The sequence below is a fragment of the Pseudophryne corroboree genome, chromosome 3 (assembly GCF_028390025.1).
Source record: "Pseudophryne corroboree isolate aPseCor3 chromosome 3, aPseCor3.hap2, whole genome shotgun sequence".
Classification (NCBI taxonomy): domain Eukaryota; kingdom Metazoa; phylum Chordata; class Amphibia; order Anura; family Myobatrachidae; genus Pseudophryne; species Pseudophryne corroboree.
The window spans coordinates 147,428,698-147,572,876 of NC_086446.1; the positions used below are offsets into that span (position 1 = coordinate 147,428,698).

Consider the following 144,179-nt stretch of genomic DNA (forward strand, 5'->3'; position numbering starts at 1 on the left):
ACCGATCTCTCACCTCTGCGGGTTCTGGGGTTCATCCATTGCCGGTGCGGTTGCTCGCGGTGCTGTGCGCCCGTGTGGGGACGTGGCGTGATCGGTGGCACAGGTGATGCAGGATCTGGGAGCTGGGAGTACGGGGACCGAATGGCCAAAGGTACCGCTGTGTGTCTGCAGTATAGGAGGCAGCCATGTTGGAGACCAAATAAGCAATACAGAGCACTTGTGAAAACACCTGTGGGTAAGTGTAAGCCAATCCCGTGCTTGTGCTGCCTTTAAGTAGGCTGGGATTATGCTACTCTGGGCCAGTGCTTCGTTATATCTACGCTATGCCTTAGCTCTGTGCTCTCTCCGTGCATTCCTGTGTGATTCCCGTGGTCCAGATATCGCCTCCGCTCCCAGAGGTCCGTCTGCAGCCTTCACTGCTAAAGATCCACCAGCTCCCTGCTGTGCTGTCAGTCAATCACTCACCCAGTGGCAAACAATTGGATTCCCAGAGTCTTGTATGAGGTTACCCTGTCTGCCTGCTTCAACCACACAGACTTTGGAGGATTCTACTAACATCAGCTGTTCATTTGCTCTGCTCTAAACTTAACCCATTCATCACCATTGTCATCTGCTGCAGTTTCACAGTGATCTTCAGAACTCGCAAGTAACCCATTTCAGTACTTTTTTTTCTGTGTGCTACAATCAAGGACAATTCTTCACAGCCTCTCAGTTAAATCTTTAAACTTCATTACAAATCTCTACAGTTACTTATTTATGTCTGCATTATCCAGTTAACACAGTTTACAGTTCAGCATCAAATCTTGTTTCTTTTGGACAATTCATCATTCATTCATAAGCCTGATTAAAACTCAGTTCTATGATAATTTTCTCAATTTATCTTTAACATTGTTCCTGCTTATCATTTCTACCACGTATGCAATACGTCAGTTTATATATGGTGATTTATAATTTGTCATTTAACTTTTTACTGGAATTGTTGCTTACAATAAATATATGAAACAGAACTTTCTTCGTCCTCCCTGCTTTCATCATACCCCAGCACCTACACCTGTGGTTGGTCCAGGGTTAACGGATTCACAAAAACACCCGGCCCTGACACACAGGTGGTATGCAGCCTGTTCTGGCAACCGGAACGGTTGTATATGATAGTTTGAGCCCTGTTCCGGCACCCGGAACAGGTATCTAAGGTGGCCTGCGCCCTCTTCCAGCCTCCTGAACGACTAACTAAGATTGTCTGGATGTCCTGTACACCATCCTGGCACCTGAAACTGCAATCTAAGGTGGTCTGCATCTTATTCCGGCACCAGGAATGATTGTCTATGATGGGTTGAGCCCTGTTCCGGCACCCTGTATAGGTATGTAAGGTGGTCTGCACCATATTCCAGCACCCTGAACAGATATCTTAGGTTGTCTGGGTGTCCTGCACACCATTCCGGTACATGAAACAGCTATATAAGGTGGTAAGCATCCTGTTCCAGCACCCGGAACGGTTGTATATTCTGGTCTGCGTCCTTTTTCGGCACCCGGAACAGGGATCTAAGGTGGTCTGCAAACTATTCCGGCACCCAGAACAGCTATCTAAGGATGTCTGGGTGTCCTGCACACCATTTCGGCACCTGAAACTGCAATCTAAGGTGGTCTGCATCCTGTTCCGGCACCCGGCATGGTTGTCTATGATGGTCTGAGCCCTTTTACGGAACCCGGAGCAGGTATCTAAGGCGGTCTGCTCCCTATGTCAGCACTCTGAACGGCTATCTAAGGTTGTCTGGGTGTCCTACACACCATTCGGGCACATGAAACAGCTATCTAAGGTGGTCTGCATCCTGTTATGGCACCCGGAACGGTTGTCTATGATGGTTTGAGCCCTGTTCCGGCACCCTGGATAGGTATATAAGGTGGTATGCACCCTATTCCAGCACCCGGAACAGCTATCTCAGGTTGTCTGGGTGTCCTGCACACCATTCCGGCACATGAAACAGCTATATAAGGTGGTAAGCATCCTTTTCCAGCACCCGAAACGGTTGTATAACCTGATCTGCGTCCTTTTCCGGCACTCTGAACAGCTATATAAGGTTGTCTGGGTGTTCTGCACGGGATCAGTACGAAATCCTGTTGAACGGGATCCCGGTGGTCGAAATACCGACATTGAAAATCTGACTTGCACAATCCCGACAGGGGTGGCGAGCGAAACGCAGCCCATTGCGGGCTCGCTGCTCTCGCCACGCTGCAGGCACGGTGCCTCGCTACACTCGGCACACTAATTTATTCTCCCTCTATGGGTGTCGTGGACACCCACGGAGGGAGAATATGTCAGAATTGTGCCGGTCGGGATTCCGGAGTCGGTATTTCAACCGCCGGGATTCCATCCAGCGGTATGTTGACCGCATCCCTCCTGCACACCACTCCGGCCCCTGAAACAGCAAACTAAGGTGGTCTGCATCCTGTTCTGGAACCTGGCATGGTTGTCTATGATGGTTTGAGCCCTTTTACGGCACCTGGAACAGGTATCTAAGGCGGACTGCACCCTACTTCAGCACCCTGAACAGCTATCTAAGGTTGTCTGGGTGTCCTACACATCATTCCGGTACATGAAACAGCTGTCTAAGGTGGTATGCAGCCTGTTCTGGCACCTGGAACGGTTGTATAACCTGGTCTGCATCCTTTTCCGGCACCCGGAACAGGTATCTAAGGTGGTCTGCGCCCTATTCCGGCACCCTGAACGACTAAGATTGTCTGGGTGTCCTGTACACCATTCTGGCACCTGAAACAGCAATCTAAGGTGGTCTGCATCCTGTTCTGGCACCCGGAATGGTTGTCTATGATGGTTTGAGCCCTGTTCCGTCACCCGGAACAGGGATCTAAGGTGGTCTGCGCCATATTCTGGCACCCTGAACAGCTATCTAAGGTTGTCTGGGTGTCCTGCACACTATTCCGGCACATGAAACAGCTATCTAAGGTGGTATGCATCCTGTTCCGGCACCCAAAATGATTGTATAACCTGGTCTGCATCCTGTTCCGGCACCAGGAACAGGGATCTAAGGTGGTCTGTGCCCTATTCCGGCACCCTGAACAGCTATCTAAGGTTGTCTAGGTGTCCTGCACACCACTCCGGCACCTGAAACAGCAATCTAAGGTGGTCTGCATCCTGTTCTGGCACCCGGCACTGTTGTCTATGATGGTTTGAGTCCTTTTCTGGCACCCCGGATCAGGTATCTAAGGCGGTCTGCGCCCCGATTTCAGCACCCTGAACGGCTATCTTAGGTTGTCTGGGTGTCCTACACACCATTCCAGCACATGAAACAGCTGTCTAAGGTGGTATGCAGCCTGTTCTGGCACCTGGAACGGTTGTATAACCTGGTCTGCGTCCTTTTCCGGCACTCTGAACAGCTATATAAGGTTGTCTGGGTGTTCTGCACGGGATCAGTATGAAATCCTGCTGAACAGGATCCCGGTGGTCGAAATACCGACATTGGAAATCTGACTTGCACAATCCCGACAGGGGTGGCGAGCGAAACGCAGCCCCTTGCGGGCTCGCTGCTCTCACCAAGCTGCAGGCACGGTGCCTCGCTACACTTGGCACACTAATTTATTCTCCCTCTATGGGTGTCGTGGACACCCACGGAGGGAGAATATGTCAGAATTGTGCCGGTCGGGATTCCGGAGTCGGTATTTCAACCGCCGGGATTCCATCCAGCGGGATGTTGACCGCTTCCCTCCTGCACACCACTCCAGCACATGAAACAGCAATCTAAGGTGGTCTGCATCCTGTTCTGGAACCTGGCATGGTTGTCTATGATGGTTTGAGCCCTTTTACGGCACCCCGGAACAGGTATCTAAGGCGGTCTGCGTCCTATTCCAGCACCCTGAACGGCTATCTAAGGTTGTCTGTGTCACGACTGAGGGCTGACAGTGACATTTGGAAGCCTCAGTTGTAGGGGTGACGGGTACCAAAATGTAGGAGGAGTGAGTAGACTCCTAGACATATGCTAGGGAGTGGTATGTAGAGCCCAAGGGCGTGACCATGACAACTGAAATAGCTTGAATAGGATTTATTGAAAAAAGTCATATAAGGTGCATAAAATAATAATATCACAAGAGATGAATGAAGCCAGTACTGGTGGGATCCAGAGTCCAGATTAACACAACGTTCTGTATAAACTTGGGGCCCAAATGAGGAATAACGTGATGATGGGAAATGAAGGTGAAACTGTAAATAATGTTAGTGTCCGTGAATAAACAAAAGATGAAGCTGGGGTTCGTAGGTAAATGAAGAATGAAGCTGGGGTTTGCAGGTAAATGAAGAATGAAGCTGGGGTTCGCAGGTAAATGAAGAATGAAGCTGTGGTTCGCAAGTAAATGAAGAATGAAGCTGGGGTTCGCAGGAAGATCACAGGAGAACAGGATTAGCACCGCAGGAGGTACCACGGGGGAGTCAGGCTAATTGCAGAGATAATCCTCAGGAGAACTACATACTGGAGTTGCAGACGACAATGGAAGCACTGACGATTTCCTGGGTGTGAATCCAAGGTATTTATCCCCCATGACCAGCGGGGATTGGCTGAACGTACTTCCTGAACTAAGAACAGCACAGCGGATAGGAGGAATGAAAACAGGTGACTGGTGTCCAACATGGCTGCGCCCATGAACGGTATCAGAAGGGGAATTAACTACTGTGGGAAGGTGGTGAAGGCCGCAGTAGCAAAGTCACATACGCCCAGCGGCATGCGAAAACCAGGGGGACAGAAGAGGCAGCAAAGAGACATGAAGGATGCGCATCCGGGCGGAGAGTCTCAGGCGCGGCGATGACGGCCACGATGGGGCCGGGAGCGCCGCACGTCCGTAAGTACTTACCCCGAGGTGAGCAGCTAAGACCAGTGCTATGAGCAATAACCCAAGCTAAAGCCCGGCTCTGGCCCGCTGAGCCAACCTCAGGAGGCACCTAATAGGGAAAAACTGGTGTCTCAGTACCCAGATCGTGACAGCACCCCCCCTTTAGGAGTGGCCCCAGGACACTTCTTAGGTTTGCGTGGGAATTTAGAATGAAATTCTCGGAACAATCTAGGAGCGGAAACATCAGAAGCATTCGTCCAGGAACGTTCCTCAAGACCGTAGCCCTTCCAATCTATTAAGTACTGGAGATGACCATATCTAATACGAGAATCCAGTATCTTGACGACCTCATACTCAACGCCGCGTTGGGTCTGGACTTTGGGAGCAGAGGAAAACGCAGAATGGAGGCGATTCAAAATCACTGGCTTAAAAAGAGAAATGTGGAACGTTCTTGGAACTTTCAGGAATGGAGGTAGTTGAAGTTTGTAGGCCACTGGGTTGACAACTTGCTCAATCAGAAAAGGGCCGATGTAACGTGGAGCAAACTTCATACTCGGAACCCTTAATCGTAGATTTTTCGTTGATAGCCGGACACGGTCTCCCACCTTAAGGGCAGGAATTGCCCAACGCTTCTTATCTGCAAATACGGCGCCCACCCCAACAGAAGAGGCTTCCACCTCAAGGATGAAGGGCGCGTTGGTATCAGGTTGTTTCAAAACCAGAGCGGAGATGAATCTTTGTTTCTGCAAATAAAAGGCTTGTGTAGCTTCTTCTGGCCATTTGGAAGGGTTGGCACCTTTTCGGGTAAGGGCCGTGATTGGCGCTACAACAGTAGAAAAGTTCCAAATAAATTTCCTGTAGTAGTTGGCAAACCCTAGGAACCTCTGGATGCCCTTAATGGTTACAGGAATTGGCCACTCTTGGATTGCTTGAAGTTTCTCAGGATCCATCTCCAGACCGGACCCGGACACAATATAGCCCAGAAACGGAATGGACTTAACTTCAAAAACGCATTTTTCCAGTTTGCAATATAGACGATTGGTACGGAGACGGGACAGGACCTCTTTCACCCAGAACCGATGTTCCTCCAAGTCATTTGCGAAGATAAGGATATCATCCAGATACACCACAACATGACGGTACAGGATGTCTCTGAAAATTTAGTTCACAAAATGCTGGAATACCTCTGGAGCATTACTGAGTCCGAAATTCACGACGAGGTACTCCTAATGTACATCACGGGTGTTAAAGGCGGTCTTCCACTCATCACCCTTTCGGATCCGGATGAGATTGTAGGCACCCCTCAGATCTAACTTAGTGAAGATTGTGGATCCACTGACGCAGTCAAACAGCTTGGTGATAAGCGGCAAAGGGTACCGATTCTTTACTGTGATGTCATTCAGACCCCTGTAGTCAATACAAGGCCGCAGGCCGCCATCCTTCTTCTTCACAAAAACGAAGCCTGCGCCAGCTGGAGATGAAGGTCGGATGAATCCTTTATCCAGATTTTCTTTAATATACTCCTCCATAGAGTGAGTCTCAGGCAGAGACAACGGATACGTACGCCCATGGGGAGGAGTTTCCCCTGGGATAAGATCTATAGGACAGTCCCATTCCCTATGAGGAGGAAGAATATCAGCTGAGGACTTGCTGAATACATCGGTGAAGTACTGATAAGAAGAAGGTGGAACATCGGAAGACTTAGGGGAGGATTTGCAAACTGGAAGCACTCTCTGTAGACATGATTTGGAACAAGAAGAGCCTCAAGCCAGGATATGGGTCATTCTCCAATTAATTTGGGGGTTATGAAAACGTAGCCATGGGAGGCCTAGGACCACAGGATGAGTGGCCTTTGGGATTACCAAGAAGGAAATCATCTCTGTATGTAGGACCCCTACCTTCAGTTGGATAGGTTGAGTCTTTGAGGTAATCACAGCATCAGGAATTCTACTGCCGTCCACGGCAGTCAAAGAAATTGGGGACAACAGTCTCTCAATGGGAAGAGACCATTGCCTGACTAACTTCTCTGTGATAAAGTTCCCGGCTGCTCCAGAATCCAATAAGGCAGTTAAATGCTTAGTGCGCTGAGCTACTCGTAGGGAGACCGAGAGGTTACAGTCACTTGCAGATGGAGAGGCACACATAACTCCTAGCCGACCCCCTCCTTGGTGGGCTAGGACTTGGAGTTTCCCGGGCGCTCAGGACAAGCGTTAATGAGGTGGAAAGGTGCAGCACAATATAAGGATAGGTGATTAGATAAGCGTCTTCTACGCTCTGCTGGAGACAGTCGTGAATGTCCTATCTGCATTGGTTCGTCTTTAGACGGAGATGGCTGTCGAGGAGGTGGAATAGAAGGAGTCTTATGAGGAGTTGACCTGCCTCGTTCCATGGCTCTTTCGCGGAATCTTAGGTCTACCGTGGTACAGATCGAGATGAGCTCATTCAGCCTTGAGGGCAAGTCTCTGGTGGCGAGTTCATCTTTAATGCATTCTGACAGACCTTGCCAAAAAGCCGCATAGAGAGCCTCCTCATTCCAGGAGACTTTTGAGGCCAACGTCTGGAATTACACCAGATACTGCCCGACAGTCCGCATCCCCTGACGCAGTTGAAGGATCTCTGAGGAAGCTGACGACACTCGACCTGGCTCATCAAAAATTCGTCTGAATGTTGCCACGAAGTTAGTGTAGGACGACAGGAGGGGATCAAACCTTTCCCATAAAGGTGAGGCCCAATCGAGGGCGGCACCACTGAGTAGAGAAATAATGTATGCCACTTTAGTGCGAGCTGTGGGAAAACTGTTAGGCTGCAGTTCGAAGTGGATCTCACACTGATTCAAAAAACCCCTACAGGCTTTCGGGGACCCATCATATTTGGCAGGAGTCGGCAGATATAGACGTGGAGGAGAAATTGGCGCGGTGGGTGGGGACATCACCGGAACTACTACTGTCGGTACATCAGATGCCCCTGACCCACGGAGGGTAGCTTGAATTATATCCAGTCGGGAGGAGAGGTCCTGGAGATATTGGATAACCTGGCCTTGTGCAGCCTCCTGATGTTCAAGGCGGGCTGCCAGTTCTTGTATTGGCCTAGTTCCCTGGGCTTGATTCTCCACTGGATCCATAAGGTCAGTGCTTACTGTCACAACTGAGGGCTGACAGTGACATTTGGAAGCCTCAGTTGTAGGGGCTGACGGGTACCGGAATGTAGGAGGAGTGAGTAGACTCCTAGACATGGGCTAGGGAGTGGTATGTAGAGCCCAAGGGCGTGACCGCGACAACTGAAATAGCTTGAATAGGATTTATTGAAAAAAGTCATATAAGGTGCATAAAATAATAATATCACAAGAGATGAATGAAGCCAGTACTGGTGGGATCCAGAGTACAGATTAACACAACGTTCTGTATAAACTTGGGGCCCAAATGAGGAATAACGTGATGATGGGAAATGAAGGTAAAACTGTAAATAATGTTAGTGTCTGTGAATAAACAAAAGATGAAGCTGGGGTTCGTGGATAAGTGAAGAATGAAGCTGGGGTTTGTAGGTAAATGAAGAATGAAGCTGGGGTTCGCAGGTAAATGAAGAATGAAGCTGGGGTTCACAGGTAAATGAAGAATGAAGCTGGGGTTCGCAAGTAAATGAAGAATGAAGCTGGGGTTCGCAGGAAGATCACAGGAGAACAGGATTAGCACCGTAGGAGGTACCACGGGGGAGTCAGGCTAATTGCAGAAAGAGTCCTTAGCAGAACTACACACTGGAGTTGCAGACGACAATGGAAGCACTGACGATTTCCTGGGTGTAAATCCAAGGTATTTATCCCCCATGACCAGCGGGGATTGGCTGAACGTACTTCCTGAACTAAGAACAGCACAGCGGATAGGAGGAATGAAAACAGGTGACTGGAGTCCAACATGGCTGCGCCCATGAATGGTATCAGAAGGGGAATTAACTACTGTGGGAAGGTGGTGAAGGCCGCAGTAGCAAAGTCACATACGCCCAGCAGCATGCGGCAACCAGGGGGACAGGAGAGGCAGCAAAGGGACATGAAGAATGCGCATCCGGACGGAGAGTCTCAGACGCGGCGATGACGGCCGCTGTGGGGCTGGGAGCGCCGCACGTCCGTAAGTACTTACCCTTAGGTGAGCAGCTAAGACCAGTGCTATGAGCAATAACCCAAGCTAAAGCCCGGCTCTGGCCCACTGAGCCAACCTCAGGAGGCACCTAATAGGCAAAAACTGGTGTCTCAGTACCCGGATCGTGACAGTCTGGGTGTCCTACACACCATTCCGGCACTTGAAACAGCTATCTAAGGTGGTATGCATCCTGTTCTGGCACCTGGAACGGTTGTTGTATAACCTGGTCTGCGTCCTGTTGCGGCACCCAGAATGGTTATCTAAGGTGGTCTGCATCCTGTTCCGGCACTAGAAAAGACTTTCTAAGGTGGCCTGCATTCCATTCCATCTCCCAGAATGGCTATCTAAGGTTGTCTAGGTGTTCTGCACCCCGTTCCGGCACCCGGAACAGCTTTCTAAGGTTATCTGGGTGTCCTGCACACCATTCCGGCACCTGGAACAGCAATTTAAGGTGGTCTGCACCCCATTTCTGCACCTGGAACTGATATCTAAGGTGGTCCTATTCCGGCACCCTGAACATCTAAGTTTGTTTGGGTGTTCTGCACCCAATTCTACCAACCGGAATGGGTATAACGGCGCCGCATACCACAATAGAGCGTGCGGTCAGGGGCGTGGAGAGCCATGCTGAGTCCCAGTAATGTCACTGGGTGTGGCCTAAATTGGGGTTTTGTCTACACCCCTGAAATAATTAATTAATTCAAGTATTAGTTGTGCGCAATTTATTCAACGGTGCCAGGTTGCTTGATCGGAAGCGGGTCCCTCCTCTTCGGCTGGCAGCGCCATCTTCCCAGTGACATCTGGGAACATGGCGCATGTGCACTACAGATTCAAGACTCTGACACAGTGCCAGTGTCTTTGCTTTCAATGTGCGGCGGCCATCTTCCCGATGTTGTCACTGGGATGATAGTGCCGCCCAGCACTGCCAGGAGTAAAGGGGGTACACACGGAGAGATCCGTGTTTAAAATCTAAGAAATCTGACTAGATTGCTTAGATTTTAAGCAGGGATCTGCCATGTGTATGCCCCCCAGCGTTAGCGATGAACACGCATCGCTATCGCCGGTGATAGATTGAACCGCTGTGTGAAGTGAGCGGCCCCCTGTCCGTCCGTCCTCCTTGCTCAGCACATTGCGCTGTGCTGAGCGGGGGGAGAGATGTGTGCAGAGCGGTCTGTGTTAAGATCTCTCAGCACACATCTCTCCCGTCAGTACCCCCCTTAAGTATATTTGGGAAGGGGGGATGTGAGGCGGGCGGCGGCGCGGCGATCAGGCCGGGGTATGGAGGAACGAGGATCTGAGAGGATCCAAGTTCCTCCAATCAGCGCCTCCAGATTTGAAATGGGCGCCGGACGCGAGGCAATTGCTGCTCGCGGCTTGGCGCCCAATGAGGAGTCGTCGCGGCGGGCCAATCGTTGCTCGTCGCGGCGGACCAATAGGAGTCCGCCGCGTCATGGCTCCGACTCCTCCCAGCGGCTTATATCAGGCGCTGGGCGGCGGCGGGAGTTAGTTGCGTGCCGGAGCCGGAGCAGAGAAGAGCTCCAGAAGACGCCTAGAGAAGCACAGCGGCGGCAGAAGAAGCGGCGGCGGAGAAGACCGGCCACGGGACGGAGGAAGAAGATAGAAGACGGGACGGAGCAGGACGAAGAGGCGGAGCCGGCGGCCCAGCAGCAGAGTATCGGCGGAGAGTGCTGCAGAGAGAGGGAAGCAAAAGAGCTGACGAAGCTCCCCTCTGCAGCCTCTCCCAACGATCCTGGTAAGCGGCCTTGGGCCTGTACCACCCTCCTATAGGCCGCATCCTCCCTAGACCACCAGGTGTTCGGGCATTAGGCCCGTGGGCAAAGTCAGGCCCTTCCGGCCTGTGGGCATACAGTCGGGCCCTCCCGGCACGTGGGCACAAGTGGGTCGGGCTCCCTGGGTCCAAGGCCACGCGCAGTCGGGGTTCCCCCCGGCCCGTGGCCCAAGCACCCAGGCCTGACCGCACATCATATAGGGGGTTCGGGCGTTAGGCCCCAAGCCACCCTCTCCCAGCGCCGTAGGCGGGCACTAGGCCAGGGGGCACATCAGGCAATAGGCCTGCGAGACATTAGAGGGCATTAGGCCCTAGAGTATTTTGGCCAGTTAGGGAATATAAGGTGACCCTGGACACCAGGCACAGGTCACCCCACGAGGGACAAGTTAGGCGGGCATTAGGCCCGTGGTTACAGTCGGGCCTCAGGTCCGTGCGCAAATAGGGGGCGTTAGGCCCAGTGAATAATTCCCCCGGGGTGAATAAAGGTGGCACCGGGCGCTAGACCCAGGCCACGCTGAGGTGGTAGGTAGACAGGTCCGTTTGACCTGAGCCTATAAGAAGGAAGTGCACAGGAGGTGGGCAGGCTTGTGTGGCGCCCACCCCCTGTCCAGCGGTAGGGATTTAAAGGGACAGCACCGTTTTATGTTGTACTCCGATGTGTGTGTTGTTACCGTGCAGGGCAAAATGTTGTTATAGAGTTTGTGCATAGTTTGTGCTGCACCACTTACACTTGAGCCAGTTTGAGGGCTTTGTTATGCAGTTAGTGTAGCGGACGCACACTAGATTAGAGTTAGGCCCTGCACGGCCTGTAAGCGGAGAAGATCGGAGTACAAGACGTAGGACGGTGAGTAACATCGGTCTGTGTGTCCCTTCTGTGTGTCCCTATCTGTCTCCCTTCCTTCAGGGCGAACGGTGAGCCTTGCACGCCGGTGCAAGGCAGAATTTCCACCTGGTGCGAGAGTGCCAATAGGTGAAATTCGGGCTCTGAGGCGGACGCCTGGGATGACCCTCACCTAGCCCGAAAGCACTATTTTCCTTGGCTCCGGAGGGCGTTTCGGTCCACGGCTAGGAGGACGACACTCAGCAATCTCTTTCCTCCTAGGTCATCGTGTCCGGGTCCGGCGAAAGATTCTTCAGGTCCGTTGAAGGTTCCGGTACCTGAAGGTGAGAGAGAGCGGCGCCTGGTGAGTACCAAAACTACACCTGTACGGCAGCAGGCACCACCACACGCACCGCAGCCTCTCTTACAGGGAGGCGGACTCCCGTCGGGCCCCTCCAGCAGCCTGGGATGTGGAAATTAATACCCGAATACCCGCCTCACGGAGCCACTGCGTGTGGCGCTGCTCATAAATACTAGTTTTAATTATATTTTTTACAATGGCGGCGTGGTCACACCCCCTACCCTCCCAACAAAAACAGTGTGCAAGTGGTCACTTATTATTAATTATTTATTTATTTATATTTTACTGCATTAAAAAAAATATCCCCCTCCCTATGCAGCCAGTGTTTGAAATACAGTAGATGAGCTGCAGCACCAGCAGTTATCTCCGTTCTCCCCCCTCATTCTGCCCAAATGTAGTATCAGCGGTAGGTAGGAGGCTGTCAGCCCTGCCCAGCGTTTCCCTGTGTGACAACAACGCCACTGTGCAGGGCTGACAGCCTCCTAGCAGTGCGGGAGCAGCAGCAGCTTTGAGCAGGGAGCCTGCAGACATCTCTCCCTCACCGCTGACAGTCCGTCCACGGACACGCCCCCCTGGCGGGGACGCGCTTACACAGCTCCCAAGCGGCAGAGGTCGCTGCAGGGAGCTGATCCGGTCCGGCGTTCCAGATAGTGCGATTTTCACCGCATCTCTTGTGGTAAAGAGGATGTATGTGAACAAAGATGGAAGTCAGTTGGAACGCACAACCCGGAAGTCAGTTGGAACGCACAACCTGGAAGTTAGGTGGAACGCACAACCAGAAAGTCAGGTGGAACACCATCCATGAATTCAGGTGGAACACACATCCAGGAAATCAGGTGGAACGCACAACAAGGAAGTCAGGTGGAACACACATCCAGGAAATCAGGTGGAACGCACTGACAGGAAATGTTCTATTGACAACATCCTGAGTGACAGAGGTAATAGCAAGAGAGGAGACAATTCTGATGTGACTGATGTGACCAGGTAATTACATTTATTACAGGTTGTTACTATATACTATATAGAGAAATATCAGTTGTTAGTATTAGTAACAGGAACACATAGGAAGCGTCTTGCAGAGTTGTGCCAAGTAAAAAAATTGGTGCTGTAGCCAATCAAGTTTTTACCCTCGTTCTAATGTTAGATTCACTATGTTTAATAGAGAATATGTGGTGAATATTTATATGTTAGTAGCACAGTAGAAGAAGCACATGTGTATGTTTATCAGTATTGTGCGTCAGATATTAGTCTTTGTGCCAGAGTTTTTCCCCCCCTCATATTTCTCTGACGTCCTAGTGGATGCTGGGTACTCCGTAAGGACCATGGGGTATAGACGGGCTCCGCAGGAGACTGGGCACTCTTAAAAGAAAGATTAGGTACTATATCTGGTGTGCACTGTCTCCTCCCTCTATGCCTCTCCTCCAGACCTCAGTTAGTATCTGTGCCCGGCCAGAGCTGGATGCACCCTAGGGGCTCTCCTGAGCTTCCTAGAAAAATAAAGTATTTGTTAGGTTTTTTATTTTCAGTGAGATCTGCTGGCAACAGACTCACTGCTACGAGGGACTGAGGGGAGAGAAGCAAACCTACCTGCTTGCAGCTAGCTTGTGCTTCTAGGCTACTGGACACCATTAGCTCCAGAGGGATCGAACACAGGGCCCGTCCTCGATCGTCCGTTTCCAGAGCCGCGCCGCCGTCCCCCTCGCAGAGCCAGAAGACGGAAGAAACAGAAGAAAACCGGCGGCTGAAGACTTCGGTCTTCAATAAGGTAGCGCACAGCACTGCAGCTGTGCGCCATTGCTCCCACAGCACACCACACGCTTCGGGCACTGGTGGGTGCAGGGCGCTGGGGGGGGGGCGCCCTGGGCTGCAATATGTATACCTTTAGGCAAAAGGCACATAATACAGTGTATAACACTCTATATGTGCCTAATCCCCTGCCATAAACTTTATTAAAAAAGCGGGAGAAGCACACCGGCACCATTTTCTCTTCACAGCTCCGCTGGAAGGACGCTTCCCAGGCTCTCCCCTGCAGTATACACTACAAGAAGGGTAAAAAAGAGAGGGGGGGCACATAAATTTAGGCGCAACTTGTGTATAATAGCAGCTATTGGGAAAAATCATTCAGTACAGTGTGCATCCCTGTGATATATAGCGCTGTGGTGTGTGCTGGCATACTCTCTCTCTGTCTCCCCTAAGGACTTAGCGATGACGTAACAGCTGTGGGACAGCCGGCTTCTCAGTCCGCGCCTGCCCAAGCATCTCAAAGGCCATCAGGGGCTCAAAAGCGCCCGCTACCTCAGATGGCAGACACAGATGTCGACACGGAGTCTGACTCCAGTGTAGACGAGGATGAGACATATACACAATCCACAAGGGGCATCCGTTGCATGATTACGGCAATGAAAAATGTGTTGCACATTTCTGATATAAACCCGGTTACCACTAAAAAGGGTATTATGTTTGGGGAGAAAAAGCAGCCAGTGACTTTTCTCCCATCTGATGAGCTGAATGATTTGTGTGAAGAAGCGTGGGTTTCCCCCGATAAGAAACTAGTGATTTCTAAGAGGTTACTGATGGCGTACCCTTTCCCGCCAGCGGACATGTTACGTTGGGAAACATCCCCTAGGATGGACAAGGCGCTCACACGCTTATCTAAAAGGGTGGCACTGCCGTCTCAGGATACGGCCACCCTAAAGGAGCCTGCAGATAGAAAGCAGGAGGCTATCCTGAAGTCTGTATATACACACTCAGGTACTATACTGAGACCTGCAATTGCTTCAGCATGGATGTGTAGTGCTGCAGCTGCGTGGTCTGATACCCTGTCAGATAATATTGATACACTCGACAGTGATAATATTTTGCTAACCATAGAGCATATTAAAGACGTCGTCTTATATATGAGGGATGCACAGAGGGATATTTGCCGGCTGGCATCTAGAATTAATGCAATGTCCATTTCTGCCAGGAGAGTATTATGGACTCGGCAGTGGACAGGTGATGCTGATTCTAAAAGGCACATGAGGTTTTGCCTTATAAGGGTGAGGAATTGATTGGGGATGGTCTCTCGGACCTACTGTGTTTCCCCGATAATAAGACACTGTCTTATTATTTTTTTTTCCAACAAAAAACACCATAGGGCTTATTTTCGGGGTAGAGCTTATTTTAATTAACATTGACAGCAAATTTAAAAAAACAGGTGCCACCATGCCCCCAGTCCTGCTTTTACAGCCCCCAGTCCTCCTTTTACAGCCACCATTCCCCCAGTCCTGCTTTTATAGCCACCATGCCCCCAGTCCTGCTTTCACAGCCCCCAGTCCTCCTTTTACAGCCACCATGCCCCCAGTCCTGCTCCTCACCTACAGCAATTTCCAGTTCCAGTTTCCAGTTATTCTTCTTGCTTTCTGCCAGCGCCACTGCTACTCCGCTCCCGCCGTGTATAGAAGCCGCGTGATGTGCGTGGTGACATCATGCGCAGGGCGCAATGCATCTCTGGGACTGGGAGCTGGCGTCTTCAGTACTGTACAGCATCCCTCAAGCAGGGCGGCGGTGAAGGGGGTTAGCGGGGGTGGAGCTGGGGGCATTGAATTTAGTGCACAGACTCGGGTAATGGGAATTTTGATAGGGATTATTTTCGGGGTAGGGCTTATTTTTGACCAGTTTCCAAAAGCAAGGGTAGGGCTTATTTTCGGGGTAGGGCTTATTATCGGGGAAACACGGTAGTATCCACAGCAACAGCTGGGAAGTTAACATTTTTACCTCAGGTTTCTTCACAGCCTAAGAAAGCACCGTATTATCAGGTACAGTCCTTTCGGCCTCAGAAAGGCAAGCGGATCAGAGGCGCTTCCTTTCTGCCCAGAGGCAAGGGGAGAGGGAAAAAGCTGCACCAGACAGCCAGTTACCAGGAACAAAAATCCTCCCCTGCTTCCACTAAGTCCACCGCATGACGCTGGGGCTCCACAGGCGGAGCCAGGTGCGATGGGGGCGCGTCTCCGGAACTTCAGCGACCAGTGGGTTCGCTCACAGGTGGATCCCTGGGTTCTGCAAGTAGTATCTCAGGGATACAAGCTGGAGTTCGAGGCGACTCCCCCTCGCCGTTACCTCAAATCAGCCTTGTCAGCTGCTCCCAGAGAAAGGGAGGTAGTACTGGCAGCTATTCACAAGCTGTACCTTCAGCAGGTGATAATCAAGGTACCCCTCCTTCAACAGGGACGGGGTTACTATTCCACAATGTTTGTGGTACCGAAACCAGACAGTTCGGTGAGACCCATTCTAAATTTAAAATCCTTGAACATTTATATAAGAAAGTTCAAGTTTAAGATGGAATCGCTCAGGGCGGTAATTGCAAGCCTGGAAGAGGGGGATTTTATGGTGTCACTGGACATCAAGGATGCTTACCTGCATGTCCCCATTTACCCACCTCACCAGGAGTACCTCAGGTTTGTGGTACAGGACTGTCATTACCAATTCCAGACGTTGCCGTTTGGTCTGTCCACGGCACCGCGGGTATTTACCAAGGTAATGGCCGAAATGATGATGCTCCTCCGAAAGAAGGGAGTCATAATTATCCCGTACTTGGTCGATCTCCTTATAAAGGCGAGGTCCAAAGAGCAGTTGCTAGTCAGCGTAGCACTATCCCAGGAAGTGCTGCATCAGCACGGCTGGATTCTGAATATTCCAAAGTCACAGCTGATTTCTGCGACGCGTCTGCTGTTCTTGGCATGATTCTGGACACAGAACAGAAGAAGGTGTTTCTCCCGGAGGAGAAGTCCCAGGAATTATCGTCTCTGGTCAGGGATCTCCTGAAACCAAAGCAGGTGTCAGTGCATCACTGCACGCGAGTCCTGGGAAAGATGGTAGCTTCTTACGAAGCAATTCCCTTCGGTAGGTTCCATGCAAGGATCTTTCAGTGGGATCTGTTAGACAAGTGGTCCGGATCGCATCTCCAGATGCATCGGTTGATCACCCTGTCCCCGAGGGCCAGGGTGTCTCTGCTGTGGTGGCTGCAGAGTGCTCATCTTCTCGAAGGCCGCAGATTCGGCATACAGGACTGGGTCCTGGTGACCACGGATGCAAGCCTCCGAGGTTGGGGGGCAGTCACCCAGGGAAGAAACTTCCAAGGACAATGGTCGAGTCAGGAAACTTCCATACACATAAATGTGCTGGAACTAAGGGCCATTTACAACGCCCTGAGTCAAGCAGAACCCCTGCTTCAAAACCAACCAGTTATGATTCAGTCAGACAACATCACAGCGGTCGCCCATGTAAATCGCCAGGGCGGCACAAGAAGCAGGATGGCAATGGCAGAAGCCACAAGGATTCTTCGATGGTGTTATGCACACCAGTGCCAGCAGGAATGTACTGGTGTCTGAACGGTGAGGGATGCAAAACAAATGAACTCACAGACAGACTGGGGAATATGACATTACATACACAGAAGGTGATAGGGTAACAAAATAAACACAAAGTGAACAGAGAAGCCCAAAGGCTAAGAAACTGGGTGTCTCCCTAGTATTAGGAATGCTCAGATGGAAAGAAGCAAGATGTAGTGATTTAATACGTAGAGAACCCGAAATGCTGTTGCTAAGGGCAACAGCAAAACCCTAAAGGGTTACCAACGGGTGTGGCAGTAAACTCCTTGGTCAGAGATGGAATAATAGACACAAGGAGAGTCTCCACAATCCTAGTCCTCACTTGCAATGCACTGGTTCAGCTTACTGCCACTAAACTGACACCTGAACACCTTGCACAGTGAGAAAGGATTTTGGCAGGCAAGTCTGAGAATACAGCCGCAAACCTGCTAGGTTCACAGAGTAGCAAAAGAACCCCAGCAGGTTAAACGACTGACTCCAGTCTTACTGCTAGGTCTGGATTGGCAGAGTGTAATACCAAATCCCAAGGCCTATTTGCAGTAAGCAACAAACAAATACAAAGTTTACACAGTACTAGCTAGCTTTCAGGAACTGACTAACCAACAAAGATTCAGCAGCATCTGCCTAACCTGAGAAGAGGGTTTATATAGCAGGTGCTGTCCACGCCCCACTCAGACCTCACAGACTGTGAGCACAAAAACCAGCACCGGATCCCCTGCCGTGCACAGAGCCTGTAACCACTGCACAGCAAAAGACCCGAACCGGAGTATCAGCTACGCTCAGGTTACTCCGCTAGCACTTGTCTCCCGGTTGCCATGACGACGTGGCAGCACAAAGCAGGAGACCCTAACAGATGGGCGGAGAATCACGTGATAGCACTGTCAGCAGTGTTCATTCCGGGAGTGGACAACTGGGAAGCAGACTTCCTCAGCAGGCACGACCTCCACCCGGGAGAGTGGGGACTTCATCCAGAAGTCTTCAAGCTGATTGTAAATCGCTGGGAACGGCCACAGGTGGACATGATGGCGTCCCGTCTCAACAAAAAGCCAAAAAGATATTGCGCCAGGTCAAGGGACCCTCAGGCGATAGCTGTGGACACTCGAGTGACACCGTGGGTGTACCAGTCCGTTTATGTGTTCCCTCCTCTTCCTCTCATACCCAAAGTACTGAGGATAATAAGAAAGAGAGGAGTAAGAACTATACTCATTGTTCCGGATTGGCCAAGAAGAACTTGGTACCCAGAACTTCAAGAAATGATCTCAGAGGACCCATGGCCTCTGCCCCTCAGACAGGACCTGCTACAGCAGGGGCCCTTTCTGTTCCAAGACTTACCGCGGCTGCGTTTGACGGCATGGCGGTTGAACGCCGGATCCTAAAGGAAAAGGGCATTCCAGATGAAGTCATTCCTACGCTGATAAAAGCTAGGAAGTATGTGACGGCAAAACATTATCACCGCATATGGCGAAAATATGTTGCTTGGTGTGAGGCCAGGAAGGCCCCAACGGAGGAATTTCAGCTGGGTCGATTTCTGCACTTCCTACAGTCAGGAGTGACTATGGGCCTAAAATTGGGTTCCATTAAAGTCCAGATTTCGGCCCTGTCTATTTTCTTTCAAAAAGAACTGGCTTCATTGCCTGAAGTTCAGACGTTTGTTAAGGGAGTGCTGCATATTCAGCCCCCGTTTGTGCCTCCAGTGGCACCTTGGGATCTCAACGTGGTGTTGGATTTCCTAAAATCACATTGGTTTGAGCCACTTAAAACCGTGGAGCTAAAATATCTCACGTGGAAAGTGGTCATGCTGTTGGCCTTGGCTTCGGCCAGGCGTGTGTCAGAATTGGCGGCTTTGTCGTGTAAAAGCCCATATCTGATTTTCCATATGGACAGGGCAGAATTGAGGACTCGTCCCCAATTTCTACCAAAGGTGGTATCAGCTTTTCATTTGAACCAACCTATCGTGGTGCCTGCGGCTACTCATGACTTGGAGGATTCCAAGTTGCTGGACGTGGTCCGGGCCCTGAAAATCTATGTTTCCAGGACGGCTGGAGTCAGAAAAACTGACTCGTTATTTATCCTGCATACACCCAACAAGCTGGGTGCTCCTGCTTCAAAGCAGACTATTGCTCGCTGGATCTGTAGCACGATTCAACTTGCACATTCTGCGGCTGGACTGCCGCATCCTATATCAGTAAAAGCCCATTCCACGAGGAAGGTGGGCTCTTCTTGGGCGGCTGCCCGAGGGGTCTCAGCTTTACAACTTTGCCGAGCTGCTACTTGGTCGGGTTCAAACACATTTGCAAAATTCTACAAGTTTGATACCCTGGCTGAGGAAGACCTTGAGTTTGCTCATTCGGTGCTGCAGAGTCATCCGCACTCTCCCGCCCGTTTGGGAGCTTTGGTATAATCCCCATGGTCCTTACGGAGTACCCAGCATCCACTAGGACGTCAGAGAAAATAAGAATTTACTCACCGGTAATTCTATTTCTCGTAGTCCGTAGTGGATGCTGGGAGCCTGTCCCAAGTGCGGACTCTCTGCAATACATTTATATAGTTATTGCTTAACTAAAGGGTTATTGTTATGAGCCATCTGTTACATGAGGCTCATTTGTTGTTTCATACTGTTAACTGGGTATAGTTATCACAAGTTGTACGGTGTGGCTGGTATGAGTCTTACCCTGGATTCCAAATCCTTTCCTAGTAATGTCAGCTCTTCCGGGCACAGTTTCCCTAACTGAGGTCTGGAGGAGGGGCATAGAGGGAGGAGCCAGTGCACACCAGATATAGTACCTAATCTTTCTTTTAAGAGTGCCCAGTCTCCTGTGGAGCCCGTCTATACCCCATGGTCCTTACGGAGTACCCAGCATCCACTACGGACTACGAGAAATAGAATTACCGGTGAGTAAATTCTTATTATATACCTGCACTATCCCAATTTAAACAAAAAAGGTTGCGGCACAAGTAAAAAAAAATTATATTCACCTGTCCGGTGGTCGCTATGGCTCCAGGTGGCTTCCCCTCCATCTTTAAACTGAGGAGGAGGCTGCTGGGAGATGTAGTTCTCCCAGCTGCTGCCTCTGTGGGGGGGGGGGGGGGGGGTGCCACTACATGGGGATGGCGGGTTGTCACACACACACACACACACACACACACACACACACACACACACACACACATTACAACACTCACAGTCACAATATACTCACCGCAGCTGCAGAAGGCCGGATCCCAACGTTGGAGGAGAAGACACCACTTCGGAAGGTGAGTAGTTACTAATTAAGCTAATTGGAAACTTCCAATTGCATAATTAGTCCTCAGGATAGGGTGCTGCCAGGGTTCCATTAACAATTTTAGGAAAAATCAGACTTGCGCTGGGGGTGCAAGAAAAAAGACGTTGTGATTTCAATAGAAATATTCTGTCCTGCAATTGAATAGCAAACCCATGCTGCTGAGGGAAAAATCCCATGCCACAGGGTTTTTTAAATATCCCTCCACCTAAGTGTTAAATTAGTTCACTTCATATTCTAAAATTTTTTACTGATGTTCTGAGTAGTTTTGTTACACTAACCTTAGGGAGGCTCATGTTCTGAATATATATATATATATATATATATATATATATATATAGTTACGGTTCAGAACGGCACTCGTAGGACTTCATTCAAATGAACAGGACATCACCCCGTCTTGGCAACGTTTCGGTTTTATTGAAAAACCGTCATCAGGCTTACATGATGTAAGCCTGATGACGGTTTCTGATCCGTAACTATACATGCAATTGCTTTTGCTGGAGAGGGCACCGGGCGTTTGAACTGTTGTACACTGAGGAGTGCCGGGTCTGGAACTGGTTATATATATATATATATACTCTCCCAATGATAGAATCACTCCTGGACTGCCAATCCGGTGAAGAAATTAAGGTGCTTTATTCAACGTTTCGGGTAATGCCCCCCGTCATCGGGACACACAACACACATAGTGCAAACAACAGTGCTTAAATACAACAAGTGTAACAACTTACAGGTCCCCAGGTGTCCATTGCCGCCTCCCATCGTGTGTCCCAGTGTCTTCCGCCCCACTTCCGGTCTCGACTGTGACGTCATGCCGATAGTGACGTGCGCCGGCCCACAACGACGGAGCTGCATCGGTTTCCATAGCGATGCGGCTACAAACGTCACATCGCTATGAAACCTTAAAAACCAATGAAAATCATTACAAACCAGCTTGTCATCTAAATACAAATACATTCTTGATAAAAACAACATTGATATAATAGACAGTGAACAGGAGTTAAACCAATCGTGACTCTTTGTCGCCATCTAGTGAAAAAAACCTTTTATGACAAGGTGGATAAATTCACTTTTCCAAACTTGTGTAATGAATATGGTGTGTAAAGTGCTAAGTGCTGCATAAACAAAATTCTAATAAAAAAATAAATAACAAATGATATTTTGTGCTGATATCAAATGCATCAGTTACAGGTTGTTGCATTATGCCATTACTTATAAGGGAGTAATACACTAGTTGTGCAATAAAGAAGGAGTTGTAGGTTCCATACTATCTGATGCATTTGATATCAGCACAAAATATCATTTGTTATTTATTTTTTTATTAGAATTTTGTTTATGCAGCACTTAGCACTTTACACACCATATTCATTACACAAGTTTGGAAAAGTGAATTTATCCACCTTGTCATAAAAGGTTTTTTTCACTAGATGGCGACAAAGAGTCACGATTGGTTTAACTCCTGTTCACTGTCTATTATATCAATGTTGTTTTTATCAAGAATGTATTTGTATTTAGATGACAAGCTGGTTTGTAATGATTTTCATTGGTTTTTAAGGTTTCATAGCGATGTGACGTTTGTAGCCGCATAGCTATGGAAACCGATGCAGCTCCGTCGTTGTGTGCCGGCGCACGTCACTTCCGGCATGACGTCACAGTCGAGACTGGAAGTGGGGCGGAAGACGCTGGGACACACGATGGGAGGCGGCAATGGACACCTGGGGACCTGTAAGTTGTTACACTTGTTGTATTTAAGCACTGTTGTTTGCACTATGTGTGTTGTGTGTCCTGATGACGGGGGACAGTACCCCGAAACGTTGAATAAAGCACCTTAATTTCTTCACCGGATTGGCAGTCCAGGAGTGACTCTATCATTGGGAGAGTATGTCTGAGGTTGGCAAGCCTCTGGAGCGCACCCTGGCAAGTTAGTGAAATATCCTGTGGAGTGCCAGCTGTACAAGTTGGGTATATATATATATATATATATATATAAAACAAATGAAAATAGGCGCCTCCTAGTGTAATATTGTCAAATCTTAGGTACCCTTCACCAATAGCCACACTCTAGTGAATTGAAGGAGTACCGTATTAGGTGGAATTCCAACCACCTGATGATAAGTTGTGTATCACTCTGTCACAAATCTGTTATCTCCCTTGGTATCAGTATCGTCTAGGCAGGAAATAACTTGGTGGTGTTCTGACATATGACCAGTCTCATGCATAAAAGATAAAAAGCAGGAGCACCAATAGTGTAATACGTTTAAAAACACATTTATTGAAACAAAATTCCTAGGTATGTAGTTGCCCGTACCATATGAAATAATAAAATCAGCTTATCTGTAAAATGTAGTCTCAGTCCACAGGATAAACCTCACTCAACGCGTTTCGTCCGATGCATGTAGCTGGACTTCCTCAGGAGTGTAGTGGACTGTGTCCACTGTGCATGTATTTATACCCTGTTAATTAGTCCTAATAATGGGCTGGACCAGAACCTTCATGTTACAGGAAGTGACATCACTTCCGGCCGGAATTAAAATAATACGTGTATAGGAATAAATTGAAAGGGAATTGATAAATGTATTCAAATAGACATTAGGTATCCCATGGCGCTAGTGACCCGCGCCGCACTACTCTGTAGCCATCAGTGTGGACGATCATTTCCCCTGGCCCGCCGCGACCGCCGGAAGTCACAGCCGGACCGTACGTCACTTCCGCCCCCACTGCTCCCGACTTCAGAGCGCCCATGGCGCATGCGCCGGTTTGGCCTTCACAGTGCCGCCTTACCTCGCCGCGCCCGAACACTTCCCCGGAAACAGGATAGCTCAGGATGTGTGTCAGCACAGGAACAGCGCCATGTTTTTGGAGACCAACGAAACATGTTAGAAACACTAATAGGATTGGGCAAAAAATAGCATTGCTAATTTGACAGTAATCACCGTAATTGTTTAAGTAAAGAGATGCCCAAGTTCAATTATATACTGTAAACATAGATACTCATTATTGTGCAAAATAACACATGAAAACTATTAATTAAAACAAGCTGAAAATTTGCTATGCAGTAACCTCCGTAAACATTAAACAAGACAATATTGTAGTGTAAATGCATTGATCCTGAAATATGTGTACTCGCATAGTTCTTAGCTTGGTTTTTGATAGATTAATTGAGGTTATGTGTCAAGATGATAAATATTATAATAGAGTGAAATATAAAAATATGTAATAATGTAGAAGGGAAGCATAATTAGTTAGTGAGACAATACATAATATATATAGGTTAGTGAAGGTAAAAATATGAGTGGATGTATAAACATTCAGGCAGAGTAAGAATTGATCACAATTAAAAAGCCAGGCACATAAAAATACATATAAAATCATATGAATATATAAAATAAACATATAAGATCTGGATAAATTTTATAAAAATGGAGCAATTTCATAATTGTCATTTAGTCCTGTAGGTATTAGGGTTTTAAGTTCGTGTATCCAGAACATCTCTCTCTGAGACACTTTCTTCTCTCTGTCGCCTCCTCTTGGACCCAATTGGACATTTTCAAGAGTTCTGACCGTAAGGCCCTTGACTTCTGAGCCGTGGAAGAGTTTAAAATGTTTTGGGACAGAGTGAAAGTCTTGTTTGTTTTTAATGCTTCATACATGTTCCTGGATGCATAGTTGTAACTGGCGTTTCGTCTTCCCTATGTATCTCAATTTGCACGGACATTCAATCATATAGATTATCCAAGTTGTATTGCATGTGGTCCTATCTTTTGGCCTGTATGTTTTAGAGCCGTCTGAATTCATAAATGTTTTTGGTTGAGGATGAACATACTGGCAAATGTTGCAGTGTTGACATTTGAATAGTCCTTATGCGTCCCACAGGTTTCTTTCCTGTCTAATGGGGGGTAGCATACTGGGTGCAAGATGGTCCTTCAAGTTTTTTGCTTTTTTAAAAACCACCTTCGGTCTCTCTGGTAGGATTGCACTAAGGACTGTGTTCGTCTTGAGTATTCCCCAGTATTTATTCAAAATCCCTCTGATTTGTCTTTCTTGGCAATTGTAGCATGTTATGAAGTTCAAGCCTTGTTCTTCATTTCCTTTAGTTTTATATTCCAAAAGGGTGTCTCGATTGGTGGTTTCTGTTTTCAGTAATGCTTCATGTATTAGCTCCTTAGGGTATCCTCTTTCTAGAAATCTCTCACCGTACAGGTTTAGTTGTTCCTGGCAATTTTCCATTTATTGCAATTCCTTTTTATTCGTCAGAATTGTGAATAAGGAATATTGGTTTTCCACTTTGTTGCGTGGCCGCTTTTAAAGTGCACATAAGAATTGCTGTCCACTTTCTTTACAAAATTCTTCGTGATCACCTCAGTGCCATCATTTGTTAAAACCAGATCTAGATAATCTATTTCAGTAGTGTTTAATTTATAGGTAAAAGATAGGTTATAATCATTTCTTTTGATAAGTGCCATAAAATCATTAAAAGACTCCACTGTTCCGTCCCAAACCAATAGTATGTCATCAATATACCTTTTATATAGCATGATGTTTTTCAGATATGGGTTTGGTTTTGTATATATATTTCTGCTCCCAGCTTCCCATGTGTAAATTGGCGAAGCTGGGCGCGAATACCGTACCCATAGCTGTCCCGCATATTTGCAAATAAAATTTCTCCAGAAACTTAAAATAGTTGTGTTTTAGTATCAAATTAATAAAAGTGCATATCAGTTCTTTGTGTTTTGCATCAAGTGTCTCATCATTATCCATGAATTCTTTACACAAACTTATCCCCTTCTCATGTGTTATGGACGTGTATAATGATTGGACATCAATCGTTACCCAGATGTACCCAGGTTTCCACTCAAAATCTTTCGTAATTTGCAGTAGTGATGTGGTGTCCTTAACATAAGACTCCAGCTCTGGGATATATTTTTTCAGGAAAACCTCCACATATTCTGAGATATTGGCTGTTAATGAATCTATTCCTGCCACAATTGGTCTCCCCGGTGGGTTCACCAATCGGTATTTTTAGCAGGAAATAGAAAATGGGTATGATAAGGTGATTTTTTATTAAAAACTGATATTCATCCTTCGTTACTACTCCCTCATGTAGGGCTCTTACTAAAATTGTTCTCAGTTCTTCTACAAACATCTCGGTGGGGTCTTCTGGTATTCTCTGGTAAGAGGCGGCATCTTCTAGTAGTCGATTTGCTTCCTTTTCGTAATCCGTACTGTTCATCACTACTAGACCTCCTCTTTTATCAGCCTGACGTATGGTTAATTCCTTGTTGTTCTTCAGATCCTTAAGGGCCTTCTTCTCAAAGTTGGATAAATTGTTTCTCCTGGCAGGTTTCAACGACTCCAAATCCTTTTTCATTAATTCATAAAATAGTTCAATCTGATTACTCTTCGATTCCAGGGGGTAATATTTGGATGGAGGTTTAAGGCCTGACTTAGATGTTACTTCATGCTGTTGTTTTTGATTATTTTCTTTCTTTTGAAAAGGTCTTTTCAAGGTTAATTTCCTTATGTATTTATTGAGGTCTGTGAAGATCTCAAAATCGTCCATTTGGGACACTGGGTCAAAGTATAATCCCTTGGTTAGTAGTGTAATTTCCATAGGTGTGAGAGTATGATTCGATAAGTTGAAGATTGTGATCAATTCTTACTCTGCCTGAATGTTTATACATCCACTCATATTTTTACCTTCACTAACCTATATATATTATGTATTGTCTCACTAACTAATTATGCTTCCTTTCTACATTATTACATATTTTTATATTTCACTCTATTATAATATTTATCATCTTGACACATTACCTATAGATTGTAAGCTTGCGAGCAGGGCCTTCTTACCTCTATGTCTGTCTGTTTTTACCCAGTTTTGTTCTATTACTGTTGTTCTAATTGTAAAGCGCAACGGAATATGCTGCGCTATATAAGAAACTGTTAATAAATGAATAAATAAAATAAATTACCTCCATTAATCTATGAAAAACCAAGCTAAGAACTATGCGAGTACACATATTTCAGGATCAATGCATTTACACAACAATATTGTCTTGTTTAATGTTTACTGAGGTTACTGCATAGCAAATTTTCAGCTTGTTTTAATTAATAGTTTTCATGTGTTATTTTGCACAATAATGAGTATCTATGTTTACAGTATATAATTGAACTTGGGCATCTCTTTACTTAAACAATTACGGTGATTACTGTCAAATTAGCAATGCTATTTTTTGCCCAATCCTATTAGTGTTTCTAACATGTTTCGTTGGTCTCCAAAAACATGGCGCTGTTCCTGTGCTGACACACATCCTGAGCTATCCTGTTTCCGGGGAAGTGTCCGGGCGCGGCGAGGTAAGGCGGCACTGTGAAGGCCAAACCGGCGCATGCGCCATGGGCGCTCTGAAGTCGGGAGCAGTGGGGGCGGAAGTGACGTACGGTCCGGCTGTGACTTCCGGCGGTCGCGGCGGGCCGGGGGAAATGAACGTCCACACTGATGGCTACAGAGTAGTGCGGCGCGGGTCACTAGCGCCATGGGATACCTAATGTCTATTCGAATACATTTATCAATTCCCTTTCAATTTATTCCTATACACGTATTATTTTAATTCCGGCCGGAAGTGATGTCACTTCCTGTAACATGAAGGTTCTGGTCCAGCCCATTATTAGGACTAATTAACAGGGTATAAATACATGCACAGTGGACACAGTCCACTACACTCCTGAGGAAGTCCAGCTACATGCATCGGACGAAACGCGTTGAGTGAGGTTTATCCTGTGGACTGAGACTACATTTTACAGATAAGCTGATTTTCTCTGACGTCCTAGTGGATGCTGGGGACTCCGTAAGGACCAGGGGGGATCAGCGGCTCCGCAGGAGACTGGGCACAAAAGTAAAGCTTTAGAACTACCTGGTGTGCACTGGCTCCTCCCCCTATGACCCTCCTCCAAGCCTCAGTTAGATTTTTGTGCCCGAACGAGAAGGGTGCACACTAGGTGGCTCTCCTGAGCTGCTTAGTGAAAAGTTTAGTTTTAGGTTTTTTATGTTCAGTGAGACCTGCTGGCAACAGGCTCACTGCATCGAGGGACTAAGGGGAGAAGAAGCGAACTCACCTGCGTGCAGAGTGGATTGGGCTTCTTAGGCTACTGGACATTAGCTCCAGAGGGACCGATCACAGGCCCAGCCATGGATAGGTCCCAGAGCCGCGCCGCCGGCCCCCTTACAGAGCCAGAAGACAGAAGAGGTCCGGAAAATCGGCGGCAGAAGACGTCCTGTCTTCAACAAGGTAGCGCACAGCACTGCAGCTGTGCGCCATTGCTCTCAGCACACTTCACACTCCGGTCACTGAGGGTGCAGGGCGCTGGGGAGGGGTGCCCTGAGACGCAATAAAAACACCTTGGATGGCAAAAAAATGCATCACATATAGCTCCTGGGCTATATGGATGAATTTAACCCCTGCCAGAATACACAGAAAAACGGGAGATAAGGCCGCCGAGATCGGGGCGGAGCCTATCTCCTCAGCACACTGGCGCCATTTTCCCTCACAGCTCCGTTGGAGGGAAGCTCCCTGGCTCTCCCCTGCAGTCACTACACTACAGAAAGGGTTAAAAAAGAGAGGGGGGCACTAATTACGCGCAGTATTAAAAATACAGCAGCTATAAGGGGAAAAACACTTATATAAGGTTATCCCTGTATATATATATAGCGCTCTGGTGTGTGCTGGCAAACTCTCCCTCTGTCTCCCCAAAGGGCTAGTGGGGTCCTGTCCTCTATCAGAGCATTCCCTGTGTGTGTGCTGTGTGTCGGTACGTTTGTGTCGACATGTATGAGGAGAAAAATTATGTGGAGACGGAGCAGATTGCCTGTAATAGTGATGTCACCCCCTAGGGGGTCGACACCTGAGTGGATGAACTGTTGGAAGGAATTACGTGACAGTGTCAGCTCTGTATAAAAGACAGTGGTTGACATGAGACAGCCGGCTACTCAGCTTGTGCCTGTCCAGACGTCTCATAGGCCGTCAGGGGCTCTAAAGCGCCCGTTACCTCAGATGGCAGATATAGACGCCGACACGGATACTGACTCCAGTGTCGACGTTGAAGAGACAAATGTGACTTCCAGTAGGGCCACACGTTACATGATTGAGGCAATGAAAAATGTTTTACACATTTCTGATAATACGAGTACCACCAAAAAGGGGTATTATGTTCGATGAGGAAAAACTACCTGTAGTTTTCCTGAATCTGAGAAATTAAATGAGGTGTGTGATGATGCGTGGGTTTCCCCCGATAACAACTGATAATTGCTAAAATGTTATTGGCATTATATCCTTTCCCGCCAGAGGTTAGGGTGCGTTGGGAAACACCCCCTAGGGTGGATAAAGCGCTCACACGCTTGTAAGAACAAGGGCTCTACCCTCTCCTGAGATGGCCGCCCTTAAGGATCCTGCTGATAGAAAGCAGGAGGGTATCCTAAAATGTATTGACACACATACTGGTGTTATACTGCGACCAGCAATCGCCTCAGCCTGGATGTGCAGTGCTGGGTTGGCGTGGTCGGATTCCCTGACTGAAAATATTGATACCCTAGATAGGGACGGTATATTAATGCCTATAGAGCATTTAAAAGATGAATTTCTATATATGCGTGATGCACAGCGGAATATTTGCCGACTGGCATCAAGTCTAAGTGCGTTGTCCATTTCTGCCAGTAGAGGGTTATGGACACGACAGTGGTCAGGTGATGCGGATTCCAAACGGCATTTGGAAGTATTGCCTTATTAAGGGGAGGAGTTATTTGGGGTCGGTCTTTCAGACCTGGTGGCCACGGCAACAGCTGGGAAATCCACGTTTGTACCCCAGGTCGCCTCTCAACATAAGAAGACGCCGTATTATCAGGCGCAGTCTTTTCGTGGGCAAGCGGGCAAAAGGTTCCTCATTTCTGCCCTGTGACAGAGGGAGAGGAAAAAGGCTGCAGAAATCAGCCAGTTCCCAGGAACAGAAGCCCTCTCCCGCCTCTGCCAAGCCCTCAGTATGACGCTGGGGCTTTACAAGCAGAATCAGGCACGGTGGGGGCCCGTCTCAATGAATTTCAGCGTGCAGTGGGCTCACTCGCAAGTAGACCCCTGAACCCTTCAGGTGATATCTCAGGGGTACAAATTGGAATTCGAGACGTCTCCCCCTCGCCGTTTCCTAAAGTCGGCTTTACCGATGTCTCCTTCTGACAGGGAGGCAGTTTTGGAAGCCATTCACAAGCTGTATTCCCAGCAGGTGATAATCAAGGTACCCCTCCTGCAACAGGGAACGGGGTATTATTCCACACTGTTGTGGTACCGAAGCCGGACGGCTCGGTGAGACCGATTCTAAATCTAAAATCTTGAACACTTACATACGGAGGTTCAAATTCAAGATTGAGTCACTCAGAGCAGTGATTGCGAACCTGGAAGAAGGGGACTACATGATGTCTCGGGACATCAAGGATGCTTACCTTCATGTCCCAATTTACCCTTCTCACCAAGGGTACCTCAGGTTTATGGTACAGAACTGTCACTATCAGTTTCAGACGCTGCCGTACCCCGGGTCTTTACCAAGGTAATGGCCGAAATGATGATACTCCTTCGAAGGAAGGGAATTTTAGTTATCCCTTACTTGGACGATTCCCTGATAAGGGTAAGATCCAGGGAACAGTTGGAGGTCGGTGTAGCACTATCTCAGGTAGTGTTGCGGCAGCACGATTGGATTCTCAATATTCCAAAATCGCAGCTGATTCCGACGACTCGTCTTCTGTTCCTAGGGATGATCCTGGACACAGTCCAGAAAAAGGTGTTTCTCCCGGAGGAGAAAGTCAGGGAGTTATCCGAGCTAGTCGGGAACCTCCTATAACCGAGCCAAGTCTCAGTACATCAATGAAATGGTTCTGGGAAAAATGGTGGCTTCCTACGAAGCAATCCCATTCGGCAGATTCCACGCAAGAACTTTCCAGTGGGACCTGCTGGACAAATGGTCCGGGTCGCATCTTCAGATGCATCAGCGGATAACCCTGTCACCAAGCACAAGGGTGTCTCTCCTGTGGTGGTTGCAGAGTGCTCATCTTCTAGAGGGCCGCACATTCAGGACTGGGTCCTGGTGACCACGGACATAAATATCCTGAAGCTAAGGGCCATTTACAATGCTCTAAGCTCAGCAAGACCTCTGCTTCAAGGTCACCCGGAGTTGATCCATTCGGACAACATCTCGGCAGTCACCCACGTAAACAGACAGGGTGACACAAGAAGCAGGAGGGCAATGGCAGAAGCTGCAAGGATTCTTCGCTGGGCGGAAAATCATGTGATAGCACTGTCAGCAGTATTCATTCCGGGAGTGGACAACTGGGAAGCAGACTTCCTCAGCAGACACGACCTCCACCCGGGAGAGTGGGGACTTCACCCAGAAGTCTTCCACATGTTTATAAAACTCGACAAGTATTGCGCCAGGTCAAGGGACCCTCAGGCAATAGCTGTAGACGCTCTGGTAACACAGTGGGTGTACCAGTCAGTGTATGTGTTCCCTCCTCTGCCTCTCATACCCAAGGTACTGAGAATTATAAGATGGAGAGGAGTAAGCACTATATTCGTGGCTCCGGATTGGCCAAGAAGGACTTGGTAACCGGAACTTCAAGAGATGCTCACGGAGGATCCGTGGCCTCTACCTCTAAGAAGGGACCTGCTCCAGCAAGGACCCTGTCTGTTCCAAGACTTACCGCGGCTGCGTTTGACGGCATGGCGGTTGAACGCCGGATCCTGAAGGAGAAAGGCATTCCGGATGAAGTCATTCCTATCCTGATCAAAGCCAGGAAAGATATAACCGCAAAACATTATCACCGCATTTGGCGAAAATATGTTGCGTGGTGCGAGGCCAGTAAGGCCCCGACGGAGGAATTTTCAACTAGGTCGATTCCTACATTTCCTGCAAACAGGAGTGTCTATGGGCCTGAAATGGGGGTCCATTAAGGTTCAAATTTCGGCCCTGTCAATTTTCTTCCAAAAAGAACTAGCTTCAGTCCCTGAAGTTCAGACGTTTGTGAAAGGGGTACTGTATATACAGCCTCCTTTTGTGCCTCCAGTGGCACCTTGGGATCTAAATGTAGTTTTTGGGTTCCAAAAGTCACGTTGGTTTGAAGCACTTAAATATGTGGAGTTAAAATATCTCACATGGAAAGTGGTCATGCTGTTGGCCCTGGCCTGGGCCAGGTGCGTGTCAGAATTGGCGGCTTTATCCTGTAAAAGCCCTCATCTGATTTTCCATTCGGACAGGGCGGAATTGAGGACTTGTCCTCAGTTTCTCCCTAAGGTGGTTTTCAGCGTTTCACCTGAATCAACCTATTGTGGTGCCTGCGGCTACTAGGGACTTGGAGGACTCCAAGTTGCTAGACGTTGTCAGAGCCCTGGAAATATAGGTCTCCAGGACGGCTGGAGTCAGAAAATCTGACTCGTTGTTTATTCTGTATGCACCCAACAAGCTGGGTGCTCCTGCTTCTAAGCAGACTATTGCTCGTTGGATTTGTAGTACAATTCAGCTTGCACATTCTGTGGCAGGCCTGCCACAGCCAAAATCTGTAAAAGCCCATTCCACAAGGAAGGTGGGCTCATCTTGGGCGGCTGCCCGAGGGGTCTCGGCTTTACAACTTTGCCGAGCAGCTACTTGGTCAGGAGCAAATACGTTTGTAAAATTCTACAAATTTGATACCCTGGCTGAGGAGGACCTGGAGTTCTCTCATTTGGTGCTGCAGAGTCATCCGCACTCTCCCGCCCGTTTGGGAGCTTTGGTATAATCCCCATGGTCCTTACGGAGTCCCCAGCATCCACTAGGACGTCAGAGAAAATAAGAATTTACTTACCGATAATTCTATTTCTCGTAGTCCGTAGTGGATGCTGGGCGCCCATCCCAAGTGCGGATTGTCTGCAATACTGGTACATAGTTATTGTTACCAAAAAATCGGGTTATTGCTGTAGTGAGCCATCTTTTCTAGAGGCTCCTCTGTTATCATGCTGTTAACTGGGTTTAGATCACAAGTTATATGGTGTGATTGGTGTGGCTGGTATGAGTCTTACCCGGGATTCAAAATCCTTCCTTATTGTGTACGCTCGTCCGGGCACAGTATCCTAACTGAGGCTTGGAGGAGGGTCATAGGGGGAGGAGCCAGTGCACACCAGGTAGTTCTAAAGCTTTACTTTTGTGCCCAGTCTCCTGCGGAGCCGCTGATCCCCCCTGGTCCTTACGGAGTCCCCAGCATCCACTACGGACTACGAGAAATAGAATTATCGGTAAGTAAATTCTTATTTTATTATTTCATATGGTACGGGCAACTACATACCTAGGAATTTTGTTTCAATAAATGTGTTTTTAAACGTATTACACTATTGGTGCTCCTGCTTTTTATCATTTATGCATGAGACTGGTCATATGTCAGAACACCACCAAGTTATTTCCTGCCTAGACGATATTGATACCAAGGGAGATAACAGATTCGTGACAGAGTGATACACAACTTATCATCAGGTGGTTGGAATTCCACCTAATACGGTACTCCTTCAATTCACTAGAGTGTGGCTATTGGTGAAGGGTACCTAAGATTTGACAATATTACACTAGGACGCGCCTATTTTCATTTGTTTTTTTCAGAAATTTGGAGGCACTGTCTGAACAACATACCTATTGAAAAAAAGTCGGCCACCCCTAAAAAGGATAAGGGGAGTGTTTTCAAGAATTTCAACATTTACGATATACTAAAAGGGATAATCCATATACAGAGAAAGGAGTAGCGCCTACTGTCACCTTTCCCAGATTATATATATATAAGAAAATAATGGAGGGCGCACTGGTGAGTGTAAAATCACAAGTAATTTACTGACATAATAATCACTCACGTACATTCAAAGTAAAAAGTAACCAGCGCAATGTCGAACATCAGTGGAGCCTCCGGATACCCGCACCGATGAACCCCATTGCTCCCTGGATACCACCAGCCGCTAAGTTCTTTTATCCGCACGGACTCCAAACACGGACCTCACACGCCGGCAATTCAGACGCTGGATCCAAGTACCTCGTCCTGCTCCTGTTTTGCAGGGGTTTCAGGATGTGCAAAGCTTCATGCAGACTTCAGCTTCCAAGCTACAGCATGTGTTTGTGTTACAAACTGCAGTCTGTGTTACTCACTCCTGATTAAGCCACCTGTGTAGGAATTCCTAATCAGCAGGATCCAGTATACAGCATCTGGTCTCTCTGTTCATTGTGTCGCACGTGCTATAGGATTTGGAAATAGATAGATGTGTAAACAGTATCATCTGTCTGTCTGTCTGTCTGTCTGTCTGTCTGTCTGTCTATCAATCAATGGCACTAAAGAGAATGGCAAAACAAGACCAGCTAAGAACAAACAATCATAAAACTGACAAATTGAACACCATGTTGAGACCCTAATGGGACATGCCTGCAACTTAAAGCTGTACAAAGAACATTAACTTTCTTACAAATATTTAGATCTAACTGCAGTGTTCACACTTATGCGCTCAGGGTCAGACTGGCTCATTGGGGTACAAGGGAAACCCCCAGTGGGCCCTACTGCTTGAAGGACCACCCACTCCTCTAGAGGTCAGGTTTTAGACGGCACTAATTACACATTATACATATGTTATGTCACCTTAGACTGCCAGGCCCGGCGACAGGGGGGCACATGTATAACGGGCCCCAAGATTCTGAGGGGCCTCGGATCCTTAGGATTCTTGAGGGTCCAGTTCCCGTGTTCCCCTTGCCTGTGCTGCATCGTGATGATTCATACTGGTGCTCGGCGTCCTGGTTGCACACAGAGCTTGGCTTGCTTGCTGCACCAAGGGTCCCTCCTTTCCTCACCAGCCTCAAGGAGCTAAAAATTGCTGGTATTCCAATGGAGACTAGCGAAGAGGCTCCTTCGCTGCCTGGCGATGGAACGACTGTGAGAAACTTCGGGATAGGGTATGCCCGCTGACCCACATGGTAGTTGGAGCTGTGGCAGGGATCCTGGAGCTCTAGGTCATGTATCCGATGGACTCTGTCAAGATATGGAAGAGGTGCGTCCATGCGGTGACAGGTGTGATTGCTCTTGGGGAGCAGCAGGGCATTGTAGCAATGATGCTGAAGTTATATGTATTTATACAGGGCATTTTTAAAACAGCTATAGCACAATTTTTTTTTGCAATAGTATAATAGTATCTCTGTATGGATTGTCTCCTGACCTGAAGCAGGGCCGAAACTAGGGGGGGGCTAGGGGGGCAGGCGACCTGGGCGCCAGATTGGAGGGGGCGCCGAGACCCCCTAACACCCGCCGCGGTACATACTTTTAAACCCCCTTCTCCCGAGTGCCCAGCTCGGGGAGCGGGGTTTCGCGGAATGACGCGATTGCGTCGTGACGTCACGGCGCAAACGCGTCATTCCACGAAACCCCGCCGGAGGAGGGAGAAGGGGGAGCCCGGAGCCGCGCAGACGAGGAGGGAGAGGCGGCTGAAGAGCGGCGAGAACCGCTTCAAATGTAAGTCAGCCCCTCTCCCTTCCTCTCTCTCTCTCTCCCTCCACCACCTGCCGCAATGTGTAAAATGGGGACCTGTGCCTGCCGCTATGTGTAAAATGGGGACCTGTGCCTGCCGCTATGTGTAAAATGGGGACCTGTGCCTGCCGCTATGTGTAAAATGGGGACACTTGCCAGCGTACTGTGTAAAATGGGGATCTGTGCCTGCCGCTATGTGTAAAATGGGGACACTTGCCAGCGTACTGTGTAAAATGGGGACCTGTGCCTGCCGCAATGTGTAAAATGGGGACACTTGCCAGCGTACTGTGTAAAATGGGGACCTGTGCCTGCCGCAATGTGTAAAATGGGGACCTGTGCCTGCCGCAATGTGTAAAATGGGGACACTAGCCAGCGTACTGTGTAAAATGGGGACCTGTGCCTGCCGCTATGTGTAAAATGGGGACACTTGCCAGCGTACTGTGTAAAATGGGTACCTGTGCCTGCCGCAATGTGTAAAATGGGGACACTTGCCAGCGTACTGTGTAAAATGGGGACCTGTGCCTGCCGCAATGTGTAAAATGGGGACACTAGCCAGCGTACTGTGTAAAATGGGGACCTGTGCCTGCCGCTATGTGTAAAATGGGGACACTTGCCAGCGTACTGTGTAAAATGGGGACCTGTGCCTGCCGCAATGTGTAAAATGGGGACACTTGCCAGCGTACTGTGTAAAATGGGGACCTGTGCCTGCCGCTATGTGTAAAATGGGGACACTTGCCAGCGTACTGTGTAAAATGGGGACCTGTGCCTGCCGCAATGTGTAAAATGGGGACCTGTGCCTGCCGCAATGTGTAAAATGGGGACACTTGCCAGCGTACTGTGTAAAATGGGGACCTGTGCCTGCCGCAATGTGTAAAATGGGGACACTTGCCAGCGTACTGTGTAAAATGGGGACCTGTGCCTGCCGCAATGTGTAAAATGGGGACACTTGCCAGCGTACTGTGTAAAATGGGGACCTGTGCCTGCCGCAATGTGTAAAATGGGGACCTGTGCCTGCCGCAATGTGTAAAATGGGGACACTTGCCAGCGTACTGTGTAAAATGGGGACCTGTGCCTGCCGCTATGTGTAAAATGGGGACACTTGCCAGCGTACTGTGTAAAATGGGGACCTGTGCCTGCCGCTATGTGTAAAATGGGGACACTTGCCAGCGTACTGTGTAAAATGGGGACCTGTGCCTGCCGCAATGTGTAAAATGGGGACCTGTGCCTGCCACAATGTGTAAAATGGGGACACTTGCCAGCGTACTGTGTAAAATGGGGACCTGTGCCTGCCGCTATGTGTAAAATGGGGACACTTGCCAGCGTACTGTGTAAAATGGGGACCTGTGCCTGCCGCTATGTGTAAAATGGGGACACTTGCCAGCGTACTGTGTAAAATGGGGACCTGTGCCTGCCGCTATGTGTAAAATGGGGACACTTGCCAGCGTACTGTGTAAAATGGGGACCTGTGCCTGCCGCAATGTGTAAAATGGGGACACTTTTTCCTGCCGCAATGTGTAAAATGGGGACACTTTTTCCTGCCGCAATGTGTAAAATTGGGACACCTGTCTGCCGCAATGTGTAAAATGGGGAATGGGGACACTTGCCTGTCGTACTGTGTAAAATGGGGACACTTTTTCCTGGATATGAAATGTATATTAGAAAAGGCAGTTTCTCAGGTAAAAAAGTTCTGAAAGAGATATATTTTTATTCATTTATTTTTTTTATTTTATTTTATTATTTTTAATTATTTATTGTAAAATATATATATATTTTTTTTTTGCGGGGGGGGGGGGGGGGTGTCAAATGACTACCTTGCCCCGGGTGACAAAAATCCTAGTTTCGGCCCTGCCTGAAGCTATCCATTGCTGATATATAGGGGGTAATACAGTTACCCTAGTTACTGTAGTAGTAGTAGTAAGTGAGCAGATATTGTATGCATAAAGGCAGAACACTTGTATACAGGGTGCACATCTACATCTGAGGGGAATGCTAATATCTTTAATAAGTTTAAATGGGGCGAAGCATTAACTCTTCTCATACAGAAATGACAGTACCTAGAAATGATGGGGACAACCAATGATGGGATTGGCCCGCATCCACCTGAAACACCCACTCTGAAATCCAAAGACCAAAGTGGAGGCGTATTCTCGGAGATGTTGAAGGGCGGGGTGATAGGATGCTTGTTTTTGAAGTGCATCATTTGCATTTGTGTATTTAAAGTCAGCTTAGTATAGGAAATAGAATCACTTGCTGTACTGTTGCGCAAATAGTTTGATTCTTCAAAAACATCTTTGTTTTACTCCTTCAACACATCAATTACAAATATAGCATTGAATGGGCAGTACGGATGGTGTAGTGGTTAACATTAGTACCTCACAGCATTGAGGTTATAGGTTCAATTCCAAACACGGCCCTGTGTGGTGTTTGTATATTCTCCCCGTGCTTGCAAGGGTTTCATGATGCTGAGCTGCTGGACAGTGAGCAGAGGAGCCGAACCGTCTGAAAAGATTGAACAGCAGATTCAGCAGTGCATGCAGCAGAAGGTAAGTGTCTGCTGGGGAGACATGGATCTGGTTGGGGAGACACGGGGAAGGGGAGTCTGAGAGACACAGGGGAATTGGGAAGCTGAGAGACACAGGTGAAGGCTGAGCTGCAAGGGAAAGGGGAGGCTGAGAGATACAGGGGTATGGGGAAGCTGAGAGACACAGTGGGAAGATGAGGTTGGAATGATAAAGGTGAGGAGTGAGGCTGGAGAAATGGTGATGCTAGAGAAATAGGGGGGGATCGAGCAAATGACTGACCAGCCTGTACCTACGTCAGAGGATAGGGGGCCCCAAATATGTGAGTTCCCGGGCCCCAAGATTTCTGTTTGCCGGCCCTGTACACTGCACAGGACTATGGTGTATTTTCTACAGTGCATTGCTGTTATTAATCTGCTACATTATCAGCGCCTAGTATTATATATATATATATAAATATATATATATACACACACACACACACACACACACACACACACCCCAGAGACTCTGCAGGCACTGCTCTCAGTTTTTGTGAAAAACAAAACAAAAAACAAACTCTGTTTTGTTTTTCACTACACAGCGTAGCACCTTGACAAAAACGCCCAGGAGGCGTTGAAACGTTGGTGTCCACTATGCTTGTCATTGCTTGATTTATTTTGAATACATTTTTCACTTATTTAAACCCGTGGAGTGCCGCCTGGTTCTTTATACATAGAGGAGAGGAGCAGCAATCCATCCCAGAGGACCATCACTTGCTATACTATGGAAGGAGGGCACCCCGGTGGTCGTTAAAAGGACAGTGAGTGCCACTATATACACATGGATATATATATATATATATATATATATATATATATCTATCTATCTCCGATATAAAAGCCCAGATCTGTGCCAGTGTGTCTAACGTTGGCCATGGCTAGGAACTCTCATTGGGTTAGCAGCAGGTCTATCACACCCAGTCCGCAGCTGATTGGGCGAGAAATGCCCTCCCACACAGGCAGAGGCGTAACTAGGGTTTTCGGAGCCCAGGGCAAGATGAAGAGTGGCACGCCCCCCCAAAAAAAATAAAAATAAAAAAAATAAACAAAAACAAAACTCCAAAAACCCCACACACCAGAAGGGGTGTGGCCACTGAAAATGGGGCGTGCCAACATGACTATCACCTACCCCCTGTGTTGCCTCTCAGCACACTATCACCTACCCCTTGTGTCGTCTCTCACCACACCTTAATTACATTTTTGCACAGTACGCATGCAGAGTCCCCTTTTTACACAGTGCCAGATACACAATTGGCCCACAGTGCCAGATACACAGTGGCCCACAGTGTCGGATCCACAGTGCCAGATACATGCCCCACAGTGCCAGATACAATGCCCCACAGTGCCAGTTACAATGCTCCACAGTGCCAGATACATGCCCCACAGTGCCAGATACAATGTCCCACAGTGCCAGTTACAATGCCCCACAGTGCCAGATACAATGCCCCACAGTGCCAGTTACAATGCCCCACAGTGCCAGATACATGCCCCACAGTGCCGGATACAATGTCCCACAGTGCCAGTTACAATGCCCCACAGTGCCAGTTACAATGCCCCACAGTGCCAGAATCATGCCCCACAGTGCCAGTTACAATGCCCCACAGTGCCAGATACATGCCCCACAGTGCCAGATACAATGTTCCACAGTGCCAGATACAATGCCCCACAGTGCCAGATACAATGCCCCACAGTGCCAGTTACAATGCCCCACAGTGCCAGATACATGCCCCACAGTGCCGGATACAATGCCCCACAGTGCCAGTTACAATGCCCCACAGTGCCAGATACATGCCCCACAGTGCCAGATACAAAGCCCCACAGTGTCAGATACAATGCCCCACAGTGCCAGATACAATGCCTCACAGTGCCAGATATAAGACTCCCCCCTCTCCCCTTACTTCAGCCAGGAACGTCAGTCACTCACCGCTTCCCTCTGCTATGTGAGGGGAGGGGAGCGCAGTGCAGCGCCTCTCCTGCCCCTCAACGCTCCAGGTCTCCGGCGGCGGCAATCTTAAATTTGGCGCCGGTTCGTTAGCCAATTAGAGCTCGCGGACCGGCAGCCAATCAGGAGCCGGTCCGCAAGCTCTGATTGGCTTATGCCGCCGGAGACCGGACACATACGCAGCGCTCTCCTCCCCTTACATCAGAGCCGGCCTTAGGCATAGGCAAACTAGGCAATTGCCTAGGGCATTTGGTATGCTTAGGGGCACCAGCAGCTTCTGCTGATTAAAATGATATGCGGCATGCCTATATTCTGTGTGTCTGTATCTGCATACGAAATGCTACGTTGCAGTGTCTTCCTGGAAATCACTGTAATGTAGCATTTCGGATGCAGATATATCCACAGTCACACACAGAATATAGGCATGCTGCATATCATTTTAATCAGCAGAAGCTGCTTGTGCATCCTAGCCACATAGTAATGCAAATAATGTGATGCATTTTCATAAACAAAAGGCACCCGACGTTAGCAGACCTGCCAGCTGACTCATGCCAGGCATCTCCTGCAGAACTAGCGGCTGTGCTAGGGGGCACCAGACAAAATCTTGCCTAGGGCATCATATTGGTTAGGGCCGGCTCTGCCTTACATTGCAGCGGGATGGGGGCGAGTGGGCATGATGCCCTGGCCGCCGGCTCGCCTCCCTCTGCTGGGCCTGCCAAGGCGCCCAGGGCACGTGCCCCACTCACCCTGCCTTAGTTATGCCTCTGTACAAAGGTTACATCCAATTGGAGGCTCTGCCCTTTGGCTGCTGTGTGTTCCCAGAGCAGGATTAAAAAAGATGGCTGATGGAGCTGCAGCTCCAGGTCCACACCCCAAAATAGGCCCACTGCATCTGCAGCAACATACCCTCCAACAATTTACACGTAAAAATCGCTACAAATTCAAAAAGGGGGCGTGACCACGGGTAAAGTGGCGTGGCCCCACCCCTTTTCCTATACTTTCAATGGAAGTTTGGAGAGCCAAAAATCAGTACATACCATAAAAAAATACTGTACCTGCCAAAAAGGTACAGGTGGGGGGTATGCCACTGCATCTGCAGCAAGGCTCTGCGCTGTAGATAGGGAAACAAAATCCTTTTACTACAGCATCCTAAGAGGGTCATTCCGACCCGTTAGCACGCTGCATTGTTTTGCAGCCGTTCGATCAGGTCTCAAAAGCGCAAGTGTGCGGGCCGCAATGTGCCAGCGTGTCGCTAGCGGCGATGACAAAGACAACGAAGAAAGCATTCGCAGTGCAAAAAGAGTAACAGGAAGAGGCTGTCTGGGGGTGTCAAATCACCGCTTTGAATGAGTTTCCGGCCGAATGCAGGCAAACCCGGCCGTTTCCAGAGAGGCATCCTGACGTCACTTCCAGGCCGGATCGTCGCAGCAGTTGATTAAGTCCTGAGCTGTGCAGAGACCGCACAAACTTTTGTTTGTGCAGCTCTCTGCACAAGCGATCACTCCCCCGCACAGCGTTTACCCCCTCCCCTGTAGGCAGCGATTATCTGGTCGCAGCAGTGCAAAAATCCGCCTGTGTGCAACCAGGTCGGAATGTGGGCCTATGTCCTGCTGCCAGTCTGCCTGCCCCCTCCAGCATCAACAATCCCCACTCCCTAGCCGCAGCGCAGGTGGAACAAAAGTTGCTGCAGCCACCGGCATAGATGCGTATGAAAGCCGCGCAGCGGAAGGCTTTTATAGGCCTCCCTGCGCTGCATACTCTCTGAGCCACGGAGCCTCCTCTGTGCGTGATGTCACAAAAGTGCCTACCCGCCACAGCCACGCCCAGAACCCCAGAGACCCTGACTCCGCAACACAGCACCTGGCCTGCCAGCCTGGAAGCCCCGAGATGGCTAATGTAATGGATAGAGTTGGTGATATCGCGGAGAGTAATGTCTGGACGCTGAATCAATGTGAAAGGTGACAGTGCTGTGCAGTGCAGTGGGTGTGCAGTGTCACTGACATTGCACAGCACTCTCTCACCTTTTACATTGATTCAGCCAGTCAGTCAGTTCTGCAAGCCAGTCACTATTGTTAGCGCCGGTGTCCCAACGCGCCGCATTACAGGGAAGTAGAAGCACTAAATAAACTACAGCTCTCAGCAGCCCTTAGCGCCCAAGCATTCCGGCGCTAAGGGCTGCTGGGAGCAGTGCATCTTCTTCCCTGTAATGCGGCACATTGGAACATCGGCGCTAATAGAGACTGGCTGCTGTGCGAGGACAGCCAAGGGAGGACAGCAGCTTAGCTGCTTCCAGGAGGAGAAGCATTACCCGCCCCTCCCCCACTCGCATTACCTCCGGGCCCCATCAGCGGCACTCCCACACCCCCCCTCCACCACCCGCGGCACCACTGCACCCGCCTCTTCTCCACCAGCGCTGGCTCCAGAACCCCTCCCCCACCCGCAACACTACCGCAGCCAACCCTCCCCCACCCACCGCTGTCGCCCCTCCCCCATCCGCAACACCCCCGCAACCACCCCTCCCCCACCTGCGCCCCCCGGCCCCCTCCCCCAGCTGTTTCTCCCCCGCACCCCCCAGTCCCCCAACCACAGCACCTACTAGGTTATTCATCAAGCTGTAAGGCTCTACGTGCGCTGTTCATGTTGTAGCAAGGGGCTACGACATCTTAACCATTGCACGTCCTTTGTACGTGCAATATTTAACCACTCACACAATTATGATTGGAGATAATACTCCATATAATACAAATATTGCACGCCACAAGGGCGTGCAAGGGTTAAGGGGGCGTAGCCCCTTACAACGGTGGGAAGAGTGTATGTGCATGTGTGTGTGTGTATATTTATATATATATGTGTGTGTGTGTGTGTGTATATATATATATATATATATCTTAAGGGGCCTAGCCCATGCACTCTGTAATGATTAGCTAAGCATCTATGGTGATTGGCCTCACCCTTGAGCAGGGGGACTCATATGGAGAACTCGAAAGCATTAATTGTGATGGGACCTGAAACAGTGAACGAGGACCCTATAAATCCCTGGGGCCCACATATTTTTTGCTCAGTGCGCTCGCTATAACTGAATATATTGGTATATATCTATTTCAGTGACCAATTTTCTGTTTCCTTATCTTTACGTTCATATTAATTTATTGACTGGTATATCAGGCTGTTTCATGAACACCTCTGCTCAGTGGCACGGAACATTATAAGAGTACCATGGTACTCTAAAATGCTCTGCGTATACTGAATTAGATTGACCACTGTCATTCTACAAGAACCCTGTTTCCTCCTTCCTTCCAGTGAACCTTTTTGGCACCAGTCCACATTCTGCCACACTATCAGCGGTTTGAGACGTATATGCTGGTTATTTGTTTTATTCCTCACATCAGCACAGAGTATTTCAGGGGTCTTGACACTCACACAGATATTACTTTGAAAGTCACTGTAGATAGTGAACAGTAAAGGTACAACAGTATTAGCTTTTCTGTAGACCAGTGTTTCTTGGCTCCAGTCCTCGAGTTCCACCATCGGACCGTGTTTTGTAGACATCCCCCTTTGGGAAGAAGTAGGATCAGTTTAACTCATCCAAATTGGTTGATTTACCTGTTGTTGATTAAGGAAATCCTGTAATCATGACCTGTACTCGAGGACCTAAGTTCAGAAACCCTGTTCTAGTGCATTTGGCTTTCTCTTATGAGCCATGGGAAAGTAACTCCTTTTTGTTGTGTTGTCCTACCTAATATTGTTGATGGGAGGGATGGGTTGAATTTATGGGGGAAGAAGAAGGTGGATAGAGGGATCTGATAATGGGTACCGATAGGCAGTTTGGCTGAACACTAAGTTGCTGGAGTTTGAGTCTTTAAGATTAGATGGGTGGAATGAATTACCGGTAGCTAGGTAGTGATATCTGATGTAGTCTGCATCCATTATTTAGAGTGTTATCAGTCAGTCTGGTACCAGTTTTGATGGCTTGCATGCATTTATATGAGAATGAAATGTCTACTTACTCAACATGCCGAAAGGAACAAATTTCTCAATCTTATCTGTAACTATTATTATTAGGTTTTGCTGTGGTGCTGGGTGTACAGCCGTGGCCAAAAGTTTTGAGAGTGACACAAGCAGGGGTTAAAGTGAGCTGGAACAGGGCGGAACTGTGTTCCGTCAGTTCCACTTGGAGACAGAACGCAGTTCTTTCTTCTCCGGCTCACCTAACCTGATGTGTGCCCGGCACCGCAGGGAGATGCCGGGCGCCCGTTGAGATTGTGTTACCAGCGGGCGCCCGGCTCTCTCTCCACAGCGGAAGCCAGTGGCAGGAGCTCAGTACTGAGCTCCGACTTCTGACTCCTGGGCCAGTATTTACTAAAAATCTGAGTTTGGCCGATTTGTGTTTTTTTTTCTAAATCCCAATCCTTGAATTCACTAAGCACCAATCTCGGCAGTGTCTGGTCTATTCGTAATGGTTTGAATGACAACGTTCCGAAATACGAATGAATAGACCATCGGCCAAACGCGGCTGTTATTTCATAGAATACGGGAATTCACTATTCATTCGTATTTGGGTGTTAGTCTCTGAGTGCTCAAATGCGGTCGTATTTCTTTGCGATTTGTTAAAAAAAGCGGCAAAAAAAAAAATAGACCTGCTTTTTTCAGTCGTGTTTACATGTGTTGCAAATAAAAAATCACTCACACCTGAATTAGGATCCCTATAAAAGGATGTTAGGCCCATTTCAATACACCTACACTCAGAAATGGCAGCAGGACTGTGGGCCAGTGATCTTTTGTGTGCTGTGGGATTCCTCAGACTCGGACATCAGCCTGTAAGTACCCAGGGCCAAGAAACTGAACATGGTCAGCAGTTTGTATCGGTTCCGCGGAGGCTGTGCAAGCCTAGGTTTTTTAGGGGGCATTTAAACTTGAACGCATTGTCCGATGATAAGGTCATACAGATGTTCCGTCTAAATCGTAACAACATTTTCCGTCTGTATGACCTTCTCAAACTGGGCCTAGACCCTGAGACCGCACGCTCTCGCCCTGTCGCATCTGTGTTGCACTTTCTGGCTACTGGCAGCTTTCAGGCTGTGTCTGGGGATGTCATAGGAATCTCACAGCCCTCATTTTCCAGAATCTTAACACAGGTGATGTATACCTAACGACCTCTTCTGTTTTGTGTTTGTTTTAATTTGTCGGTGGCCAGTTCTGTCCTAAAATCTTATGTTTATTTTTCTTTAAAATGTTCACACAGGTGTTGGCTGTTTTGCAGCCCCACATCGAGGCCTCAATCTGCTTCCCTACCCAGGAGTCTCAGTGGCATGCCGTCAGGGTAGATTTCTATGAGCTGGCTGGCATGCCCAATGTGCTTGGAGCCATAGATTGCACACACATTCAGCTGAGACCACCTAGGGGCAGGTTAGGCAACAGATCATCAATCGCTATTTCTAAGGTAAGCTTGGTTTGCTTACTTCATTTGTTGTGTAATCATAAATAGATGTATTGCCTTTTTTCCCAAAAACCATTACTCAGAATGTGTCTGTCTCCTTGACACATACAAACGGTTCCGATATGAATGGTCGACCATGTTATGGTCGACAGTCATTAGGTCGACTACTATTGGTCGACATTGACATGGTCGACATGGACAGATGGTCGACACATGAAAATGGTCGACACATGAAAGGTCGACATATGAAAAGGTCGACATGAGTTTTTTAACTTTTTTTGGTGTCGTTTTTTGCGTAAAGTGACTGGGAACCCCAATTAGTGCACCGCGTACGCTCGCCATGCTTCGGGCATGGTGCCTTCGCTCCGCTACCGCTTCGCTCGGCACACTTTACCGTTCCAATCGTAGTCCATGTGGATCGTAAAGTATGGAAAAGTTCCCCAAAAGAAAAAAAAACTCATGTCGACCTTTTCATGTGTCGACCTTTCACGTGTCGACCATTTTCATGTGTCGACCATGTGTCCATGTCGACCATGTCAATGTCGACCAATAGTGGTCGACCTAATGACTGTCGACCATAACATGGTAGACCATGTGAACGGATACCCATACAAACATACCCCCGCTATATAAAAAACAAATGTTGCATGTGTATTGTGTGTATTTTTAATCTCAAAACAACAGATTATTAGTGGCATGCATTAAGTCTGGATAAGTGATCGAAAACTTGCAGTGCTAATTTCTTACAAGCCCACATCATCCATTTAGTATTTCACTTTATCATTGTGTGTAACGTCCTAATGCACAGGTTCACAAACTCGGCCCTCAGGACCACACACAGTGCATGTTTTTCTCGTAACCCAGTAGAAGCACAGGTGTATGAATTACTCACGACATATGTTAAAAGGTTCACAGATGGAGCTAATTATATCACTTGTGATTCTGTGAGTAGACCTGCAAATCATGCACTGTGTGGGTTCCTGAGGGCTGAGTTTGAGAACCTGTGTTCCCAAAAACTAACATTGTAATTTGGATTGTCTGCAGGCAAAGAGAATGATTTGAATCTAGAAAGAGTAATGATTAGAAAAAAATCAAGTGGTCAGTTTTCTTCCTGCTAAAGACATTCTGCCTGGCTGGCAATTATTGTATCTGCAGGCAAAGAAAATGATTAGAATCTAGAAAGAGTAATGATTAGAAAAAAATCAAGTGGTCAGTTTACTTCCTGGTAACATGTATGTGTGGCTCCATCAACATTTCCCTCCTCCAATACCAAATAAAAAATATTAATGAATAAATGTGCGTACTAATTTTTTTTTTTTTGGCCCACTTATAATTAATGATGTTATATTTTTTTTAAGCAACAAAAACACTTGTTAACTATTTTGAGTTACTTATCACAAATGTCTACTTTGTTTTTTTTCACGTTTTTTGGGGTGGCTGCTTGTCCTGCCCTTTGCCTTTAGCACTGTCATGTTGGCGTGCTCTGGTGGACCGTCTTGGTGGTGATGGGACTGGCGTGATATTTGGAGTAGTCGTACCAGAACTGCTGCTTGTTTGCTGTTGGGGCATGCATCTGAGTGTTTCATTCAGGTTAGTGAAGGTGGCATTGAGTTCACGTGTAGCAGCATTTTGATTGTCTACTATTCGGAATAAACTTTCATTAATCTTTTGATTGTTTTGAAAAATGCTCATATAACTTTGCTGTTGTCTGTGCTGTTCTTCCATTATGCGCTGTAAGTTGCCCATGACCTGTGTAATGTCTGTACGCATGAGTTCCATGGTATTGCCTATTCTGGTTGTTTGCTCATTTTGTCTACTCAGATTTCTTGATATTCTTCTGAGGTGAGATGGTAGGCTTGCAAACATTTGTGTCTGCTTACGCAGGCAATCTTCATTAGTGGCCTGCTGTCTAGCCCCAATAGTCCAAAACACCTGATCAGGGCCTTGTGTTCCTGGTGTTGTTGAGCTGTGTTGTGGTGGTGGTGTGCTTTGCTGTGGTGGTGTACTCACAGGTGCTGGGGGACTCATTCCTTGCATTAATGGCTGCATTCCTAAGATGTTTGTATCCTCCATGTCACTGTGTTGGTGTTGTTGCGGAGGGATGCTGTTCCCAGGACTCGAAGCTGAAATGTTATACAAATCTCTGTTAGCTATCCATATGTTTGTGAAATGTTAAAAAAAATCACTACACATAGAACACATGTCATTCACTGTTGCTTTCAACTATTCTGGCTAGCAACATCATCACTCATAGCTTAAATACATACATATGCCTGTTTGAGGCAAATGTGTCTGATTACTTAATTGTGAAAGCAAACACTTTAGTTGTATTGTAGCTCACACATACTCCACCATAAAAACACATTGGAATACATAATGTGTTACCTTATAGCTTTGTTCAAACAAACATAGTAATGTTTTTATATGTATTTTGCAATGTTACCTCAAGCACACATGAGATTTTTGGAAAAACGAACTTACTTTTTGCAAACAAACCAACATGCTTTTTTGTTGCAGCATCTTATACCCAATGTCATACTGTATGGCTCAAGTGGACATACATATCTTTACTGGATGTGGGCAAGGCCATTTAGTTTGGATTCCATTTCAGCTTTTACTTACTGCGGTAAGTATTTTAGTTTTGGATGTGTTTTGACTTAATGCGGTTATGACTGATTTTTATTATGTTCTGACATTTTACACATTTTTTTCAGTTTGATACTCACAATCAAGATGAGGGGAGTGTGGATGACGTCTTGGAGGTGTGTCCAAAATTTGGAGTGGGGGTACAGAACATATGGACGATAATCTTCGTGGCGGGGTAGCCTGCTGTGTTTGTGCCGGGACATACGACCTTGCTTTCTTTTCGGCCACAGGTTTTTAGTGGTGATGTCTTACAGAAATGCCACTTCTGCTCCTCCATACTTCTTTTGATGGACCTTTTAATGAAAGTGCAATTTTGTTATGGCCATTCCTTTACACGCATACCCTATACTACAATGGACACTTTACCTGCTTCAGCAGCGTCATCATCATCAGATGTGATAGGAGTTACTGGCCGACGAGAAATACTGCTTTTTTCAGACACTGTGTAAAATGAGTTTTATTAAAAAATCATGCTATTGTGTATACATCCACCCATTATGCTTATAAACATTTATTATTTTAGAAATGCTTGGTTTTTATTTAAAACAAACATAAGGACCAGAAATAAAAAAAAAAAAATGACCAAAACACATATGCACTATGGCAACATCAACACAAGAAAACATGTACAGGACACTGACATAGGCGACAAGTTCAAGGAAAGGTTTTAAAACAAAAACAAAAAAACACAACTTCATTTTGTATTGGAAGGAAAAATATTACAGATGCAATATCTAATTTGCTCTGTGATGTGGCACTCCAAAGACACATTACCACTATGTGATCAAAAACAAAATGCAGCAATTTATAAAAAAAATTACACTGCAGTGTGGTGTCACGGTACAAATACAAGCAAAAAATGTTTAAAAAAAAAAATGTTTTTTAAATTAAAAAAATAACATTATCTAAAGATGACATTACACATGTAAGTGGTTTACAAACCACTTTCCAGTACTCCTGCCTCTAACATGACAACGACTTTTTAAAAAAAATTCAACATGGATCACTTATATATAAAACATAGTCACAATTTTTAAAAAAAAAACGCCCAAAAGGAAAACATTATTGCAGGACAATTCAGAGACACACCAAGTCCAAACTACACATGCAAAATATCTGTCTGAAAAACACATGACATACAATAAAGTAAGATGTTACATTGGCTTTTATATAAAACATTAACCAAAACAATGTATTTGCTGACACACACTTGAAGATGGGAGTAATATACAACGTCATATGACACACATTACAAAAAATCAATAAATAAATAAAATAAATGCAAATACACATGCTCACCATTCTTCCTGGGCCTATCTGAATCCCGGACATGGGTTGCAGAGACAACTTCTGGAGGTATTACACTCCGCATGGGATCCTCATACTCCAGATAACTTGCAATATAGGGCTGCCCACCACCGGTTTTCCGAGCCGACTTGGGCTCCTTGGCCATTTTGGACTTGACACGTCGCTTTATGTCATAGTACCGTTTGCGGCACGTGTCCTCCGTCCGCTTGACCACCCCCTCACTATTGACAGCAGCAACTACTTTCGCCCACAACACCGTCTTCCTCCGCGTTTGCACCTTGGCGGACTCAGGGCCAAATAGCTGCCTCTGATACTTCATCAGCTCACGCACCAATGCCACATTTTCAGCAAAACTAAACTTAACTTTCCGCCCAGTCTTAGTAGTGGTGCGTAGCTGCAGAGCACTCTGACTGTCACTATCACTTGAGGCTTCTGCAGCAACCTCACCCACCTCACTAACCTCACTAACACTCACCTCCTCCACCTGACCAACCTCCTCCCCCTCACTCACACCCTCCACCTCTGAGTCACACATAATTGTGTGTCTAAACAGTTAACACTGGGGGAAAAAAAGACAAACAACACACTCCTCCACTACCACTACACCACACACACACACACACACACACACACACACACACACACACACACACACAAACACTGACAAGGGACTATAAAGAAAAATAACTTGGACTAAAAATGAGACAAGACCACAAAATACAAGACAACAAGAATGACAAGACGACTTTCAAACACGATACCACACTCAGAAATCGCTTCCACCTCTTCAAACCACAAATTTGCCTACCTCCACAGCACAACCTCCCTCCTCCTCACCACTAATTAAACCCACGAGGTGCGGACGGTTTGGGGCGTATTTATATGGTTGCGTACAGACACTCCTACCATCTGAAACACAACCAATCATGAACGGGGATGAAAATCGAAACTGAAAGTGAAAATGCGGGCGCGGGAAAAAGAAAACCCTGCCGCGTTTAACTTAGGAAAAAAAACAGCAAATACAACAAAAAGACGTACGCAAACGACAATGACGGCCATAAATGTGCCAAAAAAAAACCGACTGGCATCGACATCGGAAAACACGAAAACCATAGAGTCGACTGCTTCGTAACTTTGCGTATATGGATTCAAAAAGTTGCATGAAAATGCACCCGATACAAAACGAGTTTAAACACTACACAAACCGACTCAAACACGAATATTACTAAATATTGCCCCTGGTTGTGTCAGTGTGCGCTATGGGAGAGATGCCATGACGTCTCTCCCATAGTGCCGAGAAGCAGACACCGGAAAGACTGCAGTGGTCGGACGCTGGAGTGGAGCTTGGTGAGTATTGTGGGGTTTTTTTTGTTTGTTTTTCCATATGTTTCTACTGGATGCATAACTACTGGGGGAAAACTACAAGGGGGCATTACTACGGGGAGCTAACTACATGGGGGCTAAACTACATGGGGCAAACTACATGAGGGCTAAACTACAGGGAGGCCAAACCTACTGGGGGCATAACTGCAGGGGCTATAACTACAGGGGCTAAACTACAGGGGGCATTACCACTGGCGGCTAAACTACAGGGAGGCTAAACTACTGGGGCTAAACTACAGGGGGCATTACCACTGTGGTCTAAACTACACGGGCTAAACTACAGGGGGTCTAAACTATTGGGGGCATAACTACAGGGGGGCTAAGCTACTGGGGGCATAACTACAGGGGCTGAACTACTGGGGGCATTACCACGGGGGGGGGAAGGGGGGGGCTAAACTAAAGGAGGGGTAAGCTACTGGGGTCATAACCGCAGTGGCATTATCATTAAGGGTATTACTACTGGGGGCACTACTAATGAGGGCATTGTAAAGGGGGCACTTCATAAGGGGCACCACTCCTGAGGACATAAGGGACACTACTACTGGGGGCATAGCATAAGGGGCACCATTACTATCTGCTCTATATAAGGGGCACTACCACTGTGGGCACTACCAGTACGGTGTACTGGAGTAAAATTACAAGCATTTCATAAGTGAATTTATAGACAATCACATCAAGTTTATGCAAAGAGTCAATATTTGCAGTGTTGACCAGAGCCATAACTAGGTGTGTGTGGAGTGTGCACATGTCATTTATGAATTATCTAATTACTTTCACTTGCAGCTTCCCCCCCTCTCCCCCTTTTTAAGCCCAGCATCTCCTGACCTCCCCTGTCTCCTACTCCCACGCTTCTATCGCTAATACCTATACAGCATTCATGTATTTGACTTGAGAGCTTTGTTGCTCAGTTACACTGTCCTTTATTACATTTCGGGATGCTGATGTGCCCAGGATTCAAACCCTTTGCCTATGACTTTGCAGTCGGACATTCCATTCATTGAGGAGACTGCTCCCTCTAGCATCCAGAGGAGCATTCCCTCTGGCTCGGTTGGGATAAAAGATAGAGAGGTACCTAGTCAGATGGTGGTGGTAGGGGATTCTATCATCAGGAAGGCAGATAGGGCAATCTGCTACCGGGACCGTGATCGCTGTACAGTCTGTTGTCTCCCGGGTGCTCGGGTATGGCACATCGCTGACCGGGTAGATAGATTGTTGGGAAGAGCTGGGAAAGACCCGGCGGTCTTGGTGCACATTGGCTCCAATGACAAAGTTAGCGGAAGGTGGGATGTCCTTAAGAAAGACTATAGGGACTTAGGAAAGAAACTTAAGGCAAGGACATCTAAGGTAATATTCTCTGAAATATTACCCATGCCACGCGCTAGTCCAGGGAGGCAGAGGGAGATTAGGGAGGTGAATGTGTGGCTTAGGGATTGGTGCAGGAAAGAGGGGTTTGTGTTCCTGGAACACTGGGCGGACTTCTCAGTCAGGCGCCATCTCTTTTGTCGTGACGGATTGCACCTGACTGAGGAGGGGGCAACGGTGCTGGGGGGAAGGATGGTTAGAAGGTTGGAGGAGATTTTAAACTAGGAGCCTGGGGGGAGGGTTTAGCTAGAAACTACGGGTCATGCAGTGAGAATAGTGGGGATGGCGGTAGTAAACGAAATGGGGGAGAAGTTGGGGGGAGGATAAGAGCAGGCGGTAAGGATACTAACATGGGTACTAAAAGAGATTTTACCAAAGCACTAACCAATGACGATTACAGGTCATCCTTGCTACATAAGGTGAAAGATGTCCCTAACGCAAGGGAAAATACTTATCTTAGTTGTATGTATGTAAACGCCAGAAGCATTACTGGTAAAAAGGGTGAACTAGAAATACTTGCAGCAAGCAAACAGTATGATATTATAGGCATTACTGAAACTTGGTGGGATGAATCTCATGATTGGACAGTCAATCTAGAGGGCTATACACTGTTTAGGAGAGACAGACTAAATAAAAAGGGTGGAGGGGTGTGTCTTTACGTAAAGCCATTTTTAAAACCTGATATACGGGAAGATATTCAGGAGGGGACTGTAGACACTGTCGAGACATTATGGGTAGAAATTGCATGCGGGGAAAAAGGAATAAAAAAGTTAGTATTGGGTGTATGCTATAGGCCGCCTGGTATCAACGCATCTGATGAGGAATTGTTACTAAAGCAAATTGAAAGAGCAGCAGGAGTAGGAGACATAGTAGTGATGGGAGATTTTAACTATCCAGAGATAAACTGGAAAAACGATTCATGTGATACTGCTAGGGGCATTATGTTTTTAAACACACTTAATGATAACTACTTAGTTCAACTAATTATGGAACCAACTAGGTACAATGCAATCTTAGACCTGGTATTAACAAACAATGGGGATTTGGTATCAGGTATTATAGTAGGGGAACCCATAGGAAACAGCGACCACAATATGGTCACATTCAATATCAGTTTTCAAAACAGCCCTATACTGGCTCAACTAGGACTCTAAACTTTAGCAAAGCGAATTTTGAAAAGATGAGGGTATTTTTCCGGGATATTGAATGGGAAGGTTTGTTTTTCGGAAAAAATACTACCGAGAAATGGGAGGTACTAAAATTCCTGCTAGCTAAAAATACACTCAAATTTATTCCTACGAGCAGCAAAAAAAGGAATAAAAATCATAAACCGATGTGGATTAACAAAAAGATAAAGGAACTTATGGGCAAGAAAAGCAGAGCATTTAAAAAATACAAATCTGATGGGGAAGCAGAGTCATTTCAGCACTATCAGGAATGTAACAAAATATGCAAAAAGGAAATAAGAGCGGCTAAAGTAGAAACTGAAAAACTAGTAGCAAAGGAAAGCAAAGCGAATCCCCAAAAATTCTTTAAATACATTAATAGCAAGAGATTAAAGAAGGAGAGTATAGGCCCTTTAAAAGACAAGTTGGGAGTCTTAAGCAAAAATGATAATGACATAGCGGACACTAAATGAGTTTTTTTCAACAGTATTTACTAGAGAGGACCCAATTCAGGGACTAACACATAATCTCAATAATGAGAATATCCCACTGATAGGTACTTATTTATGCGAGGAAGTAGTCTGTGACCGATTAAAACATTTAAAGATTAATAAGTCACCAGGTCCCGATGGTATTCACCCAAGGGTTCTAATGGAGCTTCACTCTGAACTTGCAAAACCGCTATTTTTGATCTTTAAGGATTCAGTAATATCAGGTATGGTTCCCAAAGACTGGCGTATAGCGGAAGTAGTGCCTATATTAAAAAATGGAAGTAAAGCTGAACCAGGTAATTATAGACCAGTTAGTCTTACATCTATAGTGGGGAAAGTATTGGAAGTTATTCTAAGAGATAGTATTCAGAAGTTCCTTGAAGTCAATAAGGTCATTAAAAGGAATCAACATGGGTTTATGAAGGACAGATCCTGTCAAACCAATTTACTTGGCTTTTATGAAACAGTAAGTGCAAACCTAGATCAGGGTAAAGAGGTGGATGTAATCTTTTTAGATTTTGCCAAAGCATTCGACACTGTACCACACATGAGACTTATCTACAAGCTACAAGAATCAGGGCTAGGAAGCACAATATGTACTTGGGTCAAAAACTGGTTAGATAATAGGGAGCAGCGCTTTGTGGTTAATGGATCTTTTTCAACTTGGACTGAAGTGCTAAGTGGTGTGCCGCAAGGCTCAGTATTAGGACCACTATTGTTCAATATTTTCATTAACGACCTAACAGAAGGTCTAGAGAGCATGGTGTCAATTTTTGCAGATGATACCAAATTATGTGAAGTTATAAATGCGGAGGGGGATGCTGAGTCGCTTAGTTAACGACTTAGTTAAATTAGAAGCTTGGGCAGCGAAATGGAGAATGCGCTTCAGTACAGACAAGTGTAAGGTAATGCACTGTGGTAACAAGAACAAAAATAACACCTACCTACTAAATGGGGTAAAATTAGGGGATTCTGTACTGGAAAAGATATTAGCATGCATAAAACGGGCATATACGGCGTAAAGGCTTTTTTACGGTAAGGACGATATGTGTTTGGAATTCCCTGCCTGAGGGAGTTGTAATGGCGGACTTAGTCAACACCTTTAAGAATGGGTTAGATAAATTCCTAATGGATTAGGATATCCAGGGTTTCGGGGCATAGTCACGCACTATGGTTATTATAAAAAAGAGGGGTAAAACGTAACGTCAGTCATCAACTTCAGTCAAAATTTTCTACAAAATAATCGTGCATATGAGACCACAAATAGGTTGAACTTGATGGACAATTGTCTTTTTTCAACCTTAGATACTATGTTACTATGTTACTATGAGCTATCTGCCCTTGCATAGACAGATAGAGAATTCCAAGCTGGAGAGTTTTAACTATTTGAAGCTTACATTGTACTTTGTGAAGGGGTGATCAGCGTTGCAGCTGTGCAGATCTATGTAGTGTGTGGCTGCAAGGGATTGGATGTGTGGCTGCACACTGCATGGAACTGCTTGATAATGGTGCTGGTTATTTTTTTTTTATGGGGTACAGGTGGCTTCATATAGTTAGAAATCTCATAGTTTTTTTTATGTGGGATCAAGTGAATCGGTGGGTGAGTTGTGTGGCTGGGATGCAGCAGGTTGATGGTTTGAGTCCTGGGTGGGCAGTATATTGACATGTGTTATTTAATGAGGGGTATTGTGGCTGAATGGCGGCGAGCTCTTGGGTTGATCGCATGAATGTAGTATAAAGAGGATTAGTGTCCAAATCCATTTTCTTGCAGTGTTCTATAAATTATATTAGTGTAGAAAAAGCCCACTCTATTGTATTATATGCTGCTGTGCCCTCTGTATAATAATTGCATAGAACGAACAAAATCTGCGGCACTAGGAGGCTTGTAAAGAAGTAAATACGTGTATTCAAAAATCACAGCATAGTAACGGTACTATGCTGTGATTTTTCAATACACGTATTTACTTCATTACAAGCCTCCTAGTGCAGCTGATTTTGTTGGTTCTATGCAATTGTGTTTGTTCTGCACTGATTTTGTTTGAAGGAAGGATGAGCACTACCCTCAGCCCTGTGTCATGCTAACAGTAAAGAATCCTGAGACCATACATGTGTGGGGTTGCTTCTCAGCCAAGTGAGTCGGCTCACTCACAATTTTGGCTAAGAACACAGCCATGAATAAAAATAGGTACCAAACACCCTCAAAGAGCAACTTCTCCCAACTATCAAAGAACAGTTTGGTGATAAACAATGCCTTTTCCAGCCTGATGGAGCACCTTGCCATAAGGAAAATGTGATAACTAAGTGGCTCGGGGAACAAAACATAGAAATTTTGGGTCTATGGCCAGGAAACTCTCCAGATCTTAATCACATTGAGAACTTGTGGTCAATCCTCAAGAGGTGGCTGAACAAACAAAAACCCACAAATTCTGACAAGCTTCAAGCATTGATTAGGCAAGAATGGATGGCGATCAGTCAGTATTTGGCCCTGAAGTTGATTGACAGCATGCCAGGGCGAATTGCAGAGGTCTTAAAAAAGAAGAGTAAACACTGCAAATATTGACTCTGCATAAACTTAATGTAATTGTCATTAAAGTCTGACGCTTATGAAATACTTGTAAATTTTACTTCAGTACACCATAGTAACATCTGACAAAAAGGTCTAAAAACACTGAAGCAGCAAACTTTGTGAAAACCAATACTTTTGTCATTCTCAACCCGTTTGGCCACGGCTGTAGACTGAGGACTGCATGTACCCAGCCTGATAAAGGATCTGCAGTAGAGGTGGGTGGTAATTAGACAATTAATCTAGCAAATTCTTAAACCTAGTTTAGAGGAGCCCTGACATCGGCATACCAGGCGTATATGTCTTCCCCTTCTAGCTCTCACCTTAAATCTATCTCCAACGCAAGGCTCAATTTGATGCCTTACACAAACTGCTGAAAAGCATATTTCAGGCAGTATTTCTAGATTCCATCGATAAGACAACAAATCTGGGAAACTCCTCTCTATTCTCCTCCGGGGAGAGAGAGCGACCACCTCTCATAGTTTTTCAAAAAACAGATGACACAAGGGTGACTTCTGGACCACAAGTGCTAGAGGTGTTTTAAACTTTTCGATGAGACACTTTATTCCCATGACCACATACATAGTGAGAATAAATACAAATTCTGCAAACATCCCCCTTCCCCAAATGTCTAAGACCAGGCAGAGTCGCTCACTGTACCTATTACATGTTCTGAGCTCGCTAAAGCTATTAAATCCCTCTTAGTTGGTAAAGCTCCAGGGTCAGATGCAGGGGCGGACCTACACCAGGGGCCCTGAGGACTAAGGGGCCCACTGCTGCCCAGAACAGCAATGAATTATCCCCTGGCCCCTCTGCAGACCATTTTGAGCAATGTTGGATGAATGGCCAGTGCAGAGAGCATAATGGGCCCCACTGCCTGAGGGACCTGCCCCTTACCTTCAGTAGGCAGAGCTGACCTTGTGTGTGCCAGATTGACAGATGAGTCTGCCACCTATCAGTGCTGATTATCACAGCCACTTACTGCCTCTAATTAACAGTCAGCTGTACATTATTTCTGATTAACTGTTGTCCGTGAATTAAAGGCAGCTCACAACCCGTGTAACTGGCACTGTCAGAGTCTGTTTAACTGAATGCCCAACTGAGGAAAGCACAAGGGGTTGGGACCACTGACATAGATAGAGCAGAGGCCGCTGTGTTCCCGCCCCCACCAAGGTACATGCCCTCTGTTGACCACACTGCACAGGACATTGTCAGGGGTGGATTTAGAGGTCAGGTCGCCCTTAGGCACAATATTGTGTCGTCCCTCCATCATGTCAGTACCCCCTTCATGTCAAGGCAAATCCTAATGCCTTCAGGCCTCCAAACAGCCCCAACTGCACCCCACCACCACAATTTGCACCTCATTTTTCCATCTCCGTCAGTTGCAAAATAAAATAATAAAAAGATAAGTTATAATATTTATTAAAAAAAAAGAATCACTTGGCCTCAGCAGCCTGCTGTGCCACCCCCCCAGCAAAGTGGCCCCCCTAGGCACGTGCCTAGTGGGAAATCCGCCACTGGACATTGTACTTGTACCCCTGTCACCCACTGTCTCTCCTTGCCACCCACTGCTTTCCACTGTTTCACTCTGCCTTCCGTTGTCACCCTTTGCCTTACTATGCCTTACACTGTCACCCTTTGCCTCTTCCTGTCACCCACTGCCATGTAGCATATTGTGAACTTGGGTTGGGGTTGGAGGAAGGGGGGCCCAAATTATATTTTTGCCCCTGAGCCCACCACTGGCCGGTTGGCCTTAGTAGTGAATACTACCACATTTTGCAATCTAAAAATTGAAGAACCCTTACTTTCTGTATTTAATCATATTCTCTCTGCCCATTTCTTGCCCATGTTCTTAGATGCTGCTGACCTGAAATTATTGCCTAAACTGTGGAGAGACCCAGGACTTAAGGGCTCCTACAGGTCCATCTCCCTACTTATTATAAATTATATATTATATGCATATATTTTAGCCGAACGCCTGAAACTTATCCCCACAGATATTGTGGCTGAGGACCAAGCTGGATTTCTTTTTCAAAGTAATTCTGTCGCTAATATTTGGAAGATTTTGTCAATTCTTCAAACCCATGATTCCTTTGGGACACTGGACCTTGCTTTAGCTTTATCCCTTGACGCTGAAAAAGCATTTGATCTTGTTACTTGGGATCACCTTTTTTGAGTTGTTGGTGAGGTTTAGTTTTCCGGAGGAATTTGTTCATATTTTCTGCACCCTTTATACTAATGCTATAACTCAGATAGTGAGTGGGGCTACATATCTGACACTTTCACAATCTGTCGAGGCAATATGCAGGGGTGTCCTCTCTCCCCTCTCCTGTTTGCGCTGGCCCTGGAGCCTTTGGCCATCGCCTTATGTGGAGAGAAGATGTTCTCTGGTGTCTCCACATGATGCTGTTCATCACGAAACCTGACACATCTCATCCTTCAATCACTGCGCACATTACCAAATTTGGCTCTTTTGCAGGATATAGAGTCAGTTTTGACAAGTTCAGAGTGATGTCTTTGTCTGGTCACTATGCTTTTCCAGCCATCCCTCTTATAGCTCAGACTTTCAAGGTCTCTCTACATTCACTCAGATATTTAGGTATCCATATTACTTCCACTCTTGCAGACTTAAATAAGCTTAACTTTCCTCCCATCTTAAAAAAACTGCCCAACTATTAGATACTTGGATCCATCTCCCCGTTTCCTTATGAGGACGAATTGCTCTATTGTAGAGTGTTTCCTAATATTTCCTATACCATCTAAATGCTGCCTATCACTCTCTCTAATACTACACTATACTGATATCGAAAAGGGTATTATTCGCTTTTATAAAAAGTGCTGAATATATATTGGACGTTCCTATGTGACATTATTAGAATCCATGACAAATTTTTGTAGACAAATTTCTTGAAATTGCCCCGGTAACATAATGATTTACATTTTGGAGGTTTAGTTTGACTCAAGTGGATGGGAGAGCCGGGGAATCGTACTTAGAACCAGTCGGTAGGATGGGCAATTGGAAAGACAGATAAGATGACCATCGACTGCTAAGACTATCAGTCTACATATTTGTCCTGATTGAGAGACCATAATATTTTATGTGTTTTCTTTTCCCTTTCTCCTTGCTTGTGTACTATTTTTCTCTGACGTCCTAGTGGATGCTGGGAACTCCGTAAGGACCATGGGGAATAGCGGCTCCGCAGGAGACTGGGCACAACTAAAGAAAGCTTTAGGATTACCTGGTGTGCACTGGCTCCTCCCACTATGACCCTCCTCCAGACCTCAGTTAGAATCTTGTGCCCGGCCGAGCTGGATGCACACTAGGGGCTCTCCTGAGCTCCTAGAAAGAAAGTATATTTTAGGTTTTTTATTTTACAGTGAGACCTGCTGGCAACAGGCTCACTGCAACGAGGGACTAAGGGGAGAAGAAGCGAACCTACCTGCTTGCAGCTAGCTTGGGCTTCTTAGGCTACTGGACACCATTAGCTCCAGAGGGATCGACCGCAGGACCCGTCCTTGGTGTTCGTTCCCGGAGCCGCGCCGCCGTCCCCCTTACAGAGCCAGAAGCAAGAAGATGGTCCGGGGAATCGGCGGCAGAAGACTTCAGTCTTCAACAAGGTAGCGCACAGCACTGCAGCTGTGCGCCATTGCTCCTCATGTACACCTCACACTCCGGTCACTGATGGGTGCAGGGCGCTGGGGGGGGGGGGGGGGGGGCGCCCTGAGGGCAATATTACACACCTTGGCTGGCAAAATAATCACAATATATAGTCCCAGAGGCTATATATGTGATAAATACCCCTGCCAGAATCCATAAAAAAGCGGGAGAAAAGTCAGCCGAAAAAGGGGCGGGGCTATCTCCCTCAGCACACTGGCGCCATTTTCTCTTCACAGTGCAGCTGGAAGACAGCTCCCCAGGCTCTCCCCTGTAGTTTTCAGGCTCAAAGGGTTAAAAAGAGAGGGGGGGCACTAAATTTAGGCGCAATATTGTGTATACAAGCAGCTATTGGGGAAAATTCACTCAGTTATAGTGTTAATCCCTACATTATATAGCGCTCTGGTGTGTGCTGGCATACTCTCTCTCTCTGTCTCCCCAAAGGGCTTTGTGGGGTCCTGTCCTCAGTCAGAGCATTCCCTGTGTGTGTGCGGTGTGTCGGTACGGCTGTGTCGACATGTTTGAGGAGAAAAGTTATGTGGAGGCGGAGCAGATGCCGATAAATGTGATGTCGCCCCCTGTGGGGCCGACACCAGAGTGGATGGATAGGTGGAAGGTATTAACCGACAGTGTCAACTCCTTACATAAAAGGCTGGATGACGTAACAGCTGTGGGACAGCCGGCTTCTCAGCCCGCGCCTGCCCAGGCGTCTCAAAGGCCATCAGGGGCTAAAAAACGCCCGCTCCCTCAGATGGCAGACACAGATGTCGACACGGAGTCTAACTCCAGTGTCGACGAGGTTGAGACATATACACAATCCACTAGGAACATCCGTTGCATGATCCCGGCAATAAAAAATGTGTTACACATTTCTGACATTAACCCAAGTACCACTAAAAAAAGGGTTTTATGTTTGGGGAGAAAAAGCAGGCAGTGTTTTGTTCCCCCATCAGATGAGCGAATGAAGTGTGTGAAAAAGCGTGGGTTCCTCCGATAAGAAACTGGTAATTTCTAAAAAGTTACTGATGGCGTACCCTTTCCCGCCAGAGGATAGGTTACGCTGGGAGATATCCCCTATGGTGGATAAGGCGCTCACACGTTTGTCAAAAAAGGTTGCACTGCCGTCTTAGGATACGGCCACTTTGAAGGTACCTGTTGATAAAAAGCAGGAGGCTATCCTGAAGTCTGTATTTACACACTCAGGTACTAGACTGAGACCTGCAATTGCCTCAGCATGGATAGTGCTGCTGCAGCGTGGTCTGTGACCTTGTCAGACAGGGATACTATTTTGCTAACATAAGAGCATATTAAAGACGTCGTCTTATATATGAGGGATGCATAGAGGGATATTTTGCCGGCTGGCATCCAGAATTAATGCAATGTCCATTCTGCCAGGAGGGTATTAGAGACCCGGCACTGGACAGGTGATGCTGACTTTAAAAGGCACATAGAGATTCTGCCTTATAAGGGTGAGGAATTGTTTGGGGATGGTCTCTGGGACCTCGTATCCACAGCAACAGCTGGGAAGAAAATTTTTTACCTCAGGTTTCCTCACAGCCTAAGGAAGCACTGTATTATCAGGTACAGTCCTTTCGGCTTCAGAAAAGCAAGCGGGTCAAAGGTGCTTCCTTTCTGCACAGAGACAAGGGAAGAGGGAAAAAGCTGCACCAGTCAGCCAGTTCCCCGAATCAAAATTCTTCCCCCGCTTCCTCTGAGTCCACCGCATGATGCGGGGGCTCCACAGGTGTAGCCAGGTGCGGTGGGGGCACGTCTCGAGAACTTCAGCGTCCAGTGGGCTCGCTCACAGGTGGATCCCTGGGTTCTGCATGCAGTATCACAGGGATACAAGCTGGAGTTCGAGGTGACTCCCTCTCGCCGTTACCTCAAATCAGCAAGCTGTACTTCCAGCAGGTGAAAATCAAGCTACCCCTCCTTCAACAAGGCCGGGGTTACTATTCCACAATGTTGTGGTACCGAAACCAGACGGTTCGGTGAAACCCATTCTAATATTGAAATCCTTGAACACTTATATACGAAGGTTCAAGTTAAAAATGAAATCGCTCATGGCGGTTATTGAAAGCCTGGACGAGGGAGATTACATGGTATCTTTGGACATCAAGGATGCTTACCTGCATGTCCCCATTTACCATCCTCACCAGGAGTACCTCAGTTTTGTGGTACAGGTTTGTCATTAATAATTCCAGACGTTGCCGTTCGGTCTGTCCACGGCACCGAGAGTATTTACCAAGGTAATGGCCGAAATGATGATACTCCTTCGAAAAAAAGGGAGTTTTTAATTATCCCGTACTGGGTCGATCTCCTGATAAAGGCGAGGTCCAAGGAGCAGTTATTAGTCGGGGTAGCACTTTCTCGGAAAGTGCTACAACAGCACAGCTGGTTCCTACGACACGTCTACTGTTCCTGGGGATGGTTCTGGACACAGACCAGAAAAAAGTGTTTCTCCCGGAGGAGAAAGCCGAGGAGCTGTCATCTCTAGTCAGAGGCCTCCTGAAACCAAAACAGGTGTCGGTGCATCACTGCACGCGAGTCCTGGGAAAAATGGTAGCTTCCTACGAAGCAATGCCATTCGGCAGGTTCCATGCAAGAGCTTTTCAGTGGGACCTGTTGGACAAGTGGTCCGGATCGCATCTTCAGATGCATCGGCTGATAACCCTGTCTCCAAGGACCAGGGTATCTCTGCCGTGGTGACTGCAAAGTGCTCATCTTCGAGAGGGCCGCAGATTCGGCATACAGGACTGGGTTCTGGTGACCACGGATGCCAGCCTTCGAGGCTGGGGAGCAGTCACACAGGGGAAAAACTTCCAGGGACTATGGTCAAATCAGGAGATTTCCCTACAAATAAACATTCTGGAACTGAGGGCCATTTACAATGCCCTAAGTCAAGCAAGACACCTGCTTCAAAACCAGCCGGTACTGATTCAGTCAGGCAACATTACGGCGGTCGCCCATGTAAACCAACAGGGTGGCACAAGAAGCAGGATGGCGATGGCAGAAGCCACAAGGATTCTCCGATGGGCGGAAAATCATGTGTCAGCAGTGTTCATTCCCGTAGTGGACAACTGGGAAGCAGATTTTCTCAGCAGACACGACCTCCACCCGGGAGAGTGGGGACTTCATCCAGAAGTCTTTCAAATGATTGTACACCATTGGGAAAGGCCACAGGTGGACATGATGGCGTCCCGCCTCAACAAAAAGCTAAAAAGATATTGCGCCAGGTCAAGGGACCCTCATGCGATAGCTGTGGACGCTCTGGTAACACCGTGGGTGTACCAGTCGGTGTATGTGTTCCCTCCTCTGCCTCTCATACCCAAGGTACTGAGAATAATAAGAAGGAGAGGAGTAAGAACTATACTCGTGGTTCCGGATTGGCCAAGAAGAGCTTGGTACCCAGAACTACAAGAAATGATCTCAGAGGACCCATGGCCTCTGCCGCTCAGACAGGACCTGCTGCAGCAGGGGCCCTGTCTGTTCCAAGACTTACCGCGGCTGCGTTTGACGGCATGGCGGTTGAACACCGGATCCTAAAGGAAAAAGGCATTCCGGAGGAAGTCATTCCTACGCTGATTCAGGGTAGGAAAGATGGGACCGCAAAACATTATCACCGCATTTGGCGAAAATATGTTGCTTGGTGTGAGGCCAGGAAGGCCCCAACAGAGGAATTTCAACTGGGTCGATTTCTGCACTTCCTACAGTCAGGAGTGACTATGGGCCTAAAATTGGCTTCCATTAAGGTCCAGATTTCGGCTCTGTACATTTTCTTCCAAAAAGAACTGGCTTCACTGCCTGAAGTTCAGACTTTTGTTAAGGGAGTGCTGCATATTCAGTCTCTTTTTGTGCCTCCAGTGGCACCTTGGGATCTCAACGTGGTGTTGAGTTTCCTAAAGTCACATTGGTTTGAGCCACTTAAAACCGCGGATCTAAAATATCTCACGAGGAAAGTGGTCATGCTTTTGGCCTTGGCTTCGGCCAGGCGTGTGTCAGAATTGGCGGCTTTGTCATGTAAAAGCCCTTATCTGATTTTCCATATGGATAGGGCAGAATTGAGGACTCGTCCCCAGTTTCTCCCTAAGGTGGTATCAGCGTTTCACTTGAACCAACCTATCGTAGTGCCTGCGGCTACTAGGGACTTGGAGGATTCCAAGTTACTGGACGTAGTCAGGGCCTTGAAAATTTAGGTTTTCCAGGACGGCTGGAGTCAGGAAAACTGACTCGCTATTTATCCTGTATGCACCCAACAAGCTGGGTGCTCCTACTTCGAAGCAGACGATTGCTCGCTGGATTTATAGCACAATTCAGCTTGCGCATTCTGCGGCTGGACTGCCGCATCCTAAATCTGTAAAAGCCCATTCCACGAGGAAGGTGGGCTCTTCTTGGGCGGCTGCCCGAGGGGTCTCGGCTTTACAACTTTGCCGAGCTGCTACTTGGTCAGGGTCAAACACGTTTGCAAAATTCTACAAATTTGATACCCTGGCTGAGGAGGACCTTGAGTTCTCTCATTCGGTGCTGCAGAGTCATCCGCACTCTCCCGCCCGTTTGGGAGCTTTGGTATAATCCCCATGGTCCTTACGGAGTTCCCAGCATCCACTAGGACGTCAGAGAAAATAAGATTTTACTCACCGGTAAATCTATTTCTCGTAGTCCGTAGTGGATGCTGGGCGCCCATCCCAAGTGCGGATTGTCTGCAATACTTATATATAGTTATTGCCTAACTAAAGGGTTATTGTTATGAGCCATCTGTTGAGAGGCTCAGTTATGTTTCATACTGTTAACTGGGTATAGTATCACGAGTTATACGGTGTGATTGGTGTGGCTGGTATGAGTTTTACCCGGGATTCAAAATCCTTCCTTATTGTGTCAGCTCTTCCAGGCACAGTATCCTAACTGAGGTCTGGAGGAGGGTCATAGTGGGAGGAGCCAGTGCACACCAGGTAGTCCTAAAGCTTTCTTTAGTTGTGCCCAGTCTCCTGCGGAGCCGCTATTCCCCATGGTCCTTACGGAGTTCCCAGCATCCACTACAGACTACGAGAAATAGATTTACCGGTGAGTAAAATCTTTTTTTTTTTCTCTATTTGGTTGTTTTATTTGTAATAGAGTTATGCTCTTTTGGCAGAGCTAACAGATCGGAGTTCCCCATACCGGTACTTTAATTATCCGTACCTTGATGTATTGCCATCTGTTTATGTCTTATGCCATTCTGGGGCTTTCTCTATTATCTCTGACATGATTGTAATGTACTTCTCTGTACTGTTTTCTTTGTATCAGTAAAAGCAACATTGTTTTTTTGTTTTGTTTTTTTTGGGGGGGGACTTACCTTAGTGGTTGTATTTGCAACATAACATGCCTAGGGTCTGTTATTCACATGTTGACCTTTACAATGACATGGCTACAAAGTTGAACATACTAGTTAAATGGCTTCAATCACAGTCAGAAGCTGTTATATGACAACTCGATTTATCCTTTTGCCAGGAGACAAATGTACATGCACCAAGCTTCTTATTGCATTCCATGTATCCACATTTAGTTTCTCCTTGATTGGTCTTCACTACCTTCAAGCCCAAATATTTTCAGGCTTAAGTGATGTACCAGAGTCAGACTGACCTTATTGAGTCTCACCTGTGGCTTAAACCCAAGTGCTCAGTGTTCAGCCAAAGTTTATCCATTCACAAAGCTGATGTCTTTGCAGACATGGACCCCTAAATGAAGTGGGCTGTCGAAACGAGGGGATTGTGGTTGCTAGTAGATAGGTTGTTAGGAGATCACAATGTCAAGATGGACACAATTGTCCGTGTCCTTCCATAGACTGCACCTCCTCCCCCAGTCTATTGGACTTCTGTCCTTCCATAGACTACACCCCCCACCCTTCCCCGACCCCCCAGATATATTCATCTGGTAGAGATGGTGACCGAACTGGGAATCTGGGTAAGCAGATGGTGTAGGTAACTCGTAAATAGTGGCCCAGATAGAATTGTGATAATTGAGGGATGAAACTGCCGTAGTGAAAGGGATTAATGTATTATGTGCAAACAACTATTTAAAAAAAAAAAAGAGAGTATAAAACGGTGTGCCTTGCCGCATATTTCAAGGTACACATAACACTAACAGGACCAGAGGCTAAACATAGGCACATAACCCTAGTACAGAGGTGACTGACACAATAGTATTCAGATACTGCAGTGATGGATGCAATAAATCCCAAAACAGCGGCATTAGAGCATTGTTGTGTCACAGGAGGCTGGCACCATGTAAAAGGCTGTGCACCACTCAGGGAGTCCTGTTTACCTGCTTTGCCCCTTAAATTTAGTTTGACTCTCCTAGTCTGCTGTTCAGTCCCTCGGATGCCATCCTAAACCCAATTCCTGCTTCACTGCCATTGCCACCTCCTTACATCCATAGGCTCAGTACACCGGGGAGCAATGTCTGCTAAAAGAGTGCCATACACAGGGTGTATGTGTGCTGTGCCCAGGTGACAAGGGGTGTGCAGTGTAGGAAAGACGTTACAGCTGGGGACACTAATTCCTCAATCTCCCAGTCACCTTATGTGTCCAGGAGTGCAAAGGCTAGTGCTGTGCCAGCTACAAGCTGTAGACCGTGTGCGATGCAGTATGCTCCCTGATACTACGGTGTCACATGCAGGGAGCCCCCAGTGCAGCCAGTGCCCTGGGGATGTGCACAGCCAGTGCCCACGAAAGGTGCAGTCAGTCCTGGGAGTGTGCAATACAATACGTTTCCTGGATGTCTGCGGTGTGTCATATCAGCCACTCTGCATCACACAGCCGCAGGTCTCCCCAATGCTGATAGATGTAAAAGTATCCGTCTTTGCACCCCCACAAATCCCCCCACACACACACACCAGTTGCGGCCCTGACCTACAGCCCATGGTACCACAAACTGCATCCTGTGCAGCAATTCACTCCCAGAAGGCTTTGCTCCTCTGTATTATCTCTGTGTATATCATCTAACCATTATGCATTTCTCTCCCACAGGTCTCGCTGAGGATACAAAAATATCTGCAGGATACCACACCCCTACCCTATTTTTCCCCCGGATGGTAGGAATGAGGATCACAGTGTTATAAATATTAAGGCTGCATAATATTAATCAACATACAAGCAAAACATGATCAACTCTCCAGAGAGTGTTACAGAGAAACCAATTTTATGGGATGGAGGACACCTCTCCGATATTTATACACCCACAGATCATACACAGTATACATCTACTCATATTAAGGAGGAGTCAGTCTCATGTGATGGTGGAGACCTCACACACACTGACATGTATACACCTAGATATTATACACTGTATACACCTACTCATAATAAGGAGTCAGGCTCATGTGATGGAGGAGACCTCACACACACTGACATGTATACACCTACAGATCATACACAGTATACATCTACTCATATTGAGGAGGAGTCAGGCTCATGTGATGGAGGAGACCTCACACACACTGACATGTATACACCTACAGATCATACACTGTATACACCTACTCATAATAAGAAGGAATCAGGCTCATGTGATGGAGGAGACCCACCACACACTGACATGTATACACCTACAGATCATACACAGTATACATCTACTCATAATAAGGAGGAGTCAGGCTCATGTGATGGAGGAGACCTCACACACACTGACATGTATACACCCACATATCATACACTGTATACACCTACTCATAATAAGGAGGAGTCAGGCTCATGTGATGGAGGAGACCCACCACACACTGACATGTATACACCTACAGATCATACACAGTATACATCTACTCATAATAAGGAGGAGTCAGGCTCATGTGATGGAGGAGACCTCACACACACTGACATGTATACACCCACATATCATACACTGTATACACCTACTCATAATAAGGAGGAGTCAGGCTCATGTGATGGAGGAGACCCACCACACACTGACATGTATACCCCCACATATCATACACTGTATACACCTACTCATATTAAGAAGGAATCAGGCTCATGTGATGGAGGAGACCCCCCACACACTGACATGTATACACCTACAGATCATACACAGTATACATCTACTCATATTGAGGAGGAGTCAGGCTCGTGTGATGGAGGAGACCTCACACACACTGACATGTATACCCCCACATATCATACACTGCATACATCAACTCCTATTACAGGGGAACCAGTCTCATGTGAAGGAGGTAATCTACATTCTACATGTGACCCTAGTTTGGAAGGCGGCGAAGTGGACTGTAATACACAGCCCAGTAACCTTTCTGAGAATCATACAGGACATGATATAAATGTATGTGGTGCATCAGCTCCACAGAATGTCCAGTATAGCGAGCAGACCTATAAGTGCTGTGAGTGTGGAATGATTTTTACAGTCCATTCTGAACTACTTAAGCATGAGGCCACTCATGCACAGAATACATCGGCTCTATGTTCTGAACTTGGGAAATGCGTCAGTGGAAAAAAGCCATTTTCCTGCTCTGTCTGCGGGAAATGTTTTACCCAGAAGGCCAATCTCACCAGGCATCAGCTAATCCACACCGGAGAGAAGCCATTTTGCTGCTCAGTCTGCAAGAAAAGCTTTAACCGAAAGTCAAATCTCCTAACCCATCAGAGGAGCCACACAGGAAGTAAGTCCTTTACTTGTTCCCAATGTGGTAAATCTTTCAGTTTCAAATCTGATCTTGTGGTACATCAGAGAATACACACCGGGGAGAAGCTCTACTCCTGCTCGGAATGTGGGAAATGCTTTGCCCAGCACTCAGCCCTTGCGATACATCACCGGAGTCACACCGGAGAGAAGCCGTATTTCTGTTCTGAGTGTGGCAAATGCTTCATCACTGACTCACACCTCAAGATGCATCAGAGAATTCACACGGGAGAAAAGCTATATGCCTGCTCTCTGTGCGGGAAACAGTTTACCAGCAATGGGAGCCTCACTAGACACCAGAAGATTCACACCGGAGAAAAGGGGTATCCTTGCCCCGAATGTGGGAAGTGTTTTACCCACCAATCAAATCTCAAGATTCATCAGATCATTCACACTGGGGAAAAGTTTTCCTGCTCGGTCTGTTGGAAGGAGTTTGCGGACAAGTCAGGGCTTATTAGGCACAAGAAAATTCACACAGGGGAGAGACCGTACTCCTGCTCTGAATGTGGGAAATATTTCAACACCAGCTCAAACCTTAAGGCCCATCACAGGGTTCATACTGGAGAAAAGTCATGTTCCTGCTCCGAGTGCGGGAAAAGTTTCACTGACATTTCAGGGCTTATTAAACACCGGAAGGTCCACACAGGAGTGAAACCGTATTCGTGCTCCGACTGTGGGAAGTGTTTCACCACCAAATCCCATCTTATGACGCATCAGAGAATTCACACCAGAGGGAAGTAACTGTATGACTGTTACCACTCTGTTCCCCGGGAGCTGCCTTGAGTTCATCCCTGTCTGATTGCTACTCCCCTTTTAGACTGTAGGCTCTCACGGTTAGGGCCCTCTTCCCTCATGTGTTTTTCCTTAACTCCCCATCATCTCCTCACACTGCCTACAACAGCACCAAACCTTTGGGTTCGGTCCCCCTGCTGCTTATTTTGATATTATGACTGCTACTACGGAAATGTTTATAAACCTTATACCGTAGTTCATGTTCTGCGAGTCACTTTTCTATTGTCTGTACTGTTTCTGTTAACTTTGTAAGGTGCTGTGGACCTCTTGTGATGGCATATTAATAAAGGATAACTAATGATAGGAGGAATTGATCAAGTAAGAAAGTGTTAAATAGATAGCCAAGGTTTTGCAGATGAATAGAATATGTTCTTGCTTTGATTGGGGGAATCATTGATTTTGTAAATCATATCTCTAGATATATACAGTATATACCTCCCAACATATATATATATATATATAGAGAGAGAGAGAGGGAGATAGGATATGCGTGTGTCTGTGTATGAAATATTTTTTTTAGTAGGGTATGCCATGATGAACATAGAAGTCGTCACTCAGGAGATAAACAGCCTGTTGCTTTGAATGCGGGGGTCACTTTCCAATTGGGCATTTCTTGTTAACATTCAGCAAATTCATATTGGTAAGAATGGGGGTTGTATTTTATGTAGAACAATACCGCAAATCATAAATAAAAAATAAAAACTCAAACAGTGATTCGCCACAGGCTTACTTGACGTTTGAAAGTGTCTGATAACTAAACTGACAGAAAAAGTATTACTTTTATAGAATGTGTCTGCTTTATAGTAACAGAATTCAGCGGGATCAGTATGACACACCGCCGTGTGGTATCCCGGTGCTCTAAATATCGATGCTGGGATACCGAACGTAGGAAGACCTACAGGGGTGAGTTAAGGGTGTTCTACTCTCTCATCACCCACCTAACCCTCCCTGCCCACTGCCTAACCCTATCCTCCCCCCTTTGTGCCTAACCCTAACCACCCCCCGGAGGTGCCTAAACTTAACCCCCCTTCCGAAGTCTGAACCTAACCCTCCAGCCCTGTAGCGGGATACGGTCATTAGGTTGACACCAGTTAGGTCGACATGCATTAGGTCGACATGGTCATTAGATCGACATGTACTAGGTTGACAGTTCAAATGGTCGACATGAGTTTTTCTCATTTTTTTACATTTTTGGACATTTTCATACTTTACGATCCACGTGGACTACAATTGGGAATGGTAACCTTGCCTTAAGCATGGCGAGTGAAGCAGTGCACTAATTGGGGTTCCCCGTCACTTTACAAAGAAAACAACACAAAAAAAGTAAAAAAAAACTCATGTGGACCATTTGACCTGTCTACCTAGTACATGTCGATTTAATGACTATGTCGACCTAATGACTGTCGACCCAACGACCCATACCTACCTCGGAGGGGGGACGATAACCCCTCCCAGCAGCCTAACCCAATCACCCCCGGGACGCAGCCGCAGCCTAAACTTAACACCGCCCCACCCCCCGCGGTTTACCCCTGCTGCCGTGCGGTGTCTCCTCATTCGGGATTACAGTACTTGGGATTCCGGCGTTCGGATCTTGCTCCCGTTCTGGATGCCTGTGTCGGCATTCGGACTGGTGTCAGGATTCCGGCGTCGGGATTCTGACTGCATCACAATTGAGCATGTAACAGATTACAGTATTGGTAGAATAGATGCAGTGAGCTGGTATATTCAAATAAACACAAGATTTAACAATTCATAACATCAGAGCTGCAATCAGAGACAGTGCTAAGAGCCACATAGGGGCCCTTGGGGATAAGTAGTCTCATTGGAAGCCGTTCATACAGTGTCCCTCGGAAAATTGTACAGACTGTTCATTGCTGCAGTTAGGGAATCAGTCATGGCAGCAGTAAATGGGTAAAGGATGCAAATTGGCCCTTTTTGCCTCCCACAGTGACCATCGGTATGACCCACTGGGATCTCTACCGAAGTTTTGAAGCAAAAAATTAGGTAAGTATGATGGGCTGTGAGTCTGATACTGTGATATATGGTGGTATGTTGACCCCATTTCTCCTGATCATGGAAATATGGAACACAGAGAAGCACCACACAGATAAAAGGGTCACTGAGGAGTAGGGATGGACAATGTCCATTGATTGAGTGGAAAAAAAAATCATGGGTTTCTTCTAAGGAGAAATGTTTATCCACAGGTGATAATGTAACAAGAGTTTTTTTCCCCTCCACATTGCATGTCACTTAGACCCGCCCTCCTGATGGGTATCCCTTAGCCCGCCCTCCATCTCTGATTGACCCACCATGGTCACATGTCTACACCTGTGCCAGACACCGAAGGTTCCCTGGCATCAAGGGATGGTATCAATGGCGCCGTTGATGGACACCACCATTGGTGAACCATTTAATATCCATCCCTATGGAGGAGAAGTGCAAATTTTGTACATGAGTACAACCAGTGGTGGATTTCCCACTAGGCATGTGCCTAGAGGTGTCATTTGCTGGGGGTAGCACAGCAGACCTTCCTACATTAGTGTTGTTTGCAAGATGGCGCTGCACGGCGGCTGGATGCATCCTTTTTGTCACATTACTTATTTTTTCCTTTCGCAACCGGCATGGGTTAGGGTTTGCATAGGCAGCAAATTGTGGTATAAAATGTAAATGGTGTGGTAGAGGGTACCATGGCTGTCCGGAGGCATGACCAGTACCAAAATAAAGGATAGAGCAGTGAAGTGATATGGAGGGGGATGTCAATGTGGGGAGGGGTGAGAGGTCTAGGGGTGGCGTGACCATTAAATCGGCCCCAGAGTGCAACCATGCAGGGTTGATAAGTGAGCCCTATGGCTTGATAACTGTGGAAGAGGCTGCAGAGGCAGCAGTGCACCTTGGGTATCGTAGTCCTGTTTCCTGTGCATAGGTATAAATAAATCTGCCACTACATTGATCTTGAGTACTTGTAACGCCATAATTAGACTACTCAGCTCTGTATTGGGAAGAGACCATAGAGAAATGGCCGCCGGAGCCCATATTTATAGGGGCATTTGTTTCAGGAACGAACTAGAACCTATCTGACACTAGTGAATATAGCGTTAGCGCTGGTGCCATAAGGCACCACAGATTCTGCCACCTGTCAGCTTGTTGTTCTCGTGACACTGGAAAGACAGAAGGAGCAGAGGCCAGGCAGTGACTTCTGTACTGAACCAGTAATACGGAGACAAGGCTGTAGGTGAATGCTGGTGAATTCTCAGTTCATGAATATTAATGAGTGATAATGATTATTCATAGCAGTGACAGAGGATTGTGGACCCTAGCTGCATCCCTGCTATTCTCATGTGATTCACCTTACACCCTGTTATACTCTGGCACCTGTCTTCTGTGCCAATTCCCCGCATTACATTCTATACATAGCTCATGGCATTCCCCAATCCATTGCTCTCTGCCTTCTAGATTATTATCCAATTCATCTCTCCCCTTGTGTATTATCATCCCATGCAGTCCTACATGTTCTATTCATCATATTCATCACTATATCTCCACATTTATCATGCCCTTTGTTACAACTTATTCATTCCTAAACCTTCTATTCTGCCATCCAGTTCATTCCTATCCTACACATATTTATATACATTATCAGCACTTTCATCACTACACTTTCTACACGACCATTATATTAAATCCTACTTTATTATCCCTTTACTCTGTACAACTTCCGTTATCACTCCATTTTCTCATACGTCCTAGAGGATGCTGGGGACTCCAAAAGGACCATGGGGTATAGACGGATCCGCAGGAGCTTGGGCACACTATAAAGACTTAAACTGGGTGTGAACTGGCTCCTCCCTCTATGCCCCTCTCCCAGACCTCAGTTAGACTTTGTGCCCAGGAGTGATGGGTCACACATTAGGGGAGCTCTCCTGAGTTTCTCTGAAAGACTTTATGTTAGGTTTTTTATTTTCAGGGAGACCTGCTGGCTACAGGCTCCCTGCAGCGTGGGAGTGAGGGGAGAGAAGCAGGACCTACTTCTTCTTAGTTTAAAGGCTCTGCTTCTCGGCTACTGGACACCATTAGCTCCAGAGGGTTCGATCACTTGGTGCGCCTAGCTGCTTGTTCCCGGAGCCGCGCCGTCAATCCCCTCACAAAAGCCGGAAGAAAGAAGCCGGGTGAGTATTGGAAGAAAAGAAGACTTCAGTGACGGCAGAAGACTTCAGTAACGGAGGTAACCGCAGCGGTAGCGCTGCTCTCCATGCTCCCACGCACCAACGTCTCTGGCAGGGTGCAGGGCGCTGGGGGGGAGCGCCCTGGGGGCATGTTGCTGAGGGTCTACAATGCTGGCAGGGGACATATTTCGGTGCCTGGGCACAGCGTATGTTCACCCCGCCAGGGTGCCGCAGGGGGGAGAGACAGCGGTAGTGATGCGCTCCCTGCTCCCGCGCTTACCATCACCTGCAGGGTGCTGGGGGGGGGAGAGCGCCCTGGGCAGCATATAACATAAAATCTGTAATTCACTGGCGGGGGGACATACTTCGGTGCCCGCCCCGCCAGTGCGCCGCGAACGGGAGAGAGCAGCAGTGGTAGCGCTGCGCTCCCGCACTCCACCGTGCCTGCAGGGCGCGGGGGGGGAGCGCCCTGGGCAGCATAAAACAGGTTAATCACTGGCGGGGGCGACATGCTTCGGTGCCCACCCGCCAGTGCGCCGCGAACGGGAGGGAGCAGCAGCTGTAGCGCTGCGCTCTCTGTTCCCGCTCTCCATCGGCCTGCAGGGCGCTGGGGGGGGAGCGCCCTGGGTGGCATTTATAAAAGGATCCCGGGCGGGGGAACATACCCGGACACCGGGTGTCTTCGCCCCGCCGGGAGACCGCAGCATGCACGCTGCGGTCCATAGCTCCCACACACCAACGGCTTCCGTGGGCGCCCTGGGCTGCGTCAGGAAAAAAGCAAGTTATACAGGGGGTTACCCCCTGTATATAGGGTCCCCAGCTAGTTTTTAATGTATTATATATTTATAAAATTGAGCGGGCATAAGCGCGCCGGGAAGGGGCGGAGCTTAGCCCTCACAGAGGAGTCAGCACCATTTTCCTCAGGTCCCCACCAAAATTTACTGTGTAGTAACAAGGAGGGGGGGCACAGTGTTTTTAATGCTATAGGGGTGTCATATAGCATTATGTTTAATAATGGACGCATAATCCTTGTTGTGATACATAAATTCACTGTTTCCCTGTTTATTTACCCACTATCGGTTAGTCGACATATGTCGACAGGTGTGAGGGCTTTGTCACAAGCTGCTGTGGGGATAACTGTCGGCTTCGCCGATGCATGGCGGTACTTGATTCGAAAAATTAAGTATTAGCAGGTTAGTTTTGTGTGCTTAAAAACAAGTAAACACGCTAGGGGAGACACAGTTGTTTGTGGATGCCCTGTCGGCATCAACGGTATTTCCTGGGTAAAAAAATTAACAGGCTGTTATTGCCTTGTACCTTTATTTGGATATATATTTATAGGTATATGTGGCGGGAGTGTTATTGAAATTGTCTATGCTTCCCTCAGACCCCTCGGGGTTCCAAGACTATTATTTTTTGCCCGCTTACTATTCCTTGCTGTCGACATTTACTCAGTTTCTGTCGACCATAACGTTCCTGGTAGATACACATCGGGGGCACGTCAGTACATGGTCATACACTTTCACAACACATTACTGTCACTAGGGACCTGACGGGTCAGGACAATCCACTTGCGTATAGGTTATATCTATATGTACAGTATATATATGTAGATATATGTTTATATATGCAGGGTTAGGATATGTGTGTTTTATTGTGTATTACATTATGTATATCCATGAATGCTGAAATAATGGTATTCTGCTCATGTGCTGATCGCTCTGTTGATTAAGCTCTAGATTGGCCGTGACGAGTTGGTTTTCGATCCTCTCAAGGAGTCCAAATATTATTCTCTTCCCGACGCGGAGAGAACATTATGGCAGTCAACTCCTGGTCGACGCAGAGCCCGGTTGCAAAGGATCATACACAGGAAGCTAAGTGATATTTTATTTCTATACTTTGGCCTTATTTGCATTGCATGTACATGAGGGAGTGTTGTATTCGGGTAGGCATCCGATAGAATTTCCCTACCCAGAGTGGGTAAGCTTGCTTATGTTGATTCTACTTTATAACATTGCAGCAGGCTGTCGCGTGACAGCAGGAGGTGTAGCCGGGAAAATGCTGAGGTTGTCTCCGAGAGATACTCGAGGGAGGTATACAGCTGTTTGGTGAGCCCTCTGTTCAATCACTCTCAGCGGATACAACTGGTAAGTCTAACTTCGTGAGTTAGCCTCCTTCACAACGGTTCGTGACGCATTCTTTTGTGGGATGCAGTCGTTTTAACCGGTTCGATACTGTTCTTTTTTCCTTTTCTGTGCAGACAGTGGAAGGTTGAAAGGTAAGAGTTCTGCAGCCTTGTTAGGTTCGCAGAAGTGGAAGTCGTTTTCTGTTTCCAACACATCCACCACTTGTCGCTGAGTCTATCTGGCTAGTTCCCACTCCGGTGAGCACTCGTCTACTAATTTTCAGTTAGTCCAGGAATAGACTAAGATCTGTGAGTTATTTGTAGAATCCAAAAGGGGAGCTTTCTGCGTGTCGGTTGTTCCCCTTACTGTTTTTTCTAATAGATCTTGCCGTTCCCCTCTGGAAGGGGAGGTAGTACGCGACGTCATACAGAGGTGTGGCAGGTTCAGGACATTGTCCGGTTGTCCCTGTATAAAGGTGCACATCGTTGTTTCTCTCTGACTGTTCTTCGACACAGGGATTGGCTGTTGTTCCCATCGACACAGTTGTCGGGGGTGGGTTTCAGAGTAGATACTGACCGGTTAATGTTCTGTGTTTTTCCTGTGGAAAGAGGTCTGAGGATCCAGAGTTGGATCAACTCTGCTGTGACACTTCATCAATATGTTCTGTTACTAAAACAGATGGGTGCGGCCTACAAGGGTTTTTTTGGTGAGCAGGTCTACTGCCAGAGTGGCTTTCAAGGGGCCAGGTGGAATTGTGGTCCGGGTCTCACCTGCACATGCACCGGAATAGAATCCTAAAGGCCAGGACATCACTCCTGTGGTGTCTGCTCGGTTCTCTCCTTCTAGAGGGATGAAGGTTCGGGATCCAGGTTTAGATCCTGGTGTCCATGCATACAGATCTCTGAGGCTGGGGAGCAGTCCTTGCAAGGGACGTATTTCCAGAGGATAAGGTTAAGTTGGAAAGCTTGTCTGCAATAAGCTTTCTTGATTTAAGAGCTATTTTCGACGAACGTATTCTTCGTGTTCAGCCCATGTTAGTTCTGCCAGACCACTTGTCAGCAGTGGCGTAAGTAAGCCGCTATGGCGGAACAAGGAGCAAAGCAGCAATTGCAGAAGATGCACAGTTTTGCCGTGGGGCGGAAAGTCTAGTAAACACTATATTAGCAGTATTCATTCCGGAGGTAAACGAAGGAGAAATAGATTTCCTCTGCTGATGCGATCTTTATCCGGGAGAAATTCAGTCATCATCGAGAAGTTTTCACAGACGTGACAACTTTTTGTGGAGTGTCGCAATTGGTCAGGTTGGCGTCTCGCTTCAACGAGAGGCCTCAGGGATATTGTTTCAGGTCAAGGGACACTCAAGCTATAGCAGTGGACACCCTTGTGACACCGTGGGTGTTTTTAGTCGGTCTATGTGGCCTCTCCTCTTTCATTTTTTCTGAAGGTGATGAACGTAAGAAGAACAAAGGTTCAGGCGATCCTCTCGGATCCGATCAAGCCAAGGAGGGTTTGCTATCCAGTTTTTCATGATTTGCTCATGGAAGATTCCTGCCCTCTTCCTTTACGTGAGGAACTGTTACAACTAGATCAGGGCGTGTATCAAGACTTACCGCGACTGCGTCTGACGGCGTGGCGGTTGAATGCCATATCCTAAGCCGGAAGGATGTTCCCAGTTAAGTCATTTCCTCAATGTTTCAGGCTAGGAAAGAAGTAACGGCAAAGCCTTACCGCCGTAGTTGGCGTAACTCTGTGTCTAGGTGAATCAAGGATGGTTTCTACGGAAGACTTTCAGCTAAGTCGTTCTTATCCATACTTTACAAGCCGGTGTGGATGCAGGCCTACAGTTAGGCTCCATTTCGGTGCAGTATGGCCTTATTATTTTCTTTAAAAAAAAATTATTCTCTCTTGGAAAGTGGTCATGCTATTGGCTTTGGCGTCCGCAAGGCGGGTGTCGGAAGTGGTGGTTTTGTCTCACGAGCCTTGTTGATCTTCCATGTGGATAGAGAGGAATTGTATACTCGGATTGTAGTTCTGCCAAAGGGTGGTTTCTGGGTTTCGCAGAAATCAGTCTATTTTGATGCCGGTGGTTACTTAGGCATTAGCTGATTCAAAGTCTCTCGATGTTACCGGGGATTTGAATATTTAGGTCGCCAATTTGGCTCAGTTTGGAGAAACAGAGGCTCTGTTTGTCCTGTATGCTCCCAGCATGCTTGGGGCGACTGCAGTATGCAGTCTGTTACACGCTGAATCTGTGATGCGATTTGGCATGTTTGTTCTACGGCTGGATTGCCGTTACCGAAGTTGGTGGAAGCCCATTCTAATGGAAAGATGGGCTCTTCTTGGGCGGATGCCTGAGGAGTCTCGGCGGTTCAACTTTACCGAGCGGATTATTGGTCGGGATCAAACGCTTTTGCTATGCTCTACAAGTTTGATACCCTGATTTTTGGGGACCTTTTGTTTGCTCATTCGGTGCTGCAGAGTTGTCCGCACTCTCCCGCCCGTTTTGGAGCTTTGGTATAAACCCCATGGTCCTTTTGGAGTCCACAGCATCCTCTAGGACGTATGAGAAAATAGGATTTTAGTACCTACCGGTAAATCCTTTTCTTTAGTCCGTAGAGGATGCTGGGCGCCTGTCCCAGTGCGTACGGTGTCTGCAGTTATTGTTTTTGGTTACACCCTGGTGGGGTGTCTTCTCTGTCAAGCGGTTGCTGCCGTTTTTCATGCCATGGCATGCGGGGTCTTATTTTTGCTTATGTGGACACACGGTTTGTGTTACATATTCTCTCAGCATGTGGCTGTGTTTTGTTCATGCCGTTGGCTGGTATTCTACTGAATGCCACGTTCTACGGTGTGTTTGAGGTGTGAGCTGGTAGGACACTCACCGTGTTTATAACAATTAATTCTTTCCTCGAAATGTCCATCTCTCCTGGGCACAGTTTTCTAACTGAGGTCTGGAGGAGGGGCATAGAGGGAGGAGCCAGTTCACACCCAGTTTAAGTCTTTATAGTGTGCCCAAGCTCCTGCGGATCCGTCTATACCCCATGGTCCTTTTGGAGTCCCCAGCATCCTCTACGGACTAAGAGAAAAGGATTTACCGGTAGGTACTAAAATCCTATTATTACTCCTCCTGTATCACAATCTCATTCATTCCTGGGGTGTAGAATGGTATACCGGCGCCGGGAGGCCGACCGCCGGCATACCGACAGCGTGGTGTGCGCAAATGAGCCCCTTGTGGGCTCGATGCGCTCACCACGCTGCGGGCACGGTGGAGCGCCACGCTATTTTATTCTCCCTCCAGGGGGGCCGTGGGCCCCCACGAGGGAGAAAAAGTGTTGGTATGTCGGCTGTCAGGATTCCGGCACCGGTATACTGTGTGCCGGGATCCCGACGGTCGGCATACTGAAGACCACCCCATTATTACACCATCTATATTATTATCCTATTCATTCCTACACCATCTATATATTTTACCCTATTCATTCCTACAACTTCTACATTACCTATTATTTTTTCTTACTTATATTATCATCCCATTCGCTAACATTTTCTACATCAATATTGCATTGATTATTACACTTTCTATATAATTACCCAACTCTGAGTGCCGGGTAGCCGAGCAGAGCCACAGGAGGTGGAGCCAGCCCCTGTTTCTCCTGGGTGTGGCTCATAGGATCAACAGTTACTAGGTTAACAGTATATAGGTTGACCACTATTGGTCTACAGTGACTAGGTCGACTTGAAAAAAGGTCGACATTAGTTTTTAATAGTTTTTCTCTTATGTCCTAGAGGATGCTGGGGTCAACATTAGTACCATGGGGTATAGACGGGTCCACCAGGAGCCATTGTCACTTTAAGAGTTTGAGAGTGTGGGCTGGCTCCTCCCTCTATGCCCCTCCTACCAGACTCAGTTTAGAAAATGTGCCCAGAGGATCATATCTAGGGGAGCTCTCCTGAGCTTTCCTGGAAAAGTTTTAATTTAGAGTTTATTTTTTTACAGGAGGCTGTTGGCAACAGCCTGTCTGCAGCGAGAAACTAAGGGGGGGAGCAGTATCCGCCCTGCGGGGTCTGAGCCAATGACTCCGCTGACTGGACACTGAACTCCAGAGGGGTCTGATCGGTCTCCGCCACAGGGGAACTACTCGCCCCAGCAGCATGCCGCCGACCCCTTACAGAGCTGAAGTGAGTGGTGAGTTAGTCACCAACCCCCCCTAGCAAGCGGGGGGGCCGGTGTGAAGATGGCGGCAAATGGGGATAACAGCGCTCCTGGACGGGACCAGAGGCACATAGTGCAGCGCTGTGAGGGGCGCCCTGAGCCAGCGCTTACCCTACACACTGTTCAGCAAGCCTGTCAGGGTCCAGGGATCTCAGCCAGCAAAACTCCTCAGGCCAGTTTAAATATCAGAAGAGCGGGAAGACAGCCCCATTAAGGGGGCGGAGCTTCTCAGAGCGGACCATGCAGCGTTCCAGCACCATTTTCCTGCATGCAGAGCTGAAAGGAAGATACTGGTCCCTCCACAGAAACTCCAGCTTACTGTATAACGGTACCAGGGGGTTGTAGAAGGGAGGGGTGGCTGTTATACTGAATGTGTGTCCTATTAAGGAGCACATGTCAGTGCTGATAAGGGGTTTCTCCTTACTAAAAAGCGCTGGTGTGGGTTGGCTCCAATCTCTGTCTCTCTCTTGCCATTCTTGGGGGGGAAACTCTGTCTTACCCCCACCTGTGTGTGTGTGGAGTATTTGGTGGTCACCTGTAGCAATGTCCATGGATACAGTGTCCTATGCACAGAGGATTTATCCTCTCAAGATGATCCCATTCCATGTAATCAGGTTAGTACTGGTTTAGCACAGATTCCAGCAAGGGAACCAGAGTGGTTTTCCTCTATCAAGAATTGGATTTCTCAGATTTCTGACAGGGTTGCCAGTAATGAATCTGCAACCCAGGTATTGCAGACCTCTATGGCTGTATGGCCCTTGTCTGGTACCTCGGGTCACCCCGCTATATACCCCCACAAACGTGCGCTTGTGCAGGTAACACAAGACGACACGGATACCGATTCTGACACTACAGATGGGTATGTGATGGGGATGGGTCTCTTGCAAGGGGGGTGCAATTGTTGATAGAGGCTATCAAGGATGTGTTAAATATTAATGATACCACACCTGAGCTGGTTGAGGAGGCTTTTTTCACTGAAAATAAGAAAGCCTCGCTAACCTTCCCTGCGTCAATAGAGCTGAATGTTATATTTGAAAAAGCATGGATGAACCCTGAAAAGAAGTTTCAGATCCCTAAGAGGATTCTGGTAGCTTTTCCTTTCCCTGAGGAGGATAGGAAAAGGTGGGAAAACCCGCCAATTGTTGATGCATCTGTGTCCAGACTCTCAAAAAAGGTGGTTTTGCCTGTACCGGGATCTACCGCCTTAAAGGAGCCGGCAGATAGGAAAATTGACAATACTCTGAAATCAATGTACACTGCTTCGGGGGCCATATTACGTCCTACTATTGCTAGTGCATGGATTGCAAAGGTTATAGTGAAGTGGTTGGCTGCCTTAATTGAGGATTTGGATAGGGATGGCGTTGCATTGTATTTACGCAACATTCATGATTCTGCAGGTTTTATGGTAGAATCCATGAAAGACCTGGGTTCCATGGCTGTGGGAATTTCTTCAATGCCTGTTTCAGCTTGTCGGGGACTGTGGCTCTGCCAGTGGTCAGCCGACGTGGAATCCAGAAGAAATGTGGAGTCTCTACCCTATACAGGTCAGGTGCTCTTTGAGGAAGCTCTAGACGCGTGGATATCCACTGCTATAGCGGGTAAGTCTCCGTTTCTTCTCTCAGCAGCACCTGCTCCAAAGAAATCCTTCTCCTCAGCTGCGAAGCAGTCCTTTCGGCCTAACACGCCCAGAAAGGCCAGATCATCCAATACCTTCTTTAGGGGAGGTAAGGTTAAGTCCAAGAAACCTGCCGCTGCAGGTTCCCAGGAACAAAAGCCAGCTTCCGGTACCGCAAAGGCCTCCGCATGACGGTGGATGGGCCGGAGGTGGGGCCTGTGGGAGCGAGACTCAGACAGTTCTGTCATGTCTGGGTATTGTCCAGTCCTGAATCCCTATGTAGTAGATATTGGGTGGGATTCAAATGATATATCACGCTCAATTTCCTTTCTAAAATGATCTCCGTTATTGCGCATATTGCGCCCATAGTGATCAGGTTTAGCTGTGTAAGGGTTGGGTGCCTCCCTACTCCGGGGGTAGCGAGCTGATATAATGATACCACGCCCCTGAGGGCAGAAACAGAACGGGTGTGGAAATGGGTGAAAATAATTGAATCCCGCCCATTGTGTCTCAGGGATACAGGCTGGATTTCAAAGTCTCCCTCCTCATCGTTTTTTCAAGTCGGGCTCACCAACTCTGTTGGAGGACAGCACAGTGCCTCAAGATGCTGTCCAAAAGCTGGTGTAGGCACAGGTCATTGTGCCGGTACCACCTCACATGCTGACAAAGGGTTACTAAAGGCATTGGTGATCCAATCCATGGTCCGGGATGTCTTGAAGCCACCCCGGGTGTCGGTTCATCAATGCATTTGCCTATTGGGAAAGATGGTGGCCTCCTACGAGGCTCTCTAGTACGGGAGCTTCCGTGCTCGGTCCTTCCAACTGGATCTCCTGGACAAGTGGTCGGGATCTCACATCCAAATGCATCAGAGAATTAATCTTTCGCCAAGGGCAAGGATTTCTCTCCTCTGGTGGCTCCAATTGCCTCACCTCGTAGAAGGCCACAGGTTCGGGATTCAGGACTGGGTCCTGCTAACAACGGATGCGAGCCTCCGGGGCTGGGGAGCAGTCACTCAAGGAGTAACCTTCCAAGGACGGTGGTCAAGCCTGGAAGCCGGCCTGCCCATCAACATCCTGGAACTAAGAGCTGTTTACAACGGTCTTCTTCAGGCGGCCCCTCTTCTGAGAAATCGGGCCATCCAAGTGCAGTCGGACAACGTAACAACAGTGGCTTACATAAACCGACAGGGCGGACCGAAGAGCAGAGCGGCAATGTCAGAGGTCACAAGGATACTCCTCTGGACAGAAAAACACGCGTTCGCGCTGTCAGCCATCTTCATTCCGGGAGTAGACAACTGGGGAGCAGACTTCCTCAGCAGACACGATCCCCATCCAGGAGAGTGGGCACTCCATCCGGAGGTTTTCAAGGAAATAACAGATCTTTGGGGGTTGCCCCAAATAAACATGATGGCCTCTCGTCTTAACAAGAAGCTTAAGCGTTATTTTCCAGGTCGAGGGACCCACAGGCAGTGGACGTCCTGGTGTCTCCGTGGATGTTCCAGTCAGTATATGTGTTTCCACCACTCCCAGTCATCCCAAGAATCCTAAGGAGAACAAGGGTTCAAGTGATCCTCATTGCCCCAGATTGGCCAAGACGGGCTTGGTACGCGGACCTTCTGAATCTACTGCAAGAAGAGCCGAGGCCTCTTCCTCTTCGGGAGACTTACCGCGGCTATGTTTGACGGCATGGAAGTTGAGCGCCCGATTCTTGCTCGGAAAGGTATTTCGAAGAAAGTTATTCCTACCCTCATACAGGCTAGGAAAGGGGTAACGTCAAAACATTACCATCGTATTTGGAAGAAATATGTTTCTTGGTGTGAGTCCAAGAAGTTTCCTGCTGTGGAATTTCAACTGTGACATTTCCGCCGCTTCCTGCAAGCAGGAGTGGATATGGGTCTGAGGTTGGGATTTGTGAAAGTCCAGATTTCAGCCATATCCATTTTCTTTCAGAATTGGCTGCCCTCCATGAGATTCAGACCTTTTTGAAGGGAGTTCTGCATATCCAACCTCCCTTTGTACTGCCTACGGCGCCATGGGACCTTAACGTGGTGTTGCAGTTCCTCCAGTCGGATTGGTTTGAGCCTCTACAGGAGGTGGAGCTCAATTTTCTTACATGGAAGGTGGTCACTTTGTTGGCCTTAGCTTCTGCTAGACATGTCTCCGAGATGAGGGCTTTATCCTGTAAAACCCTTACTTGATCTTCCACGAAGATAGAGCTGAGCTCCGGACTCGTTTGCAGTTTCTTCCAAAGGTTGTGTCAGCATTTCATATCAACCAACCTATTGTGGTGCCAGTGGCTACTGACTCCTCAATTACTTAAAAGTCCTTGGATGTCGTGAGGGCTTTGAAGATATATGTGAAGAGAACTTCTCGTCACAGAAAGTCGGACTCTCTGTTTGTCCTATATGATCCCAAGAAAATTGGGTGTCCTGCTTCTAAGTAGACTATTTCTCGCTGGATTAGGTTCATTATCCAGCACGCTTATTCTACGGCAGGACTGCTGTGTCCAAAATTTGTTAACGCCCACTCTACTCGTAAGGTGGGGTCTTCCTGGGCGGCTGGCCGGGGTGTCTCAGCAGTGCAACTTTGCTGAGCTGCAACTTGGTCTGGGTCGAACACGTTTGCAAAGTTTTACAAGTTCGATACTTTGGCCTCTGATGATCTGAAGTTCAGTCAATCAGTTCTGCAGGAGCCTCCGCGCTGTCCCTGTTCTGGGAGTTTTGGTACATCCCCATGGTACTAATGTGGACCCCAGCATCCTCTAGGACATAAGGGAAAAATAATATTTTACTTACCTGTAAATCTATTTCTCGTTGTCCGTAGAGGGTGCTGGGGACTCCGTAAGGACCATGGGGAATAGACGGGCTCCGCAGGAGATAGGGCACTTTAAGAAAGACTTTTGGATTCTGGGTGTGCACTGGCTCCTCCCTCTATACCCCTCCTCCAGACCTCAGTTAGGGAAACTGTACCCAGAGGAGACGGACAGTACGAGGAAAGGATTTTAGTTAACTTAAGGGCAAGATCCATACCAGCCACACCAATCACACCGCATAACCTGTGATAAACTATCCAGTTAACAGCATGAACAACATAGACTCGGTTCGAACCGATGAAACTATAACATAACCCTTATGTAAGCAATAACTATATACAAGTCTTGCAGAAGAAGTCCGCACTTGGGACGGGCGCCCAGCATCCTCTACGGACTACGAGAAATAGATTTACCGGTAAGTAAAATCTTATTTTCTCGAATGTCCTACAGGATGCTGGGGACTCCGTAAGGACCATGGGGATTATACCAAAGCTCCCAAAGGGGCGGGAGAGTGCGGATGACTCTGCAGCACCGATTGAGCAAACAGGAGGTCCCCCTCAGCCAGGGTATCAAACTTATAGAACTTTGCAAAGGTGTTTGACCCCGACCAAGTAGCTGCTCGGCACAACTGTAATGCCGAGACCCCTCGGGCAGCTGCCCAAGAAGAGCCCACCTTCCTAGTGGAATGGGCCTTAACCGATTTAGGCAATGGTAATCTTGCCGTAGAATGCGCCTGCTGAATCGTGTTACAGATCCAGCGAGCAATAGTCTGCTTTGAAGCAGGAGCGCCAACCTTGTTGGCCGCTTACAGAATAAACAGAGCTTCAGTCTTCCTGATCCTAGCTGTTCTGGACACATAAATCTTCAAAGCCCTGACCACATCCAGGGACTCGAAATCCCCCAAGTCCCGCGTAGCCACAGGCACGACAATAGGTTGGTTCATATGAAAAGATGAGACCACCTTTGAGTCCTCAATTCTGCCCTGTCACGATCCGGGTATCTGGACGCCATTTCTTACCCATCAGATGCCTCCTAAGGCTGGCTCAGCGCTCCAGGACCGGATCCCATCTGTTATCCTGATGTGTACATTCCTGTATCCTCTCCTGTCACTCTGGGACGCTGTCACAGTAAACGCCATATTACACCTGGCATGGCGTCTCCTGCGGCCTCCGCCGCCGTCCCTGAACTTCTGCATGCAGAGTGTCTGAGTGGCGATTACGTCAGCCGCGGCCTCCGCTGTGTCCGCGTGGTTGGATGTGCATCTGTCAGCCTGGCGCCTCCTGTCTCCGGTGGCCGGCGCCGCCATTACTGTTTTCATTACCACATGGATTACAAACCAAACTTCCCTCCAAGTGTCTGCATGGGCGCAGCCATCTTGGATTCTGTCAGCTGATCATTTCCACCAATCTGTTCTCAGTATTGATAATCTGCATAATTGCCTAGCCAATCCCTTCCTTGCTGCAGGTATAAATACACTGTGCCTGAGCAAGGAAGGCGTCAGTGCTTTGGTTGTCAAACCTAGTTCCTGTTTGTCTCTCTCCTGTGATTGTCTTCCAGGTTCCAGGCTCCTGTCTCAAGACTTCCACCATAGAGACCCGCACCAGCATTCCACCTGCGGTGTAGCCTGACTCTCCAATCCATTGTGGATTCATCTGTTTCCAGCTACAACATTACCTGCTTCCAGCTCAGCTTCCAGCAGAGTACAGCTTCCCTTAAAGGGCCGGTGTCCTTTCTACACTTTACCACTCTCCACCGGTATTATTATTTCTCCGCTCTCAAGTTCTACATTTCAGTTCATATTTCATCGCTCCCAAGTTCATTTATTATTTAACTGGTTCCAGCCAGTATCCACTCCGTGCTAACAACAGTCTGGTTCCAGCCAGTATCCACAGCAGCTGTTTTATCTTCAGCAACCCAGCTTTTCCTGGAACACCAGCTGGCACAATCCTGGGTTATCTCCATTGCTACAGTCGGGCCTGGTAAGGACTTTCCATCTAGAAGATCATAAGAACTATCTCACACTACCAGTGCCCTGTGGCTCCTGCCATCCTGTAGTACCCAGGAACTGTATTTATTCTTTGCTGACTTTTACGTTTTCTTTTACTGCTGCTGTGTTGCGGAGTTGTCATAATAAACATCATTGACTTTTATCCAAGTTGTCGTGGTCACGCCTTCGGGCAGTTATTATTCATGTTACTTACATGTCCAGGGGTCTGATACAACCTCCCAGGTTCCGGTACATCTCAGCCCCTACAACTGAGGCTGCCTCCCGTCAGCTCAGGCCCTCAGTTGTGACAGTAAGCACTGACCTAATGAATCCAGCCGGAGACCAGGATCAAGCGGCCAGGCCGATGCAAGAACTGGCAGCCCGACTAGAACATCAGGAGGCTGCACAGGGCCACATCATCCGCTGTCTCCAGGATCTCTCTACTCGGCTGGATGGGATTCAGACAACTCTCCGTGGATCAGGCGCGTCTGGTGCGTCAACCACAGTGACTCCAGCTATAACCCCACCCACCTTACCCATTTCTGCTCCACGTCTTCATCTTCCAACGCCAGCAAAATTTGACGGATCTCCAAGATTCTGCAGGGGATTTCTCAACCAGTGTGAGATTCAGTTTGAGCTACAACCTGGCAATTTTCCCAGTGACCGTACAAAAATTGCCTACATTATTTCTCTTCTCAGTGGCTCAGCCCTTGATTGGGCATCACCGTTATGGGAGAGGTCCGACACCCTGCTATCTTCCTACACTGCCTTCGTGTCAACATTCAGGCGCATCTTCGACGAGCCAGGCCGGGTAACCTCAGCTTCATCCGAGATTCTCCGTTTACGCCAGGGGTCACGTACTGTAGGACAATATCTGATACAGTTCCAGATCCTGGCATCCGAACTGGCATGGAACGACGAGGCCCTGTATGCTGCATTCTGGCATGGCTTATCTGAGCGTATTAAAGATGAGTTAGCTACCAGAGACTTACCTTCTAAGTTAGATGAGCTAATCTCACTCTGCACGAAAGTTGATTTACGTTTCAGAGAGAGAGCAACTGAGCGTGGAAGATCATCTGCTCCAAAATCTTCTGCTCCTCCTCCTCGTCAACTGTCACCATCTAAAGATGAGCCCATGCAACTTGGCCGTTCCTGTATAACTCCTGCTGAGCGCCGAAGACGTCTCTCCGAGTCTCTCTGTCTCTATTGTGCAGCTCCGTCTCACACCATTAATGCCTGTCCCAAACGTCCGGGAAACTCCAAATCCTAGCTCGCCAAGGAGAGGGCCGGCTAGGAGTAATGATCTCCTCTCCATCTCCTCAAGATTGTAATCTCCCAGTCTCGCTTCAAGTTGCTCAACGTTATCGGAACGTCATTGCCCTCCTTGATTCCGGAGCAGCCGGGAACTTTATTACCGAAGCCTATGTTAAACGGTGGTCCCTACCCACCGAGAGACTTCCTTCGTCCATTTCTTTAACTGCCGTGGATGGCAGCAAAATTTTTGATGCAGTTATTTCTTTAAGGACTCTACCAGTTCGTCTGAGAGTGGGAGTTCTTCATTCCAAACTTATTTCTTTTTTAGTGATTCCAAGAGCCACACATCCTGTGGTCCTGGGCCTTCCATGGCTCCGTCTTCACAATCCTACAATTGATTGGACGACTACGCAAATCCTGGCATGGGGTTCCTCCTGTGCTGAGACATGTTTGTTTAAAGTATTGCCTGTCTGTTCTTCCTCCCCCAGGTCGTCTGATGTTCCACCTCCTCCATATCAAGATTTCACGGATGTGTTCAGTAAAGCTTCTGCTGATATCCTTCCTCCTCATAGAGAATGGGACTGTCCGATTGATCTCGTTCCAGGGAAGGTTCCACCTCGAGGCCGAACTTATCCGTTGTCTCTGCCTGAGACGCATTCTATGGAGGAATATATTAAAGAGAACCTAGCAAAGGGGTTCATTCGACCTTCTTCTTCTCCAGCCGGCGCAGGCTTCTTTTTTGTAAAAAAGAAAGATGGTGGTCTGCGGCCGTGCATCGACTACAGAGGTTTGAACGACATTACCATCAAGAACCGTTATCCTTTACCCCTGATTACTGAGCTCTTTGACAGAGTTAGCGGAGCTACCATCTTTACAAAGCTGGACTTGCGAGGTGCATACAATCTCATCCGGATCCGTGAGGGTGACGAGTGGAAGACCGCCTTTAACACCCATGACGGACATTATGAGTACCTCGTCATGCCCTTCGGATTGAGCAATGCTCCAGCTGTCTTCCAGCATTTTGTCAATGAGATCTTCAGAGACATTCTATACCGTCATGTCGTGGTCTATCTAGACGATATCCTCATTTTTGCCAACGATTTAGAGGAACATCGTTTTTGGGTTAAAGAGGTTCTGTCCCGTCTCCGTGTCAATCATCTCTATTGCAAATTAGAAAAATGCGTCTTTGAAGTCAAGTCCATTCCGTTTCTAGGGTACATTGTGTCCGGTTCCGGACTAGAGATGGATCCTGAGAAACTACAAGCAATCCAAAATTGGCCGGTACCCTTAACCCTCAAAGGGGTCCAGAGGTTCTTAGGGTTCGCCAACTATTACCGAAAGTTTATACGAGACTTTTCCACCATTGTGGCGCCTATTACTGCTTTCACTAAGAAGGGTGCTAACCCGTCCAATTGGTCTGAAGAAGCCATGCAAGCATTTCATCTTTTAAAACAAAGGTTCATCTCTGCGCCTGTTCTGAAACAGCCTGACATCGACTCTCCTTTCATCTTAGAGGTGGATGCCTCCTCCGTTGGAGTAGGAGCGGTGTTATCTCAGAGGGCTAAAGATGGCCATTTACACCCTTGCAGTTTCTTCTCCCGGAAGTTCTCCCCAGCTGAGCGCAACTATGCCATTGGCGACCAGGAGTTGCTAGCCATCAAGCTCGCTCTAGAAGAGTGGAGGTATCTGTTGGAGGGAGCTTCTCATTCAATCACCATACTTACAGACCACAAGAACCTTTTATACCTGAAGGGCGCACAATGTCTCAACCCTCGTCAGGCCAGATGGGCACTTTTCTTTTCCAGGTTCGACTTTAAACTCCAGTTCTGTCCGGGCTCTCAGAATCGCAAGGCCGATGCCCTTTCCCGCTCATGGGAGCAAGAAAATGAGTCAGAGTCTTCAGACAAGCATCCTATTATAAATCCGTTGGCATTCTCCACGGTAGGGATGGACTCTACGCCCCCATCAGGGAAAAGTTTTGTGAAGCCGATGCTAAGGAAGAAGCTCATGCATTGGGCCCATGCTTCCCGTTTTGCCGGACATACAGGTATCCAAAAAACCCTGGAGTTTATCTCTAGGTCCTATTGGTGGCCAACTCTGAAAAAGGACGTCTTGGAGTTTATTGCATCTTGCCCAAAGTGTGCCCAACATAAAGTATCCCGCCAGTCGCCTGCGGGGCAACTGGTTCCACTATCCGTTCCCCGTCGACCATGGACCCACTTGTCGATGGATTTCATTACAGACTTACCCATGTGCAACAAGTTCAATACCATCTGGGTGGTAGTTGACCGGTTCACCAAGATGGCACACTTCATTCCTCTCACCGGTCTTCCGTCAGCTTCCAAGTTGGCTCAAGTATTCATACAAGAGATCTTCCGACTCCACGGTCTTCCTGAAGAAATTATCTCAGATCGAGGAGTTCAATTCACAGCCAAATTCTGGCGAAGTTTATGTCAAGTCCTCCAAGTCAAGCTAAAGTTTTCCACGGCTTACCATCCTCAGACCAATGGTCAAACCGAGAGGGTGAATCAGGACTTGGAGGCCTTCCTCCGCATCTATGTGTCCTCCTCTCAAGATGACTGGGTTCAATTACTTCCCTGGGCCGAGTTCTGTCATAACAACCAGTATCATTCTTCATCTGCTTCAACACCATTCTTCACTAACTTTGGATTCCACCCTAAAGTCCCTGAGTTCCAACCGCTTCCAGCAACTTCTGTTCCCGCAGTGGATATCACCTTGCATCAGTTTGCCAATATCTGGAAGAGCGTACGATCAGCTCTGCTCAAGGCATCGTTCAGGTACAAGAAGTTTGCGGATAAGAAGCGTCGAGCAGTTCCTGCTCTCAAGGTGGGTGATCGGGTATGGTTATCCACGAAGAATTTGAGGTTAAGAGTTCCCAGTATGAAGTTTGCACCTCGCTATATCGGTCCTTTCAAGATTGAACAAGTCATCAATCCTGTTGCTTACAGACTCCAGTTGCCTCCCTTCTTAAAAATACCCAGGACATTCCATGTTTCCCTGTTGAAACCGCTGATCTTGAATCGGTTTCATTCCTCACTTCCTCCAACTCCGAAAGTCCAAACTCAACGAGGCGTTGAGTATGAAGTGGCCAAGATCCTGGACTCACGTCACCGTTACGGTCAACTACAATATCTTATTGACTGGAAGGGTTATGGTCCTGAGGAACGTTCATGGACCAATGCTTCTGATGTCCATGCTCCTGCCTTGGTCCGGAGATTCCATTCCAAGTTTCCTCAAAAGCCAAAGAAGTGTCCTGGGGCCACTCCTAAAGGGGGGGGTGCTGTCACGATCCGGGTATCTGGACGCCATTTCTTACCCATCAGATGCCTCCTAAGGCTGGCTCAGCGCTCCAGGACCGGATCCCATCTGTTATCCTGATGTGTACATTCCTGTATCCTCTCCTGTCACTCTGGGACGCTGTCACAGTAAACGCCATATTACACCTGGCATGGCGTCTCCCGCGGCCTCCGCCGCCGTCCCTGAACTTCTGCATGCAGAGTGTCTGAGTGGCGATTACGTCAGCCGCGGCCTCCGCTGTGTCCGCGTGGTTGGATGTGCATCTGTCAGCCTGGCGCCTCCTGTCTCCGGTGGCCGGCGCCGCCATTACTGTTTTCATTACCACATGGATTACAAACCAAACTTCCCTCCAAGTGTCTGCATGGGCGCAGCCATCTTGGATTCTGTCAGCTGATCATTTCCACCAATCTGTTCTCAGTATTGATAATCTGCATAATTGCCTAGCCAATCCCTTCCTTGCTGCAGGTATAAATACACTGTGCCTGAGCAAGGAAGGCGTCAGTGCTTTGGTTGTCAAACCTAGTTCCTGTTTGTCTCTCTCCTGTGATTGTCTTCCAGGTTCCAGGCTCCTGTCTCAAGACTTCCACCATAGAGACCCGCACCAGCATTCCACCTGCGGTGTAGCCTGACTCTCCAATCCATTGTGGATTCATCTGTTTCCAGCTACAACATTACCTGCTTCCAGCTCAGCTTCCAGCAGAGTACAGCTTCCCTTAAAGGGCCGGTGTCCTTTCTACACTTTACCACTCTCCACCGGTATTATTATTTCTCCGCTCTCAAGTTCTACATTTCAGTTCATATTTCATCGCTCCCAAGTTCATTTATTATTTAACTGGTTCCAGCCAGTATCCACTCCGTGCTAACAACAGTCTGGTTCCAGCCAGTATCCACAGCAGCTGTTTTATCTTCAGCAACCCAGCTTTTCCTGGAACACCAGCTGGCACAATCCTGGGTTATCTCCATTGCTACAGTCGGGCCTAGTAAGGACTTTCCATCTAGAAGATCATAAGAACTATCTCACACTACCAGTGCCCTGTGGCTCCTGCCATCCTGTAGTACCCAGGAACTGTATTTATTCTTTGCTGACTTTTACGTTTTCTTTTACTGCTGCTGTGTTGCGGAGTTGTCATAATAAACATCATTGACTTTTATCCAAGTTGTCGTGGTCACGCCTTCGGGCAGTTATTATTCATGTTACTTACATGTCCAGGGGTCTGATACAACCTCCCAGGTTCCGGTACATCTCAGCCCCTACAACTGAGGCTGCCTCCCGTCAGCTCAGGCCCTCAGTTGTGACATGCCCTATCCACATGAAAAACCAGGTAGGGGCTTTTATACGACAAAGCCGCCAATTCCGAAACACGCCTTGCAGAAGCCAAGGCCAATAACATAACCACTTTCCAAGTGAGATATTTCAATTCCACCGTCTTGAGTGGTTCAAACCAAGGTGACTTGAGGAAACTTAATACCACGTTAAGATCCCAAGGTGCCACCGGAGGAACAAAGGGAGGCTGAATATGCAGTACCCCCTTCACAAATGTCTGTACTTCAGGAAGAGAAGCCAATACTTTTTGGAAGAAAATGGATAAGGCCGAAATTTGGACCTTTATGGACCCTAATTTTAGGCCCAAATTCACTCCCGTTTGCAGGAAGTGAAGCAGAAGGCCCAAATGGAACTCCTCCGTAGGAGCAGTTCTGGTCTCACCCCAAGACACATATTTTCGCCATATACGGTGATAATGTTTCGATGTCACGTCCTTCCTAGCCTTGATCAGGGTAGGAATGACCTCCTCCGGAAGACCTTTTATCGCTAGGATCCGGCGTTCAACCGCTATGCCATCAAACGCAGCAGCGGAAAGTCTTGGAACAGACAGGGCCCCTGCTGCAGCAGATCCTGCCTTAGGGGAAGAGGCCACGGATCTTCTGTGAGCAACTCTTGCAGATCCGGATACCAAGTCCTTTGTAGCCAATCCGGAACAATGAGGATCGTTCTGACTCCTCTTAGCCTTATTATTCTCAACACCTTGGGTATGAGGGGTAGAGGAGGGAACACATAGACCGATCTGAACACCCAAGGTGTCACTAGAGCGTCTACTGCTACCGCCTGAGGGTCCCTGGACCTGGCGCAATACCGCTTTAGCTTTTTGTTGAGACGGGACGCCATCATGTCTATCTGAGGCAGTCCCCACTGACCCACAATCTGTGCGAAGACTTCTGGATGAAGTCCCCACTCTCCCGGATGCAGGTGCCTGTCTGCTGAGGAAGTCCGCTTCCCAGTTGTCCACCCCCGGGATGAATACTGCTGATAGGGCGCTTACATGGCCTTCCGCCCAGCGAAAAATCCTGGTCGCTTCTGCCATGGCCACTCTGCTCCTTGTGCCACCTTGGCGGTTTACATGAGCCACTGCCGTGACATCGTCTGACTGAATCAGAACCGGTTTGTCCCGAAGCAATGCCTCCGCTTGGCGTAGGGCGTTGTATATGGCCCTCAACTCCAGGACATTGATGTGGAGACCAGACTCTAGATTTGACCAGAGGCCTTGGAAATTTCTTCACAGTGTGACCGCTCCCCAACCTCGGAGGCTTGCGTCCGTGGTCACCAGGATCCAGTCCTGAATTCCGAACCTGCGGCCTTCTAGGAGGTTAGCACTGTGCAGCCACCACAGGAGAGATACCCTGGCTCTGGGAGACAGGGTGATCCTCTGATGCATTTGTAAATGGGACCCGGACCATTTGTCCAGTAGATCCCATTGAAAGGTCCTCGCATGGAACCTGCCGAAGGGGATGGCCTCATACAATGCCACCATCTTCCCCAGGACAGGTGGGCAATGATGCACTGAAACCGTTTTTAGCTTTAATAGGTTCCTGACCCGGGCCATGAGCTCCTGAGCCTTTTCCATTGGAAGAAAAACCTTTGTCTGGTCTGTGTCTAGAATCAGACCCAGAAAGGTCAGGCGCGTTGTAGGGACTAGCTGGGACTTCGGGAAATTGAGAATCCAGCCGTGCCCCTGCAACATCCTTCCCGACAGCGACACGCTGTCCAGCAGCTTCTCCCAAGATCTCACCTTTATAATGAGATCGTCCAAGTATGGGATAATTGTGACCCCCTGCTTGCGCAGGAGCACCATCATTTCCGCCATTACCTTGGTGAAAATTCTCGGGGCTGTGGAAAGCCCAAACGGCAACGTCTGTAATTGGTAATGAGAGTCCTGTACTGCAAATCTCAGGAACGCCTGATGAGGAGGGAAAATCGGAACATGAAGGTATGCATCCTTTATGTCCAGGGACACCATCCAATCCCCCCCCCCCTCCAGGCTGGCGATGACCGCTCTGAGCGATTCCATCTTGAACTTGAACTTTTTCAAGTACAAGTTCAGGGATTTTAGATTCAAAGTGGGCCTGACTGAACCTTCCGGTTTCGGGACCACAAACAGGGTTGAGTAATACCCCTTTCCTTGCAGGAGAAGAGGAACTTTGACTATCACCTGTTGAAGATACAATTTTTGAATTGCAGTCAACACTAACTCCCTCTCTGACGGGGAAGCTGGCAGAGCCAATTTTAAAAACCGGCGTGGAGGCACTTCTTCGAATTCCAGCCTGTATCCCTGAGAAACAATCTCTATAGCCCAGGGATCCACCTGTGAGTGAACCCGGACCTGGCTGAAAAATTGAAGATGCGCCCCCACTTGAGCTGACTCCCCCCGGGAAGCCCCAGCGTCATGCGGTGGACTTTGCAGATGTAGGTGAGGACTTCTACTCCTGGGAACTAGCTGCATGCAGCTTTTTTCCCTTGCCTTTTCCTCTGGCAAGGAAGGACGATCCCCGTACCTTCTTGCTTTTATTGGAACGAAAGGACTGCATTTGATAAAGAGGTGCCTTTTTAGTATGCTGCGGGGGGACATAGGGTAAGAAATTCAATTTACCAGCCGTAGCAGTAGAGACAAGGGGCAATATTTACTAATATTCGTGTTTGAGTCGGTTTGTGTAGTGTTTAAATTCGTTTTGTATCGGGTGCATTTTCATGCAACTTTTTGAATCCATATACGCAAAGTTACGAAGCAGTCGACTTTATGTTTGTCGTGTTTTCCGATGTCGATGCCAGTCGGGTTTTCTGGCACATTTACGGCCGTCATTGTCGTTTGCGTACGTGTTTTTGTTGTATTTGCTGGTTTTTTTCCTAAGTTAAACGCGGCAGGGTTTTTTTTTCCCGCAGCCGCATTTTCACTTTCAGTTTCGATTTTCATCTCCGTCCGTGATTGGTTGTGTTTCAGATGGTAGGAGTGTCTGTGCGCAACCATATAAATACGCCACAAACCGTCCGCACCTTGTGGGTTTAGTTAGTGGTGAGGAGGAGGGAGGTTGTGCTGTGGAGGTAGGTGAATTTGTAGTTTGGTGAGGAGTGTTGGTAGCGATTTCTGAGTGTGGTATTGTGTTTAAAAGTCGTCTTGTCATTCTTGTTGTCTTGTATTTTGTGGTTTTGTCTCATTTTTAGTCCATGTTATTTATCTTTATAGTCCCTTGTCAGTGTGTGTGTGTGTGTGTGTGTGTGTGTGTGTGTGTGGGTGGGTGGGTGTGTGTGAGTTCTGTAGTGGTAGTGGAGGAGTGTGTTGTTTGTCTTTTTTTTTCCTGTGTTAACTGTTTAGACTCAGAGGTGGGTGAGGTGGAGGGTGTGAGTGAGGGGGAGGAGGTCGGTCAGGTGGAGGAGGTGGGTGTTAGTGAGGTGGAGGAGGCGGGTGAGGTTGCTGCAGCAGCCTCAAGTGATAGTGACAGTCAGAGTGCTCCGCAGCCACGCACCACTACTAAGACTGGGCGGAATGTAAAGTTTAGATTTGCTGAAAATGTGGCATTGGTGCGTGAGCTGATGAAGTATCAGAGGCAGCTATTTGGCCCTGAGTCCGCCAAGGTGCCAACACAGAGGAAGACGGTGTTGTGGGCGAAAGTTGTTGCTGCTGTCAATAGTGAGGAGGTGGTCAAGCGGACGGAGGACACGTGCCGCAAACGGTACTATGACATAAAGCGACGTGTCAAGTCCAAAATGGCCAAGGAGGCCAAGTCTGCTCGGAAAACCGGTGGTGGGCAGCCCTATATTGCAAGTTATCTGGAGTATGAGGAGCCCATGCGGAGTGTAATCCCTCCAGAAGTTGTCTCTGCAACCCATGTCCGGGATTCAGATAGGCCCAGGAAGAATGGTGAGCATGTGTATTTGCATTTACATTCTATGTTTTTTTGTTTGTTTTTTAATGTGTGTCATGTGACGTGGCATATTACTCCCATCTTCAAGTGTGTGTCAGCAAATACATTGTTTTGGTTAATGTTTTATACAATAGCCAATGTGACATCTTACTTTATTGTATGTCATGTGTTTTTCTGACAGATATTTTGCATGTGTAGTTTGGACTTGGTGTGTCTCTGAATTGTCCTGCAATAATGTTTTCCTTTTGGACGATTTTAATTTAAAATTGTGACTATGTTTTATATTTAAGTGATCCATGGCCCTCATTCCGAGTTGTTCGCTCGGTAAAAATCTTCGCATCGCAGCGATTTTCCGCTTAATGCGCATGCGCAATGTCCGCACTGCGACTGCGCAAAGTAAATTCGCTATGCAGTTAGGATTTTTACTCACGGCTTTTTCATCGTTCTGGCGATCGTAATGTGATTGACAGGAAGTGGGTGTTTCTGGGCGGAAACAGGCCGTTTTATGGGCGTGTGGGAAAAAACGCTACCGTTTCCGGAAAAAACGCAGGAGTGGCCGGAGAAACGGAGGAGTGTCTGGGCGAACGCTGGGTGTGTTTGTGACATCAAACCAGGGACGACAAGCACTGAACTGATCGCAGATGCCGAGTAAGTCTGGAGCTACTCAGAAACTGCTACGAGGTGTGTAATCGCAATATTGCGAATACATCGTTCGCATTTTTAAGATGCTAAGATTCACTCCCAGTAGGCGGCGGCTTAGCATGAGCAAATCTGCTAAAATCCGCTTGCGAGCGAACAACTCGGAATGAGGGCCCATGTGCAATGTTTTAAAAACAGTGGTTGTCATGTTAGAGGCTGGAGTACTGGAAAGTGGTTTGGAAACCACTTACATGTGTAGTGTCATTATTAGATAATGTTAATTATTTAATTAAATTAACAATATTTTTTATTTATTTTTTTGCTTGTATTTGTACCGTGACACCACACTGCAGTGTAATTTTTAAACAAAATTGCTACATTTTGTTTTGGCTCATATAGTGGTAATGTGTCTTTGGAGTGACATATCACAGAGCAATTTATATATTGCATCTGTAATATTTATCCTTTCAATACAAAATGAAGATGTGTGTTTTTTTGTTGTTGTTTTTTTCTCTTTAACTTGTGGCCTATGTCAGTGTCCTGTACATGTTTTCCTGTGTTGATGTTGCCATAGTGCATATGTGTTTTGGTCAATGTTTTTAGTTTTTTGTTTTTTATTTTTGTTTTTCCGGTCCTTATGTTTTTTATAAATAAAAACCAAGCATTTCTTCAAGAATAAATGTTTATAAGCATAATCGGTGGATGTATACACAATAGCATGATTATTTTTTTCTTTTCTGTTATACAGTGTTAGAAAAAAGCAGTACTACTCGTCGGCCAGTAACTCCTATCACATCTGATGATGATGACGCTGCGCAAGCAGGTAAAGTGTCCACTGTAGTATAGGGTATGCTTGTAAAGGAATGGCCATAACAAAATTGCACTTTCATTAAAAGGTCCATCAAAAGAAGTATGGAGCAGCAGAAGTGGCACTTCTGAAAGACATCACCACAAAAAACCTGTGTCCGAAAAGAAAGTAAGGTCGTATGTCCCGGCCCAAACACAGCAGGCTACCCCGCCACGAAGATTATCGTCCGTATGTTCTGTCCCCCCACTCCAAATTTTGGACACACCTCCAAGACGTCATCCACACTCCCCTCATCTTGATTGTGAGTATTAAACTGAAAAAAAATTGAAAAATGTCAGAACGTAATCAAAATATTTCATAACCGCATTAAGTCAAAACACATCAAAAACTTAAATACTTACCGCAGGAAGTAAAAGCTGAAATGTAATCCAAGCTAAATGTCCTTGTCCACATCCAGTAAAGATATGTATGTCCACTTGAGCCATACAGTATGACATTGTGTATAAGATGCTGCAACAAAAAAGCATGTTGGTTTTATTGCAAAAAGTAAGGATGTTTTTCCACATTTCACATGTGTGTTTGAGGTAACATTGCAAAATACATATAAAAACATTACTATGTTTGTTTGAACAAAGCTATAAGGTAACACATTATGTATTCCAATGTGTTTTTATGGTGGAGTATGTGTGAGCTACAATAAAACTAAAGTGTTTGCTTTCACAATTAAGTAACCAGACACATTTGCCACAAACAGGCATATGTATGTATTTAAGCTATGAGTGATGATGTTGCTATGCAGAATAGTTGTAAGCAACAGTGAATCACGTGTTCCATGTGTAGTGATTTGTTTACATTTCTCAAACATATGGAGAGCTAACGGATATTTGTTTAACATTTCAGCTTCTAGTCCTGGGAACAGCATCCCTCCGCAACCACAGCAACACAGTGACATGGAAAAGACAAACATCTTAGAAATGCAGCCACTAATGCAAGGAGTGAGCTCCCCCAGCACCTGTGAGTACACCACCACAGCAAATCACACCACCACCACAACACAGCCCAACAACACCAGGAACATAATTGCCCTGATCAGGTGTTTTGGACCATTTGGGCTAGACAGCAGGGCACTAATGAAGATTGCCTGCGTAAGCAGACACAAATGTTTGCAAGCCTACCATCTCACCTGAGAAGAATATCAAGAAATCTGAGTAGACAAAATGAACAAACAACCAGAATAGGCAATACCATGGAACGCATGCGTACAGACATTACACTGGTCATGGGCAACTTACAGCACATAATGGAAGAACAGCACAGACAACAGCAAAGTTATATGAGCATTTTTCAAAACAATCAAAAGATTAATGAAAGTTTATTCCGAATAGTAGACAATCAAAATGCTGCTACACGTGAACTCAATGCCACCCTCACTAACCTGAATGAAACACTGAGATGCATGCACCAACAGCAAACAAGCAGCAGTTCTGGTACGACTACTCCAAATATCACGCCAGTCTCATCACCACCAAGACGCTCCACCAGAGCACGACAACATGACAGTGCTAAAGGCAAAGGGCAGGACAAATAGCCACCAAAAAAAACGTGAAAAAAAAATACAAGTTAGACATTTGTGATAAGTAACTCAAAATAGTTAGTAAGTGTATTTTTGGCGAAAAATATATAACACTTAGCTCCTTGACACTTTTTTCAACATCATTAATCATAAGTGCTACAAACAAAAACTTGTACGCACATTTATTCTTTACCATTTTTTTGGGGTATTGGAGGAGGGAAATGTTGATGGAGCCACACATACATGTTAGCAGGAAGTAAACTGACCACTTGATTTTTTTCTAATCATTACTCTTTCTAGATTACAATCATTCTCTTTTCCTGCAGACATAATAATTGGCAGCCAGGCAGAATGTCTTTAGCAGGAAGTAAACTGACCACTTGATTTTTTTCTAATCATTACTCTTTCTAGATTCCAATCATTCTCTTTTCCTGCAGACAATCCAAATTACAATATTATTGATACATATTTTAGCTTTCTTCTCTATACAACATTACAAGAAGAAAACAATTGAGTTGCGTAAAAAGCTTGTAATGTGTTGGCTTTGTTTTGTTTTAAAAACATTGACAAAATTAATGTCAGTATTGTTGGGACATGTTTGTGTGTGTTAAGAATTAGTAAGAATGTTTTTACACATGATGCTGAAACAAACAAATATGTACCGTATATACTCGAGTATAAGTCGACCCGAATATAAGCCGAGGCACCTAATTCTACCACAAAAACCTGGGAAAACTTATTGACTCGAGTATAAGCCTAGGGTGGGAAATGCAGCTCTAGCCGTACACAGCCCTCAGTGCCAGATATGCCCTCATAGTGCCAGATATGCCCCCACAGTGCTGCCAGATATGCCCCCACAGTGCTGCCAGATATGCCCCCACAGTGCTGCCAGATATGCCCCCACAGTGCTGCCAGATATGCCCCCACAGTGCTGCCAGATATGCCCCCACAGTGCTGCCAGTTATGCCCCCACAGTGCTGCCAGATATGCCCCCACAGTGCTGCCAGATATGCCCCCACAGTGCTGCCAGTTATGCCCCCACAGTGCTGCCAGTTATGCCCCCACAGTGCTGCCAGATATGCCCCCACAGTGCTGCCAGATATGCCCCCACAGTGCTGCCAGATATGCCCCCACAGTGCTGCCAGATATGCCCCCACAGTGCTGCCAGTTATGCCCCCACAGTGCTGCCAGATATGCCCCCACAGTGCTGCCAGATATGCCCCCACAGTGCTGCCAGTTATGCCCCCACAGTGCTGCCAGATATGCCCCCACAGTGCTGCCAGATATGCCCCCACAGTGCTGCCAGATACGTTCCCTCCCCAAGTGCCAGGTATGCCCCACAGTGCTGTTACTTACCCCTCCGTCGATCCCGCGCTGTCTTCTGGAGGGACACGAAGCACACAGCGTGCGCGGCTCTCCTGTGTCCCTCCTGCATCTTCGGCGGCCGCGGCGGGTCTATTATAGGAAGTGCCGGTTCGTGATCAGAGGTCACGAACGGGTATTTCCTGTAATAGAACCGCCGCTGCTGCCGCCGGAGATGCAGGAGGGACACAGGAGCGCCGCGCGCTGTGCGCTCCATGTCCCTCCTTCACACTGCTCTGCCTCTGCCTGCACTGACTCGAGTATAAGCCGAGGTGGCTTTTTCAGCACAAAAAAAAGTGCTGAAAAAGTCGGCTTATACTCGAGTATATACGGTACTTTTACATCAAAAATCAAAGAATGTGTATAATAATGTATATGTGTGGCAAACTGTGTATTTACTTACACATCATCAAGTTTACAGCATCAAACATTAGGAAATAAATTATTCCTGATTACAGCAAGTTTGTGTGTCTTAAATATGATGGTGCATCACACATAGGGACACATGTATTCCTCAATGCTAACATATTATATGTTGAGGAGTGTTTTTTGGGAACACAGGTTCTCAAACTCAGCCCTCAGGAACCCACACAGTGCATGTTTTGCAGGTCTCCTCACAGAATCACAAGTGACATAATTAGCGCCACCTGTGAACCTTTTAACATATGTCTGTGAGTAATTCATACACCTGTGCTTCTACTGGGTTACGTGAAAAACATGCACTGTGTGTGGTCCTGAGGGCCGAGTTTGTGAACCTGTGCATTAGGACGTTACACACAATGATAAAGTGACATACTAAATGGATTATGTGGGCTTGTAAGAAATTAGCACTGCAAGTTTACGATCACTTATCCAGATTTAATGCATGCCACTCTTAATCTGTTGTTTTGAGAATAAAAATACACACACAATACACATGCAACATTTGTTTTTTCATAAAGCGAGGGTATGTTTGTATGTGTCAAGGAGACAGACACATTCTGAGTAATGGTTTTGGGGGAAAAAAGGCAAAACATCTATTTATGATTACACAACAAATGAAATAAGCAAACCAAGCTTACCTTAGAAATAGAGATTGATGATCTCTTGCCTAACCTGCCTCCCTACATCTGTACTCCAAGTATCACCAGATGTCTCTAATTTATCTGCTTGCTGGCTGCTTTCTTCCTCCTCCTCCTCCTCCTCAACATGTGGCAGATGTTGCAAACACATGTTATGAAGAAAGCAGCAGCAGAACACAATTTGAGTCACCTTGGAGGGACTATACAACAAAAGGCCACCAGACTAATCCAGACACCGAAACCTAGATTTCAGCACACCAAAACATCTTTTTATCACATTCCGCGTGGACTTATGTGCATGTTTGTAATTGTGTTCAGCAGGGGTATCAGGTCGGGACAATGGAGGTAGAAGCCAAGAGAAACAGCCATATCCTCCATCACCTAAAAGACAGATATACTAACGTGATTCTTGTTAAGAAACAGCAACACATAAGTAACACACTGTGGGGCAGATGTATTAACCTGTAGAAGGCATAAGGAAGTGAAAAACCAGTGGTATGTGCAAGGTAATAAAGGCAGCAGACAATCTGTTCCTAAATGTTCATTTACATATTGGAGCTGATTGGCTGGTGCCTTTATCACCTTGCACAGATCACTGGGTTCTCACTTCCTTATGCTTTCTACAGGTTAATACATCTGCACTTGTATTTGGACAAAGTATACGCAGGCCTACACATATCAAATTACATACCCAGCAGCCATCCATCTGGCTTTTGTCCGTCCTCAAACTTATCAAAGAGGGAGGACTGACTGAGGATGAAGGAGTCATGGCAGCCCCCAGGGTAACCAGCAACAACACTCATTATTTTGAGATTTGCATCACACACCACCTGCACATTTGTGGAGTGTTCGAAATGGCGGTTTGTATATATGTGCTGCCTGCCCCTAGGTGGTCTCAGCTGAATGTGTGTGCAAGCACATTGGGCATGCCAGCCAGTTCATAGAAATCTACCCTGACGGCATGCCACTGAGACAGATTGAGGCCTCGATGTGGGGCTGCAAAACAGCCAACACCTGTGTGTATATTTTAAAGAACAATAAACATGAGATTTTAGGACAGAACTGGCCACCGATAAATTAAGGCAAACACAAAACAGAAGAGGTCGTTAGGTATACATCACCTGTGTTAAGATTCTGGAAAATGAGGGCTGTGAGATTCCTATGACATCCCCAGACACAGCCTGAAAGCTGCCAGTAGCCAGAAAGTGCAACACAGCCAGGAGTTTGTGCAGGCCTGAGACAGAGCGAGAGCGTACTGTCTCAGGGTCTAGGCCCAGTTTGACAAGGTCATACAGACAGAAAATGTTGTTACGATTTAGTCGGAACATCTGTATGACCTTATCATCGGACAAGTTTAAACGCCCCCTAAAAAAACGAGGCCTGCGCAGCCTCCGCGGAACCTGTACAACCTGCTGACCATGTTCAGTTTCTTGGTCCTGGTTACTTACAGGCTGATGTCTAAGTCTGAGGAATCCCACAGCACACAAAAATCACTGGCCCACAGTCCTGCTGCCATTTCTGAGTGTAGGTGTATTGAAATGGCCCTAACATCCTTTTATAGGCATCCTAATTCAGGTGTGAGTGATTTTTTATTTGCAACACATGTAAACACGACTGAAAAAAGCAGGTCTATTTTTTTGCCGCTTTTTTTAACGAATCGCAAAAAAATACGACTGCATTTGAGCACTCAGAGACTAACACCCAAATACGAATGAATAGTAAATTCCCGTATTCTATGTAATAACAGCCGCGTTTGACCGATGGTCTATTCATTCGTATTTGTGAACGTTGTCATTCAAACCATAACGAATAGTCCAAACACTGCCGAGATTTGTGCTTAGTGAATTCCCGGATTGGGACTTAGAAAAAAAAACACAAATCGGACAAACTCGATTTTTTTGTAAATATTGGCCAAGGTCCGAGAGGCCTTCTCCAAACAACTCCTCCCCCTTGTAAGGCAACGACTCCATATGCCGCTTTGAGTCGGCATCCCCCGTCCACTGTCGGGTCCACAGGAGTCGCCTAGCAGAAATAGACATAGCATTTATTCTGGAGCTTAGTAAACAAATGTCTCTTTGAGCATCCCTCATATATAAAGCAGCATCTTTGATATGCTCTAGGGTCATTAGAATGGAATCCTTATCTAGGATTTCAAGTTCCGTAGATAAGGAATCTGTCCATGCTGCGATAGCACTACACACCCAGGCCGATGCCATAGCCGGTCTAACGACAGTACCGGAATGTGTGTAAATGTGCTTCATGGTAACCTCCTGCTTACGATCAGCAGGATCCTTGAGGGAAGCTGTATCCTGAGAAGGCAGTGCCACCTTCTTGGATAAGCGTGTCAGTGCCTTGTCTACCTTCGGCGAAGAGTCCCATCGTATCCTGTCCTTTTGTGGAAAGGGATACGCCATAAGAATCCTTTTGGGAACTTGTAATCTCCTATCTGGAGATTCCCAAGCCTTTTCGCACAAGTCGCTTAGTTCAAATGAGGACGGAAAAGTGACCTCAGGCTTTTTCCCTTTATACATGTGTACCCTCGTGTCAGGGACAGGGGGTTCCTCAGTGATATGCAAAGCCTCTTTAATGGCCATAATCATGTAACGAATACCTTTCGCCACCTTTGGCTGTAATTTTGCATCCTCATAGTCGACACTAGAGTCAGTCTCTGTGTCGGTATCTGTGTCAGTGATCTGGGATATAGTGCGTTTTTGAGACCCCAAAGGTCCTGGTGCCACAGGGACAGGCATGGTCTGACTACCTGACTGATCCCTAGCTTCAACCTTGTCTAATCGTTTATGCAGTAAATTTACATTTGCATTCAAGACATTCCACATATCCACCCAGTCCGGTGTCGGCGTTGCTGACGGCAACCTGACCATCATGCACTCCCCCTCCTCCTTAGGTGAGCCTTCCTCGTCAAACATGTCGACACACTTCACACACACACAGGGAATCTATTTTCTGAAGACAGGTTCCCCCTGAGGCCCTTTGGAGAGACAGAGAGAGAGTATGCCAGCACACACCCCAGCGCTATATGTCCCTGGAGAAAAACACAGAATGTTTACCCAGTAGCGCTGCTGTAGTGTATAAACGCCAATAATGTGCCCCCCCCCTCTACTTTAAAACCCCCTTTCACCGTGTGTCAAGCAGGGGAGAGTCCGGGGAGCTTCCTCTCAGCGGTGCTGTGTAGAGAAAATGGGGCTGGTGAGTGGTGAGGGTGAAGCCCTGCCCCCTTGGCGGCGGGCTTCTATCCCGCTCAAACTTATTAAAAAATGGCGGGGGCTCTTTTATATACATGTACAGTGCCCACCTGTACATGTATATACACTTTTGCCATAGGAGAGGTGTTTTATTGCTGCCCAGGGCGCCCCCCCTGTGCCCTGCACCCTTACAGTGACCGGAGTGTGTGAGGTGTAGCGGAGCAATGACGCACAGCTGCAGTGCTGTGCGTTACCTCTATGAAGCACCGAAGGCTTCTGCCGCCTGAGACGTCTTCTGTCTTCGTTTCTTCTGGCGCTGTGAGGAGAACGGCGGCGCGGCTCTGGGGTGAATGCCCAGGACGAACCTGTGTTCATTCCCTCTGGAGCTAATGGTGTCCAGTAGCCGAGGAAGCAGAGCCTAACATTTAAGTAGGTCTGCTCCTCTCCTCTCAGTCCCTCGATGCAGGGAGCCTGTTGCCAGCAGTGCTCCCTGAAAAAGAAAAAAAATCCTAACAAAAATGCTTTCTAAGCAGGAAACTCAGGAGAGCTCCCTGCAGTGCACCCATTCTCCTCTGGGCACAGTCTAAAACTGAGGTCTGGAGGAGGGGCATAGAGGGAGGAGCCAGTGCACACCCAAGATCCTAAAGTCTTTCTTAAAATGCCCTATCTCCTGCGGAGCCCGTCTATTCCCCATGGTCCTTACGGAGTCCCCAGCTTCCTCTAGGACGTTAGAGAAATAGGATTTTGGTACCTACCGGTAAATCCTTCTCTCATAATCCGTAGAGGATGCTGGGCGCCCGCCCAGCGCTTTGTTTTCCTCCTATTTTTTTTTGGTTCAGTACAACTTCGTTTTAGTTGAATACTGCATTGTTATTTGGTAAGCAATGTTTCAGCTGTTGCTGAGTAGTTCAAGCTAGTTGTCTTGACATGCCTTGTATTTGTGAGCTGATATGCATCTCACCATTATCTGTGTTAAGTCCTTCTCTCGAAGTATGTCGTCTCCTCGGGCACAGTTTCTAGACTGAGTCTGGTAGTAGGGGCATAGAGGGAGAAGCCAGCCCACATTCTCAAACTCTTAAAGTGCCAATAGCTCCTGGTAGACTCGTCTATACCCCATGGTACTAATGTGGACCCCAGCATCCTCTACTAACTACGAGAAAAGGATTTACCGTTAGGTTCCAAAATCCTATTTTTGGTGCCGTTTTCTTCGTAAAGTGACCGGGAACCCCAATTAATTCAACGTATCCCCTCACATGGTTCTATTAGCTCGCCATGCTTTGGGCAAGGTTACTATTCCCAATCGTAGTCCACGTGGTTCGTAAAGTATGAAAAAGTTCAAAAAATGAAAAAAAAAAGTGAAATACTCATGTCGACCTTTTCATGTGTTGACATTTGGCTTGTCGACATAGTGACCATGTCGAACTAATGCATGTCAACCAATAGTGGTCGACCCAATAAGTGTCGACCTAAGTGCTGTTGACCTAAAGACTGGATACCGTTTCTCCTTCATCCACTATGGGACACTGGAGTATGTACTTTGAGGTGTAGACAATGAGAGGAGTGGAGCCTGGCACTTTACATTTCTTGAGAATTGTAGTTGGCTCCTCCCCCTCCATGCCCCAGAAGACCTCAGGTTTAGATTAGTGCTCGAGGTAGCCAGGTGCACAGAGGGCTGTCTCCAGCCCTTTTTATTTTTATTTGTATTTTTATTTTACTTCTTTTTTTTTTTTGCAAATAGTTTTTCTTGAGCGTATTAAAACTTACATCACATATCAAAGATAGCATGACATGAAGTAAATTCTTTTTAACATTAGAAAGGGTTCATTTGATGCAGAAAGAATATATACTTTCACATAACAAGTATAGTCAAAACACACTTGATGCAATGTAGATAAAACATTGGAAAGTAAAGAAAAGGAAAGAGAAAGAGCAAGGAAAAAAAAGACTAATAAAAAGACAAGGTAGTAAGAGAACTTCGCAACCCTGGTTAGATGCATGTTCCCCCAGCCTGTTAGCATTCCCCGCTTACTGTGCTAATGCAGGACAGGCGATCACTAACAATTCAGTCTGTCATTACAAAGTAACTGGCAGTGCGGCATTCAACCACGGGTTCACTCCTGGCAATATAATTAATTGAGCGGGTATCGGGCGGGCCTTAGCAGTGGCGTGGTCATTCCCGCACCCCCACTGAGGTAGCTGTGCCAGGTATCTCCCTGCTGTCATCACAGGTATGGATGGCCATCGGTGGGTTATCCATTGATGGTTAACATCGTTGGTACCATTGATGGCAACCAACGATAGTGTGAAACTATCTGCTAAGGAGCCATTGATAGTTTCTCCCATCGATGGTTATCCCTGCTTTAATATGATGTGGGCTGTGGGCCAATCAGTGACTGTGGGCTTCATGTGCGTCGGGGAAGGGGGGCGGAGCTATGCAACGGAATCACGGCAGGGAGAGAGGGGGGATTGTGTTGAGTGCAGTGCTTGCCACACTGCGGGCTTGATCACCACTGGTTCTATTACCACTCTATGAATTTCATGGACACCCACGAGTGGGATTGTGAGGGGGCAGGATGTAGGAGGATGTTATATGACTCTCCTGACTACATCCCGTTATTTATACGTGTACATAGAGATGTGTGTGTGTGTGTGTGTATGTATGTATATATATATATATATATATATATATACACATACATACATACATACATACAATTTCTCCAGCAGGGTCCACAGGTTATCCACAGGATAACAATGGGATATGATGGAGCAACAGCGGATTGGCACCAAACGATCACAAGCTTTCAGTCCTCCCAGGATGCAATGGGCCCGTCCATATATCCCCGCCCACTGGCTCAGGCAAATCAGTTTTTTGTTTGGTGCGGCAGGAGCCGGACCATGGTCAGAGGGCTGCTGTTCTTGGCAGCCCTAAGCTTTCTTATTTTATTTTTATAGTCTTACTATGTTATCTTTCTTAACAGCGTCTTATACGCATATTGGAAAGAGTCGCTCCAACAACTCTCTGCCGGGTCGCAACAACGTTTACCCATGTGTACAGTGCTGTTTCGACTGGCGTCTGTGTCGGTTATACTAGCAGGTCCAGCAGACGTTACCAGGCTGTGCCCGGAGCATCTGGAGAAGGTAAGGCATCGGTTCCACGTAGTCGGGGAATACGAACACAGCCGCACTGTATTGGGAGGAGACTACCAAACAGTAGCGGGCATGCCGCCACCACGGGTGCTCCAGCGCTAGGCCTTAGGGATCATAAGGCACCAGGATTAGTATGAGGCTGCGATCCCTAGGGTTGATGTCAGCGGTGGGGAGTAAGATGCTCTCCTGGTCGCCCCTCCCCCCAGTTCATGACCAGTTTCTGCAAGTCTCCCGCCATGAACTGTTGCCTCACTTCCGTCTCAGACGCTACCACAAGGGGTCTCGGTCGCAGCATAGGCCGCTGCGTCTCACTAAGCGCTACCACAAGGAGACCCGGTTGCAGTACAGTGCGTCTGTGTCCACTTAAGAGTTCCTGGAGCGGCGGTTTACACTAGTAGCATCTGGATCCACTCAGCATTCGCTAATGTATTAATCGATCTTGGAAGTGAGGTGAGTCTCCCTGTATCCCACTCTACTGAGTACGGGTTATACAGCACTAAATTTCTACCTACTTTTTTCAGTATGAATAGTTCAATTTAAGTGCCTTTTGCATATGAGTCTGTGTACATTATTGTGGTTTTTTTCGCATTGCGTCTGAATACTTTAAGATCTGTATAAAACAGAATTCAGTACTATGTACTCCTACATACTTTAAAATGTGTTTGTAGTTGATAATGTGCTCATATATTAAAGTCAGCAATCACACTAGCAGTCAGTCACATGTTATATATTAGTCATATGTTTGTCAGATGTTTCTTCTGGTCCTAAATGCTGGTAGGGTCAGATTGATATCACTTTAGAAGGTTAAAGTGATTACAGTCACAAATTGTGTATTACACTGAGAATATGCTGATTATTTATCATGTCTAAGAGCGGCAAAGGTGACGAGGGTACATCACAGTAACACCAACACTCATATCATGTTTGTCTTGCAAAACTGTATTATCCTTTCTGGATCTGGTACAGGATAGTTTATGTGCAAATTGTTTTGCATTTCAGCAGATTACAAGGCAGTTACCTGTTCAACGTCAGGTACAGATAGATTTACCTTGGGCGATGTTTGCACAGACCTTGTCCAGTATAGTTGAACGGGTAATTCCTACAGCTTCGCTACCAGGAATGGGATACACTAATAACCCATACATGCAGCTCCCTACTTACGGTATATCATTTCCCTCACCAGCTTTTCCAAAGAGATAAGCTGATAAACCAAGTGTAAGTAAACCATCAACTTCACAGGCTACACAGGATGATTCAACGGACGATGAATGCTCTATATACTCTACTTCGGCATACGAAGAACAAGTAGAAGGTCTCAGCTCAGTGGATATAGCTGAGCTAATTAAAGCAATAAAGGCCATTCTATCCTTAGACGATTCAGCAGAGCCTGTGTTAAAAACCAAGGCACCTGTATTTAAACGGCCCAAAGCAGGTAAGACTGAGTTTTCATGGTCAGACCAGCTAACGGAAATCATGGAAGAGGCTTGGGCTACACCCAGTAAAAAAATATAGAATTCCCAAAAATGGGATTCCAATTATCCTTTTCCAGCTGGGGGCTGTTTAAAATGGGAAATGGCTCCCAAAGTAGATACGCATGTCATTCGATTAGTGCGCAAATCTATATTGCCTTTGCCATCAACGTCATTGGATGATGTCACGGATAGGAGAGTGGATGGTTTTCTGAAAATCATACTTTCTCTGTCTGGGGCAGTCATAAGGCCAACCATGGCTTCAGCTTGGATGGCAAAAGCAGTTGCTGCCTGGATAGAAGTACTGGAAGATGGTCTTTCAGCACCTTCAAGGATGCAAGAATCCTATATAGCTCATATAAAACAGGCTGCAATATTCTTGGAAGAAGCAGCAATAGATATGGAACTATAGCCTCCAGGGCATCAGCTTCAACAATAGCTGCTCGCAGAGAACTTTGGTTATGTACATGGAAAGCTTCAGAATCTAAGAAGGTTCTGGAATCTTTTCCTTTTACTGGAAGCATTCTGTTTGGTAAAGAATTGACAGATATTCTGGAGTCAGAAGCAGACTCTAAAAAGGTAAAATTTCCTTCCACATATAGCCACAAACGTAGGGGTCCCGCTTTTTGGCCCTTTGGGTCACAAGGAAAAGCAAAAGGAAAAAGTGACTGTAAGCAGCCCCAATATAATAAATTTGGTACGGCGAAAAAGCAATGGGCTACCAGAACGCCAGCTTCAAAACCAGAGAATAAGCCATCAGTCTGATGGTGCAGGCCTCTTCCTGGGGGACCCCATGGTAGGGGACCGACTTCTTCAGTTTGCACAGATATGGCAGCAATCTATAACAGATGCCTGAGTGCAATAAGTGGTATCTCTGGGTTATGTTTTTCCCTTCAAGAAGCATCCTCCTCGAAGGTTCTTCTACACCAGCCCATCTCGAGTAGAGACGAAGGACAGGGCTTTGCAAGAAGCAGTTCAGAAATTGCTTCAGTCAGGAGTAATCATTCCAGTACCCCCTGCACAACTGGACAGGGGTTTTACTCCAACCTGTTTTTGGTTCAGAAGCCAAATGGGTCATTCCGGCCAATTCTCAATCTCGAAATGCTGAACAAATATATTTGGGTCCCACGGTTACACATGGAGAAGTTACGCTCCATAGTTTTGGCCATGGAACCAGGGGATTATATGGTATCCCTGGATATTCAGGATGCTTACCTACATGTTCCTATAGCACTGTTCCATCAGTGCTATCTCAGGTTTGCTATCCTCCAGCAGCATTTTCAGTTCCAGGCATTACCTTTTGGGTTAGCCACCGCACCCAGAGTATTTACCAAGATCATGGTGGTTATGGCAGCTTATCTTCGCAAGCAGGGGATAAGAATTTTTCCATACCTCGACGACCTGTTAATTCTAGCACAATCACAGGAAATGCTCCTGGACCATCTCCAACAGACAATAACATGTCTGCAGAGGAACGGATGGCTTATAAATTGGTCAAAATCGTCTCCAGTTCCGTCACAACAGATGACACACTTGGGGGCTGTACTGGATTCAAATCTGCAGAAAATATTTTTACCTCGGGATAAGATAGCCAAGGTACAGTCAAGAACTCAGGAGCTGTTACACAGTCAAACAATATCAATCCACGCAGCGATGCGACTGATGGGTTTGATGGTGTCAACATTCGACATGGTGGAGTATGCACAATTCCACTCAAGACCTCTACAGCGTCTGATTCTGACCAGATGGAATGGAATACATCAGACAACAAAGAAACAGACGCTGGTACTTCCAGTAAAGGTAAGAAAGTCATTAGCCTGGTGGCTACAGACATCCCATCTAGACATAATATATCTATTATAATTATCTATTATCTATTAAAAGATACCCTTTTGGATATCAGATTGGGAGATCCTGACAACAGATGCCAGTCTTCAGGGCTTGGGAGCAGTGTCCGGAAGATTATGGTTCCAAGGACAATGTACCACAGAAGAAAGGTGCCTGCCAATAAATCTGTTAGAACTTCAGGCGATATACGTGGCACTGATTCAGGCAAAGGACACTCTTCAAGGAACCATCAGGGAGGAATGCGCAGTCAAACAGCAATGAAGGAGGTAAGTTGCATACTAAAATGGGCAGAACTCCATCTTCCAGCATTGGGGGTCATTCCGAGTAGATCATAGCTGTGCTAAATTTAGCACAGCTATGATCATGTTCCCTGACATGCGAGGGGACGCCCAGCACAGGGCTAGACCACTCTGCACGTCAGTCCGCCCCCCCACCACCCGCACAAATACAAACGCATTACACAGTGGTGATGACTTTGTATTTGAGGAGTAACTCCCGGCCAGCGCTGCTTCTGCAGCTGGCCAGGAGTTATTTGTCACTGCCACTGGCCGCAGTGGCTGAATGACACATCACGCAGCCGCCGCAGCTCGCCCCCCCAATGGTCCAGCCACGCCTGCGTTGGCCGGACCGCTCCCCCTAAACGGCGGCTTATTGCCTCAGTTCAGCCCCCTCCCGCCCAGCGACCGCCTCTGTCGCTACGTAACGAAAGCTGCCATGTGCCAGAGCACTGCGGCGCATGTGCAGTTCCGACCCGATCGCTGCGCTGAAACAAACTGCAGCGAGCGATCGGATCGGAATGACCCCCATTGTCCGCAGTATTCGTTCTGGGAGTCCTTAACTGGTAAGCAGACTTTCTCAGTCGACACGCCATTCAAGCAAGAGAATCGGCTCTACATCCGGAAGTCTTTTCAGACTCTAGTAGACAATGAGGTTTGCCAGAGATAGATCTCATGGCGTCCCATCTGAACAACAAAGTACCCGTATACGGGTCAAGAACAAAGGATCCCGGAGCAATCTTTGTGGACGCCCTGTCAGTGAAATGGGATATTATTCTGGCGTATCTGTTTCCTCCGATCATCCTGCTACCCAGGGTGGTGAGGAAGCAAAGGGTGCCGTGATTCTAATAGCTCCGGCTTGGCCCAGAAGGCATTGGTACACAGATCTGCAGAGAATGTCAATGGATGCTCCACTTCTGCTCCCTCAACGTCCAGATCTACTAATGCAGCGTCCTTGTTATCACAGGCATCTGGATCGACTTTCGTTGACGGCGTGGCTCTTGAATCCTCTATCCTGAAGTCAAGCGGATTTTCACAACAGGTAATTCAAACAATGCTCAGAGCCAGGAAACTCTCCTCAGCTTGCATTTACCACCGAATATGGCAGGCCTATATTCATTGGTGCAGTGAAAGAAATATGGACCCGAAATCTTTCCAAATTTCTAGGGTCTTAGATTTCCTTCAGGCGGGAATGGATAAAGGTTTGAAGGTGGTTTCTTTGAGAGTACAAGTATCAGCACTGACTGTATGGTTCCAAAAGAAAATTGCCAATTTACAGGATGTGCGTACTTTCTTCCAGGGAATGCTGCACATTCAACCTCCCTTTGTTCCTCCTACAGTGCCTTGGGACTTAAATTTAGTCCTGAAAGCCCTTCAAGTTGCTCCATTTGAACCACGTAATAAAGTGGATCTTAAATGGTTGACAGCTACAGTACTCTTTTTACTGACTATGGCATCAGCTAGAAGAGTATCAGATTTAGGAGCGCTGTCTTGTCGTTCTCCTTTTCTGACTTTTTATCCTGATAAAGCAGTTCTCAGAACTAGGTCTGGGTATCTTCCGTAGGTGGTGACTAAATTCCACCTTAATGAAGAAATTGTAGTCCCAGCTTTTCAGGCATCGGTACTTTCTGAGATGCGTCGATGGACGTAGTCCGTGCATTAAGGATCTACGTGGATCGTACCAGTGCCATCAGAAAGACAGATTCTCTCTTCATTCTCTACGGATTTCACAAGAGAGGATGGCCTGCTACTAAACAGACGCTGGCAAGATGGCTTCGAATGACGATTTCAGAAGCATATTCTCGAGCTGATCTTCCTGTTCCGGATAATGTCTCTGCTCACTCTAGACGTAAGGTAGGTCCTTCATGGGCAGCACAAAATGGTTGGTGCTTCAGCAGAACAGATATGTAAGGCAGCCACATGGTCTTCCATTAACACATTCATTAGACATTATTCCTTGGATACTTTTGCCTCTCATGATGCTGAATTCTGGCAAAAAGATTCTCCTGTCCAATCAGGAGCGTCCCCACCACTAAATTGCTTTGGGAAATCCCATTGTTAACCTGTGGACCCTACCGGAGAAATATACGTTATGGTAAGAACTTACCATTGATAGCGGTAATTTTCCTAAGTCCACAGGTTCCACAGGGATCCCACACTGATGCACCTGATTTGAGGATCTAAAAACAAAAACGGAGTGGATCTGTTTAGTGTGCCCCTGGCTGCGGAAAATGTATGACAACAGAGAGAACACCACTCTCTAACAAATGGTCACAATATACAAACAATAGAGGTCAACATAAAACTTCAAGCGCCAGAAAAAAATAATATAAACAACTTCCCCTGAATATTGGGAATCCTGTAGAGGGTGGTTCTCTCTATCTTCCAATCGAGGGCCTTTCCTTCCACTCTCAATGAAGGCGGTACATGTGAAAGGATATAATAATGCAATAGTGTAATACGTTTACAGCAAGTCACACTACACCCGAGTGATTGATTTTGGAGTTTAGGGAATAGTGCAGATCCTTCACCACATCTATTCACGAATCTTCCCTTTTAGTTGGATGGTCAAATTCAGATATGCATACCCCAACTCACAAAAGGAGGTGTATTTTCAAACACGTAAAGGTATCTTTAAAACAGATGTTATGGATCCCCAAAAATGGCCTATTGGGCGTACCCCAACTCACAATAGATGATGCTGTGGAAAGCACATAAAGGTTTCTTTCTGAAGTGGCAAAGACAACAGCGTACCCCAACTCACAGTTCTGTTGATTTTCGTAAACGTGTAAAGGTTTCTTTCAGTATCCAAAAACAAACAAACGATGGATAAAATTCGATAAATTTATTCCATAAAGGACATATCCCAAAAGATGGTAGTCAAAGAGGGAATGACAAAATGTCCATAAAAACATTAACATAAAATATACAAGGAGCAACAATGCATGATCTCATCCAGGGAAACGGACTCCTGGTATCCAACACTTGGCTAGTCAGATTCCGGAATTCTCCACTAGGTCAAGGCTTCCAGGGTCTTGGATCCAGAAGGGGAGATCAGGCAGTACATAAAAAAATTAACTGCTCCTGTCTGCAACCAACGCGTTTCAATCTCTCCAAGACATCTTTGTCAAGGCCTGCAGACTGGGAGCCCATGTGCTGGAATTTATACCAAACATCTAACCAATACAGGAAGTGAGGTCACGGATTGAATTAGTTTCCTTTATATCCCTTGGAGCTAGTTCTTTAGTCCGGGCATCAACTAGAATATGTATTAGTTCATTGTAAAGCTGGTCCGCCATATAAAATATGTTTTTTTAGGTTCCAAAATCGTTAATTACATGCTAAATACCGCGGCGGAACCGGAAGTGCCCCGTCGTGGAACGCATGCATTCCATCAAGATCCCTGGCGGAAACGGAAGTGTCCAGCCGTTGGAACGCATTTATGCGTTCCACCAGATAGTCCCGTGGGGCATCGCGAGACCCCTGCGCACCACAGGAAGCGGAAATCCTCCGCATTTGCCCGCATGCATTCCACTCGATTCCAGAAGTGTCTATCACATGGCACACTCCGGAAATATGTAGTGGAACGCATTTGTGTTCCAAAGGATCATCTAAGAAAGCTTTTTCAACCTCTTTACAATATATCAGGCAAATTTATATGCCATACAGCATATGTTCTAGATATACAATCATCTATATGGTAATTAGATGGCAAACATCAATCCATCACATCTATGATACATGAACATTTTAACAATAAATAAAAACATAAATAACACATTATTCCATCTTCAGGTCCTAGATGTTCCAATCCGAATTCACTTTATAAAAAGTCCATAAAAAGTCCATATATTACATGTTTATAACTGAGGGAAAAAGAGAAACCAGTCAGTAAATATCACAAACAATATTTTAAAGAAACCATTTGGTCTCGAAATCACTGTTAAGACCACCAGGCATAAGTGTTTTATAATTATAAATGAGGGACATTTCTTTTCTCGCTAATCTACTGGCAGTATCCTTATTCCTAATATCCGGTTCAATAATGGATAAGCCATAAAAACCAAGAATGTGTGAATGTGAACACTGATGTGTTTGTTTAAAATGAAGAGACAGTGCATGTGTATCGAGACCATTTTTATCATTCCTCAAATGTTCCCCTATCCTTACTTTGAGGGGTCTCGATGTTCGCCTTATATACACTTTTTCACAAGAGCATTTGACTGCATAAATAACATTCTTGCTATTGCATGTGATGAATTGATTAATAACAAATAGTTTTCCATTAATGTTCACCTTCTCGATTTTATTGATACCTTGTCCATTGATGTTCCTACACCCCTGACACAGCCCACATCTATAAAACCCTTTAGATGTAATAATCCCTTTTTTTTGGCTATGTGATCTACTGGTTACTAACTGATTTTTTAGATTGGGCGCCTTTCTGTAAATACAGACGGGTTTCTTAGGAATGGAGCTACCAATAATGGGGTCCTTTGTTAATAGGCCCCAATGTTTTTGTAATATTTTTTCTATACCTTGATGTTGACAATTGTGATTAGTAACAAATGCCCACTCAAACTTATTATTTTTCTGTTTATCCTTATTGGTGATGTTCTGTCGAAAAAGTGTGGTTCTATTGATATTTTCTACCTCATTCAAAGTATGATTAACCTTTGTCATATCGTACCCACTTGCTTGAAATTTTTGACACATCTCAACTGCCTGTATTTGATACATCTCAGTGTCTGTACAATTCCTTTTTAATCTTTTTAGCTGGCCACAAGGGATGGATTCAAGCCACTTATGATGGTGGCAGCTACTTGCATTAATGTAGGAACCAGAATCTATCGGTTTGCAATAATTCTTAGTGCAGATTAAATTTTCTTTAATGTATACCGTAATATCTAAAAAATTGATCATATCTTCACTAATCTCAAATGATAAATTAATATTGTATTGATTATTATTGAGGGAGGTACAGAAATCCTCCAGGCTGTTTATCCCCCCTCCAAATGAAAAAAATATCATCTATGTATCTGACAAAGGACACCAGGTTCTCCCCCCATGGGTTATTCGCCCAAATGATGTTATCTTCCCAACTGCCCATGAACAAGTTGGCGTAACTTGGGGAGAACTTGGTGCCCATTGCCGTGCCCGTCTTTTGCAAGTAAAATTCGTACTTAAACAAAAATAAATTGTTTTCCAAGATCAGTCTGATACCATCTATCAAAAATGCCTGCAAGGATCCTGACAGATCTGAATTCCTTAAAGCTTTTTGTGTGGCAGCTATACCCAAATCATGTTTAATAATTGTGTAGAGGGAGGAGACATCCGCTGTCATGAGAAGGTCTCCCACCCTCCACTCAACATGTGATAAATGCCCCAAAAAGTCTTTAGTGTCCCGAAGATGGGAACGATTCTTGATTACAAGAGGCTGCAAATGATAGTCAATATATTGTGACAGATTTGCCAATAAAGAACCGACCCCAGAAATGATGGGTCTTCTGGGTGGATGGGTAAGGCTTTTGTGCATTTTGGGTAATATATACATTACTGGGGTAGAGGGTTGCTCATTAATAAAAAACTTAGCCTCAATATCAGTCAAAATGTGATTCTTATTAAATTTCCCTACAAGATTTCTTAATTTATCCAAAACTGCCTCTGTGGGGTCATTACGTAACCGTTTATATACATTATTTTCACCCAATTGTTTGTATATCTCTTTTTCGTAATCCCCCGCATCCATCAGTACCACCCACCCCCCACCCCCGCCCTTATCGGCGGGTTTTATAATTAAATCCTTTTTTTTTTAAGATTCTTGAGTGCCACTCTTTCTTTGAATGTGAGGTTGTGTGTACGTCTCTTTCTCCTTTTCCTTAAGAGCTTCAATATCTTCTTGTACTAAAAAAATGAAAGTGTCAATAAAGGATCCTTTGAGGTGTGCAGGATAAAAAATTGACTTGGGTCGGAAGGGTGTGTTGGGAATTATATCATCCTTCTTAGTATCCACATGATCTTTATTCATAAAAAAAAAATTATTGTGAGTTTTCTTATGAACCGTTGGATATCAATAAAGATATCGAACGGTTCCAATTCCTTGCTGGGGGCGAATTTCAGGCCCTTTTCCAGCAGAGAAATTTAATCTTTCATAAGTATGTGAGAACTTAAATTAAAGATTTTTGTGGTGGCATTCACTACTTCGCTAACTTCTCCATTCTGGATAACTGTGGACAAATTTAGGTGGTCATTCCGAGTTGTTCGCTCGTTAAATTTTTTCGCATCGCAGCGTTTTTCCGCTTAGTGCGCATGCGCAATGTTCGCACTGCGACTGCGCCAAGTAAATTTGCTATGCAGTTAGGTATTTTACTCACGGCTTTTTCTTCGTTCAGGCGATCGTAGTGTGATTGACAGGAAGTGGGTGTTTCTGGGCGGAAACTGGCCGTTTAATGGGTGTGTGCGGAAAAACGCTACCGTTTCTGGGAAAAATGCGGGAGTGGCTGAAGAAACGGAGGAGTGTCTGGGCGAACGCTGGGTGTGTTTGTGACGTCAAACCAGGAACGACAAGCACTGAACTGATCGCAGATGCCGAGTAAGTCTGGAGCTACTCAGAAACTGCTAAGAGGTGTGTAATCGCAATTTTGAGAATCTTTCGTTCGCAATTTTAAGAAGCTAAGATTCACTCCCAGTAGGCGGCGGCTTAGTGTGTGCAAAGCTGCTAAAAGCAGCTTGCGAGCGAACAACTCGGAATGAGGGCCTTAGTTCTCTTTCCCTTAGTTTTTTAATGGATTTTCTCCTTCAATGAACCCTCTTTTTTCCTCCGTGTCTTCCTCTTTTCCGTCTATTTCCTACTAACCAGAATTGTTCCTCTGACTGGTTCTCCCTAAAAAGGAGAGTAAGACCCATCTTGTGCTAGAGTTTCATAGCGATTTCTTCTCCTATCCTGCCATGGTGTCTTTATCTCTCCTCTCCTTTTTGAAGTCCATTCTCTATTGGTGTAGCCCTCTTCTCTACCATTTCTCCAATTATCCCAGTTTCATATTTGTGGAATGAATCTTTTAACAGGAGAACGTACATAATTATCTCGCTGATTTTCAATGGGAGTTTTCCAGTATTTAACGCGATTATAATCAGGAACATGGACTCGTTGTTTGTGATTCCAATTATTTTGGTATTTGTAATCTTGCCTAACCTGAGTCCTATTTTTCAAGTGTCTAACCTTTTTTCCAGGTTCCCTAATTGATACCTCTCTTTGATCCTTTTTCTCTCCTACTCCTGTTTCCGTGTTCTCAGTGAAACCGGAGGATATACCCAAATCCCGGTTAATTTTTTTTACCTTTTTATTAACTGAGATCCTTTCTAGTCTTTTTAAATTGGTACTGATGTGGTTTTTAAATTCTTTATAATCAGGTAAATTAACAAACGGGGAGGTTAAATCTCTCATGCTGTTAATCTCTCCCTCTATTCGTTTAAGATCATGCTGTCTCTCCTTGACAATCAACTGTATTAAGGATAGAGAGCAATCATCCAAAGTTCTTTTCCAATTTGCTTTAAAATTTTCACTACATGTGGTGAATGAAGCTAATTTCTCAATCCTTAAACCCTTTGGTATGAGTTGGTGAGATAAATATTTTTCTAGGGTAGCTATTTCCCACCAAATTTTACTCTCTTTAATGAGAGCTTGTTCCAATTTCCTCATCAAATTCCCAAGGTCGCCGTCATATAGTTCAACATCATCCTGATTTCCATTAAATGCTGTTTCTAATGTATTAGATCTATTTTCCCTTAGGGAGTACATATCTGCTGGCAGCCTAATCAGATCCACACCTAGGGTGTGAAAACAATACGATCTAAAAACAAAAACGGAGTGTATCTGTTCCGGGCGCCCCTGGCTGCTGAGAAATGTATAACAGAGAAAACACCACTCTCTAACAAATGGTCACAATATACAAACAATAGAGGTCAACATAAAACTTCAAGCGCCAGAAAAAAATTATATAAACGACTTCCCCTGAATATGGGAATCCTGTAGAGGGTGGTTCTCTCTATCTTCCAATCGAGGGCCTTTCCTTCCACTCTCAATGAAGGCGGTACACGTGAAAGGATATAATAATGCAATACTGTAATATGTTTACAGCAAGTCACACTACACCCGAGTGATTGATTTTGGAGTTTAGGGAATAGTGCAGATCCTTCACCACATCTATTCATGAATCTTCCCTTTTAGTTGGATGGTCAAATTCAGATATGCATACCCCAACTCACAAAAGGAGGTGTATTTTCAAACACGTAAAGGTATCTTTAAAACAGATGTTATGGATCCCCAAAAATGGCCTATTGGGCGTACCCCAACTCACAACAGATGATGCTGTGGAAAGCACATAAAGCTTTCTTTCTGAAGTGGCAAAGACAACAGCGTACGCCAACTCACAGTTCTGTTGATTTTCGTAAACATGTAAAGGTTTCTTTCAGTATCCAAAGAAAACCAAACGATGGATAAAATTAGATCTATTTATTCCATAAAGGACATATCCCAAAAGATGGTAGTCAAAGAGGGAATGACAAAATGTCCATAAAAACATTAACATAAAAAATACAAGGAGCAACAATGCATGATCTCACCCAGGGAAACGGACTCCTGGTATCCAACACTTGGCTAGTCAGATTCCGGAATTCTCCACTAGGTCAAGGCTTCCAGGGTCTTGGATCCAGAAGGGGAGATCAGGCAGACAAAGATCTCTTGGAGAAATCGAAACGCGTTGGTGCAGACAGGAGCAGTTAATTTTTTATGTACTGCCTGATCTCCCCTTCTGGATCCAAGACCCTGGAAGCCTTGACCTAGTGGAGAATTCCGGAATCTGACTAACCAAGTGTTGGATACCAGGAGTCCGTTTCCCTGGGTAAGATCATGCATTGTTGCTCCTTGTATTTTTTATGTTAATGTTTTTATGGACATTTTGTCATTCCCTCTTTGACTACCATCTTTTGGGATATGTCCTTTATGGAATAAATTTATCGAATTTTATCCATCGTTTGGTTTTTTTGGATACTGAAAGAAACCTTTACATGTTTACGAAAATCAACTGAACTGTGAGTTGGGGTACGCTGTTGTCTTTGCCACTTCAGAAAAAATCCTTTATGTGCTTTCCACAGCATCATCTGTTGTGAGTTGGGGTACACCCAATAGGCCATTTTTGGGGATCCATAACATCTGTTTTAAAGATACCTATACGTGTTTGAAAATACACCTCCTTTTGTGAGTTGGGGTATGCATATCTGAATTTGACCATCCAACTAAAAGGGAAGATTCATGAATAGATGTGGTGAAGGATCTGCACTATTCCCTAAACTCCAAAATCAATCACTCGGGTGTAGTGTGACTTGCTGTAAACGTATTACAGTATTGCATTATTATATCCTTTCACGTGTACCGCCTTCATTGAGAGTGGAAGGAAAGGCCCTCGATTGGAAGATAGAGAGAACCACCCTCTACAGGATTCCCATATTCAGGGGAAGTCGTTTATATAATTTTTTTCTGGCGCTTGAAGTTTTATGTTGACCTCTATTGTTTGTATATTGTGACCATTTGTTAGAGAGTGGTGTTTTCTCTGTTGTCATACATTTCTCAGCAGCCAGGGGCGCCCGGAACAGATCCACTCCGTTTTTGTTTTTAGATCGTATTGTTTTCACACCCTAGGTGTGGATCTGATTTAGGCTGCCAGCAGATATGTACTCCCTAAGGGAAAATAGATCTAATACATTAGAAACAGCATTTAATGGAAATCAGGAGGATGTTGAACTATATGACGGTGACCTTGGGAATTTGATGAGGAAATTGGAACAAACTCTTATTAAGGAGAGTAAAATTTGGTGGGAAATAGCTACCCTAGAAAAGTATTTATCTCACCAACTCATACCAAAGGGTTTAAGGATTGAGAAATTAGCTTCATTCACCACATGTAGTGAAAATTTTAAAGCAAATTGGAAAAGAACTTTGGATGATTGCTCTCTATCCTTGATACAGTTGATTGTCAAGGAGAGACAGCATGATCTTAAACGAATAGAGGGAGAGATTAACAGCATGAGAGATTTAACCTCCCCGTTTGTTAATTTACCTGATTATAAAGAATTTGAAAACCACATCAGTACCAATTTAAAAAGACTAGAAAGGATCTTAGTTAATAAAAAGGTAAAAAAATTTAACCGGGATTTGGGTATATCCTCCGGTTTCATTGAGAACATGGAAACAGGAGTAGGAGAGAAAAAGGATCAAAGAGAGGTATCAATTAGGGAACCTGGAAAAAAGGTTAGACACTTGAAAACTAGGACCAAGGTTAGGCAAGATTACAAATACCAAAATAATTGGAATCACAAACAACGAGTCCATGTTCCTGATTATAATCACGTTAAACACTGGAAAACTCCCATTGAAAATCAGCGAGATAATTATGTACGTTCTCCTGTTAAAATATCCATTCCACAAATAAGAAACTGGGATAATTGGAGAAATGGTAGAGAAGAGGGCTACACCAATAGAGAATGGACTTCAAAAAGGAGAGGAGAGATAAAGACACCATGGCAGGATAGGAGAAGAAATCGCTATGAAACTCTAGCACAAGATGGGTCTTACTTCCCTTTTTTAAGGAGAACCAGTCAGAGGAACAATTATGGTTAGTAGGAAATAGACGGAAAAGAGGAAGACACGGAGGAAAAAGGAGGGTTCATAGAAGGAGAAAATCCATTAAAAAACTAAGGGAAAGAGAACTAAATTTGTCCACAGTTATCCAGAATGGAGAAGTTAGCGAAGTAGTGAATGCCACCACAAAAATCTTTAATTTAAGTTCTCACATACTTATGAAAGATTAAATTTCTCTGCTGGAAAAGGCCTGAAATTCGCCCCCAGCAAGGAATTGGAACCATTCGATATCTTTATTGATATCCAACGGTTCATAAGAAAACTCACAATAATTTTTTTTTTATGAATAAAGATCATGTGGATACTAAGAAGGATGATATAATTCCTGACACACCCTTCCGACCCAAGTAAATTTTTTATCCTGCACACCTCAAAGGATCCTTTATTGACACTTTCAGTTTTTTAGTACAAGAAGATATTGAAGCTCTTAAGGAAAAGGAGAAAGAGACGTACACACAACCTCACATTGAAAGAAAGAGTGGCACTGAAGAATCTTAAAAAAAAAAAGATTTAATTATAAAACCCACCGATAAAGGCGGGGGGGTGGTGGTGGTACTGATGGATGTGGGGGATTACGAAAAAGAGATATACAAACAATTGGGTGAAAATAATGTATATAAACGGTTACGTAATGACCCCACAGAGGCAGTTTTGGATAAATTAAGAAATCTTGTAGGGAAATTTAATAAGAATCACATTTTGACTGATATTGAGGCTAAGTTTTTTATTAATGAGCAACCCTCTACCCCAGTAATGTATATATTATCCAAAATGCACAAAAGCCTTACCCATCCACCCAGAAGACCCATCATTTCTGGGGTCGGTTCTTTATTGGCAAATCTGTCACAATATATTGACTATCATTTGCAGCCTCTTGTAATCAAGAATCGTTCCCATCTTCGGGATACTAAAGACTTTTTGGGGCATTTATCACATGTTGAGTGGAGGGTGGGAGACCTTCTCGTGACAGCGGATGTCTCCTCCCTCTACACAATTATTAAACATGATTTGGGTATAGCTGCCACACAGAAAGCTTTAAGGAATTCAGATCTGTCAGGATCCTTGCAGGCATTTTTGATAGATGGTATCAGACTTATATTGGAAAACAATTTCTTTTTGTTTAAGGACAAATTTTATTTGCAAAAGACGGGCATGGCAATGGGCACTAAGTTCGCCCTAAGTTACGCCAACTTGTTCATGGGCAGTTGGTAAGATAACATCATTTGGGCGAATAACCCATGTGGGGAGAACCTGGTGTCCTTTGTCAGATACATAGATGATATTTTTTTCATTTGGAGGGGGGGGATAAACAGCCTGGAGGATTTCTGTACCTCCCTCAATAATAATCAATACAATATTAATTTATCATTTGAGATTAGTGAAGATATAATCAATTTTTTAGATATTACGGTATACATTAAAGAAAATTCAATCTGCACTAAGAATTAATGCAAACCGACAGATTCTGGTTCCTACATTAATGCAAGTAGCTGCCACCATCATAACTGGCTTGAATCCATCCCTTGTGGCCAGCTAAAAAGATTAAAAAGGAATTGTACAGACACTGAGATGTTTCAAATACAGGCAGTTGAGATGTGTAAAAAATTTCAAGCAAGTGGGTACGATATGACGATGGTTAATCATACTTTGAATGAGGTAGAAAATATCAATAGAACCACACTCCTTCGACAGAACACCACCAATAAGGATAAACAGAAAAATAATAAGTTTGAGTGGGCATTTGTTACTAATTACAATTGTCAACATTAAGGTATAGAAAAAAATATTACAAAAACATTGGGGCCTATTAACAAAGGACCCCATTATTGGTAGCTCCATTCCTAAGAAACCCGTCTGTATTTACAGAAAGGCGCCCAATCTAAAAAATCAGTTAGTAACCAATAGATCACATAGCCAAAAAAAAGGGATTATTACATCTAAAGGGTTTTATAGATGTGGGCTGTGTCAGGGGTGTAGGAACATCAAAGAAGAAGGTATCAATAAAATCGAGAAGGTGAACATTAATGGAAAACTATTTGTTATTAATCAATTCATCACATGCAATAGCAAGAATGTTATTTATGCAGTCAAATGCTCTTGTGAAAAAGTGTATATAGGGTGAACATCGAGACCCCTCAAAGTAAGGATAGGGGAACATTTGAGGAATGTTAAAAATGGTCTCGATACACATGCACTGTCTCTTAATTTTAAACACATCAGTGTTCACATTCACACATTCTTGGTTTTTATGGCTTATCCATTATTGAACCGGATATTAGGAATAAGGATACTGCCAGTAGATTAGCGAGAAAAGAAATGTCCCTCATTTATAATTATAAAACACATATGCCTGGTGGTCTTAACAGTGATTTTGAGACCAAATGGTTTCTTTAAAATATAGTTTGTGATATTTACTGACTGGTTTCTCTTTTTCCCTCAGTTATAAACATGTAATATATGGACTTTTTATGGACTTTTTATAAAGTGAATTCGGATTGGAACATCTAGGACCTGAAGATGGAATAATGTGTTATTTATGTTTTTATTTTATTGTTAAAATGTTCACGTATCATATATGTGATGGATTGATGTTTGCCATCTAATTACCATATAGATGATTGTATATCTAGAACATATGCTGTAAGGCATATAAATGTGCCTGATATATTGTAAAGAGGTTGAAAAAGCTTTCTTAGATGATCCTTTGGAACACAAATGTGTTCCACTACATATTTCCGGAGTGTGCCATGTGATAGACACTTCTGGAATCGAGTGGAATGCATGCGGTCCAATGCGGAGGCTTTCCGCTTCCAGTGGTGTGCAGGGGTCTCGCGATGCGCCACGGGACTATCTGGTGGAATGCATAAATGCGTTCCAACGGCTGGACACTTCCGTTTCCGCCAGAGATCTTGATGGAATGCATGCGTTCCACGACGGGGCACTTCCGGTTCCGCCCCGGTATTTAGCATGTAATTAACGATTTTGGAACCTAAAAAAACATATTTTATACGGCGGACCAGCTTTACAATGAACTAATACATATTCTAGTTGATGCACGGACTATAGAACTAGCTCCAAGGGATATAAAGAAAACTAATTCAATCTGTGACCTCACTTCCTGTACTGGTTAGATGTTTGGTATAAATTCCAGCACATGGGCTCCCAGTCTGCAGGCCTTGACAAAGATGTCTTGGAGAGATCGAAACGCATTGGTGCAGACAGGAGCAGTTATTTTTTTATGTACTGCCTGATCTCCCCTTCTGGATCCAAGACCCTGGAAGCCTTGACCTAGTGGAGAATTCCGGAATCTGACTAGCCAAGTGTTGGATACCAGGAGTCCGTTTCCCTGGGTGAGATCATGCATTGTTGCTCCTTGTATTTTTTATGTTAATGTTTTTATGGGCATTTTGTCATTCCCTCTTTGACTACCATCTTTTGGGATATGTCCTTTATGGAAAAAATTTATCGAATTATATCCATAGTTTGGTTTTTTTTGGATACTGAAAGAAACCTTTACATGTTTACGAAAATCAACAGAACTGTGAGTGGGGTACGCTGTTGTCTTTGCCACTTCAGAAAGAAACCTTTATGTGCTTTCCACAGCATCATCTGTTGTGAGTTGGGGTACGCCCAATAGGCCATTTTTGGGGATCCATAACATCTGTTTTAAAGATACCTATACGTGTTTGAAAATACACCTCCTTTTGTGAGTTGGGGTATGCATATCTGAATTTGACCATCCAACTAAAAGGGAAGATTCATGAATAGATGTGGTGAAGGGTCTGCACTATTCCCTAAACTCCAAAATCAATCACTCGGGTGTAGTGTGACTTGCTGTAAACGTATTACACTATTGCATTATTATATCCTTTCACATGTACCGCCTTCATTGAGAGTGGAAGGAAAGGCCCTCGATTGGAAGATAGAGAGATCCGCCCTCTACAGGATTCCCATATTCAGGGGAAGTCATTTATATAATTTTTCTCTATCGTCCTAGTGGATGCTGGGGTTCCTGAAAGGACCATGGGGAATAGCGGCTCCGCAGGAGACAGGGCACAAAAAGTAAAGCTTTTCCAGATCAGGTGGTGTGCACTGGCTCCTCCCCCTATGACCCTCCTCCAGACTCCAGTTAGATTTTTGTGCCCGGCCGAGAAGGGTGCAATTCTAGGTGGCTCTCATAAAGAGCTGCTTAGAGAAAGTTTAGCTTAGGTTTTTTATTTTACAGTGATTCCTGCTGGCAACAGGATCACTGCAACGAGGGACAGAGGGGAGAAGAAGTAAACTCACCTGCGTGCAGGATGGATTGGCTTCTTGGCTACTGGACATCAGCTCCAGAGGGACGATCACAGGTACAGCCTGGATGGTCACCGGAGCCGCGCCGCCGGCCCCCTTGCAGATGCTGAAGTAAGAAGAGGTCCAGAATCGGCGGCTGAAGACTCCTGCAGTCTTCTAAAGGTAGCGCACAGCACTGCAGCTGTGCGCCATTTTCCTCTCAGCACACTTCACACGCAGTCACTGAGGGTGCAGGGCGCTGGGGGGGGGCGCCCTGGGAGGCAAATGTAAACCTATATAAAGGCTAAAAATACCTCACATATAGCCCCCAGAGGCTATATGGAGATATTTAACCCCTGCCTGTATTCACAAAATAGCGGGAGACGAGCCCGCCAAAAAAGGGGCGGGGCCTATCTCCTCAGCACACGGCGCCATTTCCTCTCACAGCTCCGCTGGTCAGGACGGCTCCCAGGTCTCTCCCCTGCACTGCACTACAGAAACAGGGTAAAACAGAGAGGGGGGGCAAATTTTATGGCAATATCTTGATATATATAAAGCAGCTATAAGGGAGCACTTATTATAAGGCTATCCCTGTCATATATAGCGCTTTTTGGTGTGTGCTGGCAGACTCTCCCTCTGTCTCCCCAAAGGGCTAGTGGGTCCTGTCTTCGTTTAGAGCATTCCCTGTGTGTCTGCTGTGTGTCGGTACGTGTGTGTCGACATGTATGAGGACGATATTGGTGTGGAGGCGGAGCAATTGCCAAATATGGGGATGTCACCTCCTAGGGGGTCGACACCAGAATGGATGCCTTTATTTATGGAATTACGGGATAGTGTCAACACGCTAAAGCAGTCGTTTGACGACATGAGGCGGCCGGACAATCAATTAGTGCCTGTCCAGGCGCCTCAAACACCGTCAGGGGCTGTAAAACGCCCTTTGCCTCAGTCGGTCGACACAGACCCAGACACAGGCACTCATTCCAGTGGTGACGGTGACGAATCAACCGTATTTTCCAGTAGGGCCACACGTTATATGATTTTGGCAATGAAGGAGGCGTTACATTTAGCTGATACTACAGGTACCACTAAACAGGGTATTATGTGGGGTGTGAAAAAACTACCTATAGTTTTTCCTGAATCAGAAGAATTAAATGACGTGTGTGATGAAGCGTGGGTTGCCCCTGATAAAAAGCTGATAATTTCAAAGAAATTATTGGCATTATACCCTTTCCCGCCAGAGGTTAGGGAGCGCTGGGAAACACCTCCTAGGGTGGACAAAGCGCTAACACGCTTATCAAAACAAGTGGCGTTACCTTCTCCTGAGACGGCCGCACTTAAAGATCCATCATATAGGAGGATGGAAAATATCCAAAAAAGTATATACACACATGCAGGTGTTATACTACGACCAGCTATAGCGACTGCCTGGATGTGCAGTGCTGGGGTAGTTTGGTCAGAGTCCCTGATTGAAAATATTGATACCCTGGACAGGGACAATATTTTACTGTCGTTAGAACAAATAAAGGATGCATTTCTTTATATGCGTGATGCACAGAGGGATATCTGCACACTGGCATCACGGGTAAGTGCTATGTCCATTTCGGCCAGAAGAGCTTTATGGACGCGACAGTGGACAGGCGATGCGGATTCAAAACGGCATATGGAAGTTTTGCCGTATAAAGGGGAGGAGTTATTTGGAGTCGGTCTATCAGATTTGGTGGCCACGGCTACAGCCGGGAAATCCACCTTTCTACCTCAAGTCACTCCCCAACAGAAAAAGGCACCGACTTTTCAACCGCAGCCCTTTCGTTCCTTTAAAAATAAGAGAGCAAAGGGCTATTCATATCTGCCACGAGGCAGAGGTCGAGGGAAGAAACAGCAACAGGCAGCTCCTTCCCAGGAACAGAAGCCCTCCCCGGCTTCTACAAAAGCCTCAGCATGACGCTGGGGCTTCTCAAGCGGACTCGGGGACGGTGGGAGGTCGTCTCAAAAATTACAGCGCGCAGTGGGCTCACTCGCAGGTAGATCCCTGGATCCTGCAGATAATATCTCAGGGGTACAGGTTGGAATTAGAGACAGATCCACCTCGCCGTTTCCTGAAGTCTGCTTTACCAACGTCCCCTTCCGAAAGGGAGACGGTTTTGGAAGCCATTCACAAGCTGTACTCTCAGCAGGTGATAGTCAAGGTACCTCTTCTACAACAAGGGAAGGGGTATTATTCCACTCTATTTGTGGTACCGAAGCCGGATGGCTCGGTAAGGCCTATTCTAAATCTGAAGTCCTTGAACCTGTACATAAAGAAGTTCAAGTTCAAGATGGAGTCACTCAGAGCAGTGATAGCGAACCTGGAAGAAGGGGACTTTATGGTATCCTTGGACATCAAGGATGCGTATCTCCACGTTCCAATTTACCCCTCACACCAGGGGTACCTCAGGTTCGTTGTACAAAACTGTCACTATCAGTTTCAGACGCTGCCGTTTGGTTTGTCCACGGCACCTCGGGTCTTTACAAAGGTAATGGCCGAGATGATGATTCTTCTTCGAAGAAAAGGCGTATTAATTATCCCATACTTGGACGATCTCCTAATAAGGGCAAGGTCCAGAGAACAGCTAGAGATGGGATTAGCAATATCTCAAGAGGTGCTAAAGCAGCACGGATGGATTCTGAATATTCCAAAATCCCAATTAATGCCGACAACTCGTCTGCTGTTCCTAGGGATGATTCTGGACACGGTTCAGAAAAAGGTTTTTCTTCCCGAGGAAAAAGCCAAGGAGTTATCCGACCTGGTCAGGAATCTCCTAAAACCAGGAAAGGTGTCTGTACATCAATGCACGCATCTTCAGATGCACCTGCGGATAACCCTGTCTCCAAGGACAAGGGTATCTCTTCTGTGGTGGTTGTAGAGGGCTCATCTATTGGAGGGCCGCAGATTCGGCATACAGGATTGGATCCTGGTGACCACGGACGCCAGCCTGAGAGGCTGGGGAGCAGTCACACAAGGAAGAAACTTCCAGGGAGTGTGGTCGAGCCTGGAAAAGTCTCTTCACATAAACATTCTGGAACTAAGAGCAATCTACAATGCTCTAAGCCAGGCGGAACCTCTGCTTCAAGGAAGACCGGTGTTGATCCAGTCGGACAACATCACGGCAGTCGCCCATGTAAACAGACAGGGCGGCACAAGAAGCAGGAGTGCAATGGCAGAAGCTGCCAGGATCCTTCGCTGGGCGGAGAATCACGTGATAGCACTGTCAGCAGTGTTCATCCCGGGAGTGGACAACTGGGAAGCAGACTTCCTCAGCAGACACGATCTTCACCCGGGAGAGTGGGGACTTCATCCAGAAGTTTTCCACATGCTAATAAACCGTTGGGAAAGACCAATGGTGGACATGATGGCGTCTCGCCTCAACAAAAAACTGGACAGGTATTGCGCCAGGTCAAGAGATCCGCAGGCAATAGCTGTGGACGCGCTGGTAACACCTTGGGTGTACCAGTCGGTGTATGTGTTTCCTCCTCTGCCTCTCATACCAAAGGTATTGAGAATCATACGGCAAAGCGGAGTAAGAACGATACTAGTGGCTCCGGATTGGCCAAGAAGGTCTTGGTACCCGGAACTTCAAGAGATGGTCACGGACGATCCGTGGCCTCTACCTCTAAGACAGGACCTGCTTCAGCAGGGACCGTGTCTATTCCAAGACTTACCGCGGCTGCGTTTGACGGCATGGCGGTTGAACGCCAGATCCTAAAAGGAAAAGGCATTCCAGAAGAAGTCATTCCTACCTTGATTAAGGCAAGAAAGGAAGTCACCGCGAAGCATTATCACCGCATTTGGCGGAAATATGTTGCGTGGTGCGAGGATCGGAGTGCTCCGACGGAGGAATTTCAACTGGGTCGTTTCCTACATTTCCTGCAATCAGGATTGTCTATGGGTCTCAAATTGGGATCTATTAAGGTTCAAATTTCGGCCCTGTCAATATTCTTCCAAAAAGAATTGGCCTCAGTTCCTGAGGTCCAGACTTTTGTCAAAGGAGTACTGCATATACAGCCTCCTGTGGTGCCTCCGGTGGCACCGTGGGATCTAAATGTAGTTTTAGATTTCCTCAAATCCCATTGGTTTGAACCACTAAAAAATGTGGATTTGAAATATCTCACATGGAAAGTGACTATGTTACTGGCCCTGGCGTCCGCCAGGAGAGTATCTGAACTGGCGGCTTTATCTTATAAAAGCCCTTATTTAATTTTCCATTCGGATAGGGCAGAGCTGCGGACGCGTCCGCATTTTCTCCCTAAGGTGGTATCAGCGTTTCACCTGAACCAGCCTATTGTAGTGCCTGCGGCTACAAGCGACTTGGAGGACTCCAAGTTGTTGGACGTTGTCAGAGCTTTAAAAATATACATTTCAAGGACGGCTGGAGTCAGAAAATCTGACTCGCTGTTTATACTGTATGCACCCAACAAGTTGGGTGCGCCTGCTTCTAAGCAGTCGATTGCTCGTTGGATTTGTAACACAATTCAACTTGCACATTCTGTGGCAGGCCTGCCACAGCCTAAATCTGTTAAGGCCCATTCCACAAGGAAGGTGGGCTCATCTTGGGCGGCTGCCCGAGGGGTCTCGGCATTACAACTCTGCCGAGCAGCTACGTGGTCAGGGGAGAACACGTTTGTAAAATTCTACAAATTTGATACCCTGGCAAAGGAGGACCTGGAGTTCTCTCATTCGGTGCTGCAGAGTCATCCGCACTCTCCCGCCCGTTTGGGAGCTTTGGTATAATCCCCATGGTCCTTTCAGGAACCCCAGCATCCACTAGGACGATAGAGAAAATAAGAATTTACTTACCGATAATTCTATTTCTCGGAGTCCGTAGTGGATGCTGGGCGCCCATCCCAAGTGCGGATTATCTGCAATACTTGTACATAGTTATTGTTAACTAATTCGGGTTATTGTTTAGGGAGCCATCTTTCAGAGGCTCCTCTGTTATCATACTGTTAACTGGGTTTAGATCACAAGTTGTACGGTGTGATTGGTGTGGCTGGTATGAGTCTTACCCGGGATTCAAAATCCTCCCTTATTGTGTACGCTCGTCCGGGCACAGTACCTAACTGGAGTCTGGAGGAGGGTCATAGGGGGAGGAGCCAGTGCACACCACCTGATCTGGAAAAGCTTTACTTTTTGTGCCCTGTCTCCTGCGGAGCCGCTATTCCCCATGGTCCTTTCAGGAACCCCAGCATCCACTACGGACTCCGAGAAATAGAATTATCGGTAAGTAAATTCTTATTTTTTCTGGCGCTTGAAGTTTTATGTTGACCTCTATTGTTTGTATATTGTGATTTGAGGATCTTTCTACTCACTAAACCTCTTCCTTCTTGTACGGAAGGGTGTGCATGTGTGTTCTTCTCACCTGATTAGGGCTCTACATGATGCTCCTGCCTAAATGCTTTGGAATACAACTGATTTGCGTGAGCCAGTGGGCGGGGATATATGGACAGGCCCGTTGCATCCTGGGAGGACTGAAAGCTTGTGATCGTTTGGAGCCAATCCACTGTCGCTCCATCATATCCCATTGTTATCCTGTGGAACCTGTGGACTTAGGAGAAATACCTTTATCAACGGCAAGTTCTTACCATAACGTGTATATATATATATATAACAGTTATTATATTATTGAGAGAAGCCTGCCCGTCAAGGGCTTAAATAGCCTAGTGGGTTAATAGTCCAGTGCATCGTGCAAAGGTACCCGGGTTTGATCCCAAGCTTGATAGTCCAGGGCAGTTTACCATTTACTGATCTACCCACTACACAAACTGCAGAACTTCACCGCTGCTATTTATGGCTGGTGTTCGGGTCAGGGGCCACAGCACGGGTTCCAGGCCCAGCCAAGAACAAGGTCACTGAGTAAATCAATTATACTCTGTGTTCTTGCCATAACTGCTTGCTGTTGTGTCTGGACCCTCACGCCCCCCCTACTGAACAAATGGGGCTAGCAGCACGGTCACCCCTCAGTGCAGTGACTTTTTCAATAAAATCCTACAACTACATTACACTGGGCATGCCCAATCTCATCTGATCTTGGAAGCTAGGCAGTTTTAGACCTGGTTAAAACTTGGATGGGAGACCACCTGGTGCTGTAGGTCAAATGCAGGCACCCCTAGACTGGCATAGGCGCGCGTGGTCTTATTCACGCTGTCATTTTTTTTTTCGGGTCTCCAAGAGCAACAGAATGCAAATAGCAAATGTAGAGCACGTCGTTTGCATGTTTGTGGCTCTGGGGGGTCATTCAGACCCGATTGCTTGCTGCCTTTTTCTGAACAGCGTGTGCGCGTGGGCTGAAATGCACAGGCATGTTGGTTGCCGTCGCCACGGAGAGACGGAACTAATGAAGAAAGCGTTTGCAGCGCCGAATGCAAGAAGATTGACAGGAAGAGGCCGTCCCTGGGGTGTCAACTCACCGTTTTCAGGGAGTGTCCAGGAGAATGCAGGCGTGCCAGGCCGTTTCCAGGGAGGAATCCTGACGTCAGCTTCTTCCAGAATCATCGCAGCGGCTGAGTAAGTCCTGGGCTGTGCAGAAACTGCACAAACTTTTGTTTGTGCAGCTGACTGCACAGCTGATCGCACCCCTGCACATTACCACCTCCACTGTAGGCAGCGATTACCTGGTAACAGCAGTGCAAAAAATAGCCTGCATGCGACCAGGTCTGAATTACGGTCCTAGGAGTTGGGTTTTTAACAGACTGTATTGCCTGTATACCACACTGATCATATCTCCATATATTTTCACCTAATCCAGTTATGGAGGCGGTGCGTTCAGTTCTCCGCCCATGGCATAAAAGAAAGTTTCCTAGCTTGGTATGCTACGCTTTCTACGTAGCTTAGACTCTAGCCTATTTCATAATTTAACTGTTTCCGCTAACACCTCTGTTGGTTTGCACTAACTCCTGTGGTGTCAGCTTTTTTTTCAACGCAGGTCACAATTCTACTGCAGTGGCTACAGTCCAGTGTTCACGGGCAAAGCATATGGTCTTGTCCCGTACCAAAATAGTTTGGTACCTTCTACTGCCCATGAGTTTGTGTTTTGGTTTACTTGCATCATTCAGAATGTGTTGGATTCCTTTATCCTGGCAGATCCCCACTTTTACCGAGGATACTACGGGGTGGGTGTCAGAGCTTGGTGCTCTGTTTTGTTACTGTCCCTCCCTCCCTGGACGGTTTGGGGTCCGCACGATAAGCAGTTAGCCAATACTGTCTGTTGCCTTCCTTTTTTTGCTCAAACATATGTTTCTGTTTCATGTTCCATGGCTTGCCAGCTCCTTTATTGTGCGCTATCCTATCTAGTGCCTCAGCTGGTTTGCTATTTGTCAGACTCTTATCCAGTGGATTCGTTTAGCCACTTGTGGGTTTTCTCTTAGGTCTTCATACAAGAATGTCTCACGGCGCTAGTACTAAATTTTACATTTTTATTTATTCTAAAACAAACCTTAATAGTTAATAGGAATACAGATATTAATCAGCTGCTGAATGTTAATTGTGCTAGTGTAAGCACAAAATCAGTGGTTCCCCTTTAAGAAAGGGGGATTACCAACTAGACAATATAAGAAAAGAACACTCTGCGCTATTTAAGAACCTTCCAGACTCCAAATAAAGTGAATTCACATGTATACATAAAAACACCTTTTTTTATTCCGGATTAGATTAATCGCATAAATCTCTAATTAGTTGATGGAACCACATAAAATTCTTAATCTAATAAAAAAAGCTATCATATGCATATATAAATTTAAAAACTCTAATTAATTCTTATTTTCAAAAGCCGGCTTTGTATATGCACCTAAAATAAAATATGGATCAGCTCTCATGCGTATATAATAACCACAATATGTGCAATAGGGGATATACTTATTAATTGATGTGCAAATCAGTATTCTCAGATTGTCCACTAACTGCTTGTAGGGAGATGGAATAATCAGATGTAGTAATCACCGCTTGTTGTTACAAAGTCTCAAAACGGCTCCTTGTGTTATTACACTGAACACTCGTTGTTACAAAGTCTCAAGCAATTCCTTTTGCATAGATAATAGTAACAGTTCCTGATTGCCTAATCAGGCTGGCTAAATGGTAAAAACTCTCACCCTCCGTCTTACACGTAGACGGATCCAGCTGGAGATACACTGCACTGCCGGTCAGGTGCGGCTAGGGAGCTCCGGACGTCTCCGGCCCACAACGTATGAAATGCCGCTGCAGTCCCAAGTGAAGCCGCTGATGTAATTTCGCTGGCGTCCGGCGTGGTGCAGTGATTCTTAGGTGATAACCGCAATGAATGATATTGTCATCAGATGTCCCTTTTTTCCTCTGACTAGTTTCGCTCGTCACTGGAGCTTCCTCATAGAGTAATTGTGGTAGCAACTGATGACTCATTTTATTCCTACTCTGATTTTCCTATTGGTCTCTCTATTTTACACAGCTGTTAGTGGTTTCTCTCACCATTTGTTTCATGTCTGATCCACCTTTTGGTTGTAATTAACAGTCCTTATCCCCCATCCACAGAGCTGAATCTTTTGTATGGATATTCATTATTCACCACATTCAATAATAAACTTGTGATCCATATATATGTATATATATTTATTAATTAAAACTAATAGGTAGTCAACTATAAAAATCTATAAAAATAACAATAATCTGTTTATATCACTGACCTGGTTTGGGAGTGTTGTGGACTCGGGGTTTCTTCCGATGACCGGGAAGAGGAACCGCAACTGGGCCGCAGCAGAGATGGCCGAATGTAGGTTTTCTTCATGCAGGATTTGGATGACAGGCAGGAGGCACGTGTGGATGCGGAAGGTCTTCTGAAAAAACAAGACTTGAAGAGGTGCTGATGAATTTGGTGAAGAATACCGTGAGCTCACCGAGAGCGATACTGAGGAGCTGGGAGGCACTGAGGTGCTTGGACACGCTGATGTACTTGGAGGTACTGAGGTGCGTGAAGACACTGAGGTGCTTGGAGGCACTGAGGTGCGTGGACACGCTCAGGTGCTTGGAGGCACTGAGGTGCGTGGAGACACTGAGGTGCTTGGAGGCACTGAGTGCGTGGAGACGCTGTGGTGCTTGGAGGCACTGAGGTGCGTGGAGACGCTGAGGTGCTTGGAGGCACTGAGGTGCGTGGAGACGCTGAGGTGCGTGGAGACGCTGAGGTGCTTGGAGGCACTGATGTGCGTGGAGACGCTGAGGTGCTTGTAGGCACTGAGGTGCGTGAAGACGCTGAGGTGCTTGGAGGCACTGAGGTGGAGGACACGCTGAATGCTGGAAACTAGAGACAGTAGAACAGGGAACACGTTTGCACAAGGGAGCACTGAAGTCTGTCACTAAGGAGAGACGATACTCAGGCGCCGGGTTCTGTCCGGCATCCACCTTTGAATTCCCCGCCTTCCTCCGATTGGTGGAGGGTAGCCAGCGACGTCACCCACCAACCACCCACATGAGAGCCGGGCGCAATGGCGGCGCCCACGCTCCGAGGAACCGCCGGGAGCAGAGCCGCCAGACGCCGGGACCCAGCGACCACCGGAGGCTGGGACCGCCAGGAGGACCAGCGGACACGCAGGGGTAAGCGTGGCGGCCGCTGCCCCTGGCGTGTGACAGTACCCCCTCCTCCAGGAGTGGCCCCTGGACACTTTCCGGGTTTCGGTGGATGTTTGGAATGGAAGATCCGAACTAGTCAAGAAGCAGTGACTTCGGAAGCTTTTACCCAACTTCTTTCCTCAGGACCATAGCCTTTCCACTCCACTAGGTACTGAAGATTCTTGTGGTAGTAGCGGGAGTCTACAATAATTTTGATCTCAAATTCCGTTCCACCTTCGGTCTCCACTGAGACCGGACTAGGAGACACTGACTGGAAACTATTTAAAATGAGAGGCCGGAGGAGAGAAACATGGAAAGAACTTGGTACACGAAAGTGAGAGGGCAAACCCAATTTACAGACTACAGGGTTTAGGACTTGTAAAACTGGGTAAGGCCGGATGAATCTTGGAGCAAACTTCATAGCGGGCACTTTTAGATGGAGGTTGCGGGTGGAGAGCCATACCCTGTCGCCAACTTTGTATTGAGTAGCTGCTCGTAGTTTTTTGTCTGCAAAGAACTTGTATCGAATGGAGATTTTCTTGAGATTAGCATGAACCTTACTCCAAATTTGACTGAAGTGCCGAAGAGTGGAAGTAACAGCAGGAACATCCTCTGAAGGAAAGAGTGGTAATTCTGGAATTCGTGGATGGAATCCATAATTGATGAAGAATGGGGACTCACCCGTGGAAGTGTGATACAGATGGTTATGGACGAACTCAGCCCAGGGTAACAGCTCCACCCAGTCGTCCTGTGAAGAAGAGAGATAAATGCGGAGAAATGTCTCTAAATCCTGGTTGACTCGTTCGGTTTGCCCATTGGTTTGTGGATGATAAGCAGATGAAAACTTGAGTTTTATTTGCAACGCCGAACAGAGAGCCCTCCAAAACCTTGCAGTGAACTGCACCCCTCGATCAGAGACTATTTCCTGAGGTAACCCATGCAAGCAAAAGTGTTCTCGGATAAATAGTAGAGCCAACTTGGGAGCCGTTGGTAGACCTGACAACGAAACAAAGTGTGCCATTTTTGAGAAGCGGTAAATAACCACCCAGATGGTATTGCAACGTTGGAGAGAGGTAATTCGGTAATGAAGTCCATAGAAATATGGGTCCATGGTTTCCTAGCAATGGACAGTGGACGAAGCAAACCGGCAGGAGGCAAACGAGGAGTTTTGTGCTGAGTACACTGTGGACAAGAGTTAACATAGTCTTGTATATTCCTCCTCATAGTGTTCCACCAATATGTCCTTCGTAGAAACTCGAACATTTTCTGGGCTCCCGGATGACCGGAGAACTTGGATATATGGGCCCACTGTAGTAACTTTGATCAAAATTCCACCAGTACAGACATTCTCCCTGGAGGAGGTCCTAGAGAAGTGGGAGCAGCGGAAATGGAAACTGGACTGAGAATTAGACTCTTCTCAAGGGAATTCTCTTCATCTGAGGCTGTTAGGGAACGGGACAGCGCGTCAGCTTTGGCGTTTAGAGTACCAGCCCGGTACTTAATAACAAACGACAACCGAGTGAAGAAGAGCGCCCATATAGATTGACGGGGGTTTAGACATTGGGCAGTTTTGATATACAGCAAGTTCTTATGATCGGTGTAAATTAGATGTTTAGCACCTTCCAATAAATATCTCCATTCCTCCAAGGCAGATTTTATTGGCAAAAGTTCCTGATCTCCTATAGTGTTGTTTCGTTCCGCAGGGGAGAACTTCTGAGAATGGAAACCACATGGATGCAACTTTCCATCAGAAGAGTACTGTGAAAGAACGGCTCCAATGCCGACTGTGAAAGTATCGACTTCCAAAAAGAATGGTTCTGAGAAATTTGGCTGTTGGAGTACCGGAGCTGATATAAAAGCTGACTTCAACCGGGCAAACGCTACTATGGCTTCTGAAGACCACAGACTTGGATCGTATCCCTTTTTTGTCAATGCAGTAATGGGTGCAACAATGGTGGAGAATCCCTTAATGAATTTTCTGTAGTAATTCGCGAAGCCCAGGAATCTTTGTACTGCCTTGAGAGAGAGAGGCTGAGTCCAATCCCGAATGGCCGAGAGTTTCTCCGGATCCATGCGAAGCTCCGTGCCTGAGATGACATAATCGAGAAATGGAATTGAAGGGACCTCAAAGGTACATTTGGAAATTTTGCCGTAAAGACGATTTCTTCGTAGGCGGGAAAGTACGTCTTTGACCTGTACTCGGTGCTCCGCAAGATTCTTGGAAAAAATCAGAATGTCATCCAAATACACCACTACACTTTGATATAACATATCTCGGAAGACTTCGTTTACGAATTCCTGGAAAACGTCAGGAGCGTTACTGAGACCGAACGGCATTACCAGATATTCGTAATGCCCATCCCTGGTATTGAAGGCAGTCTTCCATTCATCCCCCTGTCGAATGCGTATAAGATTATAGGCTCCTCTCAAATCGAGCTTCGTAAAAACATGGGCTCCACGAACCCTGTCAAATAGCTCCGTGATTAGCGGCAAGGGATATTTATTCTTAATGGTGATATCGTTTAAACCACGATAATCGATACATGGTCTTAATCCCTCGTCTTTCTTCTTCACGAAGAAGAAACCCGCTCCAGCTGGGGAGGTAGAGGGACGGATGAATCCTTTTTTTTAAATAAAGTATTTTTATTTCGAAGGAGATTAGTTTGCACATGGACATTGCATATCAGTAACATACCATACACATAAAGACATGTCAACATCGAGAAACATCATTCATTTTCGGCTCAATATGATATTATGTCATATGTTCATAGGCGCCTAGGTATGTACATTTATTTATACCAATAACTTGCATAATCCGTGCATTCTAGTATTCAAGAACTCTCATTATACTTAGTTTTGGATTTTCTCCCCAATTAAAAAGAAAACCAAAAAAACACCTCTTACGGACAACTTGTCCGGGTAAATCTCTTCAAAGAGAAAATATCAAACAAAAACCAAACACAAAAAAAACCTCAAAGAGAAGGAAACAAAGAAACCCATAAAATAAAAAATAAATCAGTAAAAAAAAAAAAAAAATTAATAGGGGGAAGAGGACACACTGGAGGAAATTAGCACTTTATATCCTACCCTGTCTAGCTGGGCATAGAGCCAACCTCTCATACACAACCCATTGGGTGAGAGGGAAGCCTATAGCCCTAAAGAAATCATATAATAACAATTCCAGGTCCCATTAGCAACCCTAGTGCCACTAAGTTATAGGGTCTGGCAAGGAGTATACGGAGTCCAGCCATGGAGACCAAATTCTATGAAATTTATCGGAGGCATTATGCTTCATATAAATGTATCGTTCCTTGAAAACAGTGTTGTTTATTAGGGCCTTAAAAGCGGGGAGTGTAGGGCCCTTGGGGGCCATCCATAGCCTCGCGATGCACACCTTCGCCATTGCACACATATTGCGAGCATAGAGGCCCTCTGTACTAGACATGAAGTCAGGTCCTCCCATTCCTAGGATACAAAATTGCGGAGTGAGCAAGGCCTCGTCCACCCCCGTGTTCACCAGAATCGACCCGACCCCCGACCAGAAAGCCCGCAGCTCCGGGCAGTCCCATAGAAGATGCCAAAAAGTACCTGCAGTCATCCCACACTTAGGGCAGTCGCCCGCACGGCCCGTCCCGAGTCTAGCCAGTCCGACCGGGGTTATATATATCCTGTGCAAAAGGAAGTATTGTATTTGTTGAAATCTGATGGATTTGGTAACCCTGCTCGGAGTTTCCAAAGCAAGGGCCCAGTTCTCCTCATCTATGGGGCCCAGATCTTCTTCCCATTTGACACGGAGACGTGTCAATGGGTCTGTATGCAGTTTGGTGAGTAGGTAACCATAAGCATGGGAAATCATCTTAACCCGACCCAGTATACTTACAAAGGTCTTAATGGGGAATGGTATGATCTGAGGAGGGGAAGTGGCGAATTGGGACTGCAAAGCATGCCTAAGTTGGAGGTATCTAAAAAAAATAGGAGTTAGGTAAATCAAACTCATCTTTCAATTGTTGGAAGGATTTAAGTGTATTATCCGTATAAAGATGATTTATAGAAACTACCAATCTAGGGGCCCATACCTCCCTTCCCTCGAGCGCATATAGTTCAGGGAGCCATTTAGAGTACCAGAGGGGGGTGTCCGGGTCCAATCCATCAAATTTCAAAAGAATTCGAAGTGCCTGCCACACCTTCATTGCTTGATATATAAGAGGAGGAAGGAACCGGGCCAAGCTCCCACTCAGCAACACCTGCAGGGGAGACAAGTCGGGGAAGTAGCATTGGATAAATACCCAGTGTAGAGAAGTGATGCCAGTATCCTGCACCCATGTACTAATATGTGTCAGCTGAGCGGCATAGTAGTACATCTGAAAGTTTGGCAAAGCCAGACCTCCGTCGCAGCGCAACCTGGTGAGCGTGTTCAGCTGTATTCTAGGACGTTTATTAGCCCATATTAAAGAGGACAGGACACTATTCAGTTTTCTAAAGAAGGATGGGTGAATAAATACAGGGGATTGAAGGACCACATATAGAATCTTAGGTAGCAATATCATTTTCACGAGGCTGACCCTGCCAGATACAGTCAATAGAAGCTTACACCAAGTCTTAGTTTTACGAGCAGCCTGTTGCATGATCGGATCAAGGTTCAAAGGTGTAAAATCAGAGGGGTCATTGGTTACCTGAATCCCAAGATATTTAAATTTCGCCGTCCAACATAGCGGCAAGAAGACTTTAGGAACAGCAGGGGGGGGCCAATCACAGGCATAATGAAGGATTTAGACCAGTTAATATGAAGGCCTGAATATACACCGAACTCCTCAATCAATTGCAACAACGTGGGCATAGACCTGGTGTAATCCTGCAAAAACAGCAGCATGTCGTCAGCGTAGAGGGCAATCCTGTCCTCTCGAGGGCCGGTATGAATGCCCACTATTCCCGGATGAGACCTTATTAGACAGGCTAACGGCTCGATGGCCAGGGCAAACAGGGTTGGGGACAGAGGGCATCCCTGTCTGGTCCCGCGATACAGGCGGAACGAGGGAGATACAATAGCCATTCACTGAGATCCTGGCAGTCGGGTTCTGATAAAGTAGTTTAACCCATCTTATAAAATTTGGTCCGAATCCCATACTTGTCATGACTTCCCATAGATAGGACCACTCAATACTGTCAAATGCCTTAGCGGCATCCAGTGAGACCACCACCGAATCGGAGGGAGAGTCATGCGGGACTTGTAAAATGGTATATAATCTACGTAGGTTTACAGAAGTGGACATCCCTGGCATAAAGCCAGTCTGGTCGGAGTGGATAATGGAGGTAATTACTGTGTTAAGTCGAACAGCTAAAATTTTTGCCAGGATCTTAGCGTCAGTAGGAATCAATGATATCGGTCTATAGGATTCTGGGGATTTAGGGTCCTTTCCGGGCTTCGGGATCACTATAATAACCGCCTCCGCCATAGAGGGGGGAAGTTGATCATTTACAAAAATATCAGAATATAGGGCGTGAAGTCGAGGACCAAAGAAATCAATGTGGGTCTTGTATACCTCTGAGGGGATGCCGTCAGAACCCAGTGCCTTGCCGCTGGGAGACAAGCCAATAGCCGCCGTTACCTCTTCCAGAGTCAAGGGTGCCTCCAACACCTCAGAGGCCTCCGAGGAGAGTGTGGGTAGGGGAATATTTCTTAAGTAAGCGGAGATGTCTGATGCCGAGTCTGCCAGTTGTGAACTGTAGACCTCAGCATAGTAAGAGCGAAATAGCTGCGCAATTTCCGGTGTGGTGTTCACGAGGGAGCCATCGCTACCGGTCATCTGTGCAATAACAGATCCCGGGCGGTCACTGTGCACCAGGCGAGCCAGCAGGCCACCTGGCCTATCGCCCTGCATATAAATATTAGTAGCCTGAAATAAAAGCGAGCGCGAGTTTTTATCAGACAGATGAGCCACCCATGCCGACTGAGCCGCCAGCCAGCGTACCTTCAGTGCAGGGGTGCCATCCACCAAGTATCTAGATTCCAAATCTCTGGCGTCACTCTCGAGGGCTCTCTCTCTTTCCCTGCAGGACGTTTTAAGGGCAGAAATGCGTCTAATGTACGTACCCCTTAGGAAGGCCTTAAACGAGTCCCAGACCACTGTTCCCGGGGCCGAGCCCACATTGTCATTAAAATAGCCCTCCCACTGAGTCACCTGGTCAGAGCAGTCTCCCATTTGTAATAGCCAGGAAGGATGAAGTTTCCAATATGATTGACCCCTCTGACTCACCATAGCGAGAGTCAACACCATAGGGGAGTGATCAGAAATACCCCGGGCTTCGTACCGGACGTCAACCACCCTGGGGAGAAGGACGGGGGACAGCAGGGTCAGGTCGATTCTGGAGAACGAACCATGCGTGCCAGAAAAGCATGAATACTGGCTAGTAGTAGGGTGCCTAGCCCTCCACACATCCATCCACTGCAAATTATTTAGAAAATCAGCAAATTTAGTAGGACTGGAGCACACTCCAGCAGCGGCCCGGGGAGGGCGCCATCTATCTAAAGCTAAGTCAGTAACATTGTTAAAGTCACCCAAGCAAACTACCGGGGTGTCTGGAGAGGAGGCTATGAACGAAGCGGCCTGCTGTAGCACATCGTATGAGAAGGGGGGGGGGGATATAAACCGCCAGTATGTAGTAGGGTTGGGAACTTAGTCTGCAGTCAAGGTACACAAAGCGACCGTATTGGTCAGTCTTGACCGACACTAACTCAAATTGGACCGATTTCCTTATCAGGATTGACACACCTCTGGAAGAAGAGGAGTGAGAAGCGTGATAGGCCCAGCCCACCCAGGGTCTTCTAAGTGACAGTAACCTATTCCCTTCCAAGTGAGTCTCGCAGAGACACGCAATATCCGGGCCATATTTCCGAAGTGTAGTTAAAACTAAGGAACGTTTTATCTTATTGTTTAAACCTCGAACATTCCATGTCAGAATTTTCAAATTAGCCATAGACCTGGTAATATGCTATGTAATAACCTAGAGGAACAACCCAGGGAATATTCCTGGAAATTTCTAGTACGGGCAAGAACAGTGCTATATCACTCAATCCCTGAAACTTAAACAACAGTATCCAATACATCAAACATACTTCCCACAAGAAAAAAAACATACTCAATAACAAATTGAGGTATGAGAAAAATAACAAACTATAGAAAAAAAAAAAACTTGCAGAGGGAACAGCAACCAGCTGTTCGTTGACCTCCCCCTCCCTCCCCGTATACCACCCCTAACTTCGGCATACTTAAATCCCAAACAATCGAACCCAACTCTCAAAAGCTAATTTCAGGTAAAGCCCACAACCAGAACAAGCGAGCAAGGGTAATAACAATCCTGAGCCACCAACGCCAAGGGGGGGCTCCCTGGACAATGGGTAAAGGCCTCCGGTGATCCCACCCAAAGGTTAGATTGTGCAGGGCCTCAGTCCGGGGCTAGCTGGCGCGCTCCTGGTGCATGTCTGTCCAGCCATTGGGCCGCCTCTCTGGGAGAATTGAAGAATTTGGTTTCCCTGTCCGCTACTACCCGGAGCCGGGAGGGAAATAGCATAGAGTAGGAGAGGTTCAGGTCTCTGAGGCATCTCTTAATTGGCATAAACTGGGCACGATCCTTCTGGACGTCCGCAGCAAAATCAGGAAAAGCAGACACGGTAACTCCATTCCTGACAAGGGGGCCTTTTGTGCATCCCAACCGGAGGACCGAGTCCCGATCCCTATAATGCAGAAATTTGGCGGAGCACGGAGGAGCGCCAGGAGGTAGAGGACGAGATGGTATCCGATGTGCACGCTCCACCGTAAACTGTGCCGTGAAGGATTCAGCGCCGTACAGTTCCTTAAGCCACGACTCTAGGAAGACCTCAGATTGGGATCCTTCCTCCTTCTCCGGCAGACCCACAAAACGCACGTTATTTCTACGCAGCCTACCCTCCATGTCTAGTAACTTGGATTGAAGGGATGTTACTTGTTGAGTTACCGTGGAAATGGATTGTTTCATAGGACCGCACATATCCTCCAGATTCGAGACACGGGTTTCTGCCTCTCCCACTCTCTCTCGTATGCGCTGGACATCCTGCCGAAGCAGCGAGAGATCACACTGTACTTTCTCCATCTTATCTGAAAGACGCTGCTCCGACCCCGCTATTGCCTCCAGCACTTGTTGAAGGGATGGAGCTGTGGGTGTGTTAGGGGATTCAGCAGCTGTAGCAGATGGGGAGTAGGAGTGGGACGGAGAGGCCCCCTGTGCTGCGGCCTGCGAGGCCCGCATGTTAGGTGGATTAGGTTGTCTGGCAAATTTCTCCAGCTTCGCCGCCGCCGTGCGCTGGCCGTCGCGAACCATGGCGGGCAATAGGTAGTAATAAACACTCCGGTATATTCTTAGGTCAGAAATATAGAAGGAGACAGCAGTAATACA

At 46.5% G+C, this 144,179-nt stretch overlaps 1 protein-coding gene across 2 annotated transcripts; it reads left to right on the top strand.

Moving 5' to 3' along the window:
- The first annotated feature begins 12,810 nt into the window (after positions 1–12,810).
- On the top strand, positions 12,811–99,677 carry LOC135054966 (zinc finger protein 300-like). 2 transcript variants are annotated; one of them, XR_010243606.1, is made up of 5 exons: positions 12,811–12,914; positions 66,652–66,716; positions 97,171–97,245; positions 97,319–97,531; positions 98,131–99,677. XR_010243606.1 is itself a non-coding variant. In XM_063958474.1 (2 exons), exon 2 carries the CDS (start codon positions 66,785–66,787, stop codon positions 69,050–69,052), a length of 2,268 nt encoding a protein of 755 aa, XP_063814544.1. In that variant the 5' UTR covers positions 12,826–12,914; positions 66,652–66,784; the 3' UTR covers positions 69,053–69,811. The 2 variants fall into 2 exon arrangements, 1 of the variants encoding a protein (XP_063814544.1); XM_063958474.1 differs by lacking the exons at positions 97,171–97,245; positions 97,319–97,531; positions 98,131–99,677 and having other exon boundaries at positions 12,826–12,914; positions 66,652–69,811.
- Positions 99,678–144,179: the final 44,502 nt, after the last annotated feature.

Bases quoted from the DNA above. Each gene is read 5' to 3' on its own strand.
- LOC135054966 (XM_063958474.1), top strand. From the start codon at position 66,785: ATGATCAACTCTCCAGAGAGTGTTACAGAGAAACCAATTTTATGGGAT.